The 104,403-nt window shown below is 45.7% G+C and overlaps 1 protein-coding gene across 1 annotated transcript; it reads right to left on the bottom strand.

Annotated features, from left to right (window-relative positions):
- Positions 1-422: 422 nt before the first annotated feature.
- Positions 423-103,785, bottom strand: LOC123378342 (aldehyde oxidase 2-like). The gene is made up of 35 exons (XM_045031972.1): positions 103,673-103,785; positions 99,951-100,008; positions 95,981-96,077; positions 94,857-94,965; positions 93,494-93,620; positions 92,093-92,154; positions 90,266-90,352; positions 75,320-75,400; positions 68,964-69,108; positions 67,173-67,265; positions 65,857-66,008; positions 64,582-64,675; positions 62,377-62,486; positions 57,243-57,427; positions 55,576-55,738; positions 54,403-54,495; positions 51,357-51,526; positions 49,276-49,390; positions 46,941-47,060; positions 43,301-43,397; positions 39,653-39,777; positions 33,192-33,325; positions 32,193-32,280; positions 29,712-29,798; positions 28,994-29,185; positions 22,882-23,109; positions 21,460-21,555; positions 20,315-20,443; positions 19,353-19,427; positions 17,636-17,688; positions 16,928-17,042; positions 15,747-15,812; positions 10,701-10,889; positions 9,199-9,366; positions 423-1,573 (listed from the first exon to the last, which is right to left on the bottom strand). Exons 1-35 carry the CDS (start codon positions 103,724-103,726, stop codon positions 1,520-1,522), a joined length of 4,011 nt encoding a protein of 1,336 aa, XP_044887907.1. The 5' UTR covers positions 103,727-103,785; the 3' UTR covers positions 423-1,519.
- Between the last annotated feature and the right edge of the window lie 618 nt (positions 103,786-104,403).

Below are 104,403 nucleotides of genomic sequence, written 5' to 3'. Positions count from 1 at the left end.
AGTGGGGGACAGAGAGAAGGGGTGGTTGGATAGGGCAGGGGGCCATCAGGAATGAGAGGAGGGAATGCATGGGGTAGGGATCCGGGGGGGGGGTGTCAAAGCATGTGGGGGGTTGGACGGGGCAGGAGTCCTGGGGCAGGCACGACCCCCTCGTGGGGTGAGGAGGAATTTTTTGGCAGCTCATCACTGCTCCCATTGGCTGTGGTTCCCCATTCCCGGCCAATGGGAGCTGTGGGGGGTGGTGCCTGCAGGCGAGGGCAGTGCGTGGAGCCCTCTGCCCCCACCTCCCCAGGGGCCGCAGGGACGTGGTGCCAGCTGCTTCCGGGAGCAGCGCGGGACCAGGGCAGGCAGGAAGCCTGCCTTAGCCCCGCTGTGCCACAGAGCTGGCAATCCCGCAGGCCGGATTGAAAGCCCCGATGGGCTGGATCCGGCCCGCAGGCCGTAGTTTGCCCTCCCCTGTTCTAAACCCATATACGATGGAGTTTTGCTTACAGATGACAGCATCTCAGGGTTAAATGACACAGTGACAAAATCATTTGCACTCAGTCTACAGGTGAAGTCTGAAGGGTGTTAAATATGAACCAAACAAACATATAACATTTCTCCAAGATCTAACTACTTGCACATTCAATTACACAGAATTTGTAAAACTATCTGTAATTGCATCATCTGATGACTTCCTAGTAATATTACAGAGGGCTTCCTTCCTCTCCTCTGGAAGGCATTGTGGAGGATGAGAAACAATGAGACTGAATGGCTTCCTACCTTTTCAGGCATTGGTGGGAGCCCCCTTAACCCACCTCTCTGACAAAAATTCCCCTCAAAATTCATAAGGCTGTCACCTCATCTTCTTTAAAACCCATCCTTGAACCTACCTCTATCATGATGCCTACATACAAATCACTACCATCTGGCACTGGTTGGGCAAGTGGTGAGCTGACACCTTTTCTTTTATGTTAAACTCCGTTCATTTTGTTGTGATTTTTCCCTCTCAACTCCACTTCTCCCCAGCCGTGTGTCTGTATCATTCACCTGTTGAATCATGTCTGAGACCTAGACTCTGAAGCTCTCTGGGGAAAGGACTATCTTTATTTTTTTGGTACATGCGTGTAATGGGATTGGGATTCCTAGGTGCTACAGCAATCGACTCAATTAATAATTACAACAATGGGTGTAAGTGTGTCATAAAGTGGATGCAGCAAGTGACAAAGAAGCATAGCTTGCAATTTGGGGGTAAATTCTGCTTTCTCTTACGCCAGTGTGTTATTACCTTGAAGGCCATGGGGTTACTCCGATTTACAATGATGTAACAGAGAGCAGAATTTGGTCCACAGTTTCTCCGAAATTAAAGATCTTCTTTCTATCAGTACAGTGGAGCTGCAGTTAATAATATCTTGGTCCACAAATGTGTGAGAGAGTGGGTTTTAAATCAAATATTTTACTACTACATTTGGAATGCTTTAAACCAACAGTGATGGAAACAGTCACATAATTATTTCATACTTTGGAAAATACAGTATTAGGCTATGTCAATGGCCCAAGGTTTATAGGTTCCAGGCTTATCTTTGGGAATCTAAAATGAAAAAAAAAAAGAATAAATCATAGTTTTGTTAAGTTTGACATTATTAAACAAGAGAGAATTCACTGTAATTCAAAATCTGTGGGCCCAAAATATTTTCTTTTTATCCATGTAAATGTCACTGTCCAGGCTAATCCATACTTTCACACCTTGATTATAATAGATTGTAAAATCAACCATGACCTTAAGTAGCTTGTTGAAGATTTATAACCATAGTTAATGAAAATCAATCTCCAATAACACAGACAGCTCAGGCCTGCTCACGGATGAGCCTATAGGCCAAAGGGCCGAAGTCAGATAGAAAAATTGGCAGCAGAGTTTCCACTACATCATGTGACTGGGGTCGGGGAGCGGGGTAGAGATTGGTTGTCTGTGGAACTATGGCTATATTAAACCACAGAGGTCATGACATCTGCAGGGGAATCGCACAGATCTAAGGGAATTCTTAGAGTGATGGGGTGGGCATCAGTGCAGAGTCTTAGACTTTCCATGGTTTAGTCTGATGGCTGCCCTGGGAACTGTTCTGTCTTGGTTTCCCTTTTTATGCTTAGCCCCAACCTCCCCTGTGGAAAGTCTGAAGGTGTGGAGTGAGAGTTAATGTTCACCAGCAATAACTTACTGGGGGAAAGCCCTGCAGGGTCCCAACATGACGGGGCCACAAAAATCAGCTTTCTCCCATCAACACCATTTCCCGCCCCCACCCCCCACCCCCATGCTTCCCCCTGAAGCCACATAAGATGAACCAAGCCGAATTTTCATGCAGGGGTTTAGATGGGTATGGGAGGAGATACATTATCTTGTGTTGCCTTAAGTCCCTTGCCTCTGATTTCAAAAGGAGTGGGATTTCCACTGCTTTATCCCCATCAGAAGGAAATCTCAGAGGAGAAAATATGGCCCACAGACTTGGTGTCACTGACCAAAACAAGTTGAATTGCATGTGGTAAAGGGATTGCTCTTGAACGGTAGACATGACTGAAATTCCTGCACAAACAGCAAGGGAGAAGTCTGTCAACCTTCAATGACCCTGTCTTTTCCTTTGTGACTCAGTCCCTCCCCACTGCAATGGCAGTGCTGGTGCCATTTTAATTTTTGCAGATCTTTTCTGAAAGTAAGTTTGAGGCTGCAGGAAGTAGGTCTGGGCATTAGCAAATGGGAATTAAATTAATCAGGCTAATACTGTGTCCTGGGCAGACTGCCAGCCTTGAAGGACACTACTAAACACCCTATTAACACCAGGGAACTGAGACTTCCATAAAGAGGCTGAGAAAGGACTGGAGATGTGTGGCAGGAGGGTGGGTGAGAAGCCCTCCTAGAAAAGAACCAAGGACTCTTCCTGGTCTTTAGTTCCACTGCCATGAAGTTTATAGGATCAGGGTATATAGATATAGAATTGCATTCACATTTTTGCAGGGAGCATATCTGCAAGTAAAAGAAATTAACAAAAATTTGCCTGTAAAAATGTCCTTATCCTTAGTGACATTTATTTTCCAAGTCAATGGATTTTTCTCACACTGCCTAGTTATTACTGTGTGCAGCAACTGTATCTAAAAAAACCTCCCAAGACTGTCCATCCCTAGTTGTCATCTACTACCCCATAATGGAATCCATACAAGGTATCGTCAAACAATTACAATCCATCCTGGATGGGGACCACATTCTCAAATAAATCTTTCTTGAACCCCTTCTTCTGGCCTTCAAACAAAGACGATACCCCGTCATCCTGCACCTCGGAAGTAAACGGGCAGTGGATTTACTTTCATGAAAACTGCATCACAACTAGTCTTGGTGGAGGACAGTGCACAAGGCTTTGAGTGAGCTAAACTTCATTGGACAGGAGATTAACCTAATAGTTAAGTTTAGTCTCTAGAAAGCATGTTATGATTGTGCTTTATATGTAATCTTTTGTTTCCATTATCCTTACTCACTATCTCTTGAATCTCTGGTAATAAACTTATCCTTGTTTTCACTACCAATACATCTAAATGCTGTGATCCTGAGCTGAGTCATTCAAGCTGGTGCGTACACTGTTCCTCTGTGGCCAGCAGCCCGGGTATTTCTGTGGGTGTTCAGTGGAGAAGAGGCTAGACACTACAAGGAAACACTTCAAAGGAGCTTGGGGATTTGGGTACACCTATTGTTAACCTGCAAAGCAAAGCAAAGGCTGTAATAGTCCAGAGGAGAGCGTTTGGGTGACTAACAGGCTAGTGCTGTCAGGGAGCTGACACCCAGCTGTGCACAAGCAAGTCTCACCTACGTTGGAGGCACGGGGGTAACAAGAATTGTCACAGCCTCTAGCCTCTAGGCATCATTGTAGTATAAGTAATAATAATAACCTAAGTAATTCATAGATTCCAAGGCCAGAAGAGACCACTGTGATCATCTAGTCTGACCTCCTATATAGCCATAGAGCTCCCCCAAAATAAGTCATGGAGCATCTTTTGGAAAAACATTCAATCTTGATTTAAAAATACGCAGTGATGGAGAATCTACCATGATCCTTGGTAAATTGTTGCAATGGTTAATTGCTCGCACTGTTAAAACTGTATACCTTATTTCCAGTCTGAATTTGTCTAGCTTCATCTACCAGCCATTGCATCGTGTTATACTTTTCTCTGCTAGACTGAAAAGCCCAGTATCAAATATTTGTTCTCCATGTAGGTATTGACAGTCTGTAATCAAGTCACTCCTTAACCATCTCTTTGTCAAGCTAAGTAGATTGAGTTCCTTGAGTCTATCCCTAAGTCATGTTTTCTTATCCTTTAATCATTCTCTGAACCCTCTCCAATTTATCAACATCCTTCTTGAATTGTGGGCACCAGAACTCCACAGTATTCCAGCAGTGGTTGCACCAGTGCCAAATACAGAGGTATAATAACCTCTCTGCCCCTACTCAACATTCCCCAATTTGTCCATTCAAGAATTGCATTAGCCCTTTTGGTCAGAGGGTTGCACTGGGAGCTGATGTTCATCTGATTATCCACCACGTCTCCCAAATATTTCTCAGTCACTGCTTTCTAGGATAGAATCCACCATCCTATAAGTATGGCTTACATTTAACATTGTGCAGGGAAATAAGCAGAGGTGGAGATGGAGTTAATTCCCCCAACTTGCAGGCAGCCAAAGGCATTGCAAGGATGCCCCTCCAGGACTGTTATTTTCAGATGCTGCCCCTCTGTGCCCCTGGATCAAACAGTCTGGGCCACTGGATTCACTGTGTCTGCCTGCCCACAGCGGCTTCTTCATACTGACATTTTTGACCAGCCTCCTGCCCCCAGCTGGGAGCTTCAGCGGCACAGAGGGCTTTGGACTGTTTCTCCATGCCTATTGTAGTTCACCCTGAGTGAAGAGGGCATGGCTGATTGTTTCATCATGCTACATGCTTTTGTGTAGGTCCCTATCCCCCTCTTTTCCACTGGAAGCACAGTAGTGAAACTGGTGTGTGTTTTTCCAAGGGTTTGAAAGTTGGAAGCAAAAAGGGTCAGGTTGTGCTATCATCCACAGAATGGCCAAGCAGAATTTCTGCATGGCCCTGTGCTCAGCAGCTGTGCTGGCAATGTGTTCCCGGTGTTTCACAACGGCCCTCGCTCTGTGGCTCACCAGTACACTCATCATCATCGCCTTTTTCTAACACCAAGATTGGATAGGGCAGAGGTTGTGAGCAGATTCCATCTGCATCTGGTTTGATCTGCCCTTTAAGCCTGCTGGGGAATTGCCTGGATAGTTTTCTCTACTGTGTTATAGTCAGGGGCGGCTCTAGGAATTTGGCTGCCCCAAGCAGGGCGGCATGCCGCAGGGGGCGTGCTGCCGGTCCCGTGGCTCCAGGGGACCTCTTGCAGACGCGCCTGCGGAGGGTGCGCTGGGAGGGCGGCAGGCAGCTCCGGCGGACCTTCCGCAGTCATGCCTGCGGGAGGTCGACCGGAGCCGCGGGACCAGCGAACCCTCCGCAGTCATGCCTGTGGGAGGTCCGCTGGTTCCGCGGCTCCGGTGGACCTCCCGCAGGCATGACTGCGGAAGGTCTGCTGGAGCCGCCTGCCGCCCTGCCAGCAAAATGCCGCTCCAAGCGTGCGCTTGGCGCGCTGGGGTCTGGAGCCGGCCCTGGTTATAGTGCCACCAAAACCAGCTTGGTTCAGAACATGCTGTGGTGTGTTTACCTAAGCAGGCAGAGAGAGACTCCTCAGTTGACACTGACAAGTTATGGCTGCAAACACATACTCCACAAGACCCTGATTTAAGGGGAAAGCTTTAAATAAAGGCGCTTATCATAGCCTGGTTTGATGGCTCCCAAGCAACAAAACGGAGCCTGTTTTCCCATCCCAAGAAAGGGTGATTAATTTAAAGATTTGCTTTACTGTTTGGATACAGGTTTTGGCTACGATAGTGGCCAAGCCTTTGCCATTTATGTGGTTTGGTGTCCATGCTTTACTCCATTTCTTTTACTGCAGGCTATAAATGGACACAGATTCTCGGCAAGCAAGGCCAGATGTATCAGGGCCAGGTCATCCCTCTATGTTTAGAGCACAGAGGGCGATTAATGCAGCAGAAAAACCTGCAAAAATGGCCCAAATCTGTCAGGTGGGGGCACAACGTGGCATCATGCACCTCTCCCTCCAACCCTACAGAAGCCTTTCTGTGTGAACCCTGGGAATTTTGCACTCTTTGGGTTTGGGAGTGGAATAGGAGGGCAAGGAGTGGGGGCATGTTGAGTCATGCCACATAATCCTCCAGCAAAGCCACAGAAATTAATGCTGTCCCACTGTGACAGAATACATCCTTCAGTTCCCTTCCACCCCACATAGAAAGCTTGGGAGAACAAAGGAGACATATAACATGATCTAGGCTCTGGTGAATCAAAGTGAGGAATGAATTTTACAGTTGAGGACCCTCACCAAAGAAACTCTGCTTCTAGTCTCTCATACAACCCAGGATGCGATAACCACCAGTGATAAAAAAGGCCAGAGAATGAGATGATCTGAGAGAACCAGGCCCTAGAGCTTTACAGTTTAAAGCCAACACTTTAAGGGCCATCCAGATATTATTTGGAAGCCACTGTAAATATAGATACTTGTATGGGAACAAATTCATTACTGGTGTAATGCTACAGAAATAAATGAAATGACACAAGGGACTTCCTGGTCTACACTACACATTTAAACCGAATTTAGCAGCGTTAAACTGAATTAACCCTGCACCCGTCCACACAACGAAGCCCTTTATATTGATATAAAGGGCTCTTTAAACCGATTTCTGTACTCCTCCCCGACGAGGGGAGTAGCGCTGAAATCGGTATTGCCATGTCGGATTAGGGTTAGTGTGGCCGCAATTCCACGGTATTGGCCTCCGAGCGGTATCCCACAGTGCACCATTGTGACCGCTCTGGAAAGCAATCTGAACTCGGATGCACTGGCCAGGTAGACAGGAAAAGCCCCACTAACTTTTGAATTTCATTTCCTGTTTGCCCAGCGTGGAGCTCTGATCAGCACAGGTGGCGATGCAGTCCCAAATCCAAAAAGAGCTCCAGCCTGGACCGTACGGGAGATACTGGATCTGATCGCTGTATGGGGAGACAAATCTCTTCTATCTGAGCTCCGTTACAGAAGACGAAATGACAAAGCATTTGAAAAAATCTCCAGGCTATTATAGACAGAGGCCACAGCAGGGACTCAGCACAGTGCTGCATGACAAGCGTAACGGAAAGCCAAAGAATCAAATGGACGCTCATGGAGGGAGGGAGGGGGTACTGAGGACTCCAGCTATCCCACAGTCCCCGCAGTCTCCGAAAAGCATTTGCATTCTTGGCTGAGCTCCCAATGCCTGAAGGGTCAAAAACATTTTCCTGGGTGTTTCAGGGTATATGTCGTCAATTTACACCCTTCCCCCACCCCGAAAGAAAAGGGAAAAAATAGTTTCTCGCCTTTTTTCAATGTCACCCTATGTCTACTGCATGCTGCTGGTAGATGGGGTGCTGCAGCGCTGAACACCAGCATCCCCTTCCCGGTGGCAGTCAGTGCAAAATGACTGGTATCCATCATCATCATCAGCCTGTGAGTGCTCCTGGCTGGCCTCGGTGAGGTCGGCCGGGGGCGCCTGGGTAAAAATGGGAATGACTCCCGGTCATTCCTGGCAGACGGTACAAAATGCTTGGTAACCGTCCTCATCATAGCAGCTGGAGGCTGAGCTCCATCAGCCCCCCCCCCACTTTCATGTCTAAAGAAAAGATTCTGTACTCTCTGGACTATCATAGCAGCGGGAGGCTGTGCTCCTCTCCCCCCACCCTTTAATGTCCTGCCTGGACTATAATAGCAGCTGGAGGCTGCCTCCCCCCTCATTTTATCTCACTAAAAGTCAGTGTTTCTTATTCCTGCATTCTTTATTACTTCATCACACAAATGGGGGGACACTGCCATGTAGCCCAGGAGGGTTGGGGAGGAGGGAAGCAATGGGTGGGGTTGTTGCAGGGGCACCCCCTAGAATGGCATGCAGCTCAGCATTTCTGTGGGATCTCTGGGGCTCTGACCCGGAGCAGCTGTGCTCTCTGGTTCTCTAGTACACTTGCCCCATATTCTAGGCAGGACTGACTCTATTTTTAGACAAAACATAAAGAAGGGAATGACCCGGGGAGTCATTCCCATTTTTGTCTATGTGCCCCGGCCAATCTCAGCGAGGCCAGCCAGGAGCACCCATGACAGCAGCAGACGGTACAAAAGGATTGATAACAGTCATTGCCAATTTCCAATTGCAAACGATGCAAAATAACTGATAACCATCATCTCATCGCCAATTTACAATGGCAGACGGTGCAATAGGGATGGTAATCGTCTCTGCTACCTTGCAAAGGCAAATGAATGCTGCTGTGTAGCACTGTGTAGCACTGCAGTACCGTGTCTATCAGCAGCATCCAGTACACATACGGATGCGTGAAATGATTGTCTGCCGTTGCTTTCACGGAGGAAGGATTGAGTGACGACATTTACCCAGAATCACCCGCAACACTGTTTTGGCCCCATCATGCATTGGGATCTCAACCCAGAATTCCAATGGGCGGGGGAGACTGCGGGAACTATGGGATAGCTACGGGATAGCTACCCACTGTGCAATGCTCCAGAAATCGACGCTAAGCTCGGTACATGGACACACACTGCCGAATTAATGTGCTTAGTGTGGCCGCGTGCACTCGACTTTATACAATCTGTTTTAAAAAAACAGTTTCTGTAAAATCGGAATAATCTCATAGTATAAACATACCCAAAGTCGGCCCATAATTTGTAAAGTACTTTTGGGTTCTTCTGGAGGGAAGGTGCTATATAAATTCAAGTCATTATCAGTGAAGAAATTGAACAGATTGGTAGGTTCAGAGCCTGATTCAGCCAACCCCCCAGTTTATGATTTCTCATCTCTAGCTGTCAGTATATCCTGCACTGGCAAAAAAAAAAAATAGAACAAAGTATAGTAAACTAAATAAAATGCAGGCACCAGTGAGTGTAATGCCATATGTAAAAAAGATGCAGCTCAATGACGAATTTGTGTGAATACAGAATAATTCAAAATCAAGACATGAAGTAAGGAAGAGGAGGAGGCTAACCCAGCAATGTTTCCAAAGAATTAATTAAAAAACCCATTACCATCTCAGTAAAGTTATCGGCACAGGCCATTCGAATCCGCTCAGGAGTCAGGGGGCTGTTCAGGGTGAAGGTCCCAGTTAATCCTCTTTCCTTCCGCACAGCAGCCACTGCATCCCAGATAGCAAAGAACACAGAACATCCCAGGAACAGCCCTGCCTCGCCGATCCCCTGGCAGAGAACAAAGGCAGACACATAGGTTTGCTTTAGAAACTGATTGACAACAGGGGCTCAGATCCTTAGCTGGTACAAATTGAGATAGCTCCATTGAAACGACATCGATTTACACAAGCTGAAGATCTGGCCGATTCATGTCAATGGAGCTAGGCCTGCTGAAGAGCTGGCTCAGACACTAAGTTTTATATCGACACAGCTGGACACAATAAATCTCCTCAGGGCTCTGAGTGCTCCAAGACATAGAAGAATTGAGGACAAGGATTTGGTTCATAATTTTTTTAAAATTCATAGCACATCTCCACTCTAAGCAAAGGTTCGCTCTGACTTGGATTGCACCTGTTACACTGCAAAGCAATGAAACAATTCAGGACTTTCAGTATAAATACACCTCCAATCTATCCAAATCCCTTATAAGTGGATTTCATTGTATATGATGAAACAGAACTAGGCAGCCTTCCTTTCTCTATTCCAGTTCCTGAATGGATAAAGTTTGCATTGTTTAATCTCTCCAAAGAACTGTGATGGTTTCTGTCTCTAGCATCATCTCCACTAGAAAATGTCTATTTGCTCTAAGCTATTAAAGATATTTATCCCTAGTAGGCATCCAAAGTGAACTTTCCCCTGGAAATTCCCATGTCTCAGATGCAGTTCCTCCAGATACTAGGCTAGGGCACTGGACATCTGCATCTCTTACCAGCACAAGGCCTACTTAAACTCTATTATGAGGATGTAATTGGTGCATAAGCCTTGGGTTGGCTCTACACAGGGGTGAATTTATCCTTACAGCACAAGATGGAAAGGATATGAAGGAAGTTCCTTGTGGATAAGACAATGGAAGATCTGTATTCTGTTTTCCTGTGAGACACTGGGCAAGCCTCTTAATCTCTCTTTGCCTCACTTCCCCATCAGTAAAATGGAGATAATTCTTCCTTTCTACCACCCTGTGTTTACTGTAAGCTCTTCAGGGTAGGCTCTGTCTCTTACTATGTGTATGTACAGCATCTGGCACACTCGAGTTTCAATCTCAGATGAGGTTTTCTAAGTACTACCATAATTTTACAAATACATAATAAGAAGAAAGACAAAAAAATCAAAATAAATTAATGCATGAAAATTACCCTTTTTCTCACAGCAGGTGAACTTATAAAGGTCCTTCTGGTTCTAAAGGTATTACTGGTGCCTGTGATGTTCCCCATTTTATGTATAGGGAACATCTCTGAAATCTGTAATATCGCAACAGCTGGAAAGCACTTTTAAAATACCACACATGCACTTTGGTCATGTGCAGGACTTGCTATGACTTTATACAGCACAGTTGGCTTGTTTACCTTGGAGGAGTAGATGGCAATTGGGTTTCGGGAGTTTGGCAGCAAGTAAACCCTGAACTGTTCAGGTATGTCACAGACAGCAGGGATTTTATACGTATCTGCACCCAGCGTGTACTGCTCTCCTTCTGGGGAGAACTTTATTTCTTCCATTGTATAAAGTCCAACCCCCTGAATAAAGCCACCTTCAATCTGAGGAAAAAATGTACACAATTTCTATTTTCGTTCACATTAAAAGATAAAAATGTGAATACAACTAAACTTTTAGATCTACAACATTAACTGGCTCTTTTCCTTCCATGACAACTGGGCCAAAGACAAATGCTAAACTCAGAGAGTCGTTATTAATGGTTCCAATCCAGCTGGAAAGGTATAACAAGTGGGGTTCCACAGGGGTCTGTTTTGGGACCGGCTCTGTTCAGTATCTTCATCAACGACTTAGATATTGGCATAGAAAGTATGCTTATTAAGTTTGCAGATGATACCAAACTGGGAGGGATTGCAACTGCTTTGGAGGACAGGGTCATAATTCAAAATGATCTGGACAAATTGGAGAAATGGTCTGAGGTGAACAGGATGAAGTTTAATAAAGACAAATGCAAAGTGCTCCACTTAGGAAAGAACAATCAATTTCACACATACAGAATGGGAAGAGACTGTCTAGGAGGGAGTACAGCAGAAAGGAATCTAGGGGTTATAGTGGACCACAAGCTAAATATGAGTCAACAGTGTGATGCTGTTGCAAAAAAAGCAAACATGATTCTGGGATGCATTAACAGGTGTGTTGTGAGCAAGACACGAGAAGTCATTCTTCCACTCTACTCTGCGCTGGTTAGGCCTCAACTGGAATATTGTGTCCAGTTCTGGGCACTGCATTTCAAGAAAGATGTGGAGAAATTGGAGAGGGTCCAGAGAAGAGCAACAAGAATGATTAAAGGTCTAGAGAACATGATCTATGAAGGAAGGCTGAAATAATTGGGTTTGTTTAGTTTGGAAAAGAGAAGACTGAGAGGGGACATGATAGCAGTTTTCAGGTGTCTAAAAGAGTGTCATAAGGAGGAGGGAGAAAACTTGTTCATCTTAGCCTCTAAGGATAGAACAAGAAGCAATGGGCTTAAACTGCAGCAAGGTTGGACATTAGGAAAAACTTCCTAATTGTCAGGGTGGTTAAACACTGGAATAAACTGCCTAGGGAGGTTGCGGAATCTCCCTCTCTGGAGATATTTAAGAGTAGGTTAGATAAATGTCTATCAGGGATGGTCTAGACAGTATTTGGTCCTGCCATGAGGGCAGGGGACTGGACTCAATGACCTCTCGAGGTCCTTTCCAGCCCTACAATCTATGAATCTATATGAGACCAAGTTGTACTCACACAAATATTCCCACTGGGTCAAATTCTACTCTCCTTTACCCCAGTGTAAATCCAGAATGAAGTCAGTGATGTCTGTAGAGTTATTTCAGATTTACACTGGTGTAACCAAGAGCAGAATCTGGCCTACTGATTTCAATGGCTGTACTCACAGGACCAAGAATTTGCCCAAGAACTGTAATATAAATAATTAATTCAATTTAACACACACTGAAAAAGGAATTGTGGAGGACAATTGACATTTCTTCCTAGAAAAGTTGTCAGACACTTTTATTTGACAGCGTTACCTCTTTTAATCTGAGTGGCTAGCCAAAAATTAGGGGTCTTGTAAATTGTTCCATCATATTTGGGGTCGGGAAGTAATTTTCCTCCAGGGAAGATTGGCAGAGGCCCTGGAGGTTTTTTGCTTTCCTCTGCAGCATGGGGTCACTTGCTGGAGGATTCTCTGCACCTTGAGGTCTTTAAACCACAATTTGAGGACTTCAATAACTCAGACATAGGTTAGGGGTTTGTTACAGGAGTGGGTGGGTGAGATTCTGCAGCCTGCATTGTGCAGGAGGTCAGACTAGATCAGTGGTTCCCAAACTGGGTTTGTGAACCCCTGGGGATTTGTGAAATGTTACAGGGGGTTCTTGGGAAAAAAATCCCTAATGGTGGACAGAGCTGTCCCTGGGAACCCTGGACAGCACAGGGCCAGCAGTCCGTAGCCCCTGGACTTCCAAGAGCTAAGCAGATCAAAGCAAGCATATTTGTCACACTGAGGAGATTTAAACTTCATGACTCCTTAAAAGAAATGGAAAGGGAGGTGGATTTTTTTTGCTGTTTTAAAAATTAAATAGGCAGCTACTGTTGTTTTTAAAATTCTTATGAAAAACAAGTTTAAGCTTTGTTGTAATGTGTGTTGTTTACTTGCACTGCTCAAGACCTGAATGCTTATGAAGGAGGAATGATTTGAGTTAGCTTCTTAAATACCTTCATGCTTTAAATTAAATTAATGGAGATATCCTATCTCCTAGAACTGGAAGGGACCTCACAGAGTCATCAAATCCAGCCCCCTGCCTTCACTAGCAGGACCAAGTACTGATTTTGCCCCAGATCCCTAAGTGGCCCCCTCAAGGATTGAACTCACAACTGTGGGTTTAAGCAGGCCAATGCACAAACCACTGAGCTATGCCTCCCTGCCTCCTTGATGAAACATAGGAGCCTTGAGGATATAAAATAGAGAACAGAGGCCACATGGTTTGTCCTTTTTCCTCCCCTACTCATGCTGAAGGCAACGAGAATGCTGGAGCTGAGGAGATTGATCCCAAGGCTAACAGTGAGAGCCTGCATATGAAAGACTGTAACCAACCTGCAGTATCCTGGGGTGAGAAAAACTGCTTAGTCAAGATATTGCCCCATCTAATAGGGTTGAGAATTTAGACTGTGTCTAAAAGACTTATCTTTTATTTTCCTTTGGTAACTACTGACTTATCATTTATGATCACTTAAAAACCATTTTTTGTAATCAATAAACTTAGTCTAATGTTTATCCTTGCCAGTGAGTTTGACTGAAGCGTTTGGTAAATCTGCTCAGGTTACAAAGGCTGGTGTATGTCCACTTTCCATTGATGAAGTGGTGAACCAATTAGTAAACTTGCATTGCTCAAGAAAAGGTCTTGACTCTTGAGCTGTGCAAGATGGTATATTCCGGTGGTACAAGGCTGGGAGCTGGGGGGGAATTAGGCTGGTGCCTCTCTCTCTGTGATTCATGAGAAGCTCTGGGAACAATCATGCAATCTGGCTGGATGTGGGTCTCCACATGCGGTTGTACTGAGTGGTAAAAGCACCTGGAGGGGTTTGTTGCTTGTCTCCAGTAAGGCATTGTGAGAGACTTCTCTTCGAGGTGGTTTTATGATGTAGGCGTAGCAGGAGAGTTAAATTGGCAGGAGGAACACTGCAGTGTGTACACCGCCACAGTTAGGTCGACGTAAGCTGCCTTATGTTGACTTAACTGTGTAGAATAGACATGGCCTTAGTTTCCCAGATCTGAAGAAGAGCTCTGTGTAAGCTCAAAAGCTTCTCTCTCTCACCAACAGAACTTGGTCTAATAAGAGCTATTACCTCCCCCCCTTGTCTCTCTATGAAAGATTCTTGGCATTGGGTGGAAAGTCATCATCACCAATGAAGAGATCTGAGAAATCACCAACAAGCAGCTCATTTTCACCAGAATCAGAAGGAAGCGCTGGACATATTTGGACGTATACTCTAGATGCCAACACACAGACTCCCACATTAACTGTCAAGTGGAAACCAACTGGTGCGAGGAGATGAGGGTTTCCAAAAGAAACTTTAAGAAGAACCCTTAGCATGGATGGCAAGATAGTCAATCTCAACACCACAGAGCAAATGGAAGTAGCAGCAAATGACAGAGAGGAATGGAAGATTTCCCTGCTGTGTGCCAACATTGGCATGGAAAGGATGTTAAAAACAAACTAACAACCACTCACCCACCCACCCTCATAAAAGAAAAATCATTTTTCTGATATGTATTACCACTACCAGAAAACTTGTTGCCAAATCTTGGTCCCATTGAAGTCAAAAGTGTATTGCAATTGACTTAAATGGGACCAGGATTTGGCCTTCAGGAATTATTTTTGCTTTCTGTGTAGGCTGAGGTGAAGATGAAGACGAGACAACAAGAGGGATTAGTGACCTAATCCTGTGATATGCCGAGTGCTTTCTGCAAGGGCTCAGTTCCCAGTGAAGTCTACAGGACCTGTAGTCACTCACCATCCTTCAGAAAATGTTCAGCATGTTGCAGTAGCAGGCCACTTAACTTGTTATCATTAACACGTGCAACAAAAAGCAAATATTGCCTAATTCCGAGCCCAATCCAACACCTATTAGAGCCAATGGATAGCCTCCTCTTGACGTCAGTGGATGCTGGAATGGCTCCTGTAGCGGGGTGGCTACCCGCTCCTGCCCTTTTGGGGCTTTAAAACAGCCCTGGGAAGGGGCTTTAGGCTGGGCTGATTGGGGAAGTGGCTGCAGCTGGGGCCAAGCCCCAAAATGAGCAACAGGGTCTTATAAGAAGGCCAGGGAAGCCAGAAGAAAAACAGTCTCTCTCTGGCTGTAGAGAGAGAAGGGCCTGGCTGCAGGGAGCTAGACTGGGTACCTGAGTGGAGCAGGGCTGGGGAAAGGCAGAGGAGCTGGGGAGCTCCAGCCTGGAAAGCCCCCAGGCTGCCGCCTAGCAGAGGGCCAAAAGGGTACTGGGGGTTGCAGGGGGCAGCCCAGGGGTAGGCCAAGGCAGCAGGTCCAAACCCTCCTTGCCAGTGATGAACAGGCTGATACTGCAGTCTGCCCCAGGGCATGGGGCTAGATAATGACTGGCAGTGGCCAATACTGAGGCAAAGTGGGGATAGTAGGGTGGGGGTTCCCCTGGGAGGGGGAGACCCAGTTAAAGGGGCACCGGGGTCCTGGGAGGGACCCGGGGGCCGGTAGCTGAAAGGCGGATCACCAGCCTGCAGAGGGCGCTCTGGATGCTGGATTGAGCTAATTCCCAAGGACGACCAGAAGGAGGCGCCACAGGGGTGAGTCCAACCCTGTTACAGCTCCCTTAATGGAAAGTATTTTGGTGCAAGAAAAAGCTATCACTAACATCTACAGCCAAGCGTGCATATGGAAGTATTGGTACATACCTGTCCTATATCTACAGCTGGATTTATGCTGAAACAAGCATCCATGACAATGTCTGTTCTGATGTTCTGTTAAACAAATATAAACTGTTATGGGTACATACTTTACAAGCAATAAAAATAGCAGGTTTTAAAGAATGCGAACACCATGCCATAAAATAATATTCCATGGTGACAGCAAAGTATTGCAGATTTATTCTGAAGCACAGAAGCAAGCTTCAAAGGCCCTGGACTGACAAGGGATTAATCTGTTTGAAGTGGTTTTGGTGAACACCCATGAGCATATGGCAACTGAAACGCAACATTAGCACCCTGGGCTGAGTTAAGGAGCAGGCTGAACATTAGCCCCAGAATGAACTTGTTGCTTGCTCACAATCCAAGGTTTGGATTGTGGTTAGCTAGTGCCTGTGTTAGGTTGTGAGTCTAGAAGTGCTGCAAGGGGCATTGTGCCTGAAGAAGGAAATCAGAGGAGTGGCCACTTTGCTATACTTGAAGAAGGTATAGTGCCTGCTCCCGTTGCACTGCTAACTGGTGGGAGAAGGTGTCTGGACATGAGTAGCACAAGGTGTGGGGGAGGCATAGCCCCACCCATGGTGCCAGACACTTCCAATGAGTTGTGAGAGGCCTGGTAGTTGCCACTCCTGAATGTGCTTCCCTCAGTATCACTGGAGCCATTCTGCCTGTCTCCATATTACACAAAACCAATGCCCTTGGGAACTGGTCTTTGTCTGGTGCCCCTCTACATTGCCCCCTTTATGTGGCAGTGCCTTCGATTGCTTCAATAAAACCATGTGCAATAGGGGATCATTACTAATTAACTGGGCATATCTTGTCGCACAGTTGGCCCTTGTGGGCAGGTTCAGTTTATCAGGTCTCATTTAAAAGCCACAAAATAAGGTGGTTTATTAATTTATTAATTATATTATATTATATTAAACTGTTCTTTATCATCTTCTGTTCTATTGGACTTTCTCATCCTTAGTCTCATTAGTTAGCACCAGATCTTCTTTCTAGAATGTTAACAAACGAGACTGAGAAATCTTGGCACTGTCTTGAGAACATGCAATGAATGCCATTTCTCCCTTCTCAGCAAAAAAAGCAAGAGGAAAAATAACTACATCAGTGTAGTTCTGGAGGGAGATATATAGGAGTCTAACCAATGTGTACATAAAGGCACCATTTACCTTGTGATCTCCTGTCAGACAGTCAATCTCCACTTCAGAACAAGCAGCTCCGAAAACAAAATATGGGAAAGCCTGGCCTTCCCCTGTGTCCCAGTTCATATTTGCCATATAGCCTCTGGTGGGAGTAAGAGCATCCTTCAGACTGAGTGAGCAATGGCATTTGATCTCCACCACCACCACCCTCTCAATTGCAGAGCAGATTATCATGGAAATCATGTGACAAGACCAGGTTAATATCCTGCTCCAAGCCAGCTGTTTTCATAGGCTGTGGTGAAGAAGGCCTCAGTGTTGCAGCACTGCTGTGTGTCTGCTGCACACAAGGAGACAGAGATCCAGGAGGTGGCCCAGACTCCTAGGTATCATGGAGCACATCTCAGGGTAGGTTTTCTATGTCCCATCATGGTGGAAGGCTGTGCAGAAAACTACACGGTCCCATCTTCCAAACACCTAGCACAGGGCGGGAGATGTAGCAGTGGCCAGGGAGGAGACATCTTTCCCTGGCCCCTGCCATCGCCCAACATGCAGCCTGTTTATGTGAACTGTGTGCTAGGTGCAGGATTTGGCCTTCAATAGAGAAGGAAACGGGGAGAGTGAAAGGATTGGGGAGGCTGAGAGGGGAAGACTCTTATCCTCATTTGACAAACCCCCAAGGTCCACATCTATGACCCTTGATGCCAGTAATTTCAGAAAGATAACAGCATTCCTTACCTGAAGTAGCCAGTAGCTGAAAGACTCACACTTTGATCATAAGCTTCAGTAATCTGCAATAGGTACATTTAGTGTTAAAGTAAATAGAATAGAGGTGTTAATAGTGTTAAAGGTGAATAGAAATTTAAGTAAAGAAATAAAAATAATATTTTTTAAAAAGAAAAGTAACAGCGGGGAGCACTAGGGTGCAGAATGGGACAGCAGAAACCCAAATGATAGAGAATGGAAGTTACTGCAGTAAGCACGATTTAAATCAGTTTCACTGCATCTGCCTTAGGGGGTTGTGTTGGTGAAACATTTTAAATAAGTTCATTTCTAACACAGACCAGGCCTAGTGACTTGCCCGTGGTGACAGAGGGAGTCATGATTAGAATTGAGAACTGCTCATTCTCAGTTCTCACCCTACTAGACCATACTACTCTCACTTGGACTTTAATTAATCAGAAAATGTTTATGCACATTGATACAAACCCATAACCCTACTAACTTCAGTGTAGTGGTTAATTAATGAATATAAATCAGAATAAGTAATCTGATACACTCTATTTCAAACCAGTAAGGGAAGGTGAAGGAACAACCCTCCCCCAAAGTATGTATGAGGAGCATTCTTTAGCCTGTTAGCCCCACAGGGCAGGGAGTGTCTCTTTTCTAGATTTGTACAGCACCCAGCACAATGGGGCCCTAATCCTGATGGGGGACTTTAGGCACTGCCACACTAGAAATATTTGCCATTACTAATAATTTAGAAGCCTGAACAATTGTGCAGAACCAATTGCATCTTAGTTTAAAGAGAAGTGGGTTTTTATTAGGTATTTGTGTCATAGAGGGCAGATACTCAGGCACCTGCCAAAAAGATGAAGTAGGTGTGGTTAAAGCTGCATGGGAAGGCAGGTGAAACAGGATTAGAAGGAAAGCTTTGGCGAAGAACAGCCTGAAGTCTATGCCAATGGTGCAGTAGTGATGTGCTGGGAAGTGCTGCAGGAAGAGGAAGGAGAAAGCTGATCTTGGTGTAATGGACACTAACAAGGTAGATGCATCCATAGCAGCGAGCAGCAGTGATGGAGAGATGAAGTGGTATCCAGTGCAGGCCTAACTAGACAAACCTATTCCAGGGGAGACGAGCTTTGGATTGTAGCCCTCTGGTGAGGACTTCATTCTGCAATGGACAGAATGATGATGACGTGATGTTCTGGAGATTTAGGGAATGGTCATTATATGTCAGTACATCCATTAATAAATGTTTTGTCATCACTAAATAGAACAGCGTGATTTTCACAGGGTTATATGTAGGAATGCAGCCACAGCTACCAGCATCCCCTTCCAAATAGTGCTGCATGGCCTCCCATTCCAGGACTGATTTCTGATGAATACTGCACAGCTGATGCATCTATGCTGCTATATACATAGACAACACTCCTCAGCTCCTATCCCATTCTTATATAAGGCCAGGTTATTCCTGGCCCCTGTCTGGATACATAGGAGAGGACAGCACAAGGGCACCCCATGCAAGAGCCAGGGACTATTTCAGGAGTTTGCTGGTCATATCAGGGGGAGCAGGCTGCACAATCCATCCTGAGGCACGATCCCTCCTGAGCTCCCCCTGGGGCAGTGGGCTCCACACTGCTGCCTACTCAGGGATGTTGCTAGACGCTGTAATATAGCCCACAATTTATCAGCCCACGTGGTTTTTTATAGTCATGTAAAAAGCAGCACTGACCCAGTCCTCCCATTTCCCTTCGGGGTTTTTATTAATGATGGGCTCCAGGCGTTTCCGAAGAATCTGACAAGCATTCTGGAGAGGAGAGAGGTGGGAAACAATGAACAGAGAAAAGAAGATGAATTCAACAACAGCAGCAGCAGAAACATCTGCTTTGAAATTTCAAAACACTATAGCCTTTAATATGGCAGTGATACCCCGCCAGGTATCTCTCCAGTCCGCCTCTACCCACTTTTGCTCCATGCTGCCTTTGACCAAAGGCTGTCCAAGGCGAGTTTGATTTATGTCAGAGAGTCATTCTGAGGACCATCATTCCATTACCCTCATGAACATCTAAACCCCTCTTCTGTGTTCTGCTAGCTGGCCAGCCACAAAAGCAGTGCTTATCAATGAGCAGCACTGGTGTCTGTCCTGGGTGAAACTAACCCATTTGCATACCCATGTTTAACTGAAGCCATCACCAAGTAGAAGACAAAGAGCCTGGCTCTGATCTCCTACTGATTTTACACCGATATAATGTCACTAGCTTTGGTCAGTGTACAGTAGTGCCAGCAGGAGCAGGCCTAAAGTACATAAAAAAGTAAAGGTGTTTCATTCTGACAGTAATCATGTCACCAGATGCACATGAAATATATCCTGGACTCTGTTATCAGCTTATGTTTAAGTATCCATAGTGATACGAGGACCAGTCGATTCCTCTGACTAAATCCTGTGCAAGCATCTTTAGATCTGATACAGGAAAGCAGAGAGGAAAAAGTTGTGAGCTAGCACTAGTTCAGTAATTTGCCCTGCCTTACACTGCTCATGTGACAAACAAGCAAGAGAGACTCAGGTGAGGGTACTGATGTGCTCTATTCGTGGTGCTCGGAAACTACAACGATGAATAATGTGCAAACGTTCAGAGCAATATGCATTATTTGAAAGAAGCAATAAAAATAGTAATAATTCATAAAAAATGTAACCTGGACTGCTTTTCCATTGACATCTGAGCCAATCGATCCTGGTGTGGCTATTGCATTAGGCACAGTTATTGTGCTTGTTTCACAAAAGTGTACATATGACAGTGGTACCTCCAGTTCACGGCTGGCAATCTGTAAGTAAAGTAAACAAAACAATATCCAGTCCCACTGAGAATAAATAGTATTGACTCAAGAAAAAGAGCACTAGCATTGCTATGTCTACACAAAACCAAGCTTAACAGGGGATGGCTAGTGTTACTTTGACAATGCCAATCACTGAAATCTTATTCAACTGCTGTTTTTTTACAGATCTACCCTGATGACATGCATATAATTGTCTTAATAAGAGGTGGAGACAGCTGGGAACAGTTAAATTATACTAGTCTTCTATATCCTACATTTTCCTACCTTTTTCTTGGAGAAGGTGGTGGATATAGGGTGGGTTGGAGAGTTTTGCCTCAGATCTTTTCTCAGATGAGCTGTTCTCTCTAACTTGACTTTTGTTGCATATGGAATATTTTGGGCCAGATTTTAAATATAATGATTAGCTCTTTCTCTATTGGATTTGAACTCTCACCCTTCTTTCTGCCTAACCAAATCATTTGAAATTATTAGGTAAGTTCATATGCCCAATTTACAATGTGACACTGCATTGTCATAGATATACCTCATCAGCATACCTAATTTCAGTCCCAAAATTACCTACTTTCTACCTACGTTTGGTGTCTCCACACTTTCATGGTTTACAGGTATTTATATCAGAAATGCAGAATCTTGGTGCTGAGGTTATAGAGATAGCTATTTACATTGAAGAAATTAACCCCACATCATTTTAATTTCCTGCATGAATAATATGTGTCTCCTCCTTGTTTTGGTCCTTGTCATCTACTGTGTTGTACATTTGGGGCCTAAATACCTTTGTGGATCTGGCCATTAGTCTCTGAACTTACGCCTTCCTGAAATCTGGCTTTACCCATAATTCAAAAGCAATAATGCAACATAAACCTCAACCTGAGCCTCTATCCTGACCTTGGCTGTTGTAGGGTTTCCCTGCAGAACCGCTGAGTGCCATTCACCTTCTCTACTGATACAATCACATATCTTTCTCATATTTTCATCTTCATTCAAATGGTTAATTCCTGTCTAACCTGCAACATCTTGGTGTGAATTCCTTGTCCCAGTTCAATTCCACCATGAGTCACCAGCACAGACCCATCTGTATAGATATGGACCAGAGCTGCAGCCTAAGAAAAATGACAGAAAATTGTTGTTTAATTCATTAAGGCTGATGCTAACATAATAACCCTTTTTAACAAGGGGATGTACCAACAAGTGCAGGGATGGAGTCAGATTTCACTCCAAGAGGGCACAGCAATCAGGGTGTTGTTAAGAGGGTGAGAGAGTCCTCCAGCTGTCTGACAAGAGCAAGCTTCTTGCAGTTAGCAATTGAGGATGAGGAGCCATTTAGAGAAGTAGTTTATTGTAAACTGGAGTTCTGCAAGGACTGCAGTCATTCATTTAAACAATTATTTTTTTAACAGGTTTTTTTATCATTGTGAAACGGGGTGACTGAGCCATTCATCATCATCTCACTTCTGTTGTGAAGTATTTTTAGCATCAAACTCCATTTCCCCCTCATTCCCAATCAGAGGAGCAGGAAGCAGTGTTTGATGTTGCGCTGCTGGTCCTTGAGGAAGGTTGGCTGAAATTCAACCGGTGCAGAAAGTCAGCACAAGACCAAGGAACTACTTAAGTCCTATTTAAGCCTTATTTTGAGACCTCAGGTGAAACTTAATGGTGTCTCGTCTTGTACTGATCCTCTGCACAAGGGTGAATTTCCCCCTTTGCATATGTAACTCACAGCCTCAATGTTCTTTTACTGTAGCCATTGTGGGGTGAATTATCTGAAACTCTCTCAGAGCTCTCAACCTGCAAACTTGCCAACTTGTGACACAAGCAACTGAAATGAGTGAAATGTGAAACACCTGGATTTTGTTGTGCATTGCACTGTAACTCATAGATTAGAATATTTGGGGGTTGTTTAAGAAGATCAAACCTATTGTGAAGGATATTTTGTGACCATGTAATTAACATAAAGCAAAACTGCAAAAATCAGACACTTACATCACATGCAGCTATAAGGAACCCCACAAAGATCATCAGCAGGGTTTGAACCTTCAGATCCCCAGCACAAGCTTCTACTGTTTCAGCTAAAGAAGTAGTTGTTATGCTTATTGTGGGCAAGCCACCAGAAGCAGCAAGATACACATTTTGCTAGTGAGTTACACAGCCGTAGAATGCTGGAATCAGGAATCCACAGTGCTACTCCTGGCTATGGGAGGAGAGTGTTCTTGAGTGGTTTTAGCAGTGGTTAGAGAGAGGACAGCAAGTTACATAGATCTGGCACAGTCCTTCTGAATGGAATTGGTGATGAGACTTGGGTTTATCTTATTAGATACCCAGGTGTGTCTCTCTCTCGTCCTTCCCCTTTCCTTGACAGCTGTGCTCCCTCTTATAATTTAAGAATGCTGGAGCTCTTACGTCTTTAAGCCAGCACTTCCAAAGCTTACCTGATGGTACTTTGTAGCACTAAATCCAACTGAAAACTTCATAGGAATAATGGCAATCCCTTTCTTCTTCCAGTAATTTTGCTTGTTAAATTCTTCCACAGCTGTTTTCCTGCTGTAGTATTCAGACTTCTCCATACATTCTTTCCAACATTTCACCAGGTTTGTTGCATCGAGCTCTTCTTTGAAGGGAGTTAGATTAACTCCTTTGTACATGTTTTTCTCCCTGATCTGAAAAAGAGGGTGAATAAGAGGATACAAAATATTTATGTAGTGCCAAAAGTGTACCCAGTACTTTACAAATATAATGACACATTTCCTGTCCTAAAGAACTGGTAATCGAAGTGCCTGATTCTGTCAGCCTTACTCACACCAAGTAGTACTTATGTACCGGAGTAGTCTCAATGGGAGTACTCAGATGTGTAAGTACTACTCAGTGTAAGTAAGGCTTGCAGTATCAGGCCAAACACATTACAACAGCCCTGGGGAGGATGAGAGGAATATTAAATGATGAGAGAAAAGGAGGACAGGCTGCTTGAAGAGGGGAGTTGAAGGAAGAAAGAGAAGTCTCATGGCAGAGAAACAGATCGTCATAAGTGTAGGATGCAGCTTTATAGGAAGCACAAATCTGAGAGAGGAAAAGGAAGCAAAGGGTGGAGCAAGGCCTGGGAGCTGGGAAGGGCATAGGCAGTGGGATAGGGAAATTAGAGTAGAAACATAGGGTAGGGTAAGGTTGTGTGGGCCTTGTAGGTGAGGCCAAAAAGCTTGCAAGGGATGTGGTAAAGGACAGAAAGTCAATGGGGGGAAGAAGTAGAGATAAGAGAGGGTTACTCACCTTTGAGATATGTGTCCCTGTGGATGCTCCACTTCAGGTGTCGGTGTGTCCCGGTGCCGTTGACTGGAGATTTTCGATAGCAGTGCTCAGTCAGGATGCATGTGCGCAGTAGCCGTCTTGCAGTGCTGTTGGAGTCTTATCTAGTGTTCACGTGGCCTGCCCCCTTCAGTTCCTTCTCTACTATAGAGTGCTTATATCGAATGCCAAAGTAGAGAGGAGGAGGGTGGGTAGTGGAGCACCCACAGGGGGACACATCTCAAAGAACCTCCGTTACTGCACAAGATGAGTAACCCTCTCTTCTTCAAGTGCTGTCCCTGTGGGTGCTCCACTTCAGGTGATTGTAGAGAAGTGTCCACGATAGTTGTGGGGACTTTGGAATTGTATGCATAGTGGAGGAGAGGACTGTTATACCCAGTATAGCATTTGTGTAGTGGTTAATGAAAGTATGTTCTGAGGCCCATGTAGCAGCTCTCTGCAGATCTCTGAGATGGGTACATTGTTCAGAAAAATCTATGGATGCTGCTATGGATCAGGTAGGATGGGATCTGATCCCCATTGGTGGCTCTGTCTTATTTGTTTGATAACATAAGCAGTTATCACTTAGATATCCACTTAGATAGTCTCTGCATAGATATAGCAAAGCCCTTGGATCATGTTGTCGAGACAAAGAGTCTTGGGGATTTGTGGAAAGATTTAGTTCTATCCAGGTAAAATGCTATTGCTCGTTGACCATCTAGAGTGTTTAACATGGTCTCCAGTGTTCTTCTGTGTGGTTTGAGAATTTGGGGTGAGGTCACAACGTGATCTGGTCTTTAAAGAAGACAGTATATGGTGGATTAGCCATAAGAGCACCTATCTCACTCACTCATCTAGCAACCAAGGGTGCCATCTTCTTTGATAGGTGCTGCAAGGAGCAAGAGGCCAGTGGTTCAAAGGGTGGTCTAGTAAGGCCTTTGAGAACTAGGTTTAGGTCCCAAGTGGGCATGGGTTGGCATACTTTTGGGTAGAGAAACCGTTTGGTGAGAAACCATTTGGTGGTCAGGTGTGCAAATACCGAGAATCCATCCATTTTATGATGGAAAGCAGTGATCACTGCGAGATGTACTTTAGAGAGCTCGTGGATAGTCCTGAATTCTTTGCTCTAAGAGGTATTGTAGCACTAGTGGCAGTGATATAGTGTTGGGAGTGATTTGTTTGTTCTGACTCCAGATGGAGAATCTTTTCCATTTTTAAAGGTAAGTATTGCGTGTGGACGTATGTCTGCTGTTCAATAATGCGTTTGATTTGTTCCGAACAGGTTAATTCATGTTGTTGGAACCATGAAAGTGCCACACTTTCAGATAGAGTTTCTCCAGGTTTGGATGGAGGAGCTGACCTTTGACTTATGAGAGGAGATTTGGTCTCAATGGGAGAGTTCATGGAGTGCAAACTGTCATGTACCAGGTCTGTCTGGGCCACGCTGGGGCTATCAGTATGATTTTGGCATTATCGTTCTGTATCTTGTGCAGGACACTGGGGATTAGTGGGATTGGTGGGAATGAATATAGGAGCGCTGTGTCCCATGTGAGGAAAAAAGCATCCCCTAAGGATTGAGGTCCTAATCCCGCTCTTGAACAGAATAATGGACATTTGTGATTCTGAGATGTAACGAATAGGTTGATGGTGGGAAACCCCCATCATTGAAATATATTTTGTAGGACTGTGGGATTCATTTCCCATTTGTGTTCCTGTGAGAACCATCTGCTTAGAGCGTCCGCTGTGGTATTTTGACATCCAGGAAGGGAGGAGGCTGAGATGTCGATGTGGTCATGAATACACCAGTTCTATAGTTTTATGGCCTCGGTACATAGGGAGTGGGATCGGGGTCTCCCTTGTCAGTTGATGTAGAACATATTGTCTGTCATCACCCATACAATCTCATTCTTTATGAGTGGAAGGAAATGGAGGCAGGCTCCGTACCCTCTGAGTTCCAATAAATTGATGTGGAAATCTGTCTCTGCTAGTGACCATCTGCCTTGGATTGCATGATGATCGAGGTGTGCACCCCAACCTATCAAGGAGACATCTGTTGTGATCATAATTGAGGGTGGTTCTTGATAAAAGGGGATCCCTGAGCAGAGATTCTTCTCCTTTGCTCACCACTGAAGGGATTTTAGTACCTCGAGAGCAGGGGTGCTGGAACAATTTTTATAGGCAGGGTGCTGAGAGGCACTGAACCGAACTGTAAATCCTAAAACCTAAGTTTGCCTCTGGATGGCAATGAGGTTCTGGCATAGTGGGCTCTATATGCTGCCCAGGTGTCCCATGGTAGCCACTGCATGGGAAATGCCATGGGGGGACACATCCATGGTTGTCCATACCTGGGATGTGTGGGCTGTCTATGATGACTTTTGACCCTCAGTATTCCTCCAATTGGCCTATATTGAGTAGGAGAGGAGTGTTGTGGGGAGATGACCCCTTCATCTTGGTCCTTATCCTCACTGTTGCTTGGTACCAATGGTGCCATGGGAAAAGTGGGCTGCATGGTGATGCTTCGTGGGAGAGATCTATTGGTGCCGAGAAGTGGTGATTGGGTCACCGAAGATACTGATATATACTTCTGTGTTAGGTTTCAGAGTAGCAGCCGTGTTAGTCTGTATCCGCAAAAAGAACAGGAGTACTTGTGGCACCTTAAAGACTAACAAATTTATTTAGGAATTGCTGCGGTGCCCATGGAGGCAGTGCCAAAGCTATTGTAGGAGCTGAATAGTGCGCCGCCACCTTGTGGCTCATCTTTGTGGCCAGTGGACCCATCAGGGTGATATCAGTTGGTGCCAACAGAGGAGGCGGTTCCGACGGAGGAGGCAGTCTTTACTCTGTTACTTGTGCTTTGGGCTCAGCGGTACGGCCTGTGCCGGTGGTGTCAGGTGAGTTGTAAGAGCTGACTCGAGAGGTGGTTGGAACCGAAGGTAATGACCTAGCAGGGGACTGTTTCTTTTTGTGCAGTTTCCTCTGCAGAGAGGTTGATGCTCACTTCCTCTTTTCTTTAGAGCAGGGGTCCCCAACCCCCGGGCCGCGGACCGGTATCGGTCCGCGGCCTGTTAGGAACCGGGCTGCAAACCGACCCCTAGCACATCAAGCGGCGTGTCTCCGGCGGGGCCCCTGAGCCCCGCCCCGCTCAGAGCCGCGTGGGGAGGGGGCGGGGCTGCGAGCTCCGGGCTGAGCTCAGCTGCCTCCGCTCGGCGTGGAGCTCCCAGCCCCGCCCCCTCCCCACGCGGCTCTGAGCGGGACGGAGCTCAGGCCCCGCCGGGGACACACTGCAGCTGTCGGGCGAGGCGCTGAGGCTCCGGGTGAGGAGGGAGCCGGGGGTAAGAGGCTGGGGCCAGCGGGGTTGGCTAAGGGGCAGGGAGTCCTGGGGACAGTCAGGGCACAGGGAGGGGGCGGTCAGGGGGCAGGGAATGGGGGGGTTGGATTGTGGGTGTTCTGGGGGGGTCTGTCAGGACTCAGCGAGGGGGTGATAGGGGTTGGGGCAGTCAGGGGACAGGGAGCAGGAGTGGGGTCCCAGGGTGGTGGGGGTCTCTGGGGGATGGTGAGGGGACAAGGAGCAGGATGGGTCGGGGATTCTGAGGGGGGCGGGCAGTCGGGGGGGCAGGAAGTGGGTGAGGGTCAGATAAGGGGCAGGGCTCCCACTAATTCTGCATTATGGTCAGTTGTATAATTATTTCATTATATATTACAATAATAATAGAAATAAAAGTACAAAAATAAATGTAATGCGCTTGAATCATCCCAAAACCATCTCACAGGTCCGTGGAAATTTTTTTTTCTACGAAACCGGTCCCTGGTGTCAAAAAGGTTGGGGACCGCTGCTTTAGAGGACTCAGCTATGCTCTTCGTCAGTTCTGAACTGGTTGGAGAGCCATTAGATAGGGACTTTTGGTGGCCCATGTCAGGGCTCAGTTGTAGCAATTTCTCCATTGGGATCATCTTGAGGCAGAGGTCCCTGTCATGCCAGGCTCTCGCCTTCAGGTTGTTACAGTCAACGCACTTTTGGGGTATGAGTGATTCACCGAGACATCTCACACAGAGCGAGTGTCAATCAAATCTTGGTATCTCTTCTCAGCAGGAGCTGCATCTTTTAAAGCCTGGGGAACCAGGCATGTCTCAGAGAGTGCTCCAAAGGAGCAGGGAGTGGGAGGATACAAATATAATTTTTTTTAACAAGTTAACTACTGACTATGCTAAGAACTATAACTAACTTATCTAAAAGTATCTAACTAATATTTCTCTTTTTTCTTTCTACAGGGGAAGAAGCTGCCGCACTGTCCTGAGCTCTGTCTACAGCTGAGGATGGTTGAAAAGGAACTGAAAGGGCCATGCGCATGCTAGATGAGACTCCAATGCTGCCACGAGACGGCTACTGCACACGCATGTCACGACCAAGCAGTGATACCAAAAATCTCTGATCAATGGTGCTGGGACGCACTGACACCTGAAGTGGAGCACCCACAGGGACAACACTTGAAGAAGAAGGCAACATTGTTGGAGTCCTGGGAAAGGAAAATTACATTAGCAGACATACTTTCCACAGACTAGAGGCAGGGTGCAGGCCAGACAGGAGGAGGGCATGCTAATCAAGGCAAGAGGTGACCAGGGCATGGACAATGACTTTAGTAGTGGGTACCAGGAGGAAAGGGTAGATATTGGTGATATCAAAGAAAGAGAAGGAAAGGGAATTAGTGAGAATCTAGATATGAGGGGACAAGTTAAGAGAAGAGTCAGTTTGATACTAAGATTACAGGACCAGGTGACTGGAGTTGTTGGTGAAGACAAAGAACAGAGATGGAGGAGGAGGGTTAGTAGGAATGATGAGAAGTCCAGCTGGAGTTACAGGCAACAGCCAGATGTTCAGGAGGAGATGTAAGATAGGCAACTAGAGACACCTGATGGGATGGAGAGGGCAGAGACTCTATTATAGTGATTGGAGCTGACCACAGCTGGTTGAGACTTCAAATTGAAGAAATAAACTTCCATTGACGAATTCTGTCACTGTATAGTGTATTACTCCATGAACAGTCCCACTGATATCAATAAATACTATTACTATTTATTTACTAATACTATTTAGCAAGAGTAAAGGTGGCAGGATCTGGCACAATATGAACTACTTCAATAGAAAGAACTTGTGAAGCTCTAGCTCCCCATACTTTTGCCATAGGAGTTTTGCCTTTGACTTGGGAGCAGGTGTAGAAGCAGACCCCTGTTATGTCTTATTTTACTTGTTAAACTCAGTTCATTTACCTTCTCTTGTGGCAAGCCAGTTTGGGTTGCCACTGTCGTTATCCAGGATTCTGTAAACAAACCCGATTGTGGAAAGCCAAATCCTCGGAACGCTGTGTTTGATGGCAAATTAGTCTTGCAGGCACGTCCCCGGACTCGGAGGTTAGGGATCTTGTAAGCATTATCCATTTTTAGCACAACAAACTCAATTACCTGTAGTAGGAGAGATTATCTCTGTTAAAGTGGTTTCTTTGCCTTTGGAATTATAGTGAAACCTGTGTTAGGAAACCACACAAGCAACTGACACAATTTGGTTGCTTAAAGGTGGAGCAGAGTTATATTCAGGGGGCCTGATTATTCTGCTGCTGCTTACAGTAAATCAAGAGTAACTCTCTTGAAGTCAGTGGAATGACATTAGTGTAAAACAAGCGTGAGTGAGGGAAGAATCAGCCCAGACTGTAAGATGGTTTAAGCAGCTAGGAAGTTATGTAACAGGCATGGGGTCTTGGGCAGGTTTCACTATAATCAAAAATTTGTACTTCCTATGTTCTTTAAACTTGATAGGAGACAGAGGCCTTGGTGGGCTCCTGAAACAAAAATCCATGCCGCAGATGCATTTCTGCTGCAATCAGAAAGTCGTACTTAACAGAAATAGACTCTTACCATATATAAGTCTGTTCAGAACATTTTCCTTCTGTTTTGTGGCCAGTGAAGTTACCACCAGATTAGAAGAACTTACCAGTTCAGACTCATCTAGAGTACATCCAGCATTAATGTAGGACTCAATATCTGCAGCTGTGATTCTACCATCATTTGTAAATCCTACCTGTAACATTCTAACCAACACATTAGAGGTCTTTTCAGTCATTGATGACAACTTGCTCTTTGTAACTAAACCAACCTGCATACAAGTTAAACATGATGATCAGACTTCTGAACTAGAACTTGGCAAAATATTTCAGACATATAGTGTATTTGCTGAAAAATGCAGTTTCAGGTTGTCAGAAACTATTTGTGAATTCTATACAAATTTGCCATATAGTTTAGGCCAAAATAATACACTTTTGGGTTAGATTTGCAAGGGGATGTAGGCATTATTCACAAAACTGAGGAGAAGGAGCTGGTCCCCCGTGTACATAGTAGTTAGAGCACTCACCTGGTATATGGGAGACTAGGCTAAAGTCCTCACATTTGGAGCAGGGACTTTAGCTTGGGTCTCCCACATTGCAGGTGACTGCTCATAGCCACTGGGCTATGGGGGATTCTTGGGTGGGGCTTTCTCAATCTCTCCTGCTGAAGTTGTTCCACTTCGTACAAATAGCTAAATAGTCATTGGAGCAGGGCTTGGAAACTGAGGGTTCCCTTTCCCAGGTGAGTGAGTGACCTGACCACCAGGCTATAGAGTCATTCTCACTCTCTCTCTCAGGCCCAATGAATAAAAGTATAGATTTCCAGCTGTTTGAAAACCAATATTGACCTTCATAGGAAGATGCTGGCCAAAGGGGAAGAATTTGGCTTATGGACAAGGCTCTTTATTACTCAGCACATGTCTAGATCTTTGCTTTTCTTGACCATGCACTAGTCTGCAGCATAGGAGCTATTTAATTGATTACAGTTATTTGTCCTTTGTCTGCTACCTTTTTCCATTGTGACAGCCTGATGAAAATTGTGGGTGGTGGATTTAGATATCCTGAGACGCCTATGGCTATGGCTACATTATGAGCGAGGGGCGTGATTCTCAGCTCATGTGCTGACACTTGTGCTAGCTTAATGAAAGCAAGTGTGAGTATAAATAGTAGTGTAGCCGTGGTAGCACAGGCAGTGGCAGCACAGCTTAGCCACGCTGAGTACAAAGCTGCCTGAATGCTGTCAGTATGTACTTGCCAGTGCAGCTGCCTGTGGCTACATTACTATTTATACTCTTTGAAAGCTGGTGTGAGTATTTGTACATGAGCTGGGAATCACACCCCAAGCTCATATTATAGATGTAGCCTCTTTCAGTGCTCATTTATAACGTTCCTGTTCAATATAATTGTTGGAAACCATAGGTTTTGGAGGGGAAGCTGTAATAATTATTATTGATAATGAAATACACTTACAAAGATGGATACTACGTTCTTGGGAAGGCAGAACACATGCCCAGTCATAAATATATTAGTATGTTTTGGGGAGTGACAGCAAGAATACCCTATCCTAGATTCTCTACTCTGATGAGTGAGGACCTATGAAAGGAAATTGCTGTTGGAGCAACTGTAGTTCTCTCAAGTTAGAATCCTCCACATGGGCCCTGATCCTGCAGTCCTTACTGGGGCAAAGGTCCCATTGACTTAATGGAAACTTTGCTTGTATAAGGACAGGAGGACTGGGTCCATATTCTCTTTAATGAGAGAGAGCATCAATCCATTGGAACACTTGAGCTTTTTTTTTCTTATTCAAAAGCTCTGAACAGGTGAGACAGGTAGATTTTATCTGCACAATTTTCTTTACACAAAGATGTTAATATGTGAATTCATTTTTATGGGCTTGTCTCTGAATTCCCAGTGCACCCCAAGTGCCCTGTGGAGTCAGCAGGAGTTTAGTGTGCACCAAGATTGCAGAAATGGTCCTCAACTATATACTACTATCCTGTTTTCTAGTTAAAAGCAAATGGCTAAGGAGCATCTTTTAAATAAACCAAAAAGAACCACGAGGAACTAACATGACATTGACCAGATTATTTTGCTTATACACTTCATCCATTTCTTCCAGCTCTTGTCTCTCTTTCTATTTAGATTGCAAGCTCTTGGGGAAAGAAAGCATGTCTCTTTATATGTTTATACAGCACAGACTACAGTGGGACCCCAATCCTGACTGGAACATTTGGACACTACTGCAATATAAATATAAACATAATGCTACAATTAATAATACAAGCAAACACTGCATATATTTTGCATAAAGACCTCTGAGAAGTATTCAGCCCATTCAAGTTTATTCTTGCTCTGTATTCATTCCTCTTTGAATCATTTTTGTAGCCATCGATTTTATAGTTAGTTTACAGAAATAATATTTGAGAGAGAACAATTAAATTAAAAACCCAAATCTAAACCAATGAAGGACCAGATCCTCAACTGGTGTCAATTGCTGTAGCTCCACAAGCTTCAATGAAGCTATGCCAATTTACACCAGCTGAGGATCTTGTGCTAAATATTTCAGTAAGCTATTTCCCCCTCCCACTTACTTTATATTTTCCAAAGAAAGGGTGTCGGCCTCCAGTGATTAGCATATCCTCATCTCGCTCCAGGGTAAAGCGGATTGGACGCCCAGTCCTAAACCAGACACAAAAGACTCACTTTTATCAGCTCCACAGTACAAGTTACCAGGAAGATAAAGTTATTGGGCCAAATTCTTCCCAGTGTGACCTGTCACCTGCTTCTGTTTAGCCTCCTGACTTCACCCTTTTACACCCTGTGAGCAGTAGAGTCCAGTTCCTTCGAGGCACTCTCCATCCCTACAGAGTAAGGTTTGGGAGGAGGAGCAGTGGCAGGCCATGGCATGAGGCTATGGGATCCACCCCTGTACAAATCAGCCAGCTACTGACCCTCGTGCTCTATGATGTAGTGGGGACAGATTCCCTCCCTTTTCTTCTCTGTGGAGCCCCCTTGTGCTGAGCCCTGCTACTCAGGCTTGGTCTGGGGGAATAGGTGGGAGATTTGGCCCATAAACATCAGCAAATTTCTTAACTCTTGAATGAACAAGAAAAAAAAACAACAGACCTTTATCCTATTATGCCCCAACATTAGTGTGCTAAGGAATGTCCAATCCCTCTTTAATCTTCAACCCTTGAGGAGCAGAACCCCTGAAGCTGGTCAATAAGAACTGAATCCAGTGTACAAAGCACTTGCATCAAATATCTAAGGTAAAATTCACACCACCCTCCCTGAACAACACCTGAATTAATGGGCTTTGTATGGGGAACTCCACATAAGGCAATCCTCCATGAAAGCCACTGCATGGAGAACTCGGTACAGGCCTTCTGCCACAGGGGGAATTGCACTGCCAGCTGCACTGAGACTATTCAGGTTTCTAGCCAAGTCTTTACCAAAGAGATGGTAAGGCAAAGTGAAGTGTGTTCAGGCTGATCATGTCATCAGTGTTTGTGTCAGAGGTTCCCTTACAATTCTGTCTAGTAATTTTAATTTGTTTCAGTAAAACCACTGAAAAAACCCAGAACACTTACTTGTTTGCTGCCACTGCTGCAACGACAGCAAAAATTATAGGCTTTGTAACCTTCCCTCCAAAAGCTCCACCAACGCGTTTTGTGTGGCACATGATCTTACTGGACTGGACATCTAAAGCCAAAGCCACGAAGTCCTATGAAAGTGAATTGCTTGGATTTTATACAGGCTATTTACCAAAAGCCATAATAAAAATGCTTTGGCTCCTACAACTACCAATACATAAAAGAAATAAACAAACAGGGCCAGATTCTCATCTAAGTGCTACTAGTGCAAACCTGCTATAGTTCCGCATAAGATAATGGAGTTACTCCAGATTCACACCGACAGAAATGAGAGCAGAAGCTGGTCCTTTTAGAGGAGCAGAAGCTGAACAATAGCTCTGGAAAATACACTTTGCTAATTTTAGAGCAAACATTGATACTCTCTATCTAGAAGTACAAGACCGATCTGCCGCTGAATACAGAGCATCCACCAAGCTAACCAGCTGCATGGAAAAGATTGACTGTTTATGCTATAGAATAGAGAGCAGCTGTAATATTGCGCTTATTTTACAGTGTGAATACAGGCACAGTGCTTAATCCTGAGAATCCTTACTCAGATGAACACCAAAGGCATTTTGTCCAAATGAGGACACCAGGATCAGGCTCTTCGAGCTGAATTGCAAAGCTCTAGAAGTAAACCAATAAATAAACACAAAACTACTTAACAGCTCAGATCAGTAAGGGGAAATCCTAGCCTCACTGATGTCAATAGGAGTTTGGTCACTGATTTCACGGAGACCAGACTCTACTGCTGTCTACTGAGTAATGCTTTAAAATACATTTCTTCATAGAACAAGAAATGGTTACGTACTGTAACTGTGGTTCTTTGAGATGCACTGCAGATGTGTATTCCACTTTGGTGTGCACATACCCAGTGCACCGGAGCTGGAGAAATTTACCTAGCAGTATCTGTAGAGGGGTGTCACCAATGCCTTGTGGCCATAGCCCCTTCCCAGCTACCCAAGGCAGCGCCACCCTGATCCTCCCTCAGTTTCTTTGCACTGAACACCCCCAAATAAGATTCTGATGCAGACGGACGGAGGCTGGGTCATGGAACACACTGAGTCTCTGATATGGTCCCAGAAAGTGTGACATGCATTATAGATGGCCCAAAGTTTCAGCACGTTGATATGTAGTGAGGCCATCTACTCCGATCACAGCCCCTATACTTTCAGTGATCCCAAGTACACCCTCCAGCCCATCAGGGAGGCGTCGGTAACAATCGACTTGTTTGGTGAGGGCCGGATAAAGGGAATGCCTTGGCAAACATTTTCTGAACGCATCCACCAATACAAGGAGTACAGGACCAGTGGAGGAAGATGAACCAGTCTGTCTAGAGCAGCAGTCATCAATTATTTTTTGTCAAGGTCCAAATTTCTTGGTCAAGGTATAGTCAAGGTCCAGACTCCAGAGAAAATAATAATTAAAAAAACCAACAATAATGATAATATGTAAATAAAAAGATGTCAGGGTCTGTTCAAAAGCATCTGGTGGTCCAGATATGGCCTGCACTCCCCCCCTGGTCTAGAGGGTGAAGAATGGGGTGGTAAACTGTCCTGAGCCACATCTGAAGGGGGGCTAAGACACAACCTTGCAAACTGGACCACCTGAATGTGGTACAAAACCCTCAGACACATCTGAACTGTCATGGAAGGCTGAGACTGAGGCAAAGGTAGTGAATTCTCTGACAACATTTGGCTGGCAGACACGCTTTTGACATAGTGGGATCTAACAGGGCCCCAATTAACTTGATTTTCAAGAGGGAGCCTTGGTTGACTGATGTTTAGGATGAGACCCACATGGTTGAGCAAGCGCAGCGTGGTGCCGATATATGCAAGAACTTCCACTCTGGATCTGCCCCTCAGTAACCAGTCTTCCAGATATGGGAATATGTGAATTCCTTCTTCCTGAGATACACAGTAACAATGACCATGCATTTGGTAAAAACCAGAGGCATAAGAGAGGCTGAATGGAAGCACTGTGTATTGAAAGTGGCGCTCTGCCATGACAAATCAAAGGAACTTTCTTTCTGTGGCTCGGCAAAATCGTCACATGAAAGTAGGCGTCCTGAAGATCCAGAGTAGCAAACCAGTTGTTCTGAGACAATGCAGAGAGGATGGTCGATGGAGACTGTTCAGAACCTCATGTACCTGATATATTAGTTGAGGCTGTAAAGCCTGAGGATGAGTCTTAACCCTCCCTTGGATTTGGGTACCAGAAAGTACTGAGAGTAGAAGCCATGACCCCATGTTCCAGTGGAACCTTCTCCACTGCATCCAAAGCTAGCAGAAAACACACCTGCTCAAGGAGCAGTATCTCATGAGATGGGTCTGTGAAAAGGGACAGGGAGGGAGGGTGGGGAGGAGGTGTGAAGAGGAACTAGATGGCATAACCCAATCTGACCGCGTTAGACCCAGCTGTCGGTGATGATCAAGCCCCAAGTATTATGAAATCAGGCCAGCTTGTCCCCATGGGGGGAGATGAGGAGGCAGGAGTAATGACTGGAACAGTGCTTTGGACCACAGAGTCAAAATGGGCACTTGGGGGATGCTGGAAGAGGGCGTGTGGACTGGCTGAGCCCCGAGCCCGACTGCTTTCTCCTGTGAGATCTCTCTCTCTTTCTATGGTAGTCCTGCTGCCTTGGAGGAGGGAAAGGCTGCCCAAACATGCACTGTGGATGGTACTGCTGTTGCTGCTGAATTCTGTCTTAGCACCTCTGCGCCACAAGCATGTATGTCCCCAAGGACTGCAGGGTAGCCCTGGAGTTCTCAAAGGAGTACAGCATCTCGTCAGGCTTGTCTGAGGATGGTGTTTGGCCGTTGAAGGGCAAATCCTCAATGGCTTCCTGGACATCAGGGGAAATGCCTGAATTTTGCAGCCAGGAAGCCCTCCTCATGGTGACCATGGAGGCCATCACCCTGACTGATGTGTCCGTGACGTCTAGCGTGGACTGCAAGGATATCTTAGCCACCAAGCATCCTTCGGTGACAAATGCCTGAAATTCCTCCCATGAGGACTTAGGCAGCTGGTTGGCAAATTTTGACATAGCTGTCCTGTTAACAAAATCATACTAGAGAGCAACATTTGCGGGTTAGCAATTTGCATCTGTAAGGAAGAGAAGGTGCAAATCTTCCTGCCCATGAGATCTATTTGTTTAAAGTCCCTTTCCTGGGGGCTAGATTTAAACCTGCTTTGCTGGGCTCTGTCGTTCACCGCAGTTACAACTAAGGCATTTGGGGCCAGATGGGAGTAAATCCCTCAAATCCCTGCACGGGAATGAAATAGTGCTTTTCCATGTGCTTAGCTACCGGTGGTACTGAAGCCGGCATGCTAGAGAGGGCTTTATATGGTTCAAGCAGTGAATCATTGATAGGGCAGTGACTCCCCCGGGGCAGACGGCTAAAGGATGCCCACTAATTTGTGAGTGTTCTCTTGCAAGAACTCCATTTGAGGGAAGCAGCTACACACCACAATAAGTCTTGGTATGCCTTAAAATCCTCTGGTACTGAAGGGAGTGATATAGAATCATAGAATATCAGGGTTGGAAGGGACCTCAGGAGATCATCTAGTCCAGGGGTCGGTAACCGGTGGCTCGCGGCTCGCCAGGGTAAGCACCCTGGTGGGCCAGCCCGGTTTGTTTATCTGCCGCGTCGGCAAGTTCGGCCGATCGCGGCTCCCACTGGCTGCGGTTCGCGGTCCCAGGCCAATGCGGGAGGCAGGAAGCGGCGCGAGCCGAGGGATGTTCTGGCCGCGGCTTCCTGCCTCCCGCATTGGCCTGGGACCGCGAACCGCGGCCAGTGGGAGCCGCGATCAGCCGAACTTGCCGACGCGGCAGATAAACAAACCGGGCCGGCCCGCCAGGGTGCTTACCCTGGCGAGCCGCGAGCCACCGGTTGCCGACCCCTGATCTAGTCCAACCCCCTGCTCAAAGCAGGACCAATCTCCAAATCCCTAAATGGCCCTCTCAAGGATTGAACTCACAACCCTGGGTTTAGCAGGCCAATGCTCAAACCACGATATACCAGGCAGCACGGAATTGTCTGGAGATGAAGGCAAGGCCCTTAACTAGGCTAAAGCCAGATGCTGTTCCAGGGCTGATGGACCTGGATGAGATGACTCTGGAGGCTCTCCAGGGAGAAGGACTGCTGGTGCCTGGGCTGATGGTCACCACCATAGACATGGTTGGCAATCTTGCCCTTGAGTGAGACAAAGAGCAGGACCTCCGTGAACGAGGAGCATCCTATGGATTCCATGGAGGCCATTGGCAGGATAAGGCATTGGTGGCCAGTAGGTGCTGGGCCGGGGCCTCTGTCTCAACCATGAGACAAGCGCCAATCCCTGTACCCTTACCAGTCCTTTGATGGCCTCCAATGCTGGTCAGGAGATGGAGCGCGGGAGGATGATCACCCAAACTCAGACACCGAGGAGCCTCGGGATCTGTGGGATAAGGGTGGAGCAAGACCAGCGGCAGCGAGTAACCAGCTGTCGCCCAGAACGACGCAGGAAGCGGTGCTGCCAATAGAACCAAGTATACTGGTGCCAGAAGTGGTGTCAATCCCTAGTGTCTGCAGGTGCTGACATCAAGGGTGGTGAAAGCCACCAAAGTAACGTTTGCGGTGCTGACTGCAGTGGTGCCAAGTTGATTCCCGGTACCAAGATCCCCTGTACCAATCCCGGTACTGGCCCTGCTTCCACAATCTGTGGAAGGGGAACAATGGGGTGCGGCATCTAAAGACCTGAGGGTTCAGCGGCTCATTCAGTTGACAAGACTATAGATGACGCAAACCTGGCAGTCCTGGAACAAAGAGGTTGAGATCAAAAGGCAGAGAAGGTCTGTAGCAGCCTGGTACACCACTGACATAGACAGTCAATACTGGCATCCCTATTGTGGGTACTGGAGTCATTGGATGCCTGGGTGCAGGAACCAGAGTCAACAGTACAGGGTTTCTAACCCTCCTACTTGGTACCAGGGATGGGTTAGAGGTAACTGTGTCACCCTGTCTGCCCGCATAAACTCCATGCCACTCCATGCTTTTCCTATGGGAAGTGGAAGAGTCCCCCTGAGACCTGGAGCAATCTCGATCAGTCCTATGTGACCTTTTCCTCCGTGCAGTCAACAGGGACCAGCTCCTCAGTTTCTCCGGAGAGGCGCCTTCTCTGGAGTGTGAAGCAGTAGCACACTCAGAACCCAAGGGTGATCTCCGACCTGACAAAGGCCTTGGTGCCGAAGCAGCCTGCTTCAGGAAAAGGTCCTGAGTCACTTGAATCTGATCTGCAGATCTCACAATGCTCTTTAATGTGGGCCCCACTGAGACAGAGCAAGCACCGCATGTGGCGATCGCTGTTGCGGATTACTCCTCCACTTGAAGGCCAATATTTAAACCCCGGTGAGAGCATCACTGAGGAAAACTAAATTAATACAACTCACACTACTACGTAACACTAAGGGTACTACTAACTATGTACAACAAGAGAAAACCTAAATTAGCTGAGGGGTTGTGAGGTTAAGACCACACACACAGCTCCATCTCCAGCCACAGGTAGTATGAAGGAACTGAGGGAGGGTTGGGGCAGCTCTGCCTTATGTAGCCAGGGGAGGGGCTATGGTCACAAGGTGTGAGTGCCACTCCTCTATGGCTACTGCTAGGCAAATTTCTCCAATTCCGATAAGCTGGGCACACACACACGGCTGCATATGTTTGAAGAACTGAAAATTGTTCCTTCCTCCAGGCCCTGGCTCAAATTCTGCTCAGTTACAGCCTAATTCTGCAAACACTTTTCACATGAGTACTCTTCATTCATGCACATAGTCCCATTGACTTCAATGGGACTCCTCACATGAGTAAGTCAACTTGCTTGAATAAATGTTTGGAGTATCAGGTCCTGACACCACTACTACCTCACTGACTTCAGTGGGGTTTGACCAGTGTAATTGGGACAGAATTTGGCCCCATCGACACTATTCTAAAATTTTGTGTTATCCAGAGCTGTATTTAAACATCATCCTTTCTATTCCAGATCTCTGCTAATAGTATTTCCTTATACAGGGTTGACAGCGAGGAACAATGTTATGAACCAACTTACAAAACTGCATGATAGGATTGTGGGGGTGTGCAGGGGGAAACAGATCAGTAGTACCATTCTGTACACCAATTGGCAACATGCTTCATTCATGTCTACACTGGACTGGGTGCTCAAGGGAACATCTTGCTTGCAAGAACCATTATTACAGCACTAGTGCAGACAGGGCTTTATTACCCAACAAGGCCCAAGTCAATTAATTTGCATTAGGAATTTCATCAGACTGCTGTAGGACAAACACAGAAAGCCTGAACTCAGGTCTTGGCAAGGCTTTGCAGTCCACCCTCAAAGTTATTTGGATGGAGAATAAATTGCTATCCCAAACTGCTTTGTATTACCTGTACACGCGCTGCATCCTGAGTGGACACATGCACATCCATTTCGTTATCCTCTCCTCTTGGAACAACAAGTACACAGTTAGTTTCCAGGTAAAAGTGTTCTTGTCCTCCAATGTGGATTTCACCTGTTATAGTCAGCATCACAGGAAAAGCATCAGTGGGTATTTGCAGCCAAATGAGATCAGGAGATGTGTGCGAGAAAGTTTTGCACAGAACAAAAAAGAATGGAAATATTTATTTTATGATATTGCTATATCTCATTTTTCTAACTTGCCTCTGTGGGAGCCTGGTGTGTTTATTTGAAGGAAATCTCTTTCTTCAACCATCTAATCCTTGCATAATTTTCTTCTCCTGGGTAAAAGTGATGTCAGTTTAATATCTGATACATTCCCCCATCAAGGGATTTATACTGTAGCTCTGTTCCATCTCTAGCTACTATAATCTATTGTAACCTTTTCTCCTTTTCAATATCTTTGTAAGATGAGGAAAATGTCTCATCTTGTTTCTTTCCCCTTCCTTTCTTACTTGTCCTCTGTGTATTTGTATGCCACTTGCTTGTTGTGATTGCCCTTTGTTCTGCCTAGTCTAGTCACTTTCCTATTATCTCCGTTTCCTTACATGAATGGAAATCCATCAGCACATTACAAAAGCTCTTTCTGTTGATACTCTGTGTTTCTTCTCCTTTGTAGTGAGCCTGGGTTGATGTTGCACTAGCTATTATCCATGAGGCATGTAGTAGTATTAGGGTTCACAGCTGCAGCCACAAGAGGGCGACATGATCAAGCATGTCAATGTGTATGTTGCGTAATGTTCAGTGAGGAGGGTGACTATCATACAGACTGCAACAGAGATGACAGTAGAGGGCGGTGGGAGTAATATACACTGTGGGAGGACAAACAGCAAGACACACAAACATGTATTAACTGTCTGGGCATTTGTACTGGGCTCTTTGGCTCACTACAGAGCTACATTCTTTAGTCTGGTTTCAGAGTAGCAGCCGTGTTAGTCTGTATCCGCAAAAAGAACAGGAGTACTTGTGGCACCTTAAAGACTAACAAATTTATTGAAGCATGAGCTTTCGTGAGCTACAGCTCACTTCTTCGGATGCATAGAATGGAACACACAGACAGGAGATATTTATACATACAGAGAACATGAAAAGGTGGAAGTATGCATACCAACAGGCAGAGTCTAATCAATTGAGATGAGCTATCGTCAGCAGGAGGAAAAAAACTGTTTGAAGTGATAATTAAGATGGCCCATAGAAGGTGTGAGGAGAACTTAACATAGGGAAATAGATTCAATTAATGTAATGACCCAACCATTCCCAGTCTTTGTTTAGACCACAGGTAATTGTGTCTAGTTTGCATATTAATTCGAGTTCAGCAGTTTCTCTTTGGAGTCTGTTTTTGAAGTTTTTTTGTTGCAAAATTGCCACCTTCAAGTCTGTCACTGAGTGGTTAGAGAGGTTGAAGTGTTCTCCCACTGGTTTTTGAATGTTATGATTCCTGATGTCAGATTTGTGTCCATTTATTCTTTTGCGTAGAGACTGTCCAGTTTGGCCAATGTACATGGCAGAGGGGCATTGCTGGCACATGATGGCATATATCACGTTGGTAGATGTGCAGGTGTACGAGCCCCTGATGGCGTGCCTGATGTGATTAGGTCCTATGATGGTGTCACTGGAATGGATATGTGGACAGAGCTGGCATCGGGCTTTGTTGCAAGGATAGGTTCCTGGGTTAGTGTTTATGTTGTATGGTGTGCGGTTGCTGGTGAGTATTTGCTTCAGGTTGGGAGGCTGTCTATAAGCGAGGACTGGCCTGTCTCCCAAGATCTGTGAGAGTGAGGGATCATCTTTAAGGATAGGTTGTAAATCCTTGATGATGCGCTGGAGAGGTTTTAGTTGGGGGCTGTAGGTGATGGCTAGTGGCGTTCTGTTATTTTCTTTTTTAGGCCTGTCCTGTAGTAGGTGGCTTCTGGGTACTCTTCTGGCTCTGTCAATCTGTTTTTTCACTTCAGCAGGTGGGTATTGTAGTTTTAAGAATGCTTGATAGAGATCTTGTAGGTGTTTATCTCTGTCTGAGGGATTGGAGCAAATACGGTTGTATCTTAGAGCTTGGCTGTAGACAATGGATCGTGTGGTGTGCCCGGGATGGAAGCTGGAGGCATGTAAGTAAGTATAGCGGTCAGTGGGTTTCCGGTATAGGGTGGTATTTATGTGACCATCGTTTATTAGCACAGTAGTGTCTAGGAAATGGACCGCTTGTGTGGATTGGTCTAGGCTGAGGTTGATGGTGGGATGGAAATTGTTAAAATCACGGTGGAATTCCTTTAGTCTGTATGTCTTGGTAGTTTAAATATAGATTTTAGTAAGACATCTCTAAATGTGAGTTCTACTGTAATGACTAGCATATGTGTATGACTAGCTACTTCAGCTCATAACATTCCTTCGCAAATCACAGATATCTCTATCCCTTTTGCAACGAAGTACTCCACAGGAACTATTTAGCCGTTAGTGGAAAAATGCAGTCAAAAACTGTGACTAAAAGGAGGCACTGATCATTCCTTCCAGAGGAATAAGCACTGGATTTGAAGGGCTTATGCCTGCAAGAAACCCTGCAATTAAAGGCCTAGGCCCATGATTTAGCACATATTTGTCAAAAGGCATTGGTCCCCGGCTGAAACAAGAGAAAAAGAATCCCGCCAAAGGTGCCATAAGTACGGAAACTGGAATATCTTTGGTGATCCTCTGAGTACTGCGGCAAGAATTTACAAAATAACATTTCAAGAAGTGCTACTGAGAGGTAGAGAAGACACCAGTAGTGTTAAAATCTTTCACTCAGTTTTATGAGTGTTTGCAGTCTCTGGTTTAAGATAACAGAAACAATAATTATATGCAAATTAAGTGATTAAAACATACTAAAACCTTTTTATTCAAAGTACAGTAAAACAAACAAAAACAGTGCCAAGTTATTGATCTCTTACCAAGTCTTGTTTTAAAAGTGGTCAATTGCTTCATATGCCAAAAAGCTAGCTCTCTTGTTTTCTTTATTAAATCTTATTTTGTGAGGTCCCATACCCTTTAAATAGATGGAGTCATCTATCATAAGTCACTTAATTCATGGTTCTATTTTAGGCTATTTTATTTTAAGGATGAATATAAGTCCTCTCTCTTACCAGTATAATCTTTGGGAAGAGATTTTTTTTGTTTTAAACGAGGCCAAAGGCTCTCCCTCTGTTTTAATAAAAGTGAAACATTGATTGATCCGCCATCTGAGTCACATTGAAGCAGTTGCTGTCTAATCTCTTATCATCCCTAGGGTTTATCTTGCGTCAAAATGAGTTTGAATTATGGGTGGGCTTAGCTAACATGTACTACCTAAACCTGATCTAACACTGACCTTTTCCCTAGAGGGTAACATGCACCTTTAGCTCCATTTTAGCTATGAAAATGGCTGTGTTTAGGTCAATCTGAAATTGCACGTTAGTTAAACTGAGTCTAAACTTCGGCTCTTTTTGTAGTCAAGACAAGCCCAAGGTAAGTTCCCGTGGGAATGCTACGGAAGTTCTCATATGGCCTGAAACACCTGTTGGAAATCAGACTCAATCATCGGGACTTCCCACCCAGTGCAGGCAGCAATTTACCTTCAATGATTTCATCGGCAGACTTAAATCCTTCTTCAATATTGCCTTGTTCTAGTTTCTTCTCTTTTCCAAAGTATGAATTGTGCTTTATTGCATCCTGTAGCAAGGAAAGAACCCATACAACTCAACTGCAATACTCCCGACAGCACTACCTTTTTTTTTGTTTTGAATAGTCATTTGTTATCTATTCAACTGCCACCTTGCATAGACAAATGTGGGTACTAGACTCAGTGTGACAATATCTACTTTGTAGCGACAGCTTTCTGTTGTTGCTGTTTTTTTCTGCAGGTCTCATTGCTCTCTGCTTTCTCACAGCCTAGAAATACTAAAGGTAGTGTGTGTGTGTGTGTGTGTGTGTGTGTGTGTGTGTGTGTGTGTGTGTGTGTGTGTGTGTGTGTGTGTGTGTGAGAGAGAGAGAGAGAGAAGGGTACTAAAGATAGGTAGTCAAGTATCAGAGGGGTAGCCGTGTTAGTCTGGTTCTGTAGAAGCAGCAAAGAATCCTGTGGCACCTTATAGACTAACAGACGTTTTGCAGCATGAGCTTTCGTGGGTGAATACCCACTTCTTCGGATGCAAGTGGTGGAAATTTCCTGGGGCAGGTATATATAAGCAAGCAAGAAGCAAGCTAGAGATAACGAGGTTAGATCAATCAGGGTGGATGAGGCCCTGTTCTAGCAGTTGAGGTGTGAAAACCAAGGGAGGAGAAACTGGTTCTGTAATTGGCAAGCCATTCACAGTCTTTGTTTAGTCCTGAGCTGATGGTATCAAATTTGCAGATGAACTGGAGCTCAGCAGTTTCTCTTTGAAGTCTGGTCCTAAAGTTTTTTTGCTGTAGGATGGCCACCTTAAGATCTGCTATTGTGTGGCCAGGGAGGTTGAAGTGTTCTCCTACAGGTTTTTGTATATTGCCATTCCTAATGTCTGATTTGTGTCCATTTATCCTTTTCCTTAGAGACTGTCCAGTTTGGCCGATGTACATAGCAGAGGGGCATTGCTGGCATATGATGGCATATATTACATTGGTGGAAGTGCAGGTGAATGAACCGGTGATGTTGTGGCTGATCTGGTTTGGTCCTGTGATGGTGTTGCTGGTGTAGATATGTGGGCAGAGTTGGCATCGAGGTTTGTTGCATGGATTGGTTCCTGAGCTAGAGTTACTATGGTGCGGTGTGCAGTTGCTGGTGAGAATATGCTTCAGGTTGGCAGGTTGTCTGTGGGCGAGAACTGGTCTGCCACCCAAGGCCTGTGAAAGTGTGGGATCATTGTCCAGGATGGGTTGTAGATCCCTGATGATGCGTTGTAGGGGTTTTAGCTGGGGACTGTATGTGATGGCCAGTGGAGTCCTGTTGGTTTCTTTCTTGGGTTTGTCTTCCAGTAGGAGGCTTCTGGGTACACGTCTGGCTCTGTTGATCTGTTTCCTTATTTCCTCGTGTGGGTACTGTAGTCTTGAGAATGCTTGGTGGAGATTTTCTAGGTGTTGGTCTCTGTCTGCGGGGTTAGAGCAGATACGGTTGTACCTCAGTGCTTGGCTGTAGACAATGGATCTTGTGGTGTGTCCGGGATGGAAGCTGGAGGCATGAAGGTAGGCATAGCGGTCGGTAGGTTTTCGGTATAGGGTGGTGTTGATGTGACCATCACTTATTTGGACCGTGGTGTCTAGGAAGTGGACCTCCCGTGTAGATTGGTCCAGGCTGAGGTTGATGGAGGGGTGGAAGCTGTTGAAATCGTGGTGGAATTTTTCCAGAGTCTCCTTCCCATGGGTCCAGATGATGAAGATGTCATCGATGTAGCGTAGGTAGAGAAGGGGCGTGAGTGGACGGGAGCTGAGGAAGCGTTGTTCCAGGTTGGCCATAAAAATATTGGCATATTGTGGGGCCATACGGGTGCCCATAGCGGTGCCACTGATCTGGAGATATATATTGTCAGCAAATTTGAAATAGTTGTGTGTGAGGATAAAGCCACAGAGCTCAGCAACCAGGTGTGCTGTGGCATCATCAGGGATACTGTTCCTGACAGCTTGTATTCCATCAGTATGAGGGATGTTTGTGTAGAGAGCCTCTACATCCATGGTGGCCAGGATGGTGTTTTCTGGAAGGTCACCAATGCATTGTAGTTTCCTCAGGAAATCAGAGGTGTCACGGAGATAGCTGGGAGTGCTGGTAGCATAGGGTCTGAGTAGAGAGTCTACATATCCAGACAGTCCTTCAGTGAGAGTTCCAATGCCCGAGATGATGGGGCGTCCAGGATTTCCGGGTTTGTGGATCTTGGGTAGTAGATAGAATAACCCTGGTCAGGGTTCTAAGGGTATGTTGATTAGTTCTGGTGTTAGTGTAGGAAGTGTCCTGAGTAGATGGTGCAGTTTCTTAGTGTATTCCTCAGTGGGATCTGAGGGAAGTAGCCTGTAAAATTTAGTATTGGAGAGTTGTCTGGCGGCCTCCTTTTGGTAGTCAGACCTGTTCATGATGACAACAGCACCTCCTTTATCAGCCTCTTTGATTATAATGTCAGGATGGTTTCTGAGGCTGTGGATGGCATTGCGTTCTGCACGACTTAGGTTGTGAGGCAAGCGATGTTGTTTTTCCACAATTTCTGCCTGTGCACGTCGGCGGAAGCATTCAATGTATAGGTCCAGACTGTCATTTCGACCCTCAGGAGGAGTCCATGTGGAGTTCTTCTTCTTGTGCTGTTGGTGGGAGGGTAACTGTGTATCCGTGCGCTGTTCAGTGTTGTCCTGAAAGAATTCTTTGAGTCGGAGACGGCGAAAGTAGGCTTCCAGATCACCGCAGAACTGTATCATGTTGGTGGGGGTGGCAGGGCAGAAAGAGAGTCCCCGAGATAGGACAGACGTTTCTTCTGGGCTGAGTGTGTGGTTGGATAGATTGACGATATTGCTGGGTGGGTTAGGGGTACCACGGTTGTGGCCCCATGTGGCAGGTAGGAGTTTAGACAGCTTACAGTCCTTTTTCCTTTGTAGAGAGGTGAAGTGAGTAATGTAGATCTCCTGTCTTATTTTAGTGAAGTCCGTTTGTATAGGTAACGGACTTTACAACGGACTTGTATAACGGACTTGTGTAACGGACTTGTATAGGTAACGGACTTTAGTGAAGTCCGTTTGTATAGGTCCGTTTGTATAAGATAGGTAGGTGTGTCTGTGCGAGAGAGAAAGAGAGAGAGAGATGGCCTGATTCTGAGAACCTCCCCAAATCGAACACTGGTGCAGGATAGTGCCAAATCTCCATCTAGAGTTAGCTGGTGTCACACTTGATTTCAACTGATTTATACTGATTTACTCCAGCTAAGAATCTAGCTCATGAGGAGATGGACATGCCCAGTGCACACTTTTCTGTTATACTGCCTTGCTGTGCATCTCATCCCTGTTGTGCAGATTAGCCTCTGATACATTAGATGAGCAGGCAACCACTAAGCAAAAAGCAAAGACTTTTATGCTTCCAAAAAAGAAAAATGTGCAAGGGATTTTTACACTATGAAATCACAACCGAAACCCACCCCCACTAAACAAACCTACATTTCATACCAAATTAAAACCTGAAGCCCGACAGAGTCCTGCACAAGTAGATAAACAGAGAGTGAAATGATGTAACAGCTTAACAAGACAAAAAAAAAAGAGCTGGCTTATTACCTCAATGGTCAGTATTGGCTCCAGATCTTCATACTCTATCTTCACTTTTTGAACCCCTTGTTTTGCCTGAACAGCTGACTCTGCAACCACAGCACAGACAATCTGACCCACGCAGATCACCTGCAACACACCCAACACATATAAGCTGGTGAAAACCCTGGGTTGATTCCATTACTGAACAGTGACTGTGTATGGGAGAGGGGTTATGTTCAGATAATCAGTGCTTTCATATACTCTGTGAGAATTTGTTTGAGAGCAGACCATATTTCATTAGATATGAGAAGTGCTATTGGCAACAAGCATCTATTGCTGATAGCATTTCTAGCATTAGAAATGCCACTGACATTTATGATCTTGACTACAGTGGGAATTTGCTCTGATCCCAGACACTGGTGGCCAGATTACCCTAAATTAAGTAGGAGTAAAAGCTACATCAGCACAAATAAAATCTTTCCTTGTCTACACCAGCATAGGCGCCGACTTCCACTCTGCCTGGTGGGTGCTCGACCCCTCCTGGCCCCGCCCCAGCCCCACCTCTTCCCTCCCCTGCACCACCCTTACCCCACCCCCATTCTACCCCTTCCCCAAAGTCCCCGCCCAAATTCCACCCCTTTCTCCCAAGTCCCCACCTCTTCTCCGCCTCCTCCCCTGAGCGTGCTGCTTCTCCCCTTCCCTCTCGGAAAGTCCTAAGTGCCGCCAAACAGCTGTTAGGCGGCGGGGGTGTGGGGGAAGTGCTGGGAGGGCGGGGGAGGAGCGGGGACATGGCGCGCTGGGGGCAGGGGAGGAGGCGGCGAGGAGGAGGGAGCTTGGCTGCTGGTGGGTGCGGAGCACCTGCTAATTTTTCCCTGTGGGTGCTCCAGCCCCGGAGTTGCACTCATGCATCTATGTCAGGGACTGGCCACTGATGCATGGAATTATGACATATTCCCAGTGCAGCCACAGCCCAATATTTGGCAGTGAGGGAGAATCAGGGTGCAAGATGCCAGTGCACAGTCATGAGGGAAAGAGAATGGCTGACAGGAAGGGGTGTGTAGGTGAAGAGGAGAATAACCAAAGACAGCAAGAATGGAAAAGAGGTTAGAAGTCCATAGCAAGAGGAAGAGTGAGGAAGAGAAGGAAAGGGAAGGAGTTCAAAGTCCTCTGGGAAGGAAGAGAAACACTGACTAGAAGATACAGAAAACGTGAGATGTAGAAACACAAGAGGCCTGAACAGAAAGGAACCATATTCAGAATGTCCGACCATATTCAGAATGTTGGGCTGTGTGTTGCTAATGATGGAGAGAGACCCAGGCAAGGGGCATTTTGGCCACACACAAACCCTGTAATTGTCTGGCTCCCAGCTGTCAAACGGAGGAACAGAGCTTGCAGTTGCAGTGTTGCCACACAGGGTCTGTTCATGTTCTGCCCTGGATTAGGCAACTGCTGACTGGCTAGCATGCCAAGATTTGTTTTATTTTCAGAAGGAGTAAGGTCCTCTTAGAGGATCTTCCTCATTCTATTTATCTCTGATCCTCAAAGGTCTCCTGCCATAGTATAGGCAAGTGACTACCTCACAGTGCCTCCTGGGGGCTCCAGAGCAGCCCTGCATGCAGCCCATCACCTCAGTTTCCCTTCTTGGATCCTCAAATAAACTCCACACAGGGTTCTTCCAGTCCATTCACAACAGCTCTCCTTGGGATCTGATGTATTAACTTAAAGTTCAAAACTAAACACAAAAGTCTTCCCTCCAGCTTCAGCCAGGTACAGCCCCAAATCCCCAGGTCTGGTCAGAGACCTTCCTAGCTGGAGCAATTCCTCTGGTCTCTATGTTTTCACTACAGGAGTGCGTCTCTCTCACCCTCAGCAGTTTGATTACAACCTCCCAAACTTCCCCCTTGCTGCAGCCACCTTCTGCTCTTTATAGGAAATTGCCAGATACCCCTCAGGTGAGGCTCATTCTGTAATCATGGCTGGCTTGGCCCCCGGCTCTCCCGCCAAAGGGCAAACCACCCAGGCATAGCCATTCTCTCCTACCTGGAGGGCAGGGTGTAGACCCCTCCAGAACCAGGATCACTATTCATTCAGTCAGCCACAAAAGTCACTGGAGAATGATTTAAGGGATCCTTCCCTATTCCTTTGTCCCAGGAACCAAGAGTCCTGTACCGCTCCTGCTCTGAACATCTATTGGCAATGCACTGTGCTGCAACTAGACTGTCAGGCTGGTATTGTACATTGGAGTCATTTTCAGAGCAGTTTTTCAATAAGCAAAATATTTTCAAAAGTTGTAAGTTTCCTTCTTCATAATAAACTGTATTTAATTAAAGACCAAGATACCTCAGCCAAAAGCAAGAAGTACCTCATCTTTTGCATATGCTTGCTCATCATCAGTGCCATTTTTCCCTGGAACATCTTCAGCTGTTACCACATCAACCACCCCTGGCATTTTGAGGGCTTCTGATACATCAATTGTTCTGGGAAGAAGAATATAAATGGCAGTGCCACAATTGGCATGTATGGGACAAATATATTGAATACAAATGCTTCTGCAAGCTTCAGGACAAAGAAACATAATCCCCCTTGTATCCTCTTCAGACATCATAATCTTGGGAAACACTTTGAAATGTGTTGAATAGTGTATTGGGAAAAAAATACTCGACTGCTGTAGTGGTATATTTGAAGAGGAAAGTGGGGACAAGTGGGGGGAGGGAACAAGAGACAGGGACTGGCATAAAATAGTTATTTAAATTGTAGTCCTAGTACTTGGAAAGTTCAAGAAACCCCAATATATATTTTCCCTTTTGTGTTAAGGGCTCTGTGATGGGGTGGCTGCCCCTCACTGGTATGTAAGGGGTTAAAGCCACCGTGGGGAGGCTGCATTGGAGGCAGCCAACAAGGAAAAGGCTTGTAGTGCCAACCAATTACGGGGAGGTTTATTGGAGGAGCCAGTCAGGGCCGGGCTGACCCATATAAGAAGGGGCTGCTGAGCAGAGGAGAGCAGAGGCAGTCACTCCCTGGAGCTTGAGGGAGGAGGACTAGCTGCTTAGAGGGCTGGAGCACCATGGACAGAGCAGTGCTGGGCAAGGTCAGCAGAGCATGAGAAAGCTCCAGGCTGATGGCTGCCTAACAGAGGCCCTGATACAAGGGCAGAGGAGGTGCTGGGGCGGTGGGGAAAGTGGCCCAGGGAAGGAGGTGGCAGAGTTGGAGGAGGGGCAGTATGTGGCTGCCGTCTATCCCTGGGTCAGAGCCTGGAGTAGCGGGCAGGCCCGGGCTCCCCCGCGCTTCCCTTGCCCTCACTGGCCACTAAGGGAAGTGGTCAGTGCATGGACTGCAGTCTGCCACTGAGACGAGTGGCTAGAACTTGGACTGCAGATTGCCACTGAGGCAAGTGGTTGGACTGAGGACAGTCGGTCCCCCAGAAATGGGGCAAAAAACCAAGTGGGGCACAGCCGGAGGGCTATGTCCAGAAGAGGATGACCCAGTCTGGGGAGCAACACAGGTCCTGGACTTGGGGACAGGAGTTACGACAGTGAGACACCACCTGAGGAGGGCGCACTGGCAACTCCGAGATAATTCCCAGGATGGCCAGCAGGAGGCGTCGTGTAGTGAGGTGACCCCGTCACAAGCTCCATGCATTAGAATGTGAACTCTTCCTTATCTGATACCAACAAAGCATAAAAAAGAGATCCTTGCTTCATAATGTAAGTCAGCCCTTGAGATGGTGGTAGGACACTCCTTCTGAATCTGTTTGTTTCTGTTGTAAGCTATACATATTCAGAGGTCAAAATACATTTTTTTCTGTTTGTACAGTGCCCAACACAAATGAGCCCTGATCCTGCAACATAAATACCATTAATAACAATGAGTGTAGGAATGAATAACTGACTGGCATTGCAGTACCAGCATGCTTTAACGAGGTGCTATCGTGAAGAGGACATGGCACAAAACCTGGTAAGACCAGACCTGCAGAGGGACACTCTGGAAAACCAGGAAGTGAGTAACACTAATTGAGGAATCTTTAGACTGAGGCAGCTACAAGGAACCTGTCCCCATTACATTACATTACATTAATTGAATCTATTTCCCTATGTTAAGTTCTCCTCACACCTTCTATGGGCCATCTTAATTATCACTTCAAACAGTTTTTTTCCTCCTGCTGACGATAGCTCATCTCAATTGATTAGACTCTGCCTGTTGGTATGCATACTTCCACCTTTTCATGTTCTCTGTATGTATAAATATCTCCTGTCTGTGTGTTCCATTCTATGCATCCGAAGAAGTGAGCTGTAGCTCACGAAAGCTCATGCTTCAATAAATTTGTTAGTCTTTAAGGTGCCACAAATGCTTCATTAGTAGGACCCAAGTCTGTTAGAAAATGGGGGAAACATCTAAGTGACCTCATACTGTAACATTTTTCTTACATCTCTTTTATTTACTTACACAATCTTTGCGTGGGCTCTGGAACTGGTTACCACAGCCAGGAAAAGCTCTTCATCCACAGCACGAATGTCATTGCAATAAACAGCTTCACCGGTGGCGTGCTTAACCCCGGATTGGTGCATGATGGGACGTCCTACTGGATCTTGGGGAGGCTGCGCTGGATCTACATCCTGTTTAATAAGAATGTGGTATCCTAGAGACAAAACACTAACTACAGAATCCCTTATTTACTAATGCCTTCTGAAATCGTTTTCCCATTATAAGCGTGTGTCATTAAACACACATTGAAATTTCTCAGAAAATTGTGGCTAGGGCATTAATGCCCAACAATCTAAACCCAAAGTTCTATGTAGTCATTCCATTGTTATTATTTATATTACCTTGGCACCTGGTGGCCCCAGCTGAGATCAGGGCCCCTTTGTTCTAAATGCTGCACACACACAGAGTAGAGAGAGAGTCCCTGCCCTGTAGAGCTTACAATTTAAACAGACAAGACAAGGTTGGGACAGAACAGAGAGGCAAAGTGATTTGTCCAGATTCACACAGCAGCTCAATGGCAAAGCTCGGAATCAATGTCATCTGAGTCCCAGTCCAATGACCTACCCACTAGACCATGCTGCCTCTTATACCATCCAGGCTCAAGGAGCTATTCCACAAGCTTAAATATCCCAGTTGTTTCAAGAAAGTTAAAAATGAGCAATATCTGGTACATATTATATGAAAAAAGTATTTGAAACTTGATCTGTATTAAGGGAGCACTTTAACCCTGCCGTGCTTGCTTTCCTGAAAGGATAGGTAAATGTATGTTCTGGCCTCTGTTTGCCAGAAGCTGGGAATGAGTGACAGGGAATGGATCACTTGATGATTACTTGTTCTGTTCATTCCCTCTGGGGCACCTGGCATTGGCCACTGTCAGAAGACAGGATACTGGGCTAGATGGTCCTTTGGTCTGATCCAGCATGGCTGTTCTTATGTTATGTTCTTGTATAGATTAGCCCAGGGGTCAGCAACCTTTCAGAAGTGGTGTGCCGAGTCTTCATTTATTCACTTTAATTTAAGGTGTCACATGTCAGTAATACATTTTAACCTTTTTAGAAGGTCTCTTTCTATAAGTCTATAATATATAACTAAACTATTGTTGTATGTAAAATAAATAAGGTTTCAAAATGTTTAAGAAGTTTAATTTAAAATTAAATTAAAATGCAGAACCCTCCAGACCGGTGAGTAGGACCTGGGCAGTGTGAGTGCCACTGAAAATCAGCTCATGTGCCGCCTTCGGCACGCGTGCCATAGGTTGCCTACCCCTGGATTAGCCTAACAAAACTGGTCTCATTCAGGTTTCTACTAATTAAATTCCAGTCAACCTTCCCTTCTGCCATTTCAGAGAGAGTCCTGAATTGAGAGCACTGAAAATGTGCTTGCCCATAATGGCAACCTTAGTCAGTACACAGATCTGGTGCTCTCTGCTGCTGAGCTGCTAATGATACATTTAGAGAGACAATGTGGGTGAGGTAATATCTTTTATTGAACTAACTTCTGGAGAGAGAGAGACAAGCTTTTGAGACAAGCTCTTCTTCAGGTCTCTGTGTAACCTCAAAAGCTTTTCTCTCTCAGAAGTTGGTTCAATAAAAGATATTACCTCATCCACATTGACCAACACAGCTACAACAATATTGCATACAGTGATACACTTGGCATAGCCTGAAACAACCCAGCTATGAGGGATGGTCAAAGATTTACTGTCAGGACTTTTTTCCTCTGGAACATTGTATTTTTGACTAAATGAAACTTCCACAAAAATTATCAGCTTTTCTAAAAAAAATTTCAATTTTTCATGAGAAAACTGGAAGCAAACATTTTCAGCTGAAAAAGAGTGCTCAAAACTGCTGATATTTTTTGGCTGAAAACTGCTGAAAAGCGAAAAAAGAGTTAGTTTTCAGCACTTTTGGTTTTCAGACAAAAACATGACATTTTCTGTTGAAAATCTCAATGACAATGAAAAAAATTAGTTTTTGTGGAAATTTTCTGCTGGAAAAACAAAAACAAAGTATTTTCCAACTCTACCCTACATATTATAACTTTGGCTAAATGAAACTTTTAGTTCAGGTTAGCATAGTTTAGACCCTCAAATACCACAGCATGTGCTCTCAGAAGAAAGTCTGGAATGCACATCTTAACACACTTAAAACTACCTTCACAAAACAAGGACACTCCACCATAGAAGCAGATCGCATCATGGAAAAAGCCACCCAAATACCCAGAGAGAATGTGCTTCAATACAGAAAAAAAAAAAACCCACCCACCCTAGTTGTGACTTACCACCCCATACTGGAACCTATATGGGGTATCATTAAACAATTACAAACTATACTCAATGGGGACCACATCCTGAAATAAATATTTCCCAACCCCCCCTCTTCTGGCCTTCAAACAACCTTCCAACCTCACCAAGCTCATCATCAGAGCAAAGCTCCACACAGACCAGGACCAACCAACTCAAAGCAGCACCACACCCTGCCAGAACAGCAGATGCAAACCCTGCAGACAATTCTCTGCTGTTACAAGAAAAAGTTACTCACCTTGTGCACTGTGTAACTTGAAAGCTTGTCTCTCTCACCAACAGAAGTTGGTCCAATAAAAGGCATTACCTCACCCACCTTGTCTCTCTCATATCCTGGGACCAACATGGCTGCCTACAACAACACTGCAAACAACCTTTGAAAAGATATATAGGAAATGCAGTGTTGTTGTAGCCGTGTTGGTCCCAGGATATGACAGAGACAAGAAGGGTGAGGTAATATCCTTTATTAGACCAACTTCTGTTGGTGAAAGACACAAGCTTTCAAGCTTCACAGAGCTCTTCTTCAGGTCTGGGAAAGGTAGTCAGAGTGTCACAGCTAAATACAAGGTGACATAAATACAAGGAGACAATGCATAAGTGGAGAGTTAGAATGAAAAACCAGAAGGCATAATGCTCATTAGGGACAGCATGTGGCAGTCACAATTCACAGCTGGCATAGTTTGCTATGAAAGCAACTTCACTGACCTGGTATGTTTGCATACCCTGGGGTGCTTCGCTGTGAAATGCTCCTAGGGCACTCAAGTTCTTCTTGGATAAGTCAGGATACTTAGCTGGGTACTAAAACAAAGGCAATTTAACAACACTAGTGTCATATCACTGCTTTTAAAGCTAAATTTTCCATTTACAGATTTTGAAAAACATAAATGTTAAAGAAGCAAAGATTTCCAGTTTGTTCCCACAGCTCATACACCAGCACTGATGTGAAATAGGTGTGAGCTGGAACAGCATTCTGGGCAGACAATGTTTAATGTGAGCTGGGTCATCTGACATAAAAAACCCAACCCATCTCACCAAAAACCACAGTGGTTGGAGGGTAGTCCATTGTCAGGATGGGGTGGAAGGGGTTGTTGGTAAAAAGAGTGACAGGATCAGATTTCAAACTGACTGGCAAACAAGGAGTGCAACATGGACCATCTCCCCTCTGGGTGTGTTCCTGATCCTTTCAGGACATGATGGTATTTGGGATAGTTCACAAGAAGGCATGGACACAGGGGATCATGTACTGAGAATGGGTTCTAGGTACGTTTCAGGCTGGAATTAAATCTCATGGTTTCATTGTGGTTATCTTCTGATCTTTAAACCCTGGAGCTTTGCACTTTTGCTGTTTGGCAGCCAGAGAGTACATTGGTGTACCCTATTGCATTATTGCTCTGGGCATCTTCCTGGACAGCCTGATGCAGCTATGCAGTGTGGCCCTGCTGGCGATTTCAGCCATTTCTCCATGTTATGTGCTCTGCTCAGGCTATCTAATATTTAAAACCTCCACCTGTCCCTCTCAAAGAAGCAACATTATTTATAAATGTAAACATGTTGTCACAGCCCTACCATTTTGTTACAGCTAAAGGAATTCCATCATCAGGCAATGAAAGGTCTGGCACTTCACTGAGAACGTGTTAAACTCTAACTATGAGCAAATATTTTAGCCTAGCAGGGCTCTTTAGCATGGTATAATAACCGAGCTTGGGGCAGGAGTTGAATATGGGCACAATCTGCATTCAATAAAGGATGTATCAGTCGGGTCATTCAGTTAGCCTGCAGCCATCACCATGAGATCTGAGCACCTGGTAATGAACATTGGGAATAGCCTTTCCAAGAAAAAGAAGTCAATTTGTGCAAATGCAGAGGGAAACCACTTACCATTTTATTTAATCCATACAACACTTCCAGGTAGAACTTGAAAAGGAAGCTGACAAGCAGAGTTCTTCTGTATTCCACCTTCCCTCCTGGAGTTGAGGGGGAGAGAGAAATTTCTCCAAGCACCAGTTTGCAAGCTTCATCCAGCATCTGCTCATTCCATTGCCTGGTGGAGAAACAGACATGCACACACACACATACCTATTTATAATACTAAACTGCAGCTAAAGCCAAAGTGTTAGGTAACAAAAGTTTAATTCACATGGGCCTGATCTTGCAGTCCTTTTGTACTTTTTGATTTCAGCAGGAATTATGTGCATGTAAGGATTGCAGCAATCAAGTCTTAATAAGCTGACCACTGAGGGTAAATCTACACTGCAATAAAACACCAATGGTTGGCCTGTGTCAGTGGACTCAGGCCGTGGGGCTATAAAACTGCAGTGTAGACATGCAGGCTTACATTGAAGCCTGGGCTCTGGGATCCTCCCCCATCACGGAGTCCCAGAGCTTGAATTCCAGCCCGAGCCTGAATGTTTACTGCAGTTTTATAACTCCGCACTGCCTGAACCCTGTGAGCGAGTCAACTGACATGGGCAAGTCACGGGTGTTTTATTGCAGCATAGACATGTCTTATTTGTTTCCAACTAATTGGTAACCATTTATATCATAGTGTATTAGCTGTAGAGCTGGTTGGAATTTTTCATTCCAATGTTTTTTTCTCATGAAACTAAGACCCTTTTTAGGGAATAGAAATGTTCAGGAAAATATTCAGATTTCCTCAAAATTTTCCATTTTTTGAAAATTTTCAAAGGAAATGTTACTTTGGTCATTGTTTTTCATTTACTGGTGTGTATATTTTTTTCTACTGCCAATTTTAACCAGTTTCCACTTGTAAATATTTTTCACTTTCAAAACTGAAATGCCATTTTGAAAAAATATAATTTTCCAAAAATAAAAAATGTTGATTAAAAAAAAAAAAGGAACAGAAAATGTTTAAAGCAAAACAAAGCACAACCAACCAACCAACCAACCAACCAACCAAAAAAGGTTAATTTCAAAATCCATCTGAACAAAAACAAGTTAGAAATTGGCAGGATTATTTTATTTTAATTTTTCAACCCACTCTAATTAGAAGTGTTGATTACTTAACCTCTTCTTTATAGTACTGCTCTGCAGCATCATGCACATTTACGTCAGATTATGTTCATTATAAGTACTATACACAGTACAATAATTACACAGAAAACATGCAGTCCTCCAGTTTTTAATAAGATCACTTATTGTCATTTAAAACTGATTGGGTTAAATTCACCACTTCTGAGACAGTGAGGTGTAAATTGCACCCTTGTTCCAGCACAGGCTACTGTACTGGCAAATTCCTTCACCCCTGGCTACGGGGCCAGGAAAAGGGAATTTTATCTTTGGGTTGGAGCTTCACAGGAGAACCTCTGGGAGAGGTTGCCAGGGGATAAGTTGTATCAGGGTGGAGCATCCTGGATATTCCCTCTCCATTGTTATTGCTGCTCACTTTCCGGACAGTGGGGGTTGTGGGCGAGATGTGCAACAGCTGTGATCTCTACATTTCAGTCTCTATCAGCAGAATTTGGCAGAACAAAGGGTTCATAGAGCCCACTACATTTCTGTCAGAGATGTACTAAATCATACAGTACCTCCCTATGAGCCTCTGGCAGGATTTCCTTGCACTGACTGTGATAGGGCCAATGCCTCCGTATAAAATATTCAGGTCCATAATGATGTCAGTGTTTGGTTTGAAAAGGACTCTCATTCCAGAATTCACAACTGATAGAGCATTTTTCCGGCGCTCAGCCTGTCGGAATGCTGACACAAAGTCATCCTGATCAAAAGAAAGCAAGGAGGAATTCCATCACTGGCAGAAATTGACTCTATTCTGAGTCTTAATTAATCACAAGTGACTCAAAGAAAGAAAAAGAATATTTTTCTCAAATTATACAGTGATGCAGTTAAATTTTTGTATTTTTTTCCAAGTACTAACTAGTGATGGTCTGACATGTCCCGGAGGATATGCTTGTGATAAGCCTATTCACAGGCTGATATGACAAACTGAAGATTTCCACAATGGTTCAACGTGTTGTCAGAAGCACCCACTTTGAAGTGCTGGACAATCAGTATTGGCACAAGTCACTTCCAATGTGACTGGTGCGTTATTGTTACTGAAGTTTGCTTTCAGCACAAAACCAGGTGGCTGTGCTGTGCCAAAGGACCTGATTTTGCTGACTGTTTTTTAACAATGGGATTTCTATTCTTCATGCGACAGAGCCAGAGATTAAAGAGGGAGCTGCTGGACACAGCCAATTCTGAATTGTTCAGAAGCCCAGTTCTGATTTGTCTGGAAGCCAAATACTCTTGCTCTAAATTAACATAGTAGCTTCTTCCATACTCAGCCTGAAGATATGTGACGGCTGCCTTCTTGGCTGTTCCACTTACTGGGGATTCAACTGGGGTCCTCCAGAGCTAAAACCATGGAGCTGATGAGCCAAAGCTCTGTAGCTGGGGGCTGTAACAAGTCATGTTCCCTGTGGATCCCCATTGGGTTACAGAAACTCATCCTGAAGTGTAGGTTTTAAATATACCCCTTCCAGAGTCAGAGATGGGCCCTGGCCAACCCTCTAGATCTGAACAATCCCAGAACTTTGGGCTGTTTGAAATCCAGATCCAAGATTTAAATCCATCACTATTAGTGTTTGATGGGACTCAGACCCATCTCTCAGTTTCTGGTGCCCACATGAAATTTTAATGTCAGGATTACATGGCCAGAGGGGAGCCCTTTCACAGCTGGAAGATTTTCTCAGCATGTTTCATTCCCACACATATCACCTGGGCAATATTCACTCGAAGCTGCCAGAAACCGAAAAAACAACAACAAACAACGGGCATAAACAAGAGTGAGAATATGAGCTACAAAAACACCATCTGTGCCTCCACCCATACACTAGCAGCCCTTCGCTTTCTTGACTTTCTTGCAAATAATCTGATACCCTGCTCACACTAAGTAGCACCTTATTTGGTGAATGGGTAATTGATTTCAATGGGACTGTTCAAGAAGTAGGATCCTATCTTCCATGAGGAAGTGTGGCCAAATCAGGTCTCCATGGTGATAGATTCATTTTCTGTGGTGAGGCTGATGAAGTTCACCATCCTATCAGTGTTATTACTGACCGTTTGCTTTGGCTGTCAGGTGTGAGTGATCGTTTCAGTCAGACAGCAATGTTAGTTTCCATTCCCTTCTGTTCTCAGGTGGGAATGGCTCTCCCGGTGTTTGAGATTTCCATGCTATAACTTCCAGTGAGACACCGCAGTTTTGCTTTTTTATCTTCCCTTCCCCTCTTTGGAGGGGCCTGGTTTATATTCCCCTTCCAAATTCTCCTCCAGTTCATTAATCGCCAACCATAATCACTGCTGGGATTCAGAATTTCTGAACAGAAGAAGTGCTGCTGATTCAGATTCAGTGTAGAGTGCAGATACTGAGTTTACAGAGTCTGGGGCTTTTTTACTTGAAATCTACCTGGGCCAGCCAGCCTTTAACTTAGCAAATTTGTTAGTCTCTAAGGTGCCACAAGTACTCCTGTTCTTTTTGTGGCCTGCATGTTAGTTAGTTATGCTCAAAACAGGTACTAGTCTCATAAGAATTTATTTAGTGTTTAGACTCCATGAAATGCTTATAAGTTGCTGCATGCATTAAACTCACTTGTAATGTCTGTATTCCATGCTATAAGAAAATATGTAAAGTTTTGCTTTATAACTTTGAAAATATTTTCTCTGAACTTGTGAACCTAGGCATGGGAATCGTCCTGCCTCACCATCCAGAAGGATCAGAGGGGTAGCCGTGTTAGTCTGGATCTGTAAAAGCAGCAAAGAATCCTGTGGCACCTTATAGACTAACAGACGTTTTGGAGCATGAGCTTTCGTGGGTGAATACCCACTTTGTTGGATGCAAGTAGTGGAAATTTCCAGAGGCAGGTATATATATGCAAGCAAGAAGCAAGCTAGAGATAACGAGGTTAATACGCCATCATATGCCAGCAATGCCGCTCTGCTATGTACATCGGCCAAACTGGACAGTCTCTAAGGAAAAGGATAAATGGACACAAATTGGATATTAGGAATGGCAATATACAAAAACCTGTAGGAGAACACTTCAATCTCCCTGGCCACACAATAGCAGACCTTAAAGTGGCCATCCTGCAACAAAAAACCATCAGGACCAGACTTCAGAGAGAAACTGCTGAGCTTCAGTTCATCTGCAAATTTGACACCATCAGCTCAGGATTAAACAAAGACTGTGAATGGCTTGCCAACTTCAAAACCAGTTTCTCCTCCCTTGGTTTTCACACCTCAACTGCTAGAACAGGGCCTCATCCTCCCTGATTGAACTAACCTCGTTATCTCTATCTTGCTTCTTGCTTGCATATATATATACCTGCCCCTGGAAATTTCCACTACTTGCATCCGACGAAGTGGATATTCACCCACGAAAGCTCATGCTGCAAAACGTCTGTTAGTTTATAAGGTGCCACAGGATTCTTTGCTGCTCATCCAGAAGGACTATCAAAATCAGATGGCCCATCAAGGAACTTCACAATATAAAGGATTGGTTAATGGCCCTATCGAACCTGGGAAATGCTACATGCAAGGAAACTCATCCTGTGGATTTGGAAGCTGAATGAAGGAATTTAAACAAAGTCACAGGAAAATTTTTGATTTTTTTTACTGTTTGAACTCTGACAGGTCTAGAGACACCAAATTGAAGCCAGAGATCCCTAGGGGCTGCCCCCTGGATCCGCCCTGAAAGACACTTTGAATTGACAGATCACTACAACTCTGTCACTCTTATGATTTGGATGGTAACTCATTTGTGTGTATATGTTTGCTTGCTTTAATCTGTAAACTCTAAATTTCTTTTTCCTAGTTAATAACCCTTTAGATAGTTTATTACATGACTGGCTATAGGTGTTGTCTTTGGTGCAAGATCTAGAGTACCATCTGATCTGATGTAAGTGACTGGTCTCTTGGGACTGGAAGCAACCTGAATGTGGTGTGATTTTTGGTGCAAGTGACCATTTATCACTAAGTCCAGTTTGTCTGGGTGGCAAGATAGACTGGAGAGTCTAAGGAGACGGTCTGTGACTGCATGATAAGACTTTTATAGTGATCCAGGAGTTCACATTTGTTACTGGCTTGGTGAAATCTAATCACAGAACACACCACCAGTTTGGGATGTCTTCCTTGTTTTTGACAATCTGCCCTGAGGCAGGCACTCACAGTTGTGAGGCACTCCAGACAGCATGACCGGGGTCATGTTTTCTCTTTTTAACCTGGGCAGATCCTGCAGTGTCATCACTCGCAAAGATTCCCTTGGCCATTTCCTTGTCTGTTTGAATCTCAGCACTCTCACTTTTATCTGGGTTTCTTCTGCGGTTTTCTCCATATCCACTAGAGGGACACCTAATAACACTACAGTTGCTAATACCACAATTTCCCTTCCCCAACTCCTTAGGGCCAGATTCCATCACACACACTCATAGTGATCTGTCTTACTCTGGGAGTCGTCCCACTGAAATCAGTGAAATCAACAGGACTACAGAGAGCAAGTTACTAATCACCAGGTGGGAGGGGAGGCAGAATCTGGCCTTTCATTTGGCGGATGTGGTACCAGTATTACCTCGTCACTGGGATTAATGGGCCATCCTATACTGCTACTGTACTGAGGAGGGATGCCTGCGCACATATTATAGGAGAGAGAAATAACATAAAGAGACCCAGTGATTAGAAAGGTGGACAGATGATAAAATGAGTTTCAGCTTGGCAAAATGCAAGCTGATATACCTGGGAGGACATTACACTACCCCAAGAAAGCAGATACTTAGGGCTTGTCTTCATGTTCAGTGCCAGGTGCGCTGGACCAGGGAGGGTCCAGGGGTCATGGTCCTTCCATTTTTTACCGGCTGTAGGGGCGAGAGACCAGGGGCAGGGGGCGGAGAGGAGCGAGTGGGGCTTGGGCGAAGTGATGGTGCGAGGGCTCAGGGGAAGGGGCAGCGCAGAAGGCGGGGCCACGGTTTGGGCACCAGTAGCCCCCCCACACTTTTAGGGACCTTCTGCTTCTCCTGTTCAGCGCTACAGCTTCTTTGTAGTGAAGAAGCTCTCCCATCGACATAGCGCTGTGTGTGGTTAGGTTGGTATAACTATGTTGCTCAGGGGTGCGGATTTTTCTGCTGATCTCTTGCCCTCCCCTTACACATTCCAGGTGGGGAAAGTGACCTAGATTCAGGGAGCCCTGATGTTGCTCCTTGCTCCCTCACCCCTCCATAGCCCTCTAGGGGTGCGCGGAGAAGCAATGTTCTGGCAGGGTCCGGGGGAGTGAGCAGCAATGCTAGCTGCTCTGTGCATCCAGGTCAGTTTCCCCACGTGGGCGCAGGAGGAGGGTGCAGGGTTAGCGGTGAAGGGGGAGTGCCTGGGGAGCCTGCTGAGGCCAGGGGCAATGGAGGGACACCTGCGGGTGCTAGGAGCAGTGTGGGAGGGGGTGTGCTGCATCCATGGAGGCCATTTTCCCTAAGGCCAGCCCTGGTAACCCCACTGAAGTCAGTGGTACTGCTCGCAAGGATTAATTGTGTCATAACCATCTGCAGGGTCTGTCCCCAGGTGACATTGGTACTGAAGTTCTTGCCGTGCATATTAAAATGATTTCCCTTTTGTTCAAAGGCTCTGTAACATTACGTATAGCACACCCTGCTAAAAGAAGCCCAGAAAGGACCCCAGAGCACTTACCTTCTTAGAGTATGGGATGAGAACAGAGACTATGATTTCTTTTGGCTTAAGATCTGCATTTTCATATTCAGCAAGAAACTGATCATTTAAAGGAATCTGTCGTGTTCCATCTGTTGGAGAGAAGTGTAGTTTGTTAGAGAATGTGGAGTGTGAAAGGAAAGTCTGCACTTTGCAGATGCAAATCATCTAATCGGTGAAAGAAAAGTATACTAGAAAATACATCCTACATTCATACTCTAGTACTTAGGTATCTAGGAATGAGACTGATCCCGCAAAAATTTTCCCATGAGTATTCAAATACAGATTCACAAAAAAGAAAAAAGGGCTCAAATCTGTAACAGATCCTTCACAATGAATGATTTCACCAGCTCTAAACTCAGTGGCATACAGTGACAATTTTAGCAAGGTATGCAACAACTTTTTAGATGACAGATGAAATTTTCTAATATTGTAACACTGCTATTAAAAAAACAAATAAATTTGCTAGCTCTGGTCTATCGCAAATGATTTGACTGTATATTTGCACGCCTTGTGTATTCCATTCTACATTTACTGTGAGAGTTCGCTCTGGCTTGGTGTAAGCTGTAGGATAGCACTGGTGAGGAAAAGGTAGGTAACAGCGATCACTGTGAACAACTGCTGGGTGTATTTGATATTCGCTTTACTTCTCTGCACTTTTGTTTTGCCATTAATTAGACTTTCATGATTCCAAACTGGGCATTATATAGCAACTTGTTTGGAAGCTTTATGCCATAGGCTTTTACAAAGAAATATTGTTTTGCAAAGCAGTGGCTGGTGAGAGAGTATATGGTACCAAACAGGAGAACAAGTGAAAGTGAAGCATATATAAAAAAGGCAATTTTCAAGGATACACTTAAAACAGGAAAAGATTCAGGTGTACTAATGAAGTGAAAACAGTAGAGGCAACATCTTGTTTTTAAATATCTTAAACAGTTAAATAGATTTCTTGTTTTAGAAAACAGTAACATTTCAAATACATTAATTATGTATGTAATTATCTAACGGCTTTTTTAAAATGGCAATTTTAGTGTGCATATAATTTCTCTATAGAGTGCTCAATGAATTACTATTTTCTCCTATATATAAGTTTAACAGAATTTGGCCAGTGGCCACCTCTGACTGACCTCTGCTTACCTTGGTTCCTTCCTGCAGCACATGCCTTGTGTATTCAGTTAGACACATGGATGCCTCATGTTCCACAAAATGGTGTCTTCCAGGTGGTGCATGTGAGGTCATACTGTCTGAAGGACACTATTTTGTAGAACAAAATGACATCCTCCATGCTTGTTTGGATCAGGGGCTGCCATTTTTTTCTGGGGCATGCAAATCGCTTGCCCTGGTCTAAAACTAAAGTTCTCCATTCCCATGGAAGTCAAGGGAGTGTGGTCAGCATGTTTCAGGATCCAGTCTTAGACTGTAAACTCTCCAGGGTAGGGACACTTGTCTTTGTTGTCCCTGTTAAGTAGCACGCACTTTGGTGCTATACAAATAATAAATGCTAATAACACTGTGCTGTATGCATGATGTTGAGTAGTGCTGATTTTAGTGTCAGTAATAGATAGATGAATTAGTAAGCTGATTAAGTAGCTCTCCTCTTTTTAGTCAAAAGCTTTAAACAAAAACATCTAGGACATTAAACAGCTAACACACAGGAAGCTTTAAAGGCAGAAATTATCCGACTTCATGATGAGCAAATTATCCTGGAACATCTTTGGTTCAAAGCTGCTACTCATTAAGGCCAAGATTTTCAAAGTGGCCATTGATTTTAGGTGCCAGCATGAAATACTTGGGCTTTATTTTCAGAAGTGCTGACCCCTCTCCCCCGCATAATCCCAGTGACATCAGTAGGAGTAGTGGGTGCTCAAAATGTATGAAAATAAGGTATGTGTTTTCTCAGGCTGGGTAAGACATTAGCAGCAAAAGCAACCATGGGGAGGGTGTAAGAAACTGTAGGTTAAAGCTGGCCAGTCTGGCCAGGCAGCAATGTGGGGAGGTTGTTGATACCACATGGACATCTTTCTCTTCCTTGCCACTCCACTTCACTGTCACCAGAATAATTTTGTCCTGTGTCTACTGATGTGGAGGAAACGAGGAAACAAGTGAAGATACCCATCACTTGTACTGCTAATTGTGCTCTACAGTGATGCTCTCACAGATACGTAACAGAGAGATGCTGAATCTTACCTTTTGATGCCAGACTGAGGACAGAGTTGCCAACTGCTAGGACAGGGTTCAGATCCCAAGTTGAACCTCTACTTACAATATGTCCACCTAAGGACTTTAACAAACGAAGAGGCTATTTTAATTGCTGTCTTTTCCATATATAGCAATATTGATCTAAAACATGATCCTATTTTTAGGGATATTAAAAAGTTAGGGTAATTTATTGTTCAAACTTCATTGAAGTTTCATATTCAAATTTTTCTAAATGATAATTTCTCTCTCATTTTAATTTACAGCTCATGGAAGTTCCTGACCTATAACCCCAGACGAAGGACACCAACATGACCCCGGGTAGATGACCTGCCCAAAAATAGAGAAAAGGCCACTCCTTCAGCCAGAGAGGAGAGGCCACAAAAGAACTAGGGCAACTGAGTTTTAAAGAAAAATGGAAGGGTGGGGTCAGAGGCAATGATGCAAAGCCTTTCAAAGTGAGGAGAAGCAAAGGACATCTTGATTCTGAGCTTCCACACAGCAAGTGGGCAAATGTGTCACTGCTTATCTGGTAAACTCTGCTATTATTTGTGCATTTCAGTAGTAGCTGACACAGGCGGTGGCTTCCTCCTTTCCCCAGGGGTGCTCAACCCCCACTCCGCCCCAGGCCCTGCCCCCACTCCACTCCGTTTCCCAAGGCCCCCCTTCTGCCCCACCGCTTCCCACCCAGTTCCACTTCCTCCTCACAAGCGTGCCCCATACCTGCTCCTCCTCCTCCCCTGCAGTGCCTCTTGCATGCTGCAGAACAGCTGATCGCAGTGGGCAAGAGGTGCTGGGGGAGGAGTTGACCGCTGGGGCTGCTGGTGGGTGGGAGGTGCTAGGGGGTGCGGAAGGGAACTGGCTGCTGGTGGGTGCTAAGCACCTGCTGTTTTTTTTCAGCACCATGTGAAAGGCCCTGGATGGCTATGTACTTAAATCCCATTCTGGAGGGACAAAGATAACTTCAGTCCTTGGCTCCTTTGCCAATAAGGGTGCTGCCAATTAGTGTGTTGTGGAGACCGGTCCATTGGTAATGACAGAAAGCCCCGATTTAGTTCACATAAGCTATCAGATAGTAATGCCTTTTAATCATTACCAGCATGGACTGGATTTGAACTGGTTACCTAGATGGAAAGGCTCTGAGATGCTAGTCAAGCCCCAGAGACAGCCAGCTCTTCTCTAAACAAGCTTTACAGATTTGTAAGTGAAGATCATAGATATATACTTTCAGTGCTGGCCTGTTTACTATAATCATTGAAAACATACAGCCAAACTCCTGATTTGTTCTCCAGCGAGGGTTTTCAGCTGCTGCAAGAGAGCACGGAAAATCTTTGTCTTCTCCTCTGGAAGCTCCAGGACTACTTTCATCAGGATGTCTCTGAGTTGGGCCAGAGAGCAGGCAGCACCTATCACTAGTCCTGAAACCCAATTATTTTAAATAGTGAAATAGGAGCATCACACTTTAAATGATCACAACTGTACCTGACCATGGAAATGTTGCTTCTATAGTCAGCTTTCATCAGGTATATTTCACACACACAAATCTACAGGGTAATTTTCTTTGGGCCAGACACTGAGATCTTTATTCAGGTAAATTCCCATGAGGCGAATAGCAGTCTGACTGAGCGGGGCTAAGGATGGAGTAAAAACTGTTGAAAGATTCCAGAATTTGGCCCCATGGGCCTGACCCAGAACCCATTTCAGTCAATGGAAACAATGCCATTGATTTCAATGGATGTTGGATCAGGCTCTGTTTCAGTAGAGATTTGTAGAGCATTTTGGAAGTTTTCAGTGGTTGTAAAAAGCCCTTCTTTCATTAAGGGCATTCTCTAATGTGGACCTCGATAAAAGGTGTCATTTAAATGGACAGTTGTGTGGATGTGTGTGGTGTAGTGATTTACAAATATTTATAATTTCAATTAATCAATCAGTACTATTTCAATGTCAATTCCAGAGCTAAACGAAAAGCAAATAGGGAAACAACCATTTGCAATAAAATCCCAGTTTGTCTGATTTTTATAAACAGCTCTGTCCAGTGCCTCCAGGAAAAAATTGTGCATCACATACTTTTGCTACAGCTTCAATTCCATGTTACATATTAAGATGTGACATAACGGAACAGATACTCAGCATCCATGGAATTATACTGGCTTGGACCAACTGAGAACTTGGCTCAGTGGCTCCAAAGAAAATCTTTTGGCATATTGGATCAAAGATCTATGCATGAGCATCTCCATATAGATTGTAGACATTGCCAGACTAATGACTATGACAAAGAACCTTGTAATTTTTACCAATAGAAAAAACTATAGGACTCTCCCACATGCTCCTCTCCTGCAGAAAAATGAGTGAAAGATGGTTTGAACAAAGAAATTTATGGCAGCAGAGTTTCAGAATTTGAACTTCCCCATCCTGTTCTCTCCATATGGCAGGTAGGCTGACTGACTGGATAGTGGTCGTATTGTACTGAGCACTACTAGAGAATGAAATGTTCGATGTACATATGAGTCAAAGATTCTAATAATTTATGGTGTCTAACAACACATTTCTCAAGAGGATTTTTAGGCAAATCAAGGACTTACCATTGTTTGTATTACTCACAACATGCAGATCTGGAATCCTAGTGGGATGGATGATAACTGGATGATGAACACCATCAAGTTTCATCTCAAGTCCTGAAGACACAGAATAATAATGAGATTGAAGAAAAGAAAAAGAAAACAGCTGTGTTAGATTTCCAGAACTGTGAATATATCTAAAGAACTAAACATACCCCCAGCCTTTCTGCCACCAGGGCTTGTGTCACATGGGATTACTTTCCCTGTATTCTTCCTATAGCCAAGCAGTTGCAAAATCCTGCTGGTTCTTCCTGTCCAATATCCCAAAATCTCCATCCTGCTGCCTTTCCCATTCCATGTTCCTCTCTCTCCTCCCGTCTGCACTCTCTGCTTTTCATGCTGCACCCCTCAGGTCTAGTGAATATGCTGCCAGCAAAAGTATCTCCCAGTGCTCTGCAAAGCTCCTCAGTTCCCTGCACTTGTCTCCTGTCTCCTTCCATATCAAATTCAGATTCCTCACCTCAGCTTTAGAACCCTACAGAATTGTGCCCCTGCTTCCATCTCTTCCCTAGTCACCCATTACTTCCTGCTTCCGTCTTGCACTCCACCAGCTCAGCTCAACTGCATAACTCTTCTGTTTCCTTCTCCCACCAGCATCTCTATGCTTATTCCCACATCATCCCCTATGCCTGCGACAACCATCACTGACCTCTTGCCTAATATATTTTCAAAAAGGAGCTAACAAGCTGTGCATATATGTAGTAATATGCTTACTTCCTCCCTCATCCTCCATGCTCAGCCCTGCCATGCAGCTAATTTAGGGCTTGACTGATGCCCACAGAAATCAATGGACTTTGACTTCAATGGGCACTGGATCAGATCTTTAGACTACATTGCAAGCTCCCAAGAACCTGCCATGTTAGCAGTTTGTGAAGTGCTGTGGTCACCTTTATGGGTGCTATATTAATAAATAAAAATGCAGTAAAGTTTCTGTTGTCGATGAGCACGGAGGTGGGGGGGGGTGTCTGAAAATTAAAGTCTCTTTAAATCTTTTTGGACTCAGTTTCACCCTCACTGTGTAAACAAATTCACAGATAACAGCTCAGTCTGGAATTCCATGTAATGAGACATGCTCTTATTCTACCCACTTGCACCACTTCCCCTGGGGAGGAAGGGGTTCAGACCCTACACTCCCACCCCAGCATTACCTCTGAAATACTCGCCCCTGTGCTCTGCACACCTACACTGGAAATGCTCTATCCCAAGCCTTCCTCAAGACTCCACTCATTCAATCAGCTTTCCCACCCTTATCTCTTCTCTGCTACTCTTGCTGCTCTCTTGACTTAACCCCTCAAATAATAACACCGTAACAATAAAATCTATCTATAATATTGAGGAACCCAATAAGATGTATAGAAGTTCCTACCCTTGTCCTTTCAATATGGACCATGTCCTTTGTCATCCTTGTAGTGTTCTGTCTAACTGAAGGTCTACCCTGCAGACTCTTACTCATGTGAATGGTTGTTACTCCATGCAAGTCATCTCACTGACGTCAATGGGCAGGGCATAGTCCTCTGACCATGGAATCAATAGATCAGGGTTCTAGTCCCAGTTGTGTCACTGATGTGCCATGTGAACTGGGGTAAGTTACCCAGACCTGAATATTCAAACGGAGCCTCTAATTTTGGGTACCTATCTTTGGATGCCCAGTTTGAGGCACCAAAGGCCTGATTTTCAGGGGTGCTGAGCACTTGCAACTTCCATTAACTTCAGCTGGATCGTAACAATGACAAGAGGCCCTCAGACCCTCCATACCCACACAGGTGTTCCCTACAACAAGAGGTGCTTTAGGGTACATGGCCTTCAGCTCCAGAAGTTCCCTGAGGTTAGTGGGAGAAATCCATGTTGTTCTTTCCCCACGGAAAACCAGAGTTATTTTTCGCTGTTCCTGAGCCATTCTCTGTAGGGGAAATGACAGAGGTTAAGTACTCCAGGCCTAACAAAAGTATTTGTCAACCAGTGTAAAGTAGAACAAAACACTTTAAAATAACAGTTAATAATACCTTGTATTTAAATAGTGTTTTTAATCTGAGGTTCCCATCGAGCTTTACAATGGTATGTTTAATTATCCCCATGTTACAAATAGGGAAACTGAGGCACAAGGAAGATAAGTGACTTGCCTGAGGTAGCATAACAAGTTAGTAGTACAGAACCTAAGTGTCTTGACACCCAGTCTCCTATTCTAATCGCTAGCAAAGACTCCCTCCGTTATGGTTGTTCAGTGACCAGCCAAAGCAAAGGGATTACATCTTAAGAACTGAGATTTTGTCGCCTTCTCTGCCTGGGCATTAAATTTTCCCTGGAGCTTTACATAATAGAAAGGGTTCGGCCTGGTGTCTTTAGCAAAACGTACACCATTGTTGTTCAGTGTGCTATGCGCTGCCTGATGCTCTCCTTCCCAAACATGACTGAATTTCAGCAAGATTTAGTTTCAGTCACACCTGACAAGGGAATGCCAGAGAAATTCATCAGGTGAACTCTCATTGGCTTAAGGTCCCCAAGGGGCAATTTCAGTTCCAGTGAGGTTCTGCTCTGAAAAGTGACTATATGAAAAGGCACAGTCTTACTAAGCTGATCTATTAGTATTCAAAGACAGATCTGACTTTGACTATCATCATTTTGTGTTGCTTTTTACTCCTGTTAAACATGATGAGTCAACATAGCTGAGATGGAGTGAGCTGGATTCTTGTCTTTTTTGCACTTCAATGGAATTGTTTACTAATTTCCAATCCTGTTACACCTGAGCAACTCCCTTGGAGACAGTGGGGCTGCACAGGTGTGCGGTGGAGCAGTGGTTCTCAACCAGAGATATGTGTATCCCTGGGGATACGTGAGGTCTTCCAGGGGGTACATCGACTCATCTAGATATTTGCCTAGTTTTACGACGGGCTACATAAAAAACAGTAGCAAAGTCAGTACAAACTAAAATGGTTTATACTTCTCTATATACTATACACTGAAACGTAAGTACAATATTTATATTGAAATTCATTTATTTTATAATTATATGGTAAAAATGAGAAAGTAAGCAATTTTTCAGTAACAGTGTGCTGTGACACTTCTATATTTTTATGTCTGATTTTGTAAACAAGTAGTTTTTAAGTAAGATGAAACTTGGGGGTACGCAAGTCAAATCAGACTCCTAGAAAGGTGGAGAGCCACCGCTATGGAGCATAATTTGATGTCCTTGTGGTTGTACAGGTGGAAGCAAGGGCCCTAGTGTTGCCTCCAGAATCATTATAACTGATATTGCTACATACAAAGGAAGAGCCAGCTTAACTCCTTGATCTCATGATGAGTCTACAAGGCTGGAAGTTAGAAAGATGAAGATAATAAAACATATCATGGGCTGCATATTAGTACACATAGTGTCTTTTCACTGTGTAGCCATATCTCCACCCCTCAGAGAGAGCCATTTTATCTAATGCAGGAAGGAGGCAGGGAGGACTAGTGGACAGAAGAGTGCCTGTCAAAATCTGGTTTCTGTGGGCAATTAGAATTTCCTGCCTCATGTGCCACAATCTCACCTGGCATATGAAAAAATCAGGTAGAAGCAGGACACAATCAGAGATGGTCAGAGCTGCTGCTCTGATCTGAACTAGTCTCTACAATATGTGAAAGATTTTTTCATTGCCCCTTTTTGACCTGAGTGGCTAGTCAAAGTTGGAGACCCTGTAGATTGTTCCAATGGGCCTGTAGTTTCTTTGATGCAATCTTATTTATTTACAAGGAGTGTACCAAGTCTTGCTTTTCTGAATGTAGGAAGAAAATGTAGGACTGGAAGGGACCTTGCTAGGTCATCTAGTCTTGTCCCCTGCACTGAGGCAGGACTAAGTATTATCTGACCCATCCCTGCAGGTGTTTGTCTAACCTGTTCTTTAAAACATCCAATGACAGAGATTCCACAACCTCCCTCTGTAATTTGTTCCAGTGCTTAACCACTCTGACAGTTAGGATGTTTTTCATAATGTCCAACCTGAATCTTCCTTGCTGCAATTTAAGCCCATTACTCCTTGTCCTGTCCTCAGTGGTTAAGGAGAATAATAGATGCGGTGGGGTTGGGTGTGTGGGCAGTGCAGAAGCAGCAGGATGGAACGGGCAGTGAGCTGCTCCTTCCCTTCCCTCTTCTGGTTCCTGCTGGGTCCCAGTGACCTCAGTTGTGGTTTGTTTGTTTTTCTCAACCAGTGGGGTGTTCCCTTGCCACCTGCTTCTGAGCCACTTAGGCCTGGTCTGTTGCAGGTCCATGGTAAAGGCAGAGGAGCAGGAGGTCTTGTGGTAGGGGGAAGGAAGAGAGGGGTTTATTGGAGGGCCACGGAGAAGACCTAACAGCTATTGGAGGGTCTCAGAGGGATGGAAGAAAGCCAGGAGGGAGGAAGTTTAGGCCATGCTGGAGTCAGAGAGAGGAGGAGGAGGAAGCTGGGAGGGCAAAGGAGGAGTGTCCACACCTCAATCAGTCTGAGCAGGCACAAAGAAGTTAGGGTTGCCTCCGTTCAGAGGAGAGGTGAACCTGTAGCTCAGTTGGGGTGGGTGATGGCTCTTGTTTCAAATCCCAGAGGTTGTTTGTTTGTTAATTGCTTAAAATGTTCCCAGACTCTGGCTGAATGCTGGAATCAAACAACCATTTCATATACACAAATACTCACTTTGGGCCTGCCAGGTGCAGGTGTCTTGTTTGATTTGTTCCAGCATTACAGAGATCATTAATCTTTATACGGTTGGCTTGGTTTTTAAACTGGTTGATCCACAGTGCATAGCTTGTTTGCTTTTTTTAGCTGCCTTCTATTGTAGAGCATATATTAAGCAAGAGAAGTGGTTCTCAAACTTTTGTACTGGGGGACCCCTTTCACACAGCAAGCCTCTGAGTGCAACCCCCCTTTCAAATTAAAAACACATTTTTTATATTTAACACTATTACAAATGCCAGAGGTGGAGTGGGGTTTGGGGGTGGAGGCTGACACTCGCGACCCCCCATGTAATAACCTTGTGACCTCCTGAAGGGTCAAGGCCAAGACTATAACAGGGTTCAAAAAAAGAACTAGATAAGTTCCTGGAGGATAGGTCCATCAATGGCTATTAGCCAGGATGGTAAAGGATGGTGTCCCTAGCCTCTGTTTGCCAGAAGCTGGGAATGGGGGAGGGGATGGATCACTTGATAATTACCTGTTCTGTTCATTCCCTCTGGGGTACCTGGCATTGGCCACTGTCATAAGACAGGATACTGGGCTAGATGGACCTTTGGTCTGACCCAGTATGGCCATTATTATAACCCCATTTTGAGAACCCCTAAGCAAGAGGCACCTGTGTGTCCTTAAACTGGTATGATACGTGTCCAGGCTAGTCTACACTTAAAACGCTGCAACTGCACTGTTGCATCTGTGCTACTGTAGCACTTCAGTGTAGACACCACCTACTTCGATGGGAAGGATTCTACTGTTGGAATAGGCAATCCATTTCCCCAAGAGATTTTTCACACCCTTGAGCGAAGTAGTTATGCATTGCCAGCCTAATTTTGCTACCAGTCCCTGGCCTGTCTTTGAAAGGCATGTGCCTGAGAACGCAAGGGTTAAATGGACCACACCTAAAAAGAGAATATTTCACAGTAAGCTTTCACAATGTGATTGAAGGGTTTTGGCTGCAGACAGTTTGGCTCCTTGCTCAAAAAAATCCCTTGGCAAGCTAGGGAGTGGCTGTGGTTGAACAGTCATTCAGGGTGAGGTATGTAAAGTATGTATATGATCTTGTAAAATGTGAAACCACTTAATCAGACGAAAATACAAATCCTCATAAACTGTGCAAGGACATGAAATTGACTAAGAGTTTGTCTACATGGTGGGGTAATGCGCTCTATAGGGGTGTGATTTCTAAAGCACCCCTTAAAATGATGTGCATTAATTAAGTGCTTTAGAAATCACACCCCCAAAGTGCACATTACCCCTCCATGTAGAGAAGTCCCACCTGAGTAACAGATTGGCCTGTGCATGTGTCCCTGGCAGTGGCACGAGGAGTGGGAGAGGCAGTAGCAGTTGTTGTGGGTTAGATTAAATCTTGTTGTTATGGGTCAGGCATGGGCACCGATTTCCATTCAGAATAAATGTAAAGAAACCATTGTAACTAGGTGGCTGAAACAATAGTGTGATGGTGTCATAAATAAACAGATCAGGGTTAAGGTCTCTTTTACCTGGAAAGGGTTAACAAGCTCAGTAACCTGAGAAACACCTGACCAGAGGACCAATCAAGGGACAGGATAATTTCAAATCTCTGTGGAGGGAAGCCTTTGTCTGTGTTCTTTGTTGGATTGTTCGTTCTCTCTTTGGATCTAAGAGAGGCCAGACATGTCTCCAAGTTCTCCTGGAGTAGTTCCTACTATCCAATAGTGAGTATTAATTAGAAAGGCGGATTAGTCTTTTAAGTTGCTTTTTATATTTGCAATTGTGTGTTTTGCTATAGAATTTCTTTAATTCTGTACTGTTATTGCTTTTACTGAGAAAGAAAGGAGGGGGGATTCTCTCCAGAGATTAATAAGTTTAGACCCTGTGTATTGTTCCATCTTGGTATTACAGAGACAGTTACTTTCTTTTTATTCTTTAATAAATCTTTTCTGTTAAGGACTTGGTTGATCTTTCCTTGGGTGAATTCTCAGGGAAAGGGGAGGAGGGAGAAGGAAGGCATCCCTCTGTAGTTGAATCCCGGTATCTCTCCTAGGAAAAGGGAGGGGGGAGGAAGCAGGGGGGAATGATTTATTTCTCCCAGGTGTAAGAACTCCATGGATTTGGGGCTCTTGGGATCCCCAAGGATTTTGGGGAAGGACTGTGTCCCAATACACGCACATTATTGGGTGGTGGCAGCTTTTACCAGATCTAAACTAGAATTTTAGTTTAGAGGAGTCCATGCAGGTCCCCATTTTGGAACCCAACAGCTCTAAGTGGGGGTGAGACCTATGACAGATGGAAACGAAGATATGGATGAAGGCGTTTTAGGTACAGGGGCTGGGGCTTTGACAGGTGGTGGAACTGGTTTTGGTTGGTGTGCATGAGAAATACTCAGCCTGAACAAGCTGGCTGAAAGAGTTTAGTGCTGTGAGTGAGAAAGCTGTCTCCTGTTTTTGTGATTCTATCTCCCCAGCCCAGCTGTCCCTTTCTGCCATCCTTCACAGCTCAGCTCTTAGGGGAAGTGGTGCTTCAAGAGGCTGGAGAATCTGCACCACAGCTCTGCCCTGGAGCTCAGACTCCTCTCCCTCCTGTCCCTCTCAGCGGCTCTCTAATTATGATTTGGCTCCCTACAGATTAAACAAAGCCATAATGACGTTAATCAATCTGGGTTCAATAAAGACTCTTGTGCGTATAGGATGAGATTGTTGTGTGGAAAGTTTTACCCGAGTTTACAGTGTAACAAAGGGCTATGTAGGAACTTCATGACTGTCAATATCCTGTACACACCTCATGGGCACTTGCAACTCCTTGGTGGCTCCCCAAAGCAGAGTTTTTCAGGAGGGACTTGACATAATGGGATGATGTTGGGAACAGATAAGTTAGACTGAATATAAGGAAAAACTTCTAGGTTATGAGATCCGTTAGGCTGTGGAATAAACTCCCAAGGGAAGTAGTGGAGCCCACTGTCATTTCTAAGACTACATCTACACTATGGCTGGGATTGATGCTCTGAGATCGATCCATCGGCGGTCGTTTAGCAGGTCTAGTGAAGACCCGCCAAATTGACAGCAGATCGCTCTCCAGTCGACCCCTGTACTCTACCCCCGACGAGAAAAGTAAAGTAAGTCTCCTGTCGACCCCCTGCAGTGTAAGGTATGTCATCTCCAGCTATGTTGTTCATGTAGCTGGAGTTGCGTAGTGTAGGTCAACTTACCGCGGTGGCGTAGACATAGCCTAAGTGACCTAGACAGGAAATTCTAAGGTACATTCCTGCACTGGTAGGGAAGTGGACTGGATGACACTCTATCCTGGGTGTGACTCAGTCACCTTCCACTGAGGATGAATTTAGTCCAACAATCTTTTCTATTTCAGACTTCTATCATGTTGTAAACCCGAATGCTGGATCATTCACAACATTTGCATGTAAACGGAGACAAATCAGGAAAGAATAACATTTCCTACCATTAGTTCAGGAGGAAAGATAAACTCCTGGGTTGGGTCTACAGGCTGGAATTCTTCAGGATTGCAGAGACCAGAATGCATCTGAAAGGAAACAGTTTAATTTGAATATTTACTTGAAGGAGAAAAAAAACCAGAATGTGCGTGTCAAGAGTGCGCTGCACTTTGCTGGAAAGAGCAGAGACTCTTTGGCTACATGTAATTTATTTTTTTAACTGCTACACGTATCAGCACATTGAATAATTCAAGCACATTCTTTAGTTAATTTCCTAAAAATAAGTCTATTATCATAAACAAACAATTAAACAAAACTATTTACAAATTGACCCAATGCCAGAAAGGCTTCTCCCAGCCATCAGCTCCTAAACCCACCTTCAGCACCTGCCCCATTCTCTGAAAGGGGCCTTCTCAAGTCAACAACTAGCCCTTGTACGTGCTCCGGAGACCATCAGAGCCAAGTGTAGTGGGTGTATGAGACTCACTGGAAAAATGCAGACACAGCAGAATTAATATACTCCCCCAATCTATGTCTGTCAAATAGATTGATGGGTAAATCCAAGATGACAATAAACAAAACAGCAATCCTTTGGGTGAGACAAGATTTATTGGACATCTTGTGTTTTTAGAGAAGAGAAAATTGTAACTCCTGAAAAAAGTTCCATTGCAACATTGACCTTAAATCTACGGGTCTGTATCCATCTCAGTCATAGACCAAAAACAGGTACTGCTGCACTGGCTCTGAAATTTGGTCTTGTGGAAGATCTGGATTTCCTAGAGTGGTTACATGTTCAGGGTAGGCAAACACAGCCAGATTTGGCTTTCTACAAACCTAAACTACTTAGGATGTTGAAATTAGACGAAGGTTTCTAACCATTAGAGGAGTGAAGTTCTGGAACAGCCTTCCAAGGGAAGTAGTGGGGGCAAAAGACATATCTGGCTTTAAGACTAAGCTTGATAAATTTATGGAGGGGATGGTATGATGGGATAGCCTAATTTTGGCAATTAATTTGGCAATTGATCTTTGATTATCAGCAGCTAAGTACACCCAGTGGTCTGTGATGGGATGTTAGATGGGTTGGGATCTGAGTTACTACAGAGAATTCTTTCCTGGGTGCTTGCTGGTTAGTCTTGCCCACATGCTCAGGGTTTAACTGATCGCCATATTTGGGGTTGGGAAGGAATTTTCCTCCAGGGCAAATTGGCAGAGGCCCTGGAGGTTTTTCGCTTTCCTCTGCAGCATGGGGCACGGGTCACTTTCTGGAGGATTCTCTGCAGCTTGAGGTCTTCAAATCGCAATTTGGGGACTTCGATAACTCAGACATAGGCTAGGGGTTCGTTATAGAAGTGGATGGGTGGGATTCTGTGGCCTGCATTGTGCAGGAGGTCAGACTAGATGATCATAATGGTCCCTTCTGACCTTAAAGTCTATGAGTCTATGAGTGGTTTGGGTATTAGTCTGGGACATGGGCAACGAGGGTTCAATTCTTTACTTTACCACAGACTCCCTGTGTGACTTTGCCAAGTCACTTAGCCTGTCTGTGACTCGGTTCCCTATCAGCAAAAATGGGAATATTAGCACTTCTTGCCCACCAGTGCACTGTGAGGCTAAATAAACTAGAGTTTTGATGCACTTTGAGCTCTGCTGTTGAAAAAAGCTAGGTGTCGTCATTACTTGCACAGCAGGGTTATGTTCCTCGTGGGCAGCATGGCTCAATATCATGACCTTTGCATTCACAACACAGTACCCACAATGCAGTGTTCCCATTGGAATCTGTAAGGCTGGGTTGGGTTTGACAGGTCTGAATAGAGCTGGGTTGGGCAGGTTCAGTGTTCCCCCCCTCATTGTTTGCATCACTCTCTTATTTGGTTCACACTAAACAGGTTTGAAAATGACAGGTTCTTAATTTCCTGGGGTAATTTTTCTCCTCCGAATGGAGCCACTCGCTGCTTGTGCCAAGTTCAGCAAGGCTGAATTAGAAGAGGACACCATAAAAATCAGCTCTATTTTACTCACTTTGGGTTATCTCTTCTCTGCAAAGTACTGTGCTTCGGAGCTACAATCCTCTGGAGAATATGATCCTGTGAGCTTTTGGGAAGGAGCTTACAATGGGGTGAAGCTCCGGATGCACTGCATCCCCAGCACTGGTTGCTTCTCTCTGCCTCTCCAGACATTATTCTTGAATTAAAGTCTCATTAAAACCACATAATGATGGAAATTCAAGTATCTTCAATAGTAGAAGAGAATGAATGGGTCCTGGTTATAAACTGCAACTAGCCCCCTGGCACTCCCAGGTTCAACCCTGACTGCCACTGTCCAGATCTTAAAGGTGCTGTAACAATGCACAGAACCACCACAGCCTTGAATTTACTCACTGTAAAACCTAAGGGTTCCCCTTTCCTTCTGCTGCATCACTGAGGATGTAACTGGTGTTCTTTGAGATGTGTTGCTCATGTCCATTCCATACTAGGTGTGTGCACATGCACCGGTGCTGGAAGTTTTTCCGTTAGCAGTATCCATGGGGACCGGCTCTGTTGCCCTCTGGAGTGGCACCTGCATGGTGCGGTATAAGGGGCACCGCTGGCTCCCCTCATCCTCAGTTCCTTCTTGCTGGAAACTCCAACAGTGGGGAAGGAGGATGGGTCATGGAATGGACATGAGCAACACATCTCGAAGAACACCAGTTATGGAAAAGCTAACTGTATTTTCTTCTTTGAGTGCTTGCTCATGTCTGTTCCATATTAGGTGACTCCCAAGCAGTACTCCTGGAGGCAGGTAGGAGTTCATGGACATGTAGATTGCAACACAGCACCGTCTCTGGCCTGCTCAGTGATGGCATAATGCACCAGGAACGTGTGGAAAGAGGACCACGTGGAAAGAGGATCACGTTGCAGCTCTACAGATGTTCTGGATAGGGATGTGTGCCAGGAAGGCCGCCGAGGACGCCTGAGCTCTAGTTGAGTGGGCTCTGATGATCAGTGGCAGGGGGGCCCATGCCAGATCATAACAGGTCCATATGCAAGAGGTGATCCAGTTGGAAATCCTCTGTAAGGACACCAGAAGGCCCTTCATCCTATCAGTTGTGGCGATGAAGAGCTGAGTTGATTACAGAAAGGCTTGGTACGCTCTAGGTAAAAAGCCAAGGCCCTTCGGATGTTCAGCGCATGAAGATGCCTCTCTCCACTGGTCTTGTGCAGTTTGGAACAGAACACCGGGAGGAAGATGTCCTGATTCATATGGAAGGTAGATACCACCTTCGGCAGGGTGGGGCCTCAGGTGAACCTTGTCTTTGTAGAAGACTGTGGTTAGTGGTTCTGAGGTCAAGGCTTTAACCTCAGAGACTCGCCTCTCTCATGTCACCACCACCAAGAAAGTGACCTTCCATGACAGGTGGGAAAGGGAGCAGGAGCTCAGTGGCTCAAAGGGCGGGCCCATGAGCCTAGAGAGGGTCAAGTTGAGATCCCACTGTGGGACAGGAGTCCTGCGGGAAGATTCTGTCGAGGCCTCTCAAGAATCTGATCGTTATGTCATGAGAAAACACCGCTGGCCCTGGATCGGTGGGTGAAAAGTGGAGATAGCTGCAAGATGCACTCTAATGGAAGAGTGTGCCAGGCCCTGGTTCCTCAGATGAAGCAGGTAGTTCTGGAAGAGCGCGAGGGGGAGATGTCACGCGTGGACACCCAGTGGGAAAATCTTGTCCACTTGGCCAGGTAAGTCAGTCTGGTTGAAGACTTTCTACTCTCCAGGAGGACCTGTTGGACATCATCCGAGAAGGTCCGCTTCTCCAGTTCAGCCACGCAGCATCCATGCCGAGAGGTGTAGAGATGTGAGGTTGCAGTGCAGGAGCTGACCGTGGTCCTGTGACAGCAGGTCCAGTCGGATGGGCAGGGGCCAGGGAGGGGCCGCTGCCAAGTCCATCAGTGTGCTGAACCAGTGCTGGCGGGGCCACACCAGGGCGATCAGGATAACCTGTGCCGTGTCTCTCTTGATCTTTTCTAGGACCCTGCTGATGAGAGGAACTGGAGGGAATGCTCCCTGACCACAACAGGAGGAAGGCATCAGAGAGGGAGTTCTTGCCAAGACCTTGCCAAGAATGAAACCGGTGGTATTTCCTGTTTTGCCTGGTGGAGAACAGGTCCACTTGGGGAGTTTCCCACCTCTGGAAGATCATGCAGGCTACCTCTGGGTAGAATGGTGAGAGAAGTCCCTGCTGAGGTGATCCGCTAGCGTGTTCTTGATGCCAGGGAGGTGACAAGCTTCCAGATGGATTTCGTGGCTGATGCAGAAGTCCCAGAGACGGAGTGCCTCTTGACAGAGAGAGTTGACGAACGTGCTCCCCCTTGCCTGTTGATGTAGAACATCAAGGTGGTGTTGTCCAGCAGGTGAGGTAAGAAGACTCCACATGCCAAGTGGACTGCTCTGAGCTCTTTGATGTTTATTTGTAACGTCATCTCCTCCAGGGACCAGATACCCTGGGTCTGGAGGTCGCCAAGGTACGCATCCCAAGGTACGATCCGAGGCGCCTGATACCAACTTGATGGAGTGAGGGGGGTGTCGAATGGAACCCCCACTAGGACTGTCCTGTGATCGGTCCACCATCACAGCGAGGTAAGTATTGTTGGGGGGATGGTAACGATCTTCTCCAGGTGATCCCTGGATTGGGAATAGACTGTCGACAGCTATTGCTGCAGGGGTCGGATCCGGAGCAAGACATGGTGGACAATGTACGTGCACGCTGCCATGTGGCCCAACAGGTATAGGCAGACCCTGGCCATAGGGGGAATGTGGAGACCTGCACAATGAGGTCCGTCAATGTCTGGAACCTTTCTAATGGCAGGAATGCTCTGGTGCATGTCGAGTCGAGCACCGCTCCAATGAACTCTATCCTCTGCACCAGAACTCATGTAGACTTTTTGTTGTTTACCAGTAGGATCAGGGAGCAGCACGTGGCTTGTAGCACCGCAACATCCTCTTGGACCTGAGACCTGGAGTTGCCCTTGGCTAGCCAGTTGTCGAGATACGGGTAGATCTGGATTCCCCGATGCCTGAGGTAAGCAGCCACCAACAACATACACTTGGTAAACACCCTTGGTGCTGTCCCCAGGCCAAACAGGAGGACTGCAAACTGGTAGTGGTGGGGCCCCACTGTAAACTGGAGGAAGCATCTGTGTCCAGAAAGATCGCTATGTGGAAGTATGCGTCCTTCAAGTCGAGGGCGGTGTACCAGTCTCCCGGATCCGGGGAGGGGATGATAGAGGCCAGGGAGACGATGCAGAACTTTAGCTTCTCTAGGAAGCGGTTCAGGTCTCGCAGGTCCAGAATGGGCCGTAGACTGCCCTTGCCTTTGGGATTAAAAAGTATTGGGAATAAGATCCTTTGTTCCTGTACTTGGGAGGAGCCTCCTCCACTGAACCCAGCTGCAGTAACACTTGAACCTCCTGCGTGAGGAGACTCTCGTGAAAAGGGTCCCTGAAGAGGGGGTCAGGGGTAGCAAGAACCTGGAGGGTATAACTCTGCACCACCGTGTTCAGGACCCAGCAGTCCGAGATTATAGCGGTCCATGCAGGGAGGAAAAAGCAAAGGCATCTGGAAAAAAATGGGGAAGATGGATCCAGTGAATAGTCTGATTGGTCGCCCTCGGGCGCACCCTCAAAATGATCGCTTGGCACCCTGCTTGTTTCGGGTGGAGCCCGACTGAGCAGAGGGTGGGGGAGGGTGGCTCGGGCGGCACCTGTAGCCCTTGGCCTTGTGAGGCAGTGTAGCAGGGTGGTCACCCGCTTTTGCCCTGAAAGAGCTTGAAGGCAGCCCTGGGAGAGGGCTGCGAGCTCAAGGATCCCTGATTGGGGAAGCAGCTGCCGCTGGCCCACGCCCAAGTCAGACTGCAGCTGGCCCTATAAAAGCCAGTGAAGCCAGGAGCTGAGAGGACTCTCCCTCTAGCTCTTGAGGGAGAAGGGCCTGGCTGCCTGGGAGCTGAGACGGATACCTAAAATGGAGCAGGGCTAAGGGAAGGCTAGAGGAGCTGGGGGAGCTTCAGCCTGGAAACCCCCCAGGCTGCAGGCCTTGCTAAAGGCCGGAAAGGGTACTGGGGTTGAAGAGGGGCAGCCCAAGGGTAGGCCGAGGCACCAGGTCCAAACCCTCCTTGCCGGTGATGAGTGGCACTTAGGGTAGGTCCATACTTACCCGCCGGGTCGACGCGGAGAGTTCGACTTCTCGGAGTTTGAACTATCGCGTCTAATCTAGACGCGATAGTTCGAACTCTGAACGCGCTCCCGTCGACTCCGGAACTCCACCACCGCGAACGGCGGTGGCAGAGTCGACGGGCGAGCCGCGGAGTTCGATCCCGCGGCGTCTGGACAGGTAGGAAATTCGAACTAAGGTAGTTCGACTTCAGCTACGCTATTCGCATAGCTGAAGTCGCGTACCTTAGTTCGACCCCCCCGCCGTAGTGTAGACCAGGCCTTACACTGCAGTCTGCCCCAGTGAACGGGAGCTAGATTGAGACTGACAGTAGCCATAGTCTGAGGCAAGGTGGGGATAGAGGGTGGGGGTTTCCCTGCGCGGGGAGACCCAGAAACTGTGGGGGTAATGCCAGGGGGCAGTCCCCAAGAGAAAGGGGCACCGGGGTCCAGGAGAGACACGGGGGGCAGTGGCAAGCAGGACATCAGCCAGCAGAGGGCGCTCCAAAGGCTGGAGAGCTAATTCCCAGGATGACCAGCGTGAGGTGCTGTGGCGGTGAGTCTCGTACTGTTACAGGTGGGTCCTGCTGAGGCTGGCTCCCTTGTCCTTGAGGCTGTTGTGGTTTGAACTGCTTACGTGCTGGGCCTGGGACGTAAAGCCCCAGAGTTTTCAGGGCAGTACAGGAGTCCTTTAACCCATGCAGCTTGCTGTCTGTCTGCTCTGCAGTTAGTGCCTGGCCGTCAAAGGGAAGGTCCTGCATTGTCTTCTAAGCCTTGGGAGACAAGCCTGAGAGGAGCAGCCAGGATGCCTGTCGCATGGAGATGGCGGAGGCCATGGCGCGGGCGGCAGAGTCGGCCACGTCTGAAGCTGCCTGGAGGGCTGCTCTGGCCACAGCCGTGCCCTCCTCAAGGATCGCCCAGAATTCCTTCCTAGACCGTTCGGGAAGCAAAGCCTCGAACTTGGCCATGGCCTGCCACATGCTGAAATGGTAGCAGCCAAGGAGGGCCTGGTGATTGGCCACATTCAGTTTCAGACTGGAAGACGAATAAACTTTGCGACCAAAAAGATCCAGCCTCATTGAGTCTTTATTTTTGGGGGTAGGCCCAGGTTGTCCTGGCCTCTCCCTGTGGTTAACTGCCTTGACCACCAGTGAATTGGGGGCTGGGTGGAAATATAAGTATTGATGTCCCTTGGTTGGCACAAAGTACTTGCGCTCGGCTCTGTTGGAGATGGGGGCCTCCTTTTTGGAGGAGGGAGTCTGCCACAGGGCAGTGGTAATTTTTGATACCCCCTCATGAAGGGGTAAAGCCACCCTGGCAGGGGCTGAGGAGCAGAGGACATCAAACAGGGAGTCCAAAGGCTCCTCTAATTCCTCAGACTGAAGTCCCAGGTTAGATGCGATCCTCTTCAATAGTTCCTGGTGCACCTTAGCGTCATCCTGAGGAACTGTGGGAGGGGGCTCTGTGATAGCCTCCTTGGGCGATGATGAGGATGATGCCGGTACCACTGGAACCTCGACGACCTTTGATGGTCCAGCAGGCTGGTCCCCTGGGTCCCCCTGGACCTGTGGAGTCTTTTCCCCTGAAGTGTCGAGCACTGGAGGGGGTCGGGATGTCAAGGCCATTGGCCTGTCCAAGGGTCCCAACACTCCCTTATACCGCGCCAGAGCCGGTTCCCTATGGATACTGCTAAGGGAAAAAATTCTGGTACCGGTGCATGTGGCGAGCACACACACCTCCTATGGAATGGACATGAGCAAGCACTTCAGGTACTCCAGTTGCCACAAGTGCAAATTAAATGTGAAACTACATACAGTCATCTACACTGTGAGGTGTAACATAGATAACAGATAGCCAGATCCTGCAGTTCTTACTCAGAGAAATCGCCCACTGATATCAATGGCAGTTTTGCCAGAATAAACACTAAAAGACTGAGCCAGGGTTTTGGTTTTATACAATGCCTTTTTTAGTCAAAGCAAGAATCAAACAAATAATCTTTAAATAACATTTCTCATTATTTATTAAGCAATGCTAATGAGTTAGCCACTGTTCAAGACACAAAAATGAGACAGTTCCTACCCCGAAAAGCTTATAATCATATACACATATACAGACGACAAGTGAGAGTTACAAATTGGTTCATAAATTGAACTGAAATACACATGACACAGGAAGAGAAAGTTACTCACCTTGCTTCTTCGAGATGTGTGTCCCTGTGGGTGTTCCACTCTAGGTGACGGTGCGTCCTGGCACTGTTGATCGGAGATTTTCGGTAGCAGTGCCTGGTTGGGGCGCATGCACTCAGTTAGTATCTCCCGCCTTGTTGGAATATTCCTGAGTGCGTGCGCCCCACACCCTCCTCAGTTCCTTCTCTACCGTGGAGAATTCTACTAGTACTCCAAAGTAGAGGGGAGGTGGGTGGGGAGTGGAGCACCCACAAGGACACACATCTCGAAGAACCTCAGTTACTGCAAGGTGAGTAACTGTCTCTTCTTCTTCGAGTGCTGTCCCTGTGGGTGCTCCACTCTAGGTGATTGTATAGCAGTACCCACTATTGTTGGTGGGACTTTGGAGATGCGGCAGTGAGTACTGTAGATAGTACTGTATGGCCTACTATGGTGTCAGCCATGGTGTCTTGCGTGAGAGCATAGTGTTTTGCAAATGTGTGTTCAGATGACCATGTAGCCGCTTTGCAGATGTCAGGAATGGGAATGTTGTGTGGGAAGGCAGTGGATGTCGACATGGCTCGAGTGGAATGAGTTCTAATGCCTTCGGGTGGCTGAAGATTTTTCACACGGTAACAGCATCTGATAGAGTCAGAGATCCACTTGGATAGGCGTTGTTTAGAGATAGCTGTGCCTTTCAATCTTTCGGCGATGGAAAAAAAGAGTCATGGAGACTTGCAAAATGGTTTAGTCCTGTCTAAATAGAAGGTGATTGCTTGCCTGACGTCGAGAGTATGCAGGGTTACCTCTTGCAGAGTCTTGTGAGGTTTGGGATAGAAAGTAGGTAAATATATAGGTTGGTTGAGGTGGAAGGTTGATCCCACCTTAGGAAGAAATTTAGGATGTGGTCTCAAAGTGACTTTGTCTTTGGAGAAGATTGTGTAGGGAGGATGGGCCATCAGGGCGCTCATTTCACCAACTCTCCTTGCCGATGTTATGGCAACTAAGAAAGCCACTTTCATGGACATATGGAGATGAGAGGAGGTAGCCGAGGGCTCAAATGTAGGTTTCATGAGAGCATGAAGAACAAGGTTAAGATTCCATGCAGCCGCTGTTGGGTGAATTTCTGGGTAGAGATTTTGCAGGCCCGTGAGAAAGCGTTTTATGATGGAGTGGGTAAAGAGTGAGTACCCATCTAATAGGTCATGGAAGGTGGTAAGCGCCGCCAGGTGCACTTTGATGGAGCTGAGTGAAAGTCCATCCTGTTTTAGTTTCAGGAGGTAGTTTAGAATGTTAGGGAGGGTCACATTATTGGGTGCTAAGTGATTATGTGAGCACCAGAGCGTGAAACGCTTCCACTTCTGCAGGTAGGTTTTACGAGTGGAGTCTTTCCTACTGTGCAGGAGGACACATTGGACTTGCTCGGAACAGGCTAGTTTATGGGTTTGGAACCATGAAGGAACCATGCTGTGAGGTGGAGCTTTTGGAGCTGGGGGTGAAGAACTTGTTCGTTGTCCTGGTAAAGGAGGTCTGGCCTGTTGGGGAGAGCCCATGGGTGACGGGAGGACATGCAGAGTAGGTAGGGATACCACGTCTGTCTTGGCCAAGCCGGGGCAATAAGGATGACCTGGGATTTGTCGTCCGCGATCTTCCGAAGAATCCTGTGTAACAGAGGGATTGGTGGGAAGGCGTTCAGGAGGTAATTGTTCCATGGGATGAGGAATGCATCCCCTAGGGATGCAGTCCTGAGTCCCGCTCTGGAGCAAAATCGGGGGCATTTTCGGTTTTCAGTCGTGGCAAAGAGATCTATTGACGGGGTGCCCTAGAGGGAGAAGAGCTGTTGGAGTATTGGGGGATGCAGTTCCCATTCGTGATCTGTCGAGAAGTGCCTGCTGAGTGCATCGGCAGTAGTGTTGTGGCAGCCTGGTAGGTAGGAAGCAATGATTTGTATTCGATGTCGTATGCACCAATTCCATAGTCGAATGGCTTCCATACAAAGGGAATGTGATCGGGCTCCCCCTTGTCTGTTTTGTAGTACATACATGCTGTGTTGTCTGTTAAGACCCGCAGATATTTGTTCTTTATGAGGGGAGGAAAGTGAAGGCATGCTCTCCTCACTGCTCTGAGCTCTAAGAGATTTATGTGTAGATGCGTCTCTGATGTGGACCACCAGCCTTGTGCCCAGTGTTCCCATAGATGCGCTCCCCAACCGATTAGGGAAGCGTCCATGGTGAGCATGAGCGTTGGGGATCGTTGCTGGAAGGAAACCCCTGTGCAGAGGTTTTCTGAACTTGTCCACCACTGTAGGGAAGCTATAACATTGGGAGGAGGAGTTAGCAGCATCCCTAAGGTGTGGCTGTTGGGTTTGAAACTGGAGTTGAGCCAGCCCTGGAGACATCTCATGTGTAGCCTGGCGTGTTGAACCACAAAGGTGGTGGCTGCCATGTGGCCGAGGAGCTGTAGGCAGATTCTTGCTTGCGTCCTGGGACGAATAGAGAGCGTGCGTATGAGCTGTGTGATAGCGAGGAATCTGTTGTATGGGAGCGAGGCCCTGCTCTGGGTTGAGTCGAGATGAGCTCCGATGAACTCAATCTGTTGTGTAGGTGTCAGAGTGGATTTTTGGAAGTTTATTTGGAGGCCTAGGCTGTGAAAGAGGGAAATGGCAAAACGCGTGGCTTGAAGTGTCTCGCCATAGGAGTCACCCTTGATGAGGCAATCGTCCAGGTAGGGGAACAGTGTGACCCAGTGTTTGCGGAGGTGAGCCACAACCACGGCTAGAGACTTGGAAAAAACTCTTGGTGCTGTGGAGAGTCCAAAAGGAAGAACTCTGTATTGAAAATGGTTGTGACCGATTGTGAATCGTAGGAAGCGTCTGCGAGCTGGATGAATTGATATATGAAAGTAAGCATCCTGTTGGTCGAGGGCTGTGAACCAGTCCCCTTGATCCAATGCAGGTATTATTGTGCCCAGTGTGACCATCTTGAATCTTTGTATCCTCACGAATTTGTTCAGTCGGCGTAGGTCTAGTATAGGCCTCCATCCTCCGGTCTTTTTCTGCATTAGAAAGTAATGGGAGTAGAAACCTGTCCCTTGATGTTGCGTCAGCACAGGTTCCACTGTGCCTAGTTGCAGAAGATATGCCACTTCTGTGTGAAGTAATTGCTTGTGAGAAGGGTCCCTGAAGAGGGATGGGGAAGGGGGAAGGGTAGGAGGGTAGGATATAAAAGGGATGGAGTAACTGGCCTAAACTATTTCGAGGACCCAGCGGTCCTGTGTAATCCACTGTCAGGCATGTTGGAAATTCTGTAGGCGGTGGCCAAATGGGCAAGTAAGCGGTGGAATCAAGGGGTGGTTGTGCAGGCCCTCGACCAATGTTTCAAAACTGTTGTTTATTGCCTGATGGACGGAAGGTGATGGCTTGATTTTGATTTTGTGTGCACTTGAGGGGTCTAGTATGATTCCTAGTTGTGTCGTATGGTCTGGGTTGAGGACGAGAGTACTGATGTGTGCGTGGTTTTTGGTAGGGTTGGTATCGTTGTCTCCTGGGAAGGGATTGGTGAATGCCCAGGGTGCGCAGTGTTGCTCTAGAATGTTTCCTGGTATGGAGGAGTTTATCAGTTTTTTCGGAGAAAAGTTTGTCCTTATCAAAGGGGAGATCCTCCACTTTGGTCTGGAGTTCTTTAGGAATGCCGGATGCGGAGAGCCATGAGGATCTATGCATAACCACAGCAGTTGCAGTGGTACGGGCTGCTGTGTCCGCCATGTCTAAAGAGGCCTGTAGGGCCGTTCTGGAAATCAGTTGGCCCTCAGTCAGGATTGATTTGAAGTCTGCTCTTCTATCCTCTGGAATGTAGGAGGCAAATTCAAAAAGTTTATTGTAATTATCAAAATCATAACTGGCAAGGAGAGCAGAATAGTTTGCAATTCTGAATTGTAGTGTAGAGGACGTATAAACCTTGCGGCCCAGGACGTCAAGGCGTCTAAGGTCCTTGTCTTGTGGGGTGGGTCGATATTGTGACTGTTTGGTCCTCTGTGCAACTGCATCCATGACAAGAGAGTTCGGTGGTGGATGAGAAAATAGGAAGTCTGCGTCCCTTGCAGGGACATAGTATTTACGTTCAGCCTTCTTGCAAGTTGGTACTAGAGAAGCTGGGGTTTGCCAGAGAGTGTCAGCTGGCTCCATGAGTGCTTCGTTTATAGGGAGCGCGATTTTCGAGGGCGCAGACGGTTGAAGGATTCTAAGGAGTTTGTGTTGCGTCTCCTGAACCTCTTCTAAGGGGATATCTTGACTGAGTGCCACCCTCCTAAAAAGTTCTTGAAATTGTTTGCAGTCGTCCACAGCCTGTGGAGGTGAAGGGAGGAGGGCTTCATCCGAGGCTAGTGGAGAGTTAGGGGTCGGTGAGTCAGGATATGGTGCGTAGCTCCCAGTCTCAGGAGGGGGCTCAGGCACCCTAGAAGTGGACGGAGCAGGAGATTGAGGCATGGAAGGAGGATGATTGGTAGGAGGATGTTGCCACGGGTACCACTGAGGCCAAGGCATAGGGTAGGAGAACCCAGGTGCCGCCCAGAGGGGGGCAAAGTAGGGAAACTGAGGATGCTGAGCTTGAGCCATGACCTGAGGTGGTAGAGGCACCTGTGGAGGAGAAGCAGGAGGGGAGAACTCCGCTTGCTGCTGTAAATCAAGTTCGCCGTCAGTGAAAGCCAGTTCAGGTGGAGAGAGTGGCGGTTCAATAAATGAGTCTTGTGTGTCTAGGAGTGGAGAGTGAGGCTCAGGTGGCACTGAAAGGTCACTTTGGGTGAGAAACTGTTGCTCCTGCTCCCTGGGCTGAGCTGAGCCTGCTCTCTGCTCTAGCTCATTAGTAGGAGAAAGTGAGAATGAGAGTGTTGCTGCAGACTGCTTAGAGGTGCCCTGCAGGGGGTCTGCTGCTGGTGCGCGAGTAGAAGACAGGCTCGGTGCTGACGTTCTTCTTGGTGCGGAAGAGAAGCGCGCTGTCAGCACTGCGGCTGTTTTTGTTGCGGAGGCAAAAAAACCAGGGAGGTCGGGTCCCTGCCTCTGTGCTCTGTCAGAGCCGTGGCTGAGGCAGTAGAGCAGGCTGAGGCACCTGTCTTTGGTGTTGTCAGCACAGAGGGCAGGGATCTCGCGGGAGACCCCCTACCCTTGTTAGAGTCTCTTCTGTGAGACTGTTGCGCTTCGTGCCTCCGTTCCAGGGAGGGTGAAGCGACACTCCCCACCGGTTCCGATCTGGCTGGGGAGCGTGTGGGAGCGGGTTGAACCTTTCCTGTCTCCGACAGCGGCTGCAGGGATTTTTCCATCATGATGATTTTGAGCCACAGATCCCTGTCACGACGAGCTCTTGACTTGAGGCTCGCGCAATGGAGGCACTTCGCAGGGATGTGGGTGTCCCCGAGGCACTTCACACAGTGTGAGTGCCCATCTGACCGTGGCATGGAGTCCTGACAGGAGATGCATTTTTTGAATCCTGAAGCTCCTGGCATTATGAATTAGAGATGGCCGAGGAGAGTGTCTCAACGGGAGACAAGCCTGTGGGGCTTTTTTTTTTTAAGCTAAGTAACTAACTATGTAACTATACTAAAGGAAGGGAAACAACTGGGAAGTAATTAATAATTATTTCTATGTTCTTTGTTACTGTTTCCTATAGAGACCAGGGAAGAAAAGGCAGCACTGCCCCGAGTCCCGTCTTCAGCCGAGGATGGTTGAGAAGGAACTGAGGAGGGTGTGGGGCGCACGCACTCAGGAAGATTCCAACAAGGCGGGAGATACCAACTGAGTGCGTGTGCCCCAACCAGGCACTGCTATCGAAAATCGCCGATCAACAGCGCCGGGACGCACCATCACCTAGAGTGGAGCACCCACAGGGACAGAACTCGAAGAAGAATCACTTTGATCCACAGCTGTAGAATCTCAGGTATAAGGGGCAAAGCATTGTCCTCGGTCATAGGTGCTGGAACTAGGGGTGCTGCAGCACCCTCTGTCTTGAAGTGGTTTCCATTATATACAGAGTTTACAGTTTGGTTCAATGGCTCTAAGCACCCCCACTATAGAAATTGTTCCAGCACCTCTGTCCTCAGCTGTGTAGTTCCTTACCAAAGGGATGCCAATGCAGCCCTACCTTGTGCATGCTCAGATCAAAAGCTACAACTCACCTCTTTGATGCAGACTTCCCCAAAGAAGCAATTTCCTTCCACATAAAACAGAACACCCTAAATCATGGGGCGGTGGAGAGAAGCCCTTTCAAATTCTCTGGTTGGAATATAACTATGGGCATAGCTACACAGCAATGATTGCAGCCACCGTATACATACTGGAGCTAGCTTTAATCTTAGATCAAAATTATTTTGGCCTTGTCTACACATGCTGTAATTGTAATCATGGTTCCCAATTGCAGTGTAGGCATGCACTATGTTTGGTCATAGGTGCCTTAGAAATACCTAAGACAGGCAGACAGAGTGAATAGAACTCTTTACCCATCAATACATTATAGATACCACCAGATGAAAATGTGGCACCAGCTCCAACAGCTCAAAGATGTTCATTCACTACAAACTTTACTATGAAACAGAAAGTAATTTAAAAAAGACCATAACACACCTGATTTCCCTTGTTAGAAGATGAGCACACATCTTCTTTGTCCAGGCAACATTGCCCTGTTCCTCTCAGTTGACAACATGCTGTTTCCTAAAAAAATAATACCCCATTCTGTAATACTCTAGATACAACTTCATTGAAATGTGATTTCTTTTAAAATAGGTATTTGCTTCAGTGCAGGTAGTATATATTTATAGGTTTGTTACAGGAGTAGGTGGGTGAAATTCTGTGGCCTGCATTGTGCAGGAGGTCAGACTAGATGATCACAATGGTCCCTTCTGACCTTAAAGTCTATGAGTCCAGTCACTTGAAACTGGTTCAGGAGCTACCCATGAGCCAAGGTGACTATTCTTGCTGTGTCCCCTTTGAAGCACTGCAGGAGGTAGTTCCTCTTTTGGGGCCAAGTCCAGCTCCCCTTGAAGTCATTGGAAAAAACTCCAGCTGACTTCAGTGGGGGATCAGGCTCCTGAAGCAGAGCAGAAGCTGGTGCAAAGGATTATTGAGTGCATTGGAGAAGGACTGTGTGGAAGTGACTGAAATTGTCCTGCTACTAGAAAGTTGGACAGACTCTTAGTTTATCCTTTTTATTTGTGTTTATAGCTCTAATTGGACCCATGGACATCCTTGAAGGTAGTGGAAGGGGCACAGCTCTGTGGCTTGGGTATGATTTCCCAGCCAGGAACGGGCCACGCAGTGTTTTCCGTACCACCGTGTATACCAATGTACAGCTGAGTTTTCAAGGAGGTCTGGGCCCAGGGAAGGATGGAGATATGATCAGTGGAGCTCTGACTATGTGGAGGATCTGTGACTACACAGATGTGCAAAGTCACCTGTGGCAGGGAAGAAACTCAAAATATGTTCAGTTGATTTCCCCTTTATTGTTATTCTCCTTGTAACTCAGATATAAAACTCTATGTCATCATTGCTGGCCTGGTCATCTCTGGCTTCTCTTAACAGATGAGAAACACGGCATGTTTCAACCAGTTGAGAATAAATGTAAGACACTGACTCAACAGCAAGCCTGGATAATGATATTTTTCAATAGCTATGATAAAACACATACAGCACACGCAGGCTGGCTCTATCCTAATGGTCTACCCTTGCACTGAATAATCATCATAGTTTCAACACTGTCAATCACAGTTTTTCTGAGAGACAAGGTGGGAGAGGGAATATCTTTTATTGGACCATCTTCTATTGGTGAGAGAGACAAGATTTTCTGTGATCACGCAAGACTGGGGCTGAGAGACACTAGTTTGTTGGCAAGGCAACATGTAAACAATTTGGGCCATGATTCTCTCTAGACTTGAGTACACAATTTAAAGTGAAACACACACTTAAGACTTGGCATGATCAAGGCCTTATTTATGAGGGTAGCAGAGACTGTCAAAACAGATCATAACCATCACAACCACCTACGTCTTCAGGCCATGTATTTTGGATGCCTTGAGGCCTGATTTTCTGGGGTCCTGAGCATCTAAAACTCAAGTCAGTGGGAGCTACAGGTGCTTAAAGGGGCCACATTTTCAAAAGAGCAGAAAGCCAGATTTTCAAGGGTTCAGCACAGCCAATTGGATCCGGATTTTCAAATAATATCAGCTTCCATTTAGGCACTTAAGTAAGGGCCAGGTTTTCCAAAGTGGAGAGCACTCAGCTGCTTTGTGACTCTTATGGCCAGATTTCCAAAAGAACTGAGCACCAAATTCTCTTTGTGCTTAAATGGGAGCAGAGCAATTCTGAAAATCTGGCCTTAGTTGGGGTTCCAGAAACTGAGCACTCAAAATGAGTGGATACTTTTGAAAATGGTGATCTGTTTGTCTTTCTACCTACCCCAGCGAAAGACTTGTAGGTGTCTATTATTGGTCTGTATCCAGTGCAACGGCACAAATTACCTGAAATGAATAATAAAATCATTAATCATAAGGAACAATACAAGAATAATTATTAATATAGTACAATTAGAAATGGCCATGAAGCAAACCCTCACATCTGAACACACCTACACTTGGGGAAATTTGGATCCAAAACCAGACCTGGCTCTTGATTCTCCAGTGGTCTGAACCAGAACCACAGAAGAGTCAAACACTCCTGAAAAGGGGGAATGTTCTGATTGGGAGCCAAATCCAAGAATTGCGGATCAGGCCCATTTCTAATAATAATGATTTATTTATCATGTTCTGTGATTTATGTCATTATAGAAATGATGTAAATCATCCAAGAAGATATACTACTGCTACTATTAATGGCTCTGGATTTTCTTCAATGAAATCCAAACAAACTCTCTATTTTAGGGTTTTATCCTGACATCCATCACTGTACTATTCGAGCGCCCTCCATGTGAAATCAATAGCAATAGAGACGTCACATAGGCACTTCATGAAGCTTCTGGACTCTTCTCTCTTTACAAGGTCACAACTCTGCTTGGGTAGATGTTTCTGGGGGGCAGGAAGTTGGTAGAGGATTGGGACTAAAAAGGGTGTTTGAATTATGAGTATAATTTATGGTGCAAAGGTTCTCAACGAGGAAATAAACTCAATATTTTAATAGGCTAAACCCAGCCACGCCAGTGTGAGCTATTTTCCTGAGTGATAAGTGCCTATAGAAATCTGTACCTGGGAGAACTCAGGGATTTCATTTTGTTGGCAGGCAGCCCATTCACATTGCAAGCAAAGGACCTGATTCTCCACTCCACCCAAATCATTCAGGAGTCACTCAGTGCTGTTACATTGGTGTAGAACTGGTGCAAGAGCAAAGTCGGTCCAATGGGGGTGGGGTTTTCCAAAGTGCTCAGCATTGACCTAACTCTGCTCCCAATGAAATCAATAAGTGCTTTTGAAAATCCCATCTAGAGTCATAGAGTTTAAGGCCAGAAGGGATCACCAGATCATCTAGTCTGACCTCCTGCATATCACAGCCCTGCCTCCTCGTTAGCTCTGTGCGGAACCCATTAAACTGGATTAGAAAAGTATTACAGCTTTCAAGTGACTAAACTTTGTGTGCCACAGGTAGAGAACAGGAGGGACCAAGGTGCACCATGCCTGAACCCTCTGCCATGGCAGGGAATTGATATAGTGAGATATAATCAAATATAGACTTTATGTGTTTCTGAAATATTATCCTTTGGTCTTTCAGTCAAATCACATCTTGCATCTTATGTGGCATGTAAAAAACACCCACACTTGGCTTCTTATTTGACCTCCTTAAGTTTACTACTTGTAAAAGTAAACCTACCATCCAGAGCTGCAGTTATCTGCTCCATGGAGGGCTCAGGGTGGTTTCTCAGCAAAGCATACATGGACATCACCATTCCAGGGGTGCAGAAGCCACACTGAGAGCCATGGCACTTGGCCAGCCTTTCCTGGAACAGAACAGAACAACAGCCCCTGCTTCAAAATATAGCTTCACTGATTTGCCTTACAGCCTTATAGATGCATCTTGCTTAGAGTGTTAAAGTTAGGAGCTGCCGCATTTGTAATGTTACAGCATTACCACTAAAATGTAAGAGACTGAGTGCAGTCATCTTGTTGAAAAACAAAGGGCCATTATAGACTCTCAGTTATCCCCGGGCAACCCCACCAGTATCCATGGGGTTCCCAGGTGTAAGTGAGAGCAGAATGATGGACAAGACCTGTCAGCACAGTGATCAACCTTGTGTAAATTTCTACAGGCATGAAGGACAGAGCACAGAATAGCTAACAAATTAGGGCTTTGGAAGGAGTGAGGAGCACCTAGGGAACATTCCCATAATTTAGGCACTAAGGAAACAAGATTATGCATGAAACAGAAACATGATTTTTAAAAGGTTTTAAAACGTACTGGGGTCAGATTGTGCCTTTAAAGTACAGGCCTGAGTTGGGGGAGGTGGAGCTTCACAAACCCAGGAGAGGTCCCCAAAATACAGCGAGACTGTGTATGATCCACTGTCTAATCTAATCCTTATTTTCCTAGGTCTTATAGGGACTCGGTAGGAGCTTGCCGCTGGCCCAACAGAAAGGAGCAGGGTGTTGCTCTCTGCCTTTCCTGAGCCTCTTCTGGCGGGTTAGTTTCCCACATGGCACTAGCAGGGAGCAGTCCGTGTGCTTTGGAGACTGCAATTGCACCTGAGCCCTGCACAATAGCAAGAGTTCCTTACTTACCCCTTGCTCTCTCCTGTATGCCCACACAAGGGCCAGTGACAATCGGGCTCTTTACATAGCACTGTTCTTGTTAGAATAATCAGCAATACCTGCTCACGACGGAGAACCCTTGCTAGCTTTGGTGTATCATTTTACAGCTTCAGGTTTATCCTTTCTCCTGAGGGGGCCTTTTCAGAACCGATTCTCATCTTTTGAGGTATCTTGAGTGCTAGAGTAGAAACTAGGGGTGGGACAACCTCCCCCAGGTCAGAGTTTGGTTTGGCAATTCAGCTGAGAATTCATCTCTAAGCTGTGACCAGGAAAAGCCAGGATATGAAATCTATTTCCTTAGAGCAATTGTCTACTGCAAAGAACCACCAAACTTGATCACAAGGCCAAAACCTCATGGCAGATATGGCCAGAGTATAGGAAAGGAAAAATCCCCAAATTTTGCCCTACAAATTACAGCAGGTTCTTACCTGAATTGGATGAACCCTTGTTTTTGTGCTTCCAACACCTTCCACAGTAGTGACAGCAGACCCGTGCAGTGAGCATATGGGTAAGAGACAGGAGTTGGCAGGATAATGCCTTGGGAACGTAAAGGAGAATTGTGACATGTGAAATAGCATAGTACTCTGTGGTGCAGGGCCATGACGAATGAAGCGCAGGTGGAGATTACACTCAGTCTAGTGTAGAACTGCGGGAGTTAAACAGCATGGTGATGGCTGGGGAAAGTTATGTTTCTGAGAAGCAGTTGTACATAACTCAGCTCTCTCACCTCAACCGTGTGTGTATTCAGTACATACAGTAGCAACATTTTCAACATGCCCTAAGCTTTATATAGCAGCCTAAATAAGGAAACAGAAGTCTCACTTTTAAGGGGTTTTTATTAATTAACTTGTAATACAACAGAGACTACAAAAACCTAACGGCCAGACTCAGACCTGATACTGGTGGGTGCAACTTTACTAAAGGAGTAGAGCTCCCAAAGACGGGGCGAGGCAAAAAGCACAACGCACTACGAAGCCTGCTGTGGCCTAACTTACTGTGTTAGTTACTTCATACATCACTGAAATCAGAGAGTGCTGAATAAGAACTATGTGAAAATTGACTAAGGATTTATCTAGGGCAACAAATCCTAGTCCAATCCAAGCAAGAGTCCCAACTTTCCAGTAGCTGCTACAAGGGCTGCTGTAATTGCACAAAATAAAGATCCCCCAGTCAAGGAAATAGTGGTGTCCGGTCTCCGAATAAATAAATGTTTCTTGAGCAGGAAGATTTCATGTTTCTTGAATGGGATTTAAAGTCACATCACCTGTAATCCCTGTTGGGTGAATCAGTTTTCCATGCAGATAAAACATGTTAAAGGTAAAGTAAAAAGATTTCAAGTATCTGCCAGGACCCAAAAATATAAACCTACATTAAAAGAAAAAACAAACACTCAAATAACTTCCCTCCCAATTAACAATGGTTTTCTATGTACAATAAGTTATAGCTTCCAAGGGTGTGATTTCTAAAGTGCCTCAGTGGGCCTAAAACACACTGAAATTCGCTCACTGAGGCACTTGAGAAAATTCCACCCCAAATCTTATCTTAAGGATACATTATCTTCTTGGAAGTTGGTTCATATGTGGATATCATCACAGTGCAGGCTCCACAGCCACCTATTCCACAACCATATTTCGTTCCTGAGAGACGAACTGCAAATGCAGCAGTTAAGGAAGAAAGTTGCTGGTTCTCAATGTTGTTGCTATGGTGTCTCTCTCTCTCTCTCTCCCCCCAAGTTCCCCTCATTTTACTGGAGCATGCAAAGGTGGAGGAAAATTCCATCTGTTTCATTCAGTGACCAGCCAGCTCCAGAGATTAGATATTAGGTGAATGGAAGCTGGAACTCAACCTGTAAATTCCAACAAGCCGAATATCGCAACAACCAGGTTGGTCACAGCCACCTACAGTTTATCACATCTGAATTACCAGTGACATCCCAGTCCTTAATTCCCTTGTAACACCCTAGATTCTCCACTGCCTGAGAGCAATGCCACAACACACAATAGCTTTTACTGTGTGGGCTGCGCTGATGCTATGATAGGCAAAAGGGCACCAGAAGAATGTTAAAGTTAGCCAAATCATTATGGTTTTGGTTCAAGAGATGGCTGAAAGTTAGAAGAGAATTGCAGAAATGGGAGACTCATTCACTCACCCAATATAAAGCTGTTCTCTAGGGCATATGGTCTATGGCTGCATTCAGTTTAGTTTAGATGAGTCTCCCGCCATATGGTGTTTCTACCACCTCCCTGAGCACCTTTGGTAATTGACACACACACACACACACACACACACACACACACACACACACACACACACACACACACACACACACACAAAGATGTTAGGATTACAAAGTCAAGCACTCAGAAGTTAGGAAATTCCAGAATGAAAGTTGCCTGCAGTTACAGCATCATCCACCACATCCCCGCTGACCCGTCCCTCTCTCAGCCCTCGGCTCCCTGTCCCAGGCCCATTTTACTCACTTAGCCAGTCCCAGTCTTCACTCCTCAGGCTTCCCATCCCAGTCTCTTTGCCCAGCCTGTCCCACATCTTTCCCTGCACCTCAATTCCCATTTGATCTCGGTGTTCCCCCTCCAGCCAACTGGCTCCCAGTCTCCCGCATCTGTTTCCCTCACTGGCTCCCACTCCCAGTCTCTTTGCTCAGCCAGTTGCAGTCTCCCCCCACTGCTCCTCATCCCAGTCTCAGTCTCCATTTCTAGCCATTGCCAGTCTCCCTGTGATCCTAACTCCCAGTCCCAGTTTCCCTCTCCCCCCTTCCACTCTCCAGCCCCAGTTTACAGCTGTCCCCTCCCCTCAGGCTTCCCAGTAGATTGGAGTCCCAATCTACTCCCCCTGCAGTGTTAACACCTGACCCTTCTCCATTCAAATCAAGCAGTTTCTTCCTCCATGCCAAGGGAAGCAGGGGGGAGGGCGGCCATTTAAAGAACAGGAGAGATGAGTTCCCTGCTCTCATCCAAGTGCCCAGATGCAGACCTGGCGCAGCCTACAGCAGCCCAGAGCTGCAGTTGTAGGGAAAGTTCTACTGAGCTTCCGACTGGAACATGCTCAGTGTGGATGCAATGTTTGGGGGATTTAAATGCTAAAATCTAAGAAGTCTCTACAGAGCATGTGCAAACTGCAAATTTTCAAATGCTTATGTACTAGCCAAATTTGGGTGGAATTTTGCAAGAATGGCAAAAGACACATCTCTGATGCAAAGGCCATCCTCTGCTCAAATTTCAAGCTCTTGCTCCAGAGCATGGGGACACTAGAATGTCTAGAAGAAAAGGCTGCAAGAATTTTTTAACATGGGCTAACCAATGTATTCTTCTCTAGACTCATTCTCAGAAATGACATGCCCATTTTGGCTGAAATTTTACATAAAGTTCTGCCTGAGGTAGACTTCTGATATGGAAAATTTCAGCCCAAACACTTAAAATTTGGCGAAGTTATAAGCAACTAAAAACTGAGTATAATAATGGGAAGTGTTAAGCAACCTTAATAATAAGTGGCGCTATCAGTCCTCTCTATAATATCCTTCAGATTCTTGCACATGGTAATCATGTTGTTGCTTGGAAAAGTGATATGTATTTTCCCTCTTTAACATCTCTTAAATCAATCCCACCAGACCTCTATGTGTTTTGGTTGCCTTTTTTTGTTTTTGTTTGTAAACTGTCCGTATCTGTCTGGCAGTATGGTACCCGGCACTGAACCCAATATTCCAGGAGCAATCACCAGAGCTCTGTACACAAGGCCCCTCACCTGTTTGCTCCTTGATACAAGGCCTCCATATCTGAAGCCTCAAATTGGACGGACCACTTTCTTCTGGTGCCACACCACTCTGCAAAATTTTATGTAATTGGCTAGTCTCCTCGTATTCCTAGCTCTTTCAGATTTACTGATTACCAACTTTGTCTTCCATTGTGTGTGTGCATTGGATTCATTTGGCTCAGATGTGTTAGACTGCATCTTCCATCTGCATTTGTCAACTTTCTAGATCCCTCTAGGCTCAGGTTAATTCTCATCCACTTTTGTATTCCCACTTGTAACTAGCATGTGACCAACAATAGAAGAACGTAGACCATACTTGCAGGATGGGGAACTATTCTGGGAAGCACTGAAAAAGATTTGGTGGTAGTGATGGATAATCAGCTGAACGTGAGCTCCCAGTGTGACACTGTGGCCAAAAGGGCTATTTTGATCCTATTATGCATGAACAGGTGAATCCTGAATAGGAGTAGAGAGGTTATTTCACCTCTGTATTTGGCACGGTGCAACCGTTGCTGGAATACTGTGTCCAGTTATGGTGCCCACAATTCAAGGATGATGTTGATAACTTGGAGAGGGTTGAGAAGAGCCACAAGTGCTGCCGGCAAAGTGAAATATTGGGACAAACACCTAAATATTGGGACAGTCCCGATTTTATCCCCAGGGCTGTCAAAAAACTAAAAATAATAATCACAACCTCAAGATTAAAAAATATAGTCATGATTAATTGCAGTTTTAATCACGCTGTTAAACAATAACAGAATACCCATTTCAATTCAGCATGGAAGCATGTCCTCTGGAATGGTGATTGAAGCATGAAGGGGCATATGAATGTTTAGCATATCTGGCACGTACATAGCTTGCAACATCGGCTACAACAGCACCATGCGAATACCTGTTCTCACTTTCAGGTAACGTAAATAAGAAGCAGGTAGCATTATCTCCCATAAATGTAAACAAACTTGTTTGTCTTATTGATTGGCTGAACAAGAAGTATATGAAATATATTAGTATTGAAATTGTAAATGATTGGGAAGATACCAGTGAAAAGATAAAACATGATTACCTAGTGCCCTTCGTCTGCTGTCATTAGCTCCCACCACTGCAGGCTATTGAGCTATTTCTCAGTAGCCTTTAGTCTCATTTCACTCTCTTTCTACCATCTACAGTTTAAGGCTCTGATCTGCAAAGTCATAAGCACCTGCTTCATTTTATGCACCATGGGGCCAATAAACAGCTTGCATAAATTGCCAGAACTCCACTGATTTCAGCTGAGGATCTGGCTCTATAAGTAGTCCCATTGACATAAAGATAAGCATATGTGATAGTCTTGGCAGGATCAGGGTGTAAATGAATTGCTTGACATTGTAGTAGCTCCATATTTCTTTCCTTAACTATTATATCATTATTAATTAATAACATTTTGAAAGGATTTTTTTACAGGTTTTTTGGAGCTGTAATAAAGAATTTTGATTGTTTTTGCTAATGAATACATTAAGTTCTATAGAAATGCTTGTATGTACTAAGAAGACACCTTCTGTGCATATAATTAGCTCAAATATTGCACATGAAGCACATTGCCTTGCCAGGAAAAAATGCAAGATCACTTGGCTGTTTTCCATATAGCTTTCTGGCTACCTTGAGTTCCAAAATATCCCCTTTAACTTGGGAGGGGGGGAGGGGGGAAGGGGAGAAAGGGAATGTTAGTCTATTGTAGGATTATACCATTCAAAGGCAACCCCCACAAAAAAGGATACGTCCCTTTCTCAGGTAAGACAACAGCAATTTTTCAGGGTCCGCATTCTTCTCTATTATCTGCAGTAGGAAGTAAAATAAGAGATTGTACATTATTGAGATGTATTGCAATTTTCCCATTGGGATTACCTGGCCTTTCTGAAATGCTTTGATTGGGTATTAAAATAGTGTATTTGTGTTATGGCATGTTCCTTTCATTTGATCAGAATCTGTAGACATGTGAATGTATTTGACAATAGCAAACTCAGTCTTGTATTGACAGCTAAAGAAGTAATAAAAATAACTATGTTCCAGGAGCACTGGAACGTTCACAGTGAGGAGAAGGTTTGTGAAAGGGCTTGTGAACAGAGGCTTGTGAAAGGGCACATGAAGACAAGAACCCGTGAGCCTGATCCTGCAATTGATTACATCAGTGTAAATCAGGAGTAGCTCCTCTTCGGTCAAAAGAGGAACAATTGTGTAAAGAAAATAGGGGTGAGAACAGAATCAGGGCCTGTATTTTCAAAGCCGTAGTGAAGGTGAAGGACACAGTTTGGGGCTCTTTGCTCTCCTCACTCCATAGAGGTACTGTAACAAGGCCAAGCTTAGCCCCTTCCTCCTCAGAGACCTTGCAGCAGGAAGATGGAGGAAATTATCAATACATGGAGAGCAGGAAGGGGAGCTGGGTTTTAAACCAACCTGTTTTAAGTTTCACAAAGTTCACTGTTGATTTTCAGGGGCTCCATTAGCTGAGCAACAGGTCTGTCTGAAGGCTGTGGCCATTGCAATGACATGCCCCGTCATGCTGGAAACCAGGTACTAATGAGAACCAGGTACGGAATGATGGATGGGTGGGAGGCAACATGGGACTCACTGAGAATGACTAGCTTGTCCTTGGGCATTTAAAGGCTGCGGGCAGGGCAGGGCAGGAGGTGTGGGGCTGGCTGGAGACAGAAGGTGCGGGGCTGGCTGCAGGCAGGGCAGGGGGTGCAGCAGGGGCTGGCTGCGGGCAGGGCAGGGGGTGCAGCAGGGGCTGGTGGCGGGCAGGGCAGGGGGTGCAGCAGGGGCTGGCGGCGGGCAGGGCAGGGGGTGCAGCAGGGGCTGGCGGCGGGCAGGGCAGGGGGTGCAGCAGGGGCTGGCGGTGGGGCTCCCTACTGTTCTGGCTCTTCCCCAGGGCCCCTGCCCAGCCCCACCCCCACTCCCCTGAGCTCTGCAGCTGGGCCGGGCCTGCACTCACCAGTGGGGGGAAGTGCACAGACCTGGCCCCAGCCGTGCCGCCAGTGAGTGCTGGGGGGTGGTTCCCCCCTGCCCTCCAAGCCAGCCACGCCCCCCTGCCCTGCCCAAAGCCAGCCTGCTCTGCACCCCTGTCTCCAGCCAGCCCCTGCTGCACCCCTGTGCCAGAAGCCAGTGAGCCCCGCACTCCCGTCTCCAGCCAGCCCCTGCCACACCCGTGCCCGAAGCCAGTGAGCTCTGCATTCTCCTGTCTCCAGCCAGGCCCTGCTGCACCCCTTGCCCTGCCTCCAGCTGGCCCCACACCTCCTGTCTCCAGCCAGCCCCTGCCACACCCCCGTGCCCGAAGCCAGTGAGCCCCGCATTCCCCTGTCTCCAGCCAGCCCCTGCCACACCCCTGTGCCCGAAACCAGTGAGCTCCGCATTCCCCTGTCTCCAGCCAGCCCCTGCTGCACCCCTTGCCCTGCCTCCAGCTGGCCCCACACCTCCTGTCTCCAGCCAGCCCCTGACGCACCCCCTGCCCGAAGTCAAACAGCTCCACACCCCCTGTCTCCAGCAAACCCCTGCAGCACCCCCGTGCCCAAAGCCAGCCAGCCCCACCCTGTCAGGTTATTCATTTATTTTCATTAAATATGTAGACTAAATAATTAAATTAATAAATTTTCAAGATGAATCTGTATTAATTCTAATGAACAATGCCACATTATGCAGTATTCATTTTCGAAAGTTTATAATAAGCGATGCTCCAGGGGAAGAGATGGGGGCGGGGGGCGCAAGGTAGAAGTTTCGCCTAGGGGGGAAAAATATCCTTGCACTGGCCCTGGGAGCAGCCTGTATTTCAGAGGGGAAGGGTTTCTGGGGCTTTAAGCCTTCAGAGGGGAGGGATAGCTCAGTGGTTTGTGCATTGGCCTGCTAAATCCAGCATTGTGAGTTCAATCCTTGAAGTGGCCATTTAGGGATCTGGGGCAAAAATCTGTCAGGGGGTTGAACTAGATGAGGTCCCTCCCAACCCTGATACTAATGACCATGCCCAGGTGGAATACTTTCCCTTTGTATGAAGGGGAAATAAGATTGGATATAAAGGATATAGCTACACTGCACATTAAGGCCAGGCACTGACTCAGGTTTGAGCTCAACACCTGCTTCCGCCCACACACAAATCAGTCTAACTCAGATCAGCAGGCTCTCAGGAACCAGCTACTAGGACCTTGCTGGGGGTGGGGTCAGAGCACAAGTCCTGCTGTGACTTGTGTCCAAGCACTAATATCTTACAATGTGAACAGAGCTCAAGCCACAGACCTGAGTCAGAAGGTCTGTGCAGTGCAGTATGGACACCCAGGTCCAGCAATTGTAAGCCCAGGTTTATAATGCAGCGCGGACACTCACGCATGGGCTTGGAAACACTGAGTTCACCTGCCTGGGTCCCACAAACCTGGGTTTACAACGCAGTGTAGACAAACCAAAAAGGGCAAATTTTGCTATTGAACCAGCATAAATCAGAAGAGTTATAGGGTAAGACACTAGAATTTGGCCCACATAGCCTTCCTGAAGTATACTTTTACAACCATATAGTATACAGATAAAAACAAAGCAGACATTTACTTTTTTTTTTTTGCCTGAAACGGAGGTGGGGAGAGGGGAGGATGTCTTCATAAAAGAATTCTCTGGAAAAATTGTTCTCAAAGAAAACACAGACAACATTTTAAAGAAAGAATGAATTTTTTCCAGGTCAGGCTAGCATCTATTTTTGGACGAGGTATTTATAAAAAGGAACTTATAATGACATAACTCGGGGCGAAAAGAAAAGGTGAGAAAACAAATGCCTGTAGAAATGAAGTATTAGGTTTCCGCTAGCACTCACTGCTGAGAACAGAGGCGATTAAAGAGTCTATTTCCTCTGACTGCATTTTTTAAAAAATTGATAGTAATAGCAGGGGACCCTCTTGCTACTGCCTTATTTTCTCCAAATGCAGCAAGTTACTGATCTTAATAGGCTGAGGTTTTAGTTAATTGCTACATTCATTATAACCGTTCAGTGAAATAACAGGTCACTGGTGCTACATGAATATTCTCAGTACATCTAGGTAGATACAAAATATTTTGCCAAATGAGTCTCTTTGAATTACCAGTTACTGTAGAATTCAGATTTTCAGCTCCACCTAGATTTGGAAACTCAACAGTCATTCATTTTAAGGGGAAATTGAGCATGCAAATTCCTTAGTTTTGAAACTCTTAGTCCAGAAACAAAACAGCAAAGTTGTCTACTGTCCCAGTTTATGGCTACTGCCATTTATCAGAGGGTAAAGACAGCAGCAGAGATGAATCTCAGTTTGTAATATCTGAAATGCTATAGGAAGATCCCAGGTAACAAGGGTTGTTCAAATTTAATACATTTACTCTGGCTCTCCCCACAAATGAGCTGTGGTCCCCTAGAGCATCATTCTCCCTTGGTGTATATTCAGAAACATTAAAGCACCTTCCTCCAAAAACAAAAACAAAACACCAAAAGTCTTACCTTCCTGCCATTCACAAAAAAGACGAGTGCATCTGATTGTGTGGAGCAAGCCATTATGTGGCAGAAAAGCGTAGCTTCAAAATTAAAGAGGAAGATTTTAAACACCAGCAAGAAATCAGTGGAAACAAGTGTAATTTCAACACTCAACTAAACTTTGTTCTGTGCCCCACAGATTTAAAGGCATTAACCTGGATGGGTGAGGAGGAGCCAAGCTGGAGTGTATTGCTTCTCAGCTCTGTAGGCTAAAATTAACCAATTAGGTCCTTTCCCCTGCCTTATCTGTCATGTACCAAGGTAATTTGGAAGAATGTGGGGAGACCTGTGCCTTCAGAAACACTGCACCTACTTGTCTTCCCTGGGTGAACCATATTGTAAGATGAAAAGCCATAAGACGTACGTTATTTTTCCTAGACAATCCTAGGAATTTTGCAAATGGGAAGCACTACACTAAGCACCTATATGGTCTAGAACAGGGGTTCTCAACCTTTTCCTTTCTGAGGCACACCCCATATGCTATAAAAACTCCAGGACCCAGCAGGGGCGAGGGAGACACGCTTTGGGCTCCTGGCTTCAGCTGCTGGGGGGAAAGACTTGGGGCTTTAGCCCTGTGGGGCTGGGGACTTGGGGCTTCTGCCCTGCAGGGTGCTGGGGCAATGAGTAGGGGAGGAAAGTGGGCTCAGGCTTCAACCCCACAGGGGGTGCTGGGGCTCAGGGGTTTAGTCCCATGGGAG

The sequence above is a fragment of the Mauremys mutica genome, chromosome 10 (genome assembly GCF_020497125.1).
Source record: "Mauremys mutica isolate MM-2020 ecotype Southern chromosome 10, ASM2049712v1, whole genome shotgun sequence".
Taxonomy (NCBI): Eukaryota; Metazoa; Chordata; order Testudines; family Geoemydidae; genus Mauremys; species Mauremys mutica.
The sequence above is the reverse complement of the archived record's forward strand: the minus strand, read 5'-3'. Positions and strand labels throughout refer to the sequence as shown.

Coding starts and splice junctions, on each gene's coding strand:
- LOC123378342 (XM_045031972.1), bottom strand. CDS start 103,726: ATGGCTTGCTCCACACAATCAGATGCACTCGTCTTTTTTGTGAATGGC. Junction 100,009..103,672: donor TTTTTGTGAATGGCAGGAAG/GTAAGACTTTTG, acceptor TTCCTACTGCAG/ATAATAGAGAAGAATGCGGA. Junction 43,398..46,940: donor AGCCAATACTGACCATTGAG/GTAATAAGCCAG, acceptor TCCTTGCTACAG/GATGCAATAAAGCACAATTC.